The sequence below is a fragment of the Podarcis erhardii genome (genome assembly GCF_964252035.2).
Source record: "Podarcis erhardii genome assembly, chromosome: 4".
Lineage (NCBI taxonomy): Eukaryota > Metazoa > Chordata > Lepidosauria > Squamata > Lacertidae > Podarcis > Podarcis erhardii.
In genome coordinates, this window is record NC_138508.1 from 70,690,831 (window position 1) to 70,835,009 (window position 144,179).

The 144,179-nt window shown below is 40.4% G+C and overlaps 1 protein-coding gene across 1 annotated transcript; it reads left to right on the top strand.

Moving 5' to 3' along the window:
- The first annotated feature begins 308 nt into the window (after positions 1–308).
- ANOS1 (anosmin 1) lies at positions 309–94,149 on the top strand. Its single transcript, XM_081858696.1, has 14 exons — positions 309–809; positions 23,168–23,215; positions 56,759–56,821; positions 60,911–61,133; positions 67,015–67,199; positions 68,724–68,853; positions 79,853–80,058; positions 81,275–81,419; positions 84,427–84,570; positions 90,589–90,686; positions 91,919–92,090; positions 92,552–92,772; positions 93,292–93,430; positions 93,879–94,149. Exons 1-14 carry the CDS (start codon positions 567–569, stop codon positions 93,935–93,937), a joined length of 2,076 nt encoding a protein of 691 aa, XP_081714822.1. The 5' UTR covers positions 309–566; the 3' UTR covers positions 93,938–94,149.
- Positions 94,150–144,179: the final 50,030 nt, after the last annotated feature.

The following is a 144,179-nucleotide window of genomic DNA, read 5'->3' on the forward strand; positions in this document are numbered from 1 at the left end:
CAGATGCACGATTCCCGCCCGCCCGCCCGCCTGGAGAGGGGCGCCCGTCTTCGCGGGAGCTTCGCAACGCTTCAGCCCATGCCGTGTGCAGCACGGCAGAAAGTTCTTCACCCGAAGCCTCCCGCCTTTTCGACAACGCCAAGCCCCCTCCCCGCCCGCCCCCCAACCCATTCCCTCGCTTCAGCAGCAGCACCGCCGCTCGCGCGACCTGCCCGCGGTCAGACACCCCGCCCCCTCCCGCCGCGCTGCCACTCAGGCCTCCCGCAGCCAATCGCGCCGCCTTCTGTCACCCCTCTCCCCACCCCCTCCTGGGAATGAGGGGAGGGCGGTGAGCTCGGCGGAGTCTGGCGGGGGGTTGAAGAGAGTTGGATGGTTGAACTTTTTCTCTCGCGCCCCCCCCTCCCCTCCTCGCCGAGTTTGCTCCGCGCGCCGAGGCTGCCTTGTCTCGCCTCCTTTCGCCTCAGTGGCGCGCGCCGAGAGCGTCCGGAAGGCGGCTGCTGTCGGGGCTTCGCTGCTGGTCCTGCTCCCGCGCTTCCTTCTCGCCGGCGCGCGCTATACACAAAGCCATGGGGTTTCAGGAGCCCGGCGTGCCTTTGACCCTTCTCCTCTGGATTACGGCTTCGTCCTGGGGCTGCCTGCCCGGAGCGGCGGCCGGCGGCGCTGCTGCTACCTCCGCAGCCGCCGCAGGAGAGGCGGCTCGCAGGCAGGACGACTCCTTCTCGGCGGCCAGCGTCTACGGAGCGAGGTGCACCTCCAGGTGCCTCAGTCTGCAGATCACGCGCATCTCCGCCTTCTTCAAGCATTTCCAGGTACGGGCGGCGGCGGCGGCGGCGGCGGGAAAGCGCGAAGCTTCCCGGGCGGGAGGGCAGGGCAGGGCGAAGCCTCTCTCCCTCCGCAGAGACCTGGTTCGCACCTGGCTTGCTCCAACTCGGCTGGGCGGCTTCAGGCGGGAGAGAGGGAGCGGGAGGAAGGGGACGGGGGGACTGAGGGGTCGCGGGCGGCACCTGCGCGCAAGGCTGCGGAGCCTCCTTCGCGCTTTACGCGAGTCCCGTGGAACGCGGCGGGCTTTGCTCCCCGGGAGACCCGCGTAAAGCTGGAGGAGGGGGGGGGGCTCGGGAGGCGTTAAGCGCAGTGAGCGGAGAGCGGCAGTTGCCCCCCCCCCCGATTACTTATTTACACAAACCCAAGGGTCACACACACACACACACACACACACGTCTCTGTGATTCTAAGGGAGAAGTGGATTCGTGTTTGAAGGTGGTCAGTTACTCCGGATCAAGCCACGCCGATCTTGAAGTGGGGCAACAGGGGTGCCTGGTCGGACAGGGCGATCGCCGAACCTCTGAAAGCAGATTATTTACTCCTTAACAGTCACCAGCAACACACACAATTAAAAAAAACACACAAATAAATAAGGGCTGACGTCCCCTTTCCTTTCCGCGATGCCTGTTCACGTGTGGGACATATTTCCCATCTAAGTTAGTACAGTAATTATTATTTTATCCGAATGCTCAAAGAGGTCTCTATTCTTTCTAGTGAGTGCGAGTAACTAGAGAGAGGTGGTTATTCTGGATTCACCAACCCATGATAAAAGTGTGTGATTTCCAGTAAGCTTCTTTCTTACTGGAAAGCGTTATGGCATGTCTATATTGCTTGACTCCTGAAATTGCTGAAAAGGTAGAAGACAGGGGAACCCCTCCCTTGCCCAGTAAAACATTCAGTTCATTCTTACTGGTCCCTTTCAGTGCAAGCCTGCAAGTGTCTGCATGTGTGAATGAGAGTGAGTCCTGGTAGATGCTGAAGTTGTTCTTACACTTCGCTGTGGTTAAATGCAGCCCTGCATTCTACAGTTGTGTCTTTGCAATTCGGCTCGCAACCGGTTTGCTAGTTTGATTGGCCAAGAACAGTTTAGCACACAAGCTGCTTGATTCTTTTCAGAGTTTAGGCTGCCTGACTCTACTGAAATCACGGGCTTTAGATGTTCCAGCCTGCCTAACGCTGCATAGGGTTGGGCTGTAAGTTCAGAAAACAGGGCACTTTGAAAAAAGGTGACCCCTGAAGGCAGGGAGGAAAGAAGTTAATTTCTTATGTGGATCTCTGCAGGTGTCCCATTTACTTTGCATTTCTTTCTCTGGCAGTTATTTTGATAGCACAGTGTGTGTAATGTAGCTTCTGTGCTTCCTGCCAAAGGCAATGTGCTGAAGCAATTCTCCCTGATCACTCACGTGCCGATCATGTTTTGATTTTGCCTGGAAAAAGAAGCAGGAGACGATAATGGCTCCATTTTCCACCAGTGCTTTTCAGTCCAAAAGCAGCTGAATGGGTGGTGGTGATGTGATAATCAATAACTGTGTTTTCTGTTACCTACCCTAAGCATTTTTGCAGCATATAGTATCTTGTTTCTTATGTATGCACTCCTTTAAGTAGTAGGCAGATTTGATGGTACTGTGTTTTAGGTTGACATTCTGAAAGTATGAAGTGGTAAGATGATGGGACCATAAGTTACTTTATATTCAGAATACATGTGTGTTGGGGAATAGTTTTTCCTTCAGTGAAGCTTTTCTTGATTTTCATTGTTTCAGAAATTCATTTATATAAATGTCCATTGTCAGACCAGAAGAAAAAAGATACAACAAAACATCCCTCTATGCTGCCTCTTAGAAAATGGATGTTACATGCAGCCATGGTTTTATTGTGTAGAATTACAAAAACCTTGTACAGAATAGGTACTGGTTTCCTGAGTGAGGGGGTTATTCTTGTAGCCTTCTGATCAGGCTTTTTTTTTAATCAATAGAAAAAATAAATCCAGGCTTTTCCTGCCATCACTTTCTATGCTTAAACTACAGTTACTCTAAAAATCCAGATGAGCACAACCTCTGATCATGTGGGGCTAAAAGTACAAGCCTTTATCTTGGCACCTACTCAGAAGTAAGTCTCATTATGCCCAATGAGGCTTCCTCTTATGTAATAGACTATAGGACTGTGGCCTAATTGTATTTTTTTTTCCATCCAAAGCTTGCTATTTAAATGCACATCTGCATCTCATAATTATATTCCTTGGACCTTTGAACCGTTCTTCTTGTATGGGTATGCATGAATCTATTAGTGTTGTTTAGTTCTTCTTTACTTCCTGGCAATTCACACCATGGAACAGAATCATCCAGGTATCTGTTCTGCCAGTGCAGCTTGCATGAGTAGTTCTGGGATAACCAAGGCAGGGATAAAGGGCACCTTGTTTAACAAGGAGGCTATTTGTGTGCATCTCTTGCTTATTGCAAAGCGTTCAATCAACAGCGTGGGAAGCTGCAGGGTGGGAGGGATGCAGTGTGTCCCCTAAGGCTACAATCCTATGACCAGTTAAGTGTGCTTAAGCCTTGTTGAAATAAATAGGATGTAGGTGTGTTACAGGGTACAGAGTTATAGTCTAGCTGTAGAGGGCACCTGCTGTTACATTTATACAGATGTGGCCTCTCCAGATTCTACAACAGAACATAGCATATCTTGTGCCACAGAATTCTACTTTCATCAATTTGAGTAGATTTTATTTGAAAAATAAGAGCAAGCTGGCTACTGGTAAATCCAATATGGACATATTTATCATATCCATAAGTTCTTCTTCATTTTAAAATTCAGCACATACAGTATTGCTGACACAATGACTCAGGAACTCTGATAAATTAAAAGACTCTTGATACATCACGGTTGCTTGATTTTTAAACAAACCCACTTTAAATACTTTCTCTGTTCACATGTGCTGGTATCCACTTTGTGGGGAGGAGAGTGTAATAACTGGAGTAGGCAGAGATAAGTTCCTGTGCTCATTTTGAAGGGTTTGGAGGAAAGCTATTGTATATAAAAAGATTGAGCCTTGCTAACTGGTGGTGGGGAACATCAACATTTGTAGAGTATTTCTCGATGAGCTAAGCTCTCACATTAAATACATGCATAATGCACAGCACAATGTATATATGATTACTTATATTCCATGAAGTAGGCAAGAATTACAATACAGACTAGTCAGCAAAGATATGGCATGAGAATACTCTCACTTACTACCTGTGACAAAATCCTGCTGACTCAATGGGAGATCGTACTAAGCAAATGTATACTGTATAGGATTGACTGCACCTGTTTGTATGGTGCACTCTGTAGCACACTTCTAAAGGTTGAAGTAGACTTTGGTCCATTAAAGTTTATGGTATAGTGAGTTTTTTTAGGCTATAAAATGCTACAAGACCTTATGGTTCTTACTAAAGAATGGTTATGAAAGGTGTTATTCATCTACTTTTGCATTCCCCCCCCCTTTGCATTCTTGGGAGAGATAGCCAATGTTAGTCCTACTCAGAGGAGATGTAATGAAATCAGTGGGTCTGCTTCTATTACTCTTAGTTTTCATTCACTTTCATGTTTTCACTTATTCTTTACTTGGTTGTTGAGACCTAGAAAAAGAATAAGATCTGAACCATGAACTGAATGAATTATAATAATTTCCCAGCATCCCATTTGCAAGTGAAAACTAACACATTCACTTTTTAGACAAGCTCTTCATTTGAAAGCACAAAGTATGTATGATGATTCCAAAGCACAGAAAAGCAAGACAAATCAAACCAAATCCAGACTAGATGATGAAAAAGTAAAGAGATAGAGCTTGATTGTCATCCTCACTATTATCCTATGGAGCACTTGGACTTCACATTCAAGGAACAATCTGTGGTAGGGCAAGAACATTTCATCTGTCTTTGAAAATGCCTACTTTTGTAGGCAATGTACCCAGGTGAACCAGAAAGAAGAAGAATCAGAAGTGCACTCTGTTGTTTCAAGAATGCAGGGTGTATAGAGCATGCGCGCGCACCCCCCCACACACTGTAACCCATCTGCATTCATGATTAGTATAGTTAAGTATTGCTTAGATAAAGATACACTGGATAAAAATCCAACCCAAAAACTGCCTGCTATGAACATGTCTTTTCTTCAGGAGATATATCAAAAGCTGGAAATTGTTGAACCCAGTTAATTATCCTGAAAGGGGATTAGTTACCTCCACTTTTTTTTTACTGTTGTCAGTTGGTTGTAACTCTTTTTGTTTTACAGTTTCACTGGCTAAAGGAAGCAATTTACACCAGCCAGTTCTTAGTGAAAGGCCTTTTTATGTGCGTGCTTTCTTGGCATGATTTCTTTCTGAAGTAAAAACTGCTGACAGAATGCACATTGCCAAACAATAGTGATTACATTTTAATTAGCTGGGGTGAAATAAGCTGCAAATTACTCAGTTAGGACTTAATAACTGGCTGGTTCCCCCCCCCCCATGCAAATCAATTGCAAATCAGTGGCTTTAATCCTAACCTGTGAAAGAAAAATTCAATCCATCTAAATTATAGGGGATTAAATACTTCTAAAACTTGAAGCAGTGGTAACATACAAAAGGCAAAGTGATCTTGTTAATAAAGGTTAAACTTTCTGTTCTCTTTTAATTGAGAAAAGAGAGGAAGTGAAGAGGGATATGGCAAACATAACATTGTCCTTACTACTTGGGATATACAGGTGATGTCCAAGTCAAGCAGGTGTGGTCAGCATTGTTCTGTCATGAAAACAAAGGTAACTTTGCACTGTTACTTTACCATAGCCAATTCAGAAGGACATTTAAAGTGTAAATGATGCTGCAGTACAATAATCCATTACCTGTCTTCAGACTTTAAAAGAAGTGAATACTGCTATAGCTTGAACAGCAGGACCAATTGTCTTATAGCAAGAAATACAAGACTTGCATGTTTCGTCCTAAGAGATCTCTGATTCATCTGCACCAGTCTTTGATTTACTGTATGAAGACATTGCTTTGATGGCAGTTACTAAGCTGGTCTCAAAGGAAGTAAAGTAGGTTAAATGGTGCTTTTTACTGGGCCACAATCTGTAGGGAATAGTATACAAGCTTTGGAGTTTTGTCAGAGCTGGTTTTTAAAAAATAGTTCCATACATACACACTTTTTCTCTACATAAAATGCTCCGGAGGAATGGGATTGAACTGTTTGTGTGTTCTGTAATTGGTAAAAAAAGGATAGTTCAACTCATAGTAAAATACCCCTGTGCACTTGTGAATAGCAATAGATGTGTGGCGCTGCAGGGCAGAGTATGGCAGATTACAGTTAGGAGAAAACATAGCTAAATCTTTGTCGCGTGAAGACGGAACTAGGTCGTGTTCTCTTGTATTAGACATCCACATTGTGCACATGATTTCAGAAACTTCTGTGCACCTTGCATGGTCCAGTTGTTGCTCACATTCAGTTAGGTAGTTGGCATTTGGCCAAGGAGAATTGGGTAATTTTCCCTCTCAGTCCTGAAGCTCACTAGGAAATCTGAGGCCCAACCTGTGGAAGAAAGTTGTTGTGAGGCTAAAGTGGGATAATAATCTCCATGTGTGCCACTTTGAGCTCCTTGGAGGAAGATCAGGAGTTGAGATATATCTACAAGACAAATACAAGGCTATTAAGAACACAGCCATAGCCACAGTTTTCAGCCATAGTTGTTGAAATTGAGTCTCTTCTAAGATGTGAATGGCTCATACTCTTCTTTAGGGGATGAGATAAAACCAGGGGTCATCAAGCTTTCTGGGCATGGGCTGGATCACTCCTGCAGAGATCCTCTGTGGGCTGGACCGGCGCAGCACGATGCTGGAAGTCGCATCTACACATGTTCATGGCATTGGAAATTGCTTCTGCGCATGCCCAGATACCGAAAATCACGGCTGTGCAGACGCAATTTCCAGCATCTAGGCATGCGCAGAAGCAATTTCCAGAGCTGCAGAAGAGAGTCCCCGTGCCGTGCTGTGCCGGTTTAGTGCAGCGTGCAGGGACTCACCAAGCAGGCTGCTCAATTTGGGGGCGGCTCATGGGCCAGCTAAGCGACCCTCATGGTTGCCGACCTCTGGATAAAACCTCTTAATCCCTGCTTGGCTGTGAACCATATTTTAATGTTTCTTGTGTCTAATGACTCCATATATCATTTTTGTATCATACACTTCATAATTTGCTATAATCTTGGGAGCATGGCAATGAAATTCTAATTTGGATTGAGCTGCCTGGTTCTCTGTCATGCATGAAAACTGCACCAACGGTAGAGAAGCTTAAATACACAAGGTACTTTAACACAACAGAACTTTCTGGTTTTGTGGTTGGATGTTGTGTCTTTGTGGTGGTGTTGTTGTTGCTGCTGCTGTTCTACAGCACTTTTAGCTTTTGGGGAAAATATTATAGCAATATCTTAATAAATTAAATAAAAGAGAGGTGTGTGGGTGTGTTTCTTAACTTTTAACAACTCGTTAATGTTTTCCTGTGTAATCTCTCCAAGTAGGCCCAAGACAGTAAAAAAAAAAAGCCTCAAAGGGAAGCAATGAAAAGGAAAATGGACAATCAACATGCCTGTATTTCATGCTTAATGTTTTTGCTGCTTTTGTAAATGTAGTCACTCTGGCAACAATGAAACTATTTCACTTCCTGCCATGTATAGATCTCTGTAACTGTGTAACTGTGATATTCTTTGTGGTATCCATATGTAACTTAACCAGTGTCATGGATAGGTCTGTTGGTAGAGAATCAGACTTAATCTCAGGGCCATAGCTTTGAACCACACATTGGGCAAAGATCCCTGCATTGCAGGGGGTTGGACTAGATGACTCTTGTGGTCCCTTCCTTTTTTTTTAATAAATATTTATTAAAGTTTTTGAATACAGATACACAAATAATAAACAATCTTACTTCCAACGCAACGTGGTTTCATCAATTCTTTGGACTCCCTCACGTCTCCCGCTCCCATTTTCATCGTAAAAGTTTTTTCCAAGCAAATTATCAACTTGTTTACGGTCTTATATCCACTCATTTAAATATAATCTAGCAATTCTCCAAAAAATTTATATTTTCTTTAATCTCACTTATCATCGAATTCAAATCTATTTTAGTGGTGGCCAATTTTTATAATCTAGCATCCTTCTTAACTTTCAACCAAGTTACAATGTTTTTGTAAATACATCTTAAATTTCTTCCAATCTTCTTCAATCCTCTCTTCTCCCAGGTCTCGGATTCTGCCAGTCATCTCGGCCAGTTGCATATAGTCCATCAGCTGCATCTGCCACTCTTCCAGTGTGGGTAGATCTTGAGTTTTCCAGTTTTTAGCAATGAGTATCCTTGCTGCCGTTGTTGCATACATAAAAAATGTTCGATCCTTCTTTAACACCTTCTGGCCGACAATACCCAGGAGGAAGGCCTCTGGTTTCTTAGTGAAGGTATACTTAAATACCTTTTTCAGTTCATTATATATCATTTCCCAGAAGGCCTTCACCTTAGGGCATGTCCACCAGAGGTGAAAGAATGTTCCTTCATTTTCTTTACATTTCCAACATTTATTATCAGACGAATGGTATATTTTGGCAAGTTTAACTGGGGTCATGTACCATCTATATATCATTTTCATTACATTTTCCTTCAGAGCATTACAAGCGGTGAAGTTCAACCCAGTGGTCCATAACCTTTCCCAGTCCTCAAACATGATGCTATGCCCAATGTCCTGTGCCCACTTTATCATAGCCGATTTAACCATTTCGTCTTGTGTATTCCATTTTAACAGCAAGTTATACATTCTAGATAGTACCTTAGTCTTTGGTTCTAACAATTCTGTTTCTAATTTCGATTTCTCCACCTGGAACCCTAACTTTTTGTCATTTTTAAAAACTTCTTTAATCTGAGCGTAATGTAACCAGTCTCACACTTTATCCTTCATTTTCTCCAAACTCTGCAATTTCCAATTGTCTCCATCTTTTTCTAATATTTTGGCCATTTGGCCTCCATATTGGGTCTTTTTCGGGCCTTAGCTTCCAGAGGCGAAAGCCACCTCGTCTTGTGGTCCCTTCCAACCCTACAATTCTAGGGAAATTTACTACACTTTACCCACATGTTCTAGATCAGGGACGGGCAGCCTGTGGCCTTCTAGATGTTGCTAAACTATAAATCACACCATCCCTGACCATTGGCTATGCTGGCTGAGGCTGATAGTAATTGGAGCCCAACAACAGCCCAGCAACAGCTGGAGGGCCATAGGTTCTCCATCCCTGTTTTAGACAAATGGAAAAGTCTGTGTGTCTGTCTAGAAGAGATGCCTCTGGAGAACCTTCAGATTTCAGTGCATTAGGCTTTTATATGAATCTCTAGAGCCATGTAGTCTGCAGAGCATTGCTTATAATGTGATAAAATAGGAAAGACAGTATTCTTAGCCCATATGCACAGGTGTGATCCAGTTCCTATTCCTGTGTTCTTTATTCCATTAGAGGAAAACCAGACTTTTTGAGAGTGGCAAAGTGCAGATGGATAGACACAGGCAGAAGAATGCTACCTAATAAATTACATTGTGTGTTATGTTGATTAAGTGCTAGGCATGCAGATGCTTCCATATATATATATTTTTTTTATAAATATTTATTAAAGTTTTTAAATATAAATGCACAAATAATAAACAGTCTTACTTCTATCACAGACATAATTTCATCACTTCTTTGAACTTCCTCACGTCTCCCGCTCCCATTTACATTGTTAAAAGTTTTTTCCAAACAAATTATCAACTTGTTTACAATCTCATGTCCACTCATTCAAATATAATCTAGCACTTCTTCCAAAAAATTTTATATTTTCTTTAGTCTCACTTATCATCAAATTTCAAATCTAATTTAGTGGTGGCCAGTTTTTTATAATCTAGCATCCTTCTTAGCATTCAACCAAATTACAATGTTTTTGTAGATACTTCTTGAATTTCTCCCAGTCTTCCTCCATCTTCTCTTCTCCCAGGTTACGGATTCTGCCTGTCATCTCGGCCAGTTGCATATAGTCCATCAGTTGCATCTGCCACTCTTCCAGTGTGGGTAGATCTTGAGTTTTCCAGTTTTTTGCGATGAGTATCCTTGCTGCCGTTGTTGCATACATAAAGAATGTTCGGTCCTTCTTTAACACCTTCTGGCCGACAATACCCAGAAGGAAGGCCTCTGGTTTCTTAGTGAAGGTATACTTAAATACCTTTTTCAGCTCATTATATATCATTTCCCAGAAGACCTTCACCTTAGGGCATGTCCACCAGAGGTGAAAGAATGTTCCTTCGTTTTCTTTACATTTCCAACATTTATTATCAGACGAATGGTATATTTTGGCAAGTTTAACTGGGGTCATGTACCATCTATATATCATTTTCATTACATTTTCCTTCAGAGCATTACATGCGGTGAAGTTCAGCCCAGTGGTCCACAACCTTTCCCAGTCCTCAAACATAATGTTATGCCCAATGTCCTGTGCCCATTTTATCATAACCGATTTGACCATTTCGTCTTGTGTATTCCATTTTAACAGCAAGTTATACATTCTAGATAATACCTTAGTCTTTGGTTCTAACAATTCAGTTTCTAACTTCGATTTCTCCACCTGGAACCCTAACTTTTTATCATTTTTAAAAACTTCTTTAATCTGAGCATAATGTAACCAGTCTCGCACCTTATCCTTCATTTTCTCTAAACTCTGCAATTTCCAATTGTCTCCATCTTTTTCTAATATTTCCCAATATTTTGGCCATTTAGCCTCCATATTGGGTCTTTTTAGGGCCTTAGCCTCCAGAGGTGAGAGCCACCTTGGAGTTTTATTTTCCAGTAAGTCTTTGTATTTTGTCCAGACATTAAACACTGCTTTCCTGACAATATGGTTCTTAAAGGCCTTATTGATCTTAACTTTGTCATACCATAGGTATGCATGCCAACCAAAAGCATTGTTAAAACCTTCCAAGTCCAACACGTCAGTGTCTTCGAGAAGTAGCCAGTCTTTTAGCCAGCAAAAAGCTGCGGCTTCATAATACAACTTTAAGTCTGGCAGGGCAAAGCCCCCTCTTTCTTTCGCATCTGTTAATATCTTAAACTTAATTCTGGGCTTTTTGCCCTGCCAGACAAATCTGGATATATCTTTCTGCCACTTCCGGAAGCACTCCGTTTTGTCCACGATCTGTAATGTTTGAAACAAAAACAACATTTTTGGCAATACATTCATCTTGATAGCAGCAATTCGGCCTAACAAAGAAAGCTTCAATTTTGTCCAACTGTCCAAGTCTCTCTTAATTTCAGACCAACATTTTTCATAATTATCCTTAAATAGACTCAGGTTTTTTGCTGTTATGTTTACCCCTAGGTATTTTACTTTTTTAACCATAGTTAGTTCTGTTTCTCTCTGAAACCTTTCCGACTCTGTATCTGTCAAATTTTTTCCCAACACTTTAGTTTTCTGTTTATTTAATTTAAATCCTGCCACCCGACCAAAATCCTGTATCAGTTGTAATACTCTTTTCGTACTAGATTCTGGCTCCTGCAGAGTCAAAACTAGGTCATCTGCAAAAGCTTTCAATTTGTATTGTTTCGCTCCGACCTGAATCCCTTCCACCAACCGGTCCCCTCTGATCGAGTTCAAGAGCACCTCCAGAACCGAAATAAATAACAAAGGGGAAATCGGGCAGCCTTGTCGTGTTCCTTTTTCAATTTTGAACTCTTCTGTGACCACATTGTTAACTATTAGTTTAGCCTTTTGTTCTGAATATATTGCGTCAATCCCATTCTCAAACCCCCGTCCCACTCCCATTTCATTCAAATTTCCCTTCATAAATTTCCAAGAAATATTGTCAAAGGCCTTCTCCGCGTCTATGAAAATTAACACTGCTTTTGTATTTATATCTGTTTGCAAAAGTTCCAAAACGTCAATAATGTTCCTAGTATTTGCAAACATATGTCTGCCTGGGAGAAAGCCTGCCTGGTCTTTATGAATTACTTCATTAAGAACTCTTTTAAATCTACTTGCCAAAATATCTGCAAATATTTTGTAATCCACATTCAGAAGGGAGATGGGACGGTAGTTTTTAAGTTGTGTCTTTTCAGCTTCAGATTTTGGTATCAATGTGATAAAAGCTTCCTTCCACGATTCCGGCGCCTTCTTCCCTTCCATAATTTCATTACAGACCTCCATCAATGGTTGGATCAGATAGTCTTTTAGTGTCTTATAATACTTGGAGGTCAGACCGTCTGGCCCTGGAGATTTGCCCAATTGCATGTTCTGGATAGCTTGTTCAATCTCTTGCTGTGTTATTTTGTTGTTCAGGATTAATCTGTTTTTTTGTGACAACTTTGTTAGACCATTTCTTTCCAAAAATTGTTTAATCTCAACCTCATCTTGCGGCCCTTGAGTGTATAATTTTTTAAAGTATCTCTGGAAGCACTTTCTAATTTCCATGGGGTTCTGGATATTTCTTCCTTCAATTTCTAGGTTTGTAACTGTATTTAGTTTCTGTCTCTTCTTCAACTGCCAGGCTAGCAGTTTCCCACATTTGTTTGCCGATTCAAAAGTTTTTTGTTTCATTAATTTAATCTTCCATTCTATTTCTTGGTTTATCAATTTGGAATATTGAGCTTGATACAGTTTAATTTCTCTCAGAATCGGCTGTGACTTCGGATTTGATCTTAATTTCTTCTCCAATTCTTTGATTTTCTGCAAAATCTTATCCTTCCTTTCATTTTGTGTTCTTTTCTTTACAGTGTTCTGTTGTATCAAGAACCCCCTCATGACAGCTTTGCTTGCGTCCCAGATAGTTCTTTTTTCCACCGTAGTGTTCATATTTATTTCAAAATAATCCTTTAGAGTTTTTTGGGCCTTCTTGACAATCTCCTGATCTCTAAACAAGCTATCATTCATCTTCCATCTAAAGGAACCGGTTGGCAAAAATGTCATATCCATCTTCAGCGCATTATGGTCGGAGCAGGTCTTTGGGCAGATTTCCACTTTTCTGACCTTGGGTGCCAGACCTCTAGATATCCATATTTGGTCGATTCTTGTCCAAGTCAGTTGGGCTTCAGAGAAGAATGTTCCCTCTCTTCCCAGGGGGTTCTTAGTTCTCCAAATGTCAATCCAGTCCATATTGTCTGCCATTTCAAAAAAGGTCTTTGGCAGTCTGCCGTCTTTTGTAACATTTTGATTTTGTGACTTATCCATGTTTGTCGATACGACCCCATTCATATCTCCCATCATAATGATGTTGTTGTAGTCCAGATAGTCCAGCATAATCTCATGCAACTTCTTGTAAAATTCCGATTTCCCGTCATTTGGTGCATAAATTCCTAATATCAAAATCTTTTCTCCTTAATATTGTATCTCAATTCCTAATATTCTTCCATGTTCGTCTTTGAATAAGAATTTAGGTGACAGGCTCTCTTTTGCATATATCACCACTCCTCGCTTCTTTACTCTGTCCGAAGATATGAATTCTTGACCAAGTCTTTTGTTTATTAACACCTTTCTATGGAGCCTAGTCACATGTGTTTCTTGTAAGCAGATAATATCCAATTGTTCTTTTTTTAATATATGAAAAATTTTCCTCCTTTTTTCCGGGATGTTGCAGCCATTAATGTTCCAGCTCAAAAGTTGCAGAGACATCCTGAATAAATCTGGTTATTTTTCAGGGGGTGGTATCTTATTCAGAAGATCTTCAGGGTCCAAGGGTGCAGGTACCTCTGGTGTTTCAGGCCCTGGAAGTTGGTCAATTCCTTTGTGAAGGTCCTCTCCGTATATGTTCAGAAATTTATCTCTATCTTCTGATGTTCTGATTTTGATCTTCTTCCCTCTAAAAGTAAAAGATAGTCCTTGAGGAAATTCCCACCTAAAGATGATTGAATTCTTCCTTAGTAGTCTTGTCAACTCCAAATAGTTAGATCTAAGATCTAGCAGTTGTTTAGGAATATCCTTGTAAATCTCAATTCTTTTGTCCAAAATGTCCAGTGACTTTCCGTAGTGTAGGCCCAAAATCTTATCCCTTTCCTCCTTTGACCTCAGTATTATCAAACAGTCTCTGGGCTTCTCTTTCTTTAGAAGTCTTCCGAGCCTAAAAGCCGAAACAATTTTAAAATCCTTTTCCTCTAAACTCCAAAATTTGGAAAATTCTTTAGTCAAAAACTCAGCTAGGTTGCCTTCTTCCACTTCTGGTATTGCTCTTATCCTTAAATTGCTCTCCCTGTTCCGCAGTTCAAGCATGGACAAATAGGTCTGATGTTCACCTACTTGTTTGCAGAGTGGTCTTACCTCTTGTTCTAAATTTTCAAGTTTTTGGCTAGTATCTTCAGCCAATTTCCGATTTTCCCCTGCAGCCTCCTTCAATTCTGCAATTGCTTGAGTATTCTGTGCAACTTGTCCAGATAATTTATTTAAACATTCTGTGTTCTGCTCAATTTTATATGTTTGCTCATCGGCTTTCTTGTCCAAAGATTCTACTTTCTTGTCCAAAGATTCCAATTTTTCAAAAATTTTCTCTAAAATAGCAGTGCTTGCCCCTGAGGCCATATCTTCCAGTTGTAATTCCTCAGTTTCTCCCTCCCCTGCCCGAGGCAGAGAAACAGGCAGAGAGACAGCTTCCACCTCAGAAGGCAAAGTAGGCACAGATGATCTACGTGCCTGTGAGGCTGCGGTTAAAGTTGTCAAAGTTGTTTGTTTAGTTCTTCCTCTCCTTCTTGTACCACTCATTCCAAAGTTATCTAAAAGTCAAGGTCAAGCTGAGTTGTTCCCATGAGAAAGCCACAGCCCAGATGGTAACAGTCAGCAGAGGGCCGGGAAAGGGAAAGTAAAATAAAAGTCACTGTTATAGGTCCCAAATCCTCTAGGGGGAGTTTAAAATATTTCAGGAAAGAAATCAATTTCAGTTAAAATAAAGTCAGATTTCTAAGTCCAAGAACCTTCAATAAAGAGATTTTTCAGCAGAGTTGAGGTTTAATACAGCAACAGTGTTTCTGATGGTGCAAGCTGGTAACAAATGCCTTAAAGTAGCAAGTTCAAATTCTCTCAGATTGTTTCAAAGTTCAAATTCAAAGTATCCAAACTGCAAACTGCAAGCTGACAGCTCAGTTTCTCAGGCAGCTCCAGCGCCTGGGGTTTTTAGTTAAAATGTAGCTCCAAAGGGAGAAAGATATCCCCGTATAAATTAAAATATAAAAGTCCAACACATAAAATTATTGTTCCACTTTGAATAAAGTTCAATGGGTGCTCAGATCAAGTAATTTAAAAGATCTCTCTTTGCCTCCACTCCTCCAGCTCTTTGCGTTCAAGTTCAATGGGAGCGGAAGACGGACTTCCTGTTTTTCGTCACTCCGCTTTCAGCCAAATTTAATATTTTAGAGTCCCAAATTGCATACAGTCAGTTGTTTACTCACGAGTTGTTGTTTTCAGAGCATAAATTTCAGGAAGAAAGGTCAGCGCTCACTGGCAACAGCTACGCGGCTTCACTCCGCCGATTGCGGAACGACCCTCAGCGCCGCAGCCTCCTCCGCGATCCGGAGCCCCTTACGGGGTTCCTTCAACGTTTCGGTGGCCGCTGCTGGCGCCCGCCGGGTCCCGGGACCGCAGGCTTCTGCTGCCTGCGGGTTTCCGTTTCGGGTCTCCGCTGCGCCGTAGCGGACGACCCTTTCTCGAGCGGAGCTTCCCTTCCCGTTAGGAAAGGGCAGCCATTGCCCTTCGCGCCGCCTCCGGAAGTCGCAGATGCTTCCATATAGAGTTTAGTTGTGTAGGTGGATTTCAAGGTTCTGGAGATAATCCAAAATAGATTTTTGGATAGATTTTGGATATTTAAACTTGTTTGTTTAGGACAGACATCAGGGAATTCCTGACTGACTAATGTGAATTTGCTTCTTAGTATTTTTTGGAAATTCCATACCTCCCTTGAATCTCATTTGTGTGTTATTTTTTTTTTCATTTTGTGTTGATGCTCATTGGGAGTCTGTGTAAGCTTTTACAAGAATGATCTTGGAAAAAGCAAACTTACAGAAGATAATAATTTCACTTGCAAGTGAACCTTGATGCCCCATTCCAAAATGTATGCATGTATTTATGTTTATTTCAACAACTTATATACCCCTTAATATCTTAGTTTCTAAGTGGTGTACAATATATTCTACAAAAGAGACACCCTAGATAAAATCAGTCAAAATGAATCATAAATCTAAATAACATGTACAGTGTCTGCTAATATTTATTTCAACAATGCATTGTGACTAAGGCTTCACTTTTTCAAACAAATTTTTAGGACCCAGAGTGGAATCTGGACCTGCACAGTACTACATCAGAATATGTACTTAAATTCTCCCATGTTTATGCGAATTTGGGTGAAGAACTGGGAGTGGTCAAGCTGTAGAGGGAGAACTTCCCTCTACAGCTTGTCCCTGACCACTGGTCCTGTTAGCTAGGGATCATGGGAGTTGCAGGCCAAAACATCTGGAGGCCTGCAGGTTGGGGATGCCTGCTGTAAATAGTTAACAAACAAGTATGCACTTTCTTAGACTTAAAGTGCTTCTGAACAGGATTTTCCCTATTGTATAAGTTTTCAAAAGTTCTCATAAAATGAGGGAGAGTGCCATTTCTATGATATAATTTATCTGAATTCTATTTTTCTTCTTCTTCTTTCACCACATTTCTGGTATTGAATGAAAGGCAGTTTTCCTAAAAAAAGGATAACAACTTTGGTCAGCCCTCATAGCCCTTCACTTCATCAAATCTGGCCCTCTTTGAAAAAAGTTTGGACACCACTCACTTAAAAAGGTGCTAAATGAACGGTGAATGATATTGAATGTCACAATTGCATTGTGGTATAATTCTACATCTAATATGCATATGCTAATTGAAAAATAGTAATTTATTTAATTATCTGGAACACTTGTACCCTACTCTTCCACCAAAAAGGTCTCCCAGAGTGGCTTAAAGGTAAAGGGACCCCTGACCTTAGGTCCAGTCGTGGACGACTCTGGGGTAGCAGCGCTCATCTTGCTTTACTGGCCAAGGGAGCCGGCGTACAGTTTCTGGGTCATGTGGCCAGCATGACTAAGCTGCTTCTGATGAACCAGAGCACAGCACGGAAACACCTTGAGTGGTACCTATTTATCTACAGTGGTACCTCAGGTTATATACGCTTCAGGTTCAGACTCTGCTAACCCAGAAATAGTGCTTCAGGTTAAGAACTTTGCTTCAAGATGAGAACAGAAATCGTGCTCTAGCGGCACGGCAGCAGCAGCAGGCCCCATTAGCTAAAGTGGTGCTTCAGGTTAAGAACAGTTTCAGGTTAAGAATGGACCTCCGGAATGAATTAAGTACTTAACCTGAGGTACCACTGTACTTGCACTTTGATGTGCTTTCGAACTGCTAGGTGGGCAGGAGCTGGGACCGAACAATGGGAGCTCACCCCTTTGCGGGGATTTGAACTGCCGACCTTCTGATCAGCAAGCCCTAGGCTCTGTGGTTCAGACCACAGCACCACCTGCGTCCCTCCCAAAGTGGTTTACAAACAATCAAATAGGATAAGACAGGTCCCTGCCCACAGCCTTACAATTTAAAAATCCACGGCACACAAGGCAAAGGGACAGGGAGGGATTGGGGGGGGGGATGTCACAATTTTCCTTGCCCTGATTTCCTGTTGTTGAGCATGGATGTCTGGAGTAGGGAAGCCTATATGTACATGTATGTCCTGTGTGATGAATCTGTCAAGGAAGCTAGGGAGAAGGACCATTCAAGAATTATTCAGCCACTTAAGTTCTAAGCTTGCATTCTGAAGTGGTACCACCAAGCACATATAGTAACTTTATTGCCAGGAAATGTAAGAATGGAGGGACACTGTTAGATTGACATTTTATTGGGGATTAATAGTTCTTATATAAATCAATTCCTCCAAGACACTTTCTGATAATTATACCATGTGTTTTTAATTTGGTTCATCCACCAAAAAATAGCCTTAAATGCATGAAATGCATCAGTATTGTTCATCATTTGTATGTGCAATAAATATCTCTACCTAACTTTGTGCTTTAGCTCAAGATTTAGATGCTCTACCTTTTCCATTTGCAGCGATCAATTTTGTCAAATACCATCAAATCATCACATGCCTGCAAAAAGCATACTTCATGATCTTGCAATTTAAATCTTTGTCCTTGGGCACTGTGATGAAACAAAATAGATGAGAAGAAGGTTGCTTCTTGTTCAAAAGGATTTTCTTCCATATTCCCGAAGATAGATTTTCTGTCATTCTTGGTTATGAAAAGAAAGGTATTGGAAAAGAACTTGAATGAATTTTTAAACTACTTGCACATTACCCGGAGTCCTGTAGATATACCACGTATGCATCTGTGGGCAGTAACACTGTTGTGGATTTGGCTGGCTTCATCATGGTGAATGAGTGTCTAGGGCCTTTGTTTTCTCAGGGTTATGTTTTTAATGACTGTGGATGGTCCCCTGAATGGGCAATTCATTTTACAGGATTAGGGTCTCAGACCAGTGCTTTCCAGAGTTTGTGCATGAGTGAGCTGAGTGTGTCTGGCTGGAGCTAGCTGAAAGTGAGAGAGACCTGCACAAGTTGCTTTCTGATGTTTGCATATAAGAGTATACAATTTGGGATTTGCAACAATATTCCTCTTGCATAACAGAAGTGTTTTTGAAACAGAAACCTATAACAGGGCAGGGAGGAGAAAGATTTTAGGAGGGGGGAAATGTACACATTTGCCTCTTCTCACACTTCTGAAGTATTTCCTGTTGTTCTATGTCAGGGATGAGGATGTTGGATTTCACTTGCATCAGCCCACAGACAGTGGCACAGACAGAGCTTCATGCTCTGGCACTGGGGGGGGGGGAAAGAGCAGGTGGGGGCATGGCTGGCGCGCATCCCGGGGGCGTGGGGTGCCACCTGCAGGGGTGTGACACATGTCCTGGGGGCATGACACATGTCCTGGGGGTGTGACGTGCCATCTGCGGGGGCGTGGTGCCTAGCGGGGGGGGGGGAGCTGTGATGGCACCCCACCGGGATTGCGCTGCTGGGGGCAGTGCGCTCCCTCCGAACTCCTCTTCCTCCGCCAATGCCCATAGATAGCATGAGCAATTGTCATGAATGATTGTAGTCCAGTAATATCTGAAGGACAACAGATTTCCCATCCTTGTGCTAACTACTGCTAAAGTGCTCAGATTCAGGGGCAGAAAACATAATAGCTATATAAGAGATAGGAGTTCCCTGAATTTGCAGAAGCCAGTACTTTTTCTGACAGTGGCCCATTTCACAGCCACAGTGATACGCATACCAACTTTGATATTAGAAGGAATGTGGGGCACAACACTTGCTTGCATGTCCCATAGCTGTATCTCAGATATATATTTGGTGTTCATTTGAAAATCTCATTCCTCATTTTGAAAGCAGTGGAAAAAGACTTACATGTGTGGTTAAAGTTTGATTAAACCACAGACATCTCAGAAAGAAAAATAATGGCATGAGTGATAATTCGCTTGTAAATCTTACTCCCATTTTGGCTATACATACTAAATAATTTGGGGGGGCACTAGGGGGCGCATCAGAAGATGGCTGACAATAACATCTCTCCGACTCACACGAGGTAATTTGGAGGCTGTGATGGGAGTAAATAGCCTCCCTACCCCCCCCCCCCAGGATTGTGGGGTGGGACTATCCTTGCCTGCTGTGCCCTATTCCACCCCTGAGTTTGTGGGGATGGGGGCACTAGGCACAATGCCCTCCTGTGGGATTTCGGCGCTCCTGGACGCCATCTCTCATCCGCGCCACTAGCTGCAAGAACTTCAAAAGAAACAATTTGGATGAAGCGAATGCACATATTTCAAGGAAGAAGGGGGAGTAAAGACTGCTAACAGAAGAGATCTCTGATAAAACAAGAAGAGTCGAAGGAGCAAGTATAAATCACGAGAAGATACGCAAAGACTCGGTATGGCAAAGGGACTGATGAGGGAGGGGGAAAAAACCTTACTTTCTTTCTTATATGTGATTCAACAAGACCCCCCCCCAAAAAATCAGAAATGTCGTTTTAAGGACTTAAGCTGTGGATTTAAGGCTGTGTGGAGATAAACTTTCGAACCAAAGCATGTTTTGAGAAGAGCGTGGAATGTATAAGGGCTTTGGAATGACGCAGTTAAAAGTGCCGTCGCCATATTGGGAAGTTCTGTCGGAGGACTTAAGTCTGAGAGGAGAAATAGAGAAATAGAGCTGTTTTTATGTTGTGGGTGAAACTCCTCAGTGGGACTTAAGAACGACAGTTCTGTAATTAATGATGGAAAGAGCGCTGTTATCTATGAAGGCGATGATATATGGAAACCATCTCGATTCGAGGATTGGAAGAACGGAAAAATTCACACAGGATTATTATTGGTGTTTATTGGCTTAAGGAGACTATCAGAAGAGATCATAAAGAAAAAAGAGAAAATATATGAACAAGAGGTGATGTGGAAACAACAGCAAGATAAGACTGGATAGAATTATGAACTTTGTTTGGACTGATTTGGACATTAACGCAGTAGCAAGAAGATGATCAGAATCCCCCTTCGGATCTTGAAATATGGGTCCCCTCAACAAAATTTAAAATTCGGCTTTGTACTTCGGAATTTATGTGATGTGATTTGATTTGATTTGATTGGCCGGTTAATAAAAATTATTTTAAATAATAATAATAATTTTGCAGGCAAGCAACTTTTGTAGGCTGTTTTAATTTAGGGGTGCCAACTTGAATAAATATTGGGAGAGCAGGTAAGCCCCACCCCACAAGATGCAGCACATGCACACCATTTGAATGGCAATGCCCATCAACCTGGGTGGGGCACCCCCCAATATTTTATTGGGGGAAGCTGAAGGAACCTTGGCCCCTAGAAGTTGGCTCCTATGACCTCCTGCCAGTTTTCATTTTTTGCACTTTACATTAAAAGTTAAAATGCACTCATATTGTGAACAGAAATATTTTCAGAAGGAGAGGGGATAGAAAGTGGGAAATTTACTCTAAATGTAGCAAAAAGCTAGTCTTCTATTACATTGCTTATAATACTAAGAATTAGAAGACAATGACAGATTCTGAAAGGAAAGAGTTCTACTTTGCCATAGCAAAAGTCTTGCCACCTTACAACTTGATGCATTAGACTGCAGTCCTAACCCCACTTTCCTGGGAGTATGTCCATTGAATTCAGCAGGGTTCCTTTTAAGTAGAGTAGACATTTTTAGAACTTAAGCCTGTCTGTGGTATTTATGAAGAACCCATTCCCTGATTCTTCCTAGTATTCCAAAGAAGCCTGAATAATTGCAGTCACACCTATCCCAAACATTGGGATTTGAAAGAAATGGCTGCAAATATTGGACTGTGTGCAGAGGTTATGTTCTGACTGAGGCTATAATCCTATGAACCCTTACCCAGGATTTTGAACACTGTGGGACTTGTGTTGGAGGAAATATGTATAGACATGTATCTGGCATATGAGCGCACACAGTTAGCAGGTCTACAGTTGGCCTGCCACTTACACAAGAGTTTGACACCAAAGGTCCGTATACAAAGGTAAAATCATGCAAAGTCAGGAACCCCTGGAACCACTTGCCTGTGAGGGTCAGACCTGCTTACTGGGTTCTGGGAAGTTTGCAAGAGGGCGCTGGGACCCTCCGAGAGCATGGCAAGCAAGGAAAACCTGGGTGTGCAGGTGGAAGAAAAACAAGTAAACAGAGAACAGGGAATGGCAGATTTCCCCTGCTCTCCATTTGTTTATTTATTTTCTCCCTGCACAAGTTTGCATTCACATATGGAAAGGGAATGCCAGTTGTGGGCCCACTGTAGCATTTTAGTTTAGCAATTTATAAGCAGATGACTTTGCTACATATATTGTTTGTGTTTTGAAATTGTGTTTGAAGCCTCTAGTGTGGCAGCTTTCAAGGCAAGAAGAAGCAGCCTCTGCATTTGGGATATTTATCATGATAGAATGTTCCAGGTGACCAACATATTCCAAAAGCAGGAGTACTTCATCTGATTTAGTGAAAAGAGGCCACCGAGCTGTAAAACTATGCAGCTAGTTGCTACTAATCTGCAGCTGCAATCATTGTTCTCTTCTGTCATTCCTTTATAGGAAGAATAAAGGATTGAAAGCAGTCCATGAGATATTAGTTTAACATTACTACTGGCTAGGTTTTGGAAAAGGAAATAATAAATTCTTGGCTGGCACGGGGACTGCTAAAGTACTTCTGTTAACTGTATGTTATTTATGACATCCTCCTAAACTTTTATGTCTTCTGTTCCTGTCCATTCACAAGCGTTTGCATGAGTCTTATGTTTCACATTTATTTATATGTGTGCTTTAGTATATTTAAGATAACTTTATGGGTAGTTGCTGCCAACCAAAGAGCATTAGATTTTAAGATTACACGGTTTTAAGGGCTGAAGATGTAATGTGCTAATGAGGATAAGATCAGGGGAGGGGGAAATGTTAATGTTTCTAAATATTTTGGAAGAATCTCCACCTTTAATGTATTTGGAAAGGTATTTATTTGGCCATCCTGACTAGTGTAAGGCATGGTAATGACTCAAGAAGCACCTTTCAAAAGCACCACATGGGATAGTGCACACAATGTCAAGAGCTACAGCACCCTGTCTCTTATCAGTTACGCTTCAAAAAAGAAGATAAAAAAGATCAAAGGAACTGGGTGGATGAACATATGAATTTTGCCTGCTAGTGCATGTTATTTTACATCTGCTGTGAGGTATATGTCCAGAATTGTATGTATCATTTTTTAAAATAAATAAAATAAAAGCTATATACTAATTATTAGGACTCCACACAACCCTGCCAGTCTACTCTCTGGTTCCAATCTGCAGACCCCAGTCAAGATGAACTGCCCTGGGCCAACTAGGGACCACCCTCTGCACCTTGGATATAGTCCCAAATTACTTTGTGGGCAGGGACCTATGCCCCTATAAGGGAGGAAAACCCTAATTAAACACACAACCATGATGGAGTGGGAAAGGAGACATCATTCCTCTCCCTTGACTGAGCAGGGGGTTCTATTCTCCAGGATGTTCATCACAAGTGGCTTATATGTGGGGAATAAGCTTGCGAGTGAGCACCCTTGTTATCACCTTGTTGGTCAAGTCAGCAAGGGAAGTTGGCATCACAAAAAAATCTTAGAAAGTCACCAACCTAACCAGAAATGGAAACAAAGTCTTGTTTTGTTTTCAGAGTGGGAAAGAGGTACTATGGGAATGCACAGGAAATATTGGCTTAGCCTGAGAAGGAGATATGTCACTAATACTTCTACTATTTTTTCTCTCCCCCAGAATAATGGTTCCTTAGTCTGGTGCCAGAATCACAAACAGTGTTCAAAGGTATGAAACTTCCTCTCTCTCTCTCAAAGATATAGTACAAAAATGTTATCCATCATTGTACTTTATTGTTTATGGATTGCTATACATTTCATTTTGTTCTAAGCACTACAATGCATTTATTTCCATTTTCTTCGCATACAACAAAACTCTTAAAATCTTGTTAACAATGAATATATGTATGTAATCACTTGCTGTATATTAAAACTTTGTGGTAACTTCTCCTTCTTCTTCTTCTTCTTCTTCTTCTTCTTCTTCTTCTTCTTCTTCTTCTTCTCCTCCTCCTCCTCCTCCTCCTCCTCCTCCTCCTCCTCCTCCTCCTCCTCCTTCTATTCTGCCCTGTAAGAACTTTCCTGCAGAGGCATAGCAAGCCCAGGTGGTACCCGGTGAGAAATTTTTTTTGGTCACCCCCTCCCCCCCATCGACAGCTTGGGGTAGGCTTGGAAGTCGTGGGTGGGTGCAGAATGTCTGCCCCCTTTCCTATGCCTCTGCGCCCCACCCCCACAACTCTAAAGTAACCCAAGCCATCGGGGGAAGCTTGTCCTCTCGGGAGCCACGACTCCCGTCCGTCTGTCCTCCTCCCTCCCTCCCCAGCTCACTGTAAAGTGGCAAAGTAGGAGCTGCTTACAGCGAGCCAGGGAGGGAGGGAGGCTGGGAGGCGGGCCCATGGCTCGTCGTAAGTGGCTCACGCTTTGCCGCTCAGCAAGCCAGGGAGGGAGGGATGGGGAGCTGTGGCTCCTGTCCACCCCTCCGTGGCTCGCTGTAAAGCAGCAAAGCAGGAGCTGCTTATGGTGAGCCAGGGAAGAGGGATCCCATCGTGGTCTGTATGGTGCTCCAACGGCACCGGTGGCAAACCTCTATGTACAGTGCATGTGTGGCGTCACTACATACAGCACATGCGTGCGACACTGCACATGCATTGTACGTAGCTGTTTGCCGCCAGCTCCACTCAAACGCCGTACGGACAGTGGCGGGAAATTCTGCTCGTGGCTACAGCCATGAACGGAGGATCCTTCACATGAGGCTGGGGCGGCAGGGCAAGCACCCCATGTGGTGTCTTCTTGTCACCCTCCCAGACGTGGAACTCGGGGTGAATCACCCCCTTGCCCCCACCTTGTGACGCAACTGCTTCCCTGTTCCATTTACTTCAATTAAACATCTTGGCTCTCTTCTGTTTGTAATTAATGGGCAATATCCAGTGTTAGTCATACTCAGAGTAGACCCATTAATATAACAGAGCTCAATAGCTTGATTTCACATTTCATACTAAGCCCAAACTATGGCTTAGTGCAAAAAGGCTGGCTCTTGAGGAGGAGATAGCAGCCCCTTTGGCCAATGTTTTGCTTGGCGTGACATCTGAACCCAATTACAAATGATGGTTAAGGAGGAAATAGCCTTGGACAACACACCAAACCAAAACATGACTTAGCTGCTGCTTGGAGCTCAAAAGGCCAGGGAGAAGCAAAGCTCCAGGAGCTATCTTATTTGTGCTGAACAGTAGGACAACATGCAAACCAAGTCATTGAGCATATTCTGAGTATGACTTAGAAGTTGGATACCACCCTGTGGGGTTTTACAGTTGCTTTATTAGAGCTGGATTGTGCCAGTTAATTTTACATGACCTAAAATGTACTTAATATTTATTCTACAAGCAATTCTTGTTCAAGAAAGGAGTAGTGCTTTTCCCTGAGATTATATATTTTATGCTATTCAGTAATCTAATTTCTTTGGGGCTTTCAGCTAGTCTTACTGTTGTCTTTGTGTGTGTGTGTTGACTCTTTGACCCTTGAAAGATTAGAGTGCAAGTGAGCTAATAACTATTTGATTCTACTGGAAAAGCATCTTGCTAAGTTGCCTGGAGAGAAGCAACAATTATTATTCAGCTTTAGAGGGTCAGAGTGGAACCACAGGGCTTAGCCACTGACTGCTCTTTTCATTCCCATACAATGCCGATAGCGTCTCTTCCCTGCTTTAGAATTTTACCTTCTAAACTATTAAACCAGTGTTGTAGATAAATGGTAGGTAAAACAGTATTTAGCCAAAATTTCCATGATTTCATAATGGTACAAGGACATGCACTGCAATATGCTGAGATCTATATTTAATACGTAGTTGACTTTCTGTAGAATTTATATTAAGTGGGGACCAAAATCCCAGAAGCTCTGAGGTGCTGTAAGGAGTGATATTCAGTGAAGAACTGCCCTGTTTTATGAATTGAGACATTCCATTTGAAACAAAAAGGTACATGGATTTCTCAACAACAGTGAATCTCAATAAGCTGGTGTGTGTGTCTGTGCGTGCAACTGAAATACTTTTTCTGTGATGTTTTCTTTGTGAGTTCCTGACCAGCAGGAAGACTTCAGTTTAGACTTCTGAGTGCTAAGTGGAGGAGAAGTTGGGAGAAGGGCTATTTGTTTTGATTAGAAGAGGAACTGGTTTAACGGAATAGCTACTATACAAGCAAGAATGCAAGTATAGTAATTCTATCTAACCCGCTAAATCATATAATCCTGTAAATACAATTCAGCAGTGGACAGCTGGGTGGCATGACTGTGTTCACCTGTCTTCTGGAAGATTTTGCTGCTTATAGGGAGGTAGAGGAGGAGGGGCGAGGTTGGTGTGGTGCAAATGCACTTGTGGGATCAGTGGATTGGCTACACAGTCCATTTGCACTGTGCTGTTCTGTTGCTCCTGCTGTTGCACTTGTATTGCACCGACCTTGTTCCTTCCACCACCTGGTGAGCAGCAGTGACATGACTGACTGGAGGTCAGGTGAACACCGCTTCCTCACCAAGCTGTCTGCTACTAGTATTGATTGAATAAATAATATATTTGCTTAACCTTTAAAGTAAGCCTCCTTGTTTATCTGTCTTACACCTATTACTGTTTATGTGTCATTTGGGAAATACGATATTACCAGAAATGGCTGGTAGCAGAAGAAATTAGGGGATTAAGGAAGCAGTTATAGTCCTCATGTAAGATGGATGTTGGTAAGAGTCCTCCACATAAAGGGTCAGTTAGGGAGGTAATCCTCCAAATTTCACAATTACTTAGTTTAGTTTGGGATTAGTTGTCATGTCCTTTATAGAATTTCTGTACAGATACAGGATTTCTTTTAAGAAATAATGTTTAACCCTGGTGTCTCCACCATTGATTGAGTGATGCAGTTGTGCTGTGAAATAAGGAACATCCATCAAGCTATTTCCCATGTGATGTTCACAAGCGACTCTTTAAATTAGGACTACTAAACTTCATAAAAACCAACGAAGGGCAACAAAGCCTGTCACTGTCTCATGACTGCTGCTGGTAATTAATGTTGACATGAATAGGTTGTTATGACCCAAACCTGAAAACAAAACCGTAATGAAACAATGAAAACGATTTCATACAGTCATCTGTTATTCAATATTGTTTTGTTCTGCATATACTCTGTCACTCCACCCCCTCTATCTTTCTCTCCCTCTCTCTGACACACCCACACCCACATACCCACTTTCTCTCTTTAGGTTAAATTGCCACAAAATTGGTTAAAATGTGAGCGGCAGACTACATTAAATGTAAGCATATTCATTGCCTCTGAATTCATCATTTTTCATTCAGAAATAGCCAGCACTGAATGCCCAATCAGGATTGGTATTTGTTTGTGTATGGGGTGTGTGTAGGAGAGCTTTAGCCCTTTACCCTCTTCTGTGCTATATATCTATGTATATGGGTTGGTATCTAGTTAGGAAATAACAAGAATGCTGGTTTCTGGCAATTGCTAGCTCTTGTGGCACACGTGTTTCATGGTTAATCACAGAATAGGACTTCCAGTGGCTCTCTAATTTTTTTTGCCATTTTATCAAGGTACCTCTCCACGCCTCTCTGTGCAGCGAGTGTATTGTTAGGCACTGGTGATTTTTCTTTTTCTTTTTAATAATGAGTGATTCGATCACTTAACGATGACCATGTGAACATACTTAGTGAACATCCTTACAAGTAAAAAAAGATTACTGACAAATATCTGTGTAGTGCCAACTCTGTCCTGGAAAGGAACCATTGCTAGGGGTGGGGTGAACAGTACACCTTAAACAACGTAGCCATAGAGCTGTTGCCAAAAGAAGTTGTTATGTGGTGAGTGATTTGTGGCTGAAACAAATAGAACAATGTATGGTGGGGTTGTCCTCCATAATGTTGTGCATCTCGGACCTGGAATGTGTTTCTGGTGCCTAATTTGAGAATCTGAAGATTTGCAGTATCACAGTTCTTAATGCAGCAAGTAGGTTCACGTGGTATGGCTGGGTTTGCTTGCCACGGGGAAGTCCAGTTTTAGTATAATTTATTGGCCAAGAAAGGATAAGGAGGCAATAGCTGTAGAGAGGGGCAGCATGGTAGAAGACACAGAAGAGAGTAGGAAGCAAATGGTCATGTAAATCTATCCATTAAACTCGACTTCAACATGAATTTTGGTTCTAAGATATTCATTTATTCAGATTCTGCATTGGAGGAGAAAAGTGGTGACTGACTCATGCTATGGTCCATGTGAGGCTATGCTATTCTGCTATTTTTTGTGAACTGCTTTGAGCTTTTTCACAATCAAGCAGTGTATAAATTTTAGGAAATAAATATATAATGTGCATTGAAGCTCCATTTTTCCTTCTGTTATGTTGGTTCCAGACTTTTGGCAAGTCTTAGTTAAGGCAGTTGACAATGCCTAGGGAAAAAAGGTCAGAATTTAACTTCTGTACCAGTATGGTCTACTATTTCAGGTTTCCCAAATTTCCCCATTAACAGCAAATATCAGAACCCTGAAGTTGTTGCTGTTGGATTGTTTGTGGAATATGATAGGCTGCTGAATGTTCTCAAGGATATCTGTATCTTGTCTAATGAAACATCAACTGAAAAAGAGTTAATTAAATCTAAACTTTGTTCCATTGAGTCTTGTCTTTGATTTTTCTTCTTCCTTGAATCCGGCCTTTCATTCACAATTATGTACTGCAGTTGATTTAATCTTCTTGTCATCACCTTCAAAGATCTGCATAACCATCATCCCTCCTTAATTATTGATTGCCTGACAAGTGTCAAGTTGTGCTGATTCTGTCCACTCCATTAATACATCTAAGTGTGCATCTCTGTTTGTCAGTTTCTAATAAGATACCTTTGTCCTGCATGGTTGTCTACAGGCTTCTGTACACAAGCACATTCGGATCCCCCAAAGCTCCCTATATGTCAACAGAAGAAATCACGTCTTCCTCAGTACAATAAGCTGGTTATATATAAACTTCATATAATTTCATGCTGTTGTAATTTGCAATCAGTGTAACAACATGGGTGGGAAGGACCCCAACTGCTTTTAAATACTGCTGATTAATTGTTATTAAATAGTATTCATTACTACTAAGGGCTGGTTCATAGTGGGCTAACTTTCTTATTTTAGCACTAGCAAGGGTTGCTCATTCCTTTCAGCAATGTAATTTATGAGCCTATAGTTTAGAATTGAAGCTGCAAGAACTTTCTCTGGCACTTTGAAATGTGCATAGGAGACAGAAGTAGCTGAGAACTGTAAACTTCCAGCTCATATATTAAGTTGATCATATGAATAAATGACTTCTGTGAAGGCAACAGGCTACTGCAAGAAGGCCACCCTACTGTGTGAAACAGGCCATTATAGCGAATAAACACTGATGATAAGTTTCTGATGGGATGAATTACTTCAAACATAATTAAGTGTGCAAGCATTTTATGAGAAAGGAAATTCTACTTTGAGGTAGTTTTTGAATACTGATAATTCTACACCTTTGAATTCTAGTACTGCAGTTTGAGCACAGTTGAAAACTAAGTGACCAGAGAGCATAATTTAGGGATGCCTATTCAGTGGCATTTACAAGGGCTGGAAATAAGTGGTGATACATCATGACGCACCATGAATCTCAATCTGGTATTCTTTTCCTTTTTCTTCTCTGTGCCGACAATACATTGACAATAGTCATTGATTGATTGACCCAATGGCAAGGCCAAAAGGCCATCTGAAGTCTTCAGAACAGAGAGGATTTTGTGAAAGAAAAGCTAACTAAGGATACAAACACAGCAGCCAGATAAACATCATGTTTCAGGAAAAAAACCAATTTATTTGTAGAATAGCTCACACTCCAAAATGCTGCTGTGAGCTGTTCTTCAGGCTTCCTACTGGGTTCTTCCCAGAGAGAATGCAGGTGGAAAGATGAGTTAATGATCTAAACAATTAGAGATTTGCTGCACCCTTCCATCTGTCAAAGTCCGCTGAAATAAAAGTGCACAGTTTTCATTTGTGCCTCCAGCATCAAACTCAGCCTGAAATCATGTTGTGATTTGCCCTGCCCCATGGTACTGTCATTCTTATGGTAAGTGTTCTATGTTTTCATGCTGGGAGACTTCTATCAAACATATTAGTGTGCATTTGAGGACTAATGGGAACATTTCATTACAAAAAATACAAATATAATTCTACGAGCAGCCCTTTCTTTTGGAAAGTATGCTGAGTTGCTGTTGTATTGTTTATAAAATTGCATCACAGCTCTAAATTTTTTAAAAAATAATGCAAGGTTGTAACTTTATAGTAGAGCAATGGTTTTAAGTATTACCTGTGAGAAAGTGGGATAAGTTACTTTTGAAATCAGGCTTTATACCAACAGAGAAGAAAGAGAATGGCTTCCTCTACTGGTGTAGCTTAATAAAAATAAAAATGCTGATTTATTTTAAAATGTAGCATATTCACAAAATATGTATGAAAATTATGGTAATATGGATGATATTTGAAGTTAGGGCACATTTTACTTAGAATATCTTGGGGTATATTTGCTTAGAATGTGTTTTAGCTTTAAAAATATACCTAAGAAAGCATGTTGCTTACCTTTCCCATACACGCGATGACCTTAAATCAGGCACGTCCAAAGTCTATTTTGGGGGCCTAATCTGGCCCATTGGTCAATTTAATCTGGCCCCGTGGCAGTATATGTCCTGGTATAAAATCCTAAAAAAGCTCAACAACTTTGGTATGCCCTGACGCATGTTCACTTCATCAAATCTGGCCCTCTTTGAAAAAAGTTTGGGCACCCCTGCATAAAGGAAAACTGCATTCTACAAGCCTATCTTCACTTGTCACTGCTCATGCAATTTACTATATATAGGGATTTCTTATCTGTAAGAGTTAAAATGTTTTGGGGTGCTTATAAATTACAAAGTAGCAGAGCTGGATTTATAATGCAGCAAATGATATAGATCCTGTGCATATTTCTACTAGCAAAATGGCCAAATGCACACAGTAGTTGACTCATTCAACTGTTGCTACCAAGTGTCATGGATTGGCTGGATGCAGAGGAGTGGAGGGAAGCACCAGTTGAGGAACCCCCAAGAAGGCTCAGAGCCAGGAGATTGGTGGTATGATGACAATGAATGATCAGAGGAAGAAGAGGGAGCAGATGGTGAGGAGGAGGTGCTGGAAGCTGAAGAGGCAACATGGTTTAGTGAGCAGGAAGAGTCTGTGGCAGAGAGCAGACCAGAAGCAGAGGCAGAAGAGGAGGCTGGAGAGGAGGGAGGCCAAGAGGCAGCGATGAATCAGGTTAGTGTCCCTCTGGCAGTGGCGAGGGCTGTGTGGGTGTGGTGGAGTCTGTTCATCCTATGTGCCTTGCCCTGCCCCAGGCACCATGGAAACATACTCCATCATTGCCCTAGTCTAGAATGATGGGAGCAATGGTCCAACAGCATCCGGAGCTGCAGAAGTTTCCCATTCCTGCCTTACATTTGACAAAACACATTACAGAATTCCTTTTGTGCAAGTAGCCAGAGTTTAGAATCCTGTCCATATCAATAAGTATTAAGATTCCTGCATTTTTCTTCAAGAATCTCTCCACTTTGGAAACAATTGCTAGCAAAGAAGTTACCATTAAGCCCCTTCAATGGATGGCTGACTTCAAAAGTGGAAGCATGCATCCTGTTGATGTGATTAGAACACTTGTTTGCTTAACAGTTTCAAACCCTTCTGCCTTGTGCCTATCTATCAAAAGACAATAGCTGGCCATGCTGAAAAACAGCTGCTTTAAACTACCCTTTAAAAGCTGTTCTTTCCCAGTTCTAAATGCTCTTTATGTTTCAGACATTATTTTCTTTTGCATTAAAAACGCCTTGTTAAATGCAGATTCAATCTATGCTTTCAAGTGTACTTTCTTGCAGTAAATACACAGGAACTTGCTTCAGATGTATTGAAGGATAGGGTGTTTTTACATTACGATGTGTCTGTCTGTCAGAATAGAGCTAGTTGCATGTAATTCCCTTTATACTTGCAGTTTCTGTAACCATTGAGGGGAGAAGGAGCCATTTATCAGTAAGAAGGATTTGCGTTTCATGTTTAGTGACACCCTGCATTTACTCACTGATACAAATTTCCACTAAGATTATATTTTGCAGAGGAAACCACTGGGTGTCTTGCTTCTCTCTTCTACTGAATTATTTGTCCCTGTTTTGATCACTGTATTCTTGGTCTGTAACTGATTTGTTGAACTTAACTTGCCAAAGATAAAGTATTCATTGCTGAGTACTGCTTTCCCCTCGCTCCAAAGGACACAGAATCATTGCTAACTTCTGAATTGTGCCACTGTTGAGGACTAGTAATGTAAACCTCGTAGCTTTTTCCTAATGAAACATCTGAGGCTTAGTTTTACATCTCCAGCTATAGTATATGCGTGTCTGCTCAATAAAGGGATGTGGGGAAAAGTGGTATACCAAGGCTTTTAAAAAAGCACACACAAAAAGATACTTATTAAGGCTGGCATTTTGAAGCAGTAAATGCTCCTTTAATGTGGCTTTATCTGCTTCAGTGAGCACTGTGTTGAGAATCTGGGATATTCACACTGCAGATTCTAACCAAGCCCCTTTTCCATTCTTTTGAGCAATTTGGGCACAAAAACAATCATTTCCTAGAACTTTTAGCAAAAGCAACTAAACTATGCTGGCTAATCAGCTGTAAATCTTTGCCATCTATAAAGCAGTTGATTAAGTGCCATGTAACAGTAGTTCAATCAGTGCCGAAGCAGAGTTGATCAAACAGATTTAAAGACAGACAGTGCTTTGAGACAGTAGACAAATTAACAGTCAAGTCTATTTCAAAGTAAGTAACAGATTTACTGCGTAAAACCTTTAAACAGCATTCCCATGTCTCTAGTCGCACAGTTTTCCCTAACCTTTGTATGTCTTGCTCTCCGTAATTGGGATTGGAGAAAAGGTATGAAATCAATGGCTCTAGGACTTACAGATGTAAAACTTACAGAAATTTTGAAGCCATGTAAAAGCAGTATGCGTGTGTGTGTGTGTGTGTGTGTGTGTGTGTGTGTGTGTTTCATCCCTAGGGAAAAAGTGGAAATTTGGGAAAACATTGAAATATTTTGTTTTGTTTGTCAAACATTTTCATATCACAGGAGAAGTATGATGTATAACTTTGAAGACTGTCTTCAGAGGGGTAGCCATATTAGACTAGTTTTTGTTGCAAGGGACTAACAACTTCATTATGGCACAAGCATTCTTGAACTACAGTCCACTTCCTCAGATTCATGAAACAAGCCACACTGAACACTGAGTCTCACTTTTGAGGAAACATGGATAATATTGTTATTCGATTTCATCTAGTGGACCAAAATTCTAGTATTATGAGAGAGAAATTTCTCTTTGTTGTTGTTTAGTCGTTTAGTCGTGTCCGACTCTTTGTGACCCCCTGGACCAGAGCATGCCAGGCACTCCTGTCTTCCACTGCCTCCCGCAGTTTGGTCAAACTCATGCTGGTGGCTTCGAGAACACTATCCAACCATCTCGTCCTCTGTCGTCCCCTTCTCCTTGTGCCCGCCATCTTTCCCAACATCAGGGTCTTTTCCAGGGAGTCTTCTCTTCTCATGAGGTGGCCAAAGTATTGGAGCCTCAGCTTCACAATCTGTCCTTCCAGTGAGCACTCAGGGCTGATTTCCTTAAGAATGGATAGGTTTGATCTTCTTGCAGTCCATGGGACTCTCAAAAGTCTCCTCCAGCACCATAATTCAAAAGCATCAATTCTTCGGCGATCAGCCTTCTTGATGGTTCAGCTTTCACTTCCATACATCACTACTGGGAAAACCATAGCTTTTACTATACGGACCTTTGTTGGCAAGGTGATGTCTCTACTTTTTATGATGCTGTCTAGGTTTGTCATTGCTTTTCTCCCAAGAAGCAGGCGTCTTTTAATTTCGTGGCTGCTGTCACCATCTGCAGTAATCATGGAGCCCAAGAACGTAAAATCTCTCACTGCCTCTATTTCTTCCCCTTCTATTTGCCAGGAGGTGATGGGACCAGTGGCCATGATCTTCGTTTTTTGATGTTGAGCTTCAGACCATATTTTGTGCTCTCCTCTTTCACCCTCAATAAAAGGTTCTTTAATTCCTCCTCACTTTCTGCCATCAAGGTTGTGTCATCTGCATATCTGAGGTTGTTGATATTTCTTCAAGCCATCTTAATTCCGGCTAGGGATTCATCCAGCCCAGCCTTTCGCATGAAGAATTCTGCATATAAGTTAAATAAGCAGGGAGACAATATACAGCCTTGTCGTACTCCTTTCCCAATTTTTAACCAATCAGTTGTTCCATATCCAGTTCTAACTGTAGCTTCTTGTCCCACATAGAGATTTCTCAGGAGACAGATGAGGTGATCAGGCACTCCCATTTCTTTAAGAACTTGCCATAGTTTGCTGTGGTCGACACAGTCAAAGGCTTTTGCATAGTCAATGAAGCAGAAGTAGATGTCTTTCTGGAACTCTCTAGCTTTCTCCATAATCCAGTGCATGTTTGCAATTTGGTCTCTGGTTCCTCTGCCTCTTCTAAATCCAGCTTGCACTTCTGGGAGTTCTCGGTCCACATACTGCTTGAGCCTTCCTTGTAGAATTTTAAGCATAACCTTGCTAGCGTGTGAAATGAGTGCAATTGTGCGGTAGTTGGAGCATTCTTTGGCACTGCCCTTCTTTGGGATTGGGATGTAGACTGATCTTCTCCAATCCTCTGGCCACTGCTGAGTTTTCCAAGCTTGCTGGCATATTGAGTGTAGCACCTTAACAGCATCATCTTTTAAAATTTTAAATAGTTCAGCTGGAATACCATCACTTCCACTGGCCTTGTTATTTGCAGTGCTTTCTAAGGCCCATTTGACTTCACTCTCCAGGATGTCTGGCTCAAGGTCAGCAACCACTCTACCTGGGGTGTACGAGCCATCCATATCTTTCTGGTATAATTCCTCTGTGTATTCTTGCCACCTCTTCTTGATGTCTTCTGCTTCTGTTAGGTCCTTACCACTTTTGTCCTTTATTATGGTAATCTTTGTACGAAATGTTCCTTTCATATCTCCAATTTTCTTGAACAGATCTCTGGTTCTTCCCATTCTGTTGTTTTCCTCTATTTCTTTGCATTGCTCGTTTAAGAAGGCCTTCTTGTCTCTCCTTGCTATTTTTTGGAAATCTGCATTCAGTTTCCTGTATCTTTCACTATCTCCCTCGCATTTTGCTTGCCTTCTCTCCCCCGCTATTTGTAAGCCCCTTCATGGATCACTGCCTTGCCGTGGCGAAGGGGCTTGAATAACTCAGAGAAGCTATGAACTATGCCGAGTAGGGCACCCAAGATGCAGGTCATAGTGGAGAGTTGTGACCAAACGTGATCCACCTGGAGGAGGAACCGGCAAGCCACTCCAGTATCCCTGCCAAGAAAACTCCATGGACAAATTTATCTTAATGATGAATAATTTCATAAACTCATATTATGTCCCAGTTGCCTTTCACCTAAATAAAGAAGTCCTAATACCTTAGCTTTTCCTTATAATCTGGTACTTCATGAAAGTTTTAGATACTTTTCTACACCTTTTCCAGCTCTACAAATAACCTTTTTTTGAGGTTGAGTTGAGCAAGAACTGTATGCAGTATTTTACATGTAGTTGCCCCATACATTTGTATAAAGGCTTTATAATACCAAAAGACTTAATTTAAATACTTTTTAACATGTCCTTTTCACCATTACTATACTTGGTTGATATTTTTATTGAAAATTTCACCTTGATATCTTTTCTGATTATTACTATAATTTCAGACCTCATTAGTTTATAGGTGAAATTAGAAACCCATCTCCTGTCATGGCTATCACTTTATATTTACTTAACAATGAACTTTTTTTCAGCATATTGTTGCCTGTTGAGCCCAGATTGGAGAAATCCTTTGGAGTTATTTGATTTTTCCATTTTTTAAAACCATATTGAATATTTTGGTGCTGTCCACCAACTTTGCTACCTTTGATTCAGACCTACTTATAAATACATGAAATAGAACATTTATTCCAAGTACAGGTAGGGGACCTCACTACTTTTTTGTTTAAATTGTGAAAATTGTTGTTTTACTCCTACCCTTTACATCATGTTCTTTAATCACTTACTGATCTAGAAGAAACCCAGTCCCCATCATTTGGTATATAATTCTCTTGAAATTTCAAACTAGCCCACAGGTTCACTATTTTGCTCCTTTCTTTCTTTTTGTCAGAGAAAAACAAGTCAAAACAAATGCAGAATTTATTATGGAGCCTTTACCATGTTTGTCTCTTCTCCAGTCATTACCTGGAAAATATATACTCTTTTGCTTGCCTCTCTATCCTTAGATTTACTCCTGCAGGGCAAACTGCAACTTTGCTGAGGGGTGGAAGCAGGAAAGGAAGTATCTTGAACAGGGAAGCTGTATATTTACAGGATTAAACCCCCTTCCTTCATAATTGGGTCATAATCAACTTGGAAACCCCCACAGTTGCTTTTAAGGGGAAAAAGGTGGGATTCCAGATCATGGATCATCTGAATTTCAGTTGGTTTGGTCCTAATATTGGAGGGGGATAATGAGTGGACAGCCTTTCTTATCAGCCCCCCAAAGAGAGACTCTCCCGAACTTCTGTTTCTTGAATCACTTGTTTTGATCAGGTTACTGGTTTTGTGTATTCAGGGGGTTGACATTTACAGTTAAATCTAAGTTTTGTTTCATTGCAAAAGCATCTCATTAAAAGAGCTTCTGGTTTTGGCTTGACTTCCTCCTTCCAAGAAGTAAAGATACAAGGGGCGATATAAAACCTTTTACGCAAGAGTCAAGCTACTCACTGTTCATTAAGGTTAGTCATTAATGCAAATACTGATTTTACAGGACTTGATGGATGAATAAGACCATACAGATGATCATTTCACCATGTGCTTTTCCATAGACCTGCATTTCATATGTGGCAAAGTACTATATTTTTCCCTCTTGGGAAGATGATATAGATGACCAACTACTCTGGAATGAGACAGTGCTCTCTGCCGGGTTGTTGCCATCTGTATGGGCTCAGTGTCTTAAGAGACACATACCCATCACTTCTCCCCTTAAAAGATGGGTCTTGATCCAGTGCTTCTCTGTGAGTTAGATATTTTTGTTCTTGGGTGGCAAAAGTGCTGATTTGGAGTTTGGCTGTGCTCAGCAGGAAAGGAGCTGTCCGCTTAACGGTTGTTAATATTTGTTTGGTTCTGGACTATACTGCTGTCTGATATCTGTAACTCTCATTATTCACTCACTGGGTGGCAGTTACGGATGTAATGTTCATTAAAAGCATTTGCTGAGAAAAAATTTAGGCAGGGTCAGAAGTTGATGCTTGAAAACTTGCACAAGATGGACAGCTGACACCTACTATTTAAGCCTCTGAAAACAAATATCCATCCATTTTTAGCTATCTGCGAGGAAATTACAGATTTGCTAAGTATTTCTTAAATTACAGCTGGCAAGTAAATGGGAGGTGGACATTTCCTCCCCATTGGTGGTGTTCTGTTGTGGAGTAAACTTCAAGTTTGTTTACATTTTATGGTATCCTTATTTTGGTTAAGTATATCTGCATGACAATGGCATTGGGTAATTGAATAATATCACTGTGGTTGCTAGACATTCTCTAACTGAAGTTATTAATATCTTTTTTAAGATCTGAAAATCAGTATTTTTTAAATACCCCCACTTGTAAAATTTGCTATAGAGATGTGAATTTAACACTGAAAAGATGAAGAAATGTTATGAACTAGTACCACATCCTCACGTGGCACAACACTGTGTAACCTGAACATAAAGTTTTATTCCTTGTAATGTTTCATCCTTAGCAACAGTAAAGACCTAAGCTTTATGTGGGATCATATAATTTATCTACTCTGAGCATCCTCCTGTGTAAGCATTGGTTGTAAACTTTTGGTACTTTCGGTCATTGCTTCTGCACAGATGGGATTCTCAGGACAAATTGGCTATTGTGGTTGCTTATTTTGTTTATGAATTGCTTACCATGAGGTTTCTTGAAGTTATTTGCAATAAAAATGACATATAAAACTGTTACATATATAAAAACAGTTAAATACAATTGCATATAAAAACAATTGCAAGAACAGTAAATATAAAAACACTTTAAAACAGCAATACATACATAAAATCAATCCAGATCCAGGACGGATACCAACTGCAATAAATATTTTAGATGTGTTGGTAGAAGGCAATTCTAGCTAGTGAGGTTACCTGGGCCTAGAGTGACAGAGATGGATCTAAGAGCACCTCCGGTTTATAAACTTGCTCCTTCAGGGGGAATACAACCTTATCCAAAGCAGGCAGTTGACCAATTGCCTGGACTCAGGAGTAGGACACCCACAGCACCTCCAGCTTGCCAGGATTGAGTGTCGATTTTGTTGGCCCTCATCCAGCCCACACCCAAGTCCAGGCTCCAGTCCAGGGCTTGCACAGTCTCTGCTGATTCAAAGAAATAGAGCCAGATATCAGTGGCGTACTAATCACACCTCACCCTAAATCTAATGAGTGCTCTCAATGGCCTCATGTAGATGTTAAATAGAGGCATCTTGTGTTGCAGTTGCCAGGGGGCAACACTTAATCACCCAGTGCTATTATCTGAAACCAACCCTGGATATTGGACTTTTCTAAAGGCAGGCTGAACTTCAGGAGGACCTCCAAGATTGCCCCATCAGAAGATCTTGATGATCTGGTGGAGCATGGCCCTTAAGTATTTTAGGCTCAAGTTGCTTAGGGTTTTTCAAACTAGCACAAGAACCTTAAACTTGGCCTGGTACCAAAGTGGCAAATGCTGTAAAGAATACAAGAAGACCTTTATATAAAATGATAAATAGTAGTGTAACATTTGTATCCTACTTTCCCCATTAAGGAATTTAGGGGAGTGTATCCCCATTTTATCCTCCCACAAGCCTGTAGGGTAGGAGAAGGTGAGCATGAAGTACTTAGCCAAGGTTATCCTTGTATCTTTTCTGTGACAACAAGATCTGTAACACTAATAATAATAATAATAATAATAATAATAATAATAATAATTTTATTTATACCCTGCCCATCTGGCTGGGTTTCCCCAGCCACTCTGGGTGGCTCCCAGCTGAATATTAAAAACACAATACAGCATTAAACATTAAAAACTTCCTTAAACAGGGCTGCCTTAAGATGTCTTCTAAAAGTAAGGTAGGTCTAGTTGCTTATTTCCTTGACATCTGATGGGAAGGCATTCCACAGGGCAGGCGCCACTGCCAAGAAGATTCCCTGTAACCTCACTTCTCGCAGTGAGGGAACCACCAGAAGGCCCTCGGTGCTGGACCTCAGTGTCTGGGCTGAACAGTGGGGGTGGAGACGCTCCTTCAGGTATACAGGACTGAGGCGGTAACTTATACATATGAGATCAGTATTTTAGACAAACTATACAGTTAGCATATACTGAAGAATCAGATTGTTTCCAGCATTATCTCAGATAAAACTGAAAGATACACACAGCTTTGTGAAGTGTTAAATTCTGAGTTTCACAATTTCTTTTAAAAGAAAAAAGCAACATTTGTATTTAGTTTCGATGGGTGAACAATTTCAGCTTGTTGGACATAGAGCTGTTTAACACCTTAAATAGAAACCAGGATGAAACTTGTGTCACTTGGAACAAGAAGCTTAGTGTGTTTGGACATCTGTCATGGCAAAGTCAAGACTATAAAGTTGTCAGACCTTCTTTGACCTTTTTGCTCCTTTATTTATTCTGATGATTTCGGTTTAGCACCTATTTTCACACTTGATATTTAAATTGCTACATGATATACTGCTTTGTTTGATAAGAAGGCATCCTAATTGTTGTTTACTATCTGGAACAATTAATCCATTTTTATTTACTTAAAAGTCACAGACCTTTTAAAAGTATATGTGTTTAATGCCTGCTTTCTTACTTCTTCAAATACAAATGATTCTCATGGTTGGGAAATTTTAGGGTCATGGTCAGTCCTTTTTCATGACCTCATTGAAGCAGAACATTATGTGCATCAGCAGTTACATGAGCTTCACTGTTGTACCCAATTTGCACATTGAGTTATATTCTATCAAGCTTGTGGATAACATGATACTGTGTCCTTGTTTGATTATGGATCACAGTTACTGTGAATGCTGCAAGAACAGTAAATAGAGCCTGGAAGAGCTGTCAAGTCCCCACTCCCCCTTGCCATGACTTTTCAAGGCAATGTCATGTAATTTTATCTTTGCCTTGTAGTAAGAAAAGATTTAACTGTGTTACATTGAGCTTTTATCGCTCACAACCTAAAAATGCCACTTGCTGTATACAATACAAGTGAAAAGACACTTGCTACATTCTTAAGAACTTAAAAGAAAATAAAATCAATGGATGCCCCTTCTTTGTTCTTGGTAATGGACAGAATTAACCCAGTTACTTGTTTCTTAATGCTGCTTGAAGTATTAGCATTCAGAGTCTTTGGGGATCCCTATTTGGCTGAACATTAAATAATTTTAGTTTGGACTTGTCTATTTTTGCCGTTTGAAATATTCTAAAGTTCAGATATCCACAATTTATGTAGCAGGGATCTGTTGTTAGCAATTTTCTATACACATATGGCTGTTCTCCAGAAGTCTTTTGATCTTGTGGCGCAAGGCAAAACTCATGCCATCTGAATTGTCTGATTAATTTTCTGTTAGCTCATGTCAGCATTTTTCATGCCATCATTAAAAGTACTTACAGTATTTCATATTTTGTTGATTAAAGGTATATCAACACTATTAGTAATACTCTCATCCACAGCGAATGGTTGATCATGCTCATGCTCAGAAGCTACTTGAAGAGGTGTATGTGCAGTATTCACAACATTTCTTTTCACATATTTGCCTCCCTATGTGATTAAAAATGTGCATTTAAGGAATATCTCTTGGAGAGAGATGTACTGAATGCTATTGAGCTTGTCAGATTTGAAGTCCAAGGCCTGATTTGTTCTCCAGTTAACTTATTCATACATAGCACCTTTTTCTGAGCCTTCTGGGCCAAGGTCCATATGCATGGTAACCTTTTAAGGGGAAGTGATGTGTGTAAGTTGAATTATAACAGATCAGAAGTGATGATGTGATGTGTGTGCTCTATGTGGAGGTGATCATGGGCCTTGGAGGTGGAACATTTCCTTAACATGTGATGCCGTATGAATGGGAAATGAGTGTGCCTTTCATCCATGTTTTTGACTCAGAATGCTAGCCCAGTGAGCACATAAACTGGACCTTGGAGTTGTGTTTCAACTTACAGTAGAAATTATTGATTTGTATTATTCAGAAGATATTTGGAGAAGTTCAGTGGCGGAGCACATGCTTTTCATGCCAAAGATCCCATATTCAATCCCCAGCATCTCCAGGTAGAGATTGGAAAGAGTCTTGCCTAACACAAGAGCCGCCACTACCAGTCAATGTGGACAATGTTGAGCTGGATGGGACCCACTGTCTGACTCAGTAGAAGGTGCCGTCCTTTGTTCCTGGTCCCATTTTTACATGTTTGGCTAGAATACTGAATTTTCATAAAATAGCATAATTAATAGCGCATGCTTACGTTAGCATGATAATATCTGCCCACAGTAATATCTGATGGTAAGAATATGACTCTGCTTCTAAAAAGGATCTGCAGAGATGTAAAATTTTCCAGTTGTTCAGTATGTTCCAATAATTGAACATGGGGAATGCAATTTCCATGGGTTTTGTTCTCACTTGTGCTTCTGGATTAGTACCAGGTAAAATCCGTTAGGAAAGTGTTAGGTCCATGCCATACTCTCTTAGGGGCAAGAAAGGGTAACCATTTTATTATGTTCTGCTTGGTCCCCTGTTCCCATCTTTGCTTTTTCCATATGAGATCAACTGTTTGAATCTAGCTTCACTTTTGTCTTCCTATTTTAACATTTTCTGGCTTGCAAATGTTCTTTTTTCAACATTTACTCAATAGAACAAAAGGATCTGCCATTGAGAAGATACTCTCATTTCTATATTTAAACCTTCAGTCATGGGGGGGGGGGGAAGGTGAAATAGATGTGTAACTTTGAAAAGTACTACTTTGGTTTGTGTTCTGTGACTCAACTGTTTTTAAAATGCCCTCCCCCATCCACCCGAATAACTATTCCTTTGCTGAAAACATGTGTGCTCCTGATGAATGTCCCAACTGTAATACCCACATATTTTCTCTCTGCTTCAGAGAAACCCATACGTCTTCCATTTGCAAGTTTGTAAATTTAAAATTAGGCTGAAGCAAACAGAAATGTAAAGAAAGTATAATTTATTTGCCCCTGACCACCTGGAACAGCAATTGTGCTGATAAAGAGACTCAAAGGATTCATGAAATAAAATCCCTAAATGCCAAATGCTTTAAAGCTTTGCTTTTTTTTTCTTGTTGCCAATCTTTCATTGTAGTCAGTGTGAGTTCTTAGTGTGAAAAGGAAGTTATGACCTGGCAAACATTTACTGCTCTGTAGATATTCTCATGGAAGCTTTCCACAAATCCAAGCAAGGTGAAATTATTTAAGTAAGAAATTGAACTGGATTAGAAGGCTATAAAAATCAGGGCATATTACTCCTGAGATGATATTGTGTTTCATGTGTTTCATGTTTTATTTTCCAATTTGGCTAAGGGATACTGACTTTCAAGAATCTGAACATTATATTTGGTAACGTCGTGTGTGGGAAGCAGTGGTGTTTTTCTAGAAAAAGAGGTGTTGGAACTCACCATGAACATCTCCCTTGTTCTCTTAGAATGACAATGGTGCCCACCTGAGAGGTGCCAGAACTGAGTTCATGTGAGTTCTCCCTGAATAAAAGCCCTGGTGGGAAATATTTCAGAACAGAAGTTAAACATATGGTGCACCTATATTATAAGGAGTCTGTGCTCTGGCTTTACATGCTTGTGTAAGGTGCAAGATCTGCCTAATAAACAGGTAAGGCAAAGTAGAGTTCAAAGGTGGAGAGGAAGTTCATCTAGTGGAAGGAAGAACTGGGAAAACTGAAACTGGTTCTCACCTCAACCCAGGGCAGGAGGGCTCAGAGAAGCTCTTGAAAGACTTCTCTATGAGGGGGACATCATAGCTTGGATTCAGCATCAGGAAGGTTGAAACAAGTCTTGTGGAAGTTTCCTAGTGAGAATAAGAGGAGTTTGATTTTTGATTCTAGTGTTGCACTAGAAGCAAGGCTTGGCTGCTGCTAAGGAAAATCAAGGAGTGGCAGTTTCCATCAGCAGAAGTTTGTGAGGCAGGTGGTACTGTTGCTATTTACCCAGCCAGGGATGGGGTGAGGAAGCAGCAAGGCCAGGGGAGCTATGGTTGGTATCAGTGGTTGGCCTGCAGGTATGTGCACACTTGTGGGGAAGCCATCAAAATAGAACTCTCCCAACCTCCATGTGCTGTGTCCTGGTGAGTGGCAGTGCTACTCCCCATAGGAGGACACCATTGCCACTCCCTCATATCCCACTGATTCCCCACATGTCCCTCTTCATTTGTATTTCTAAACATTCAATTTCCCACCTTCATCTACCCTTTATGGCTTGGTGGGCCTCCCCCCCCCTAAAATTATGACAGTGATAGTTAAAAAATGTTATGGCAGTACATGTTATTAGGCTTATTAGTAATGGTTCTCTCAGCTTGCTCTGGTGTTACAATGCTTTGGGGTGTGTGTATGTTGGTGTTGTTTTTTAATGAAAACACAAATTATCCCATCCACCTTTTTCTTAATTCTTTCCCTCCCCTGTGCTCAAAGCACATAGCAAGATGGCAGCCAAGTGATACATAAAATGCTTATGTTTTCTTTGCTAAAATCCCTGTGGTGCAAATCTGGATTTTGCTTTTTTTATTTGGAATGGGACTTGGAAGCTTTCAGACAACTGATAAATTTTGGACACAAATTTTCTAAGAATGGAAATTGGATATACTATTCCATGAATAACAGGAAATGTGCAGCCAGCAGAAGAGCATTAGAATAGATCTTTCTTTGTGGTGGGTGGCTTTTTATTTATTTTCCCAAATATTAGTGCCAAGCAGAAGTTTGTATGACTCTTACAATTCCAAAAGATGCTTAATGCTGGTATAAGTTTCTTTGCTGTGCATAAAAACCTTCTGATTATTAGCTTCAAGCTAACTTGGATATGGTGAATCTGTCAATTTTGGTTTCTCATTTTACAATCTTAAATTTAGTTCTTCATATTTCCACAGCAGTTTGTGATTAAAAAAAAAATAAAAATAAAACCCCTCATAAAAACTTGGGATTTTAGTGCAGATTTCCCCCAATAGAATATATAGTGTACATTTTTGTATGCAATTTTGCCTTTATATAATTTCTGCAAAGCAATTTCCATAATAGAATGCATTTTTGTATCTTAACTGTGGTTTAAGTGTGCATAAAATGCATGTATTAGCAAAGCATTACAGTTTTGAGCACAGTACTTGCCAGTAAAACTGCACTGCAAAATCCAGGAAAATTCCAATTTTAAAAGATCAATGTGTTTTAGTTTGTGTATTGCAGTGATGGCTAAACTTGGCCCTCCAGCTGTTTTGGGACTACAACTCCCATCATCCCTCGCTAACAGGACCAGTGGTCAGGGATGATGGGAATTGTAGTCCCAAATCAGCTGGAGGGCCAAGTTTGGCCATCACTGGTGTATTGGTTCAAAAGGTGCAAATTAGGTAGTTTCTCATTGAAATGCAAATAAGATCAAATTTGTCCCCGATTCCTAGTGAAAACACCCAGATTTGCAATATTAAAGTTTTGACTTGGTCTCCCACTTTCATTCCTGCTTTGTTGTAATAAGCAAAGCAGCTCTATAAGCCTGGAACAGTGTAGAGGGAAGATATTGGCTGTGTCTTCTTGATCCTCCAAAAGGGCTTTGGCAGTAGAAAATGAATTTAGTTTTTTGTGCAACTTGTTCATCAGTTGTCAGCATCAGTGACTGGAAAGGCCTCCTGTACAGGCCCCCTGTACAGTTGGCCAGTAATGTGAAAATACAGCCGCTTACCTAATATACTATATTTTTTGCTCCATAAGACGCACCCGACCATAAGACGTACCTAGTTTTTAGAGGAGAAAAACAGGAAAAAAATATTCTGAATGAAACAGTGGATGTATTATTTTTTTTGGTACATGCTGTGGCCACAGGCATGTGATTTGATGGTGAGTTTGGGATAGCCCAGTGCAAAAATCCTGAGAATCCATGTGGATCCATGCTTTGTAACCATGTTTTTGTGCCATTGCGGCCCCACAAAACAGTGGATGCGTGTTTTTTTTGTGCAGGCTGTGGCCATGGACATGCTATGTGATCTGATGGTGAATTTGGGGTGATCCAATGCAAAAATCCTGAGGATCCAGGGGCTTTTACCTCCCCCTCCCAGGCAGCCTCGTCCCTTATCTCCCTCCCGATTGCTTGTCGATCAGCTGCTTCCTTTCAACACCCACTTCCCTCTTATTTGCCTTAGTGTCTTTTCCTTAGTTGAAGCAGTTTTTTGCTCCTCCTTTTCTTCTAATTTCTCTCCTTGTTGCTTGTTTTATTATTTCTGTCTCCTCTCCTTGCGAGTTCGCTGTCTTTACCTCCCCCCCTCCTCTGGCAGCCTCCTTTAGCCTTTTCTCCCTCCTGATCGCTTGCCGATCAGCGGCTTTGTTTCAACATCCATTTCCCTCTTTTAAAAAAAGAGAAAAAAGAAAAAAAGCATGATCTGCTTTTCGCCTCTGGGCAATTTGGCTCCAGGGACCACACATTCACTCCATAAGACTCACAGACATTTTAGGAAGAAAAAAGTGCATCTTATGGAGAGAAAAATACGTTAATTTGAAAAAAATGTGTTTTGCTACATGTGCTTGTTGAAAAGACACATATACAGCAGATAATATGTCTGTAGTGTTGTTCACTGCTTTTTTCCTGATATGCTGAAGTTAATAACTAGGACATTGCATGGGGCAATAGGGGATTAGTGTGCCTGTGATTGTAAGTATACAGCAGAGGTCAACCAAAGATGTTGAAAGGGGAGTTTTTAAGAGGCTGAACTGGAGCACACTCTGAAAAACTGGAACACAATGTCATGAATCTTGGTTCTTACCTCTTCCCTTCCTCTTTTGACATTACTTTAATGAGCTTTTTAAAAGGCCATTTCTTAGTTCTTGTAGCCACTGTTATAACACTCCTTGTTATACAAGCTAAATTGCCCTGAAGCCATGGCTGACCATTTGCTACCTGCCCTATAGGTCAGTGGGTATTGTGATCTTTGGGGTGTGAGTGTATGTGTGCAAAATGCATACATGTGAAGACAGTATTGCTTCTCCTAATGCTTTCTGGGGAGGACTGTTTGGGCACACATGTTTCAGTATGTGTGTCATGCAAAAATGGACCTCAGGCTTTTTTAAGGAACATAGGTAGCTGCCTTATGAGTCAGACATCTGCTTTGTCCACCTAAATAATGTTTGTAGTGAAGACTTCATACTTTGTCAGTGTCTTTCCAGCTTTTCAGAAAGTAGTCTTTTTTCCTAGAAGGACACCTTTCCATTTGTTCTAGAATTGGGCTGCAGCCTGAAAAGATACCTCATAGTGTTGCAATATGAACCATCTATCTTTAGTGGAAATACGTTGGCATTGCATTCACACGTAGAGCTAACCTAATACAGTGGTACCTTTTGGTTAAGAACTTAATTCGTTCTGGAGGTCCGTTCTTAACCTGAAACTGTTCTTAACCTGAATACCACTTTAGCTAATGGGGCCTCTTGCTGCGCTGCTGCTGCGCAATTTCTGTTCTCATCCTGAAGCAAAGTTCTTAACCCGAGGTACTATTTCTGGGTTAGCGGAGTCTGTAACCTGAAGCATCTGTAACCCAAGGTACCATTGTTTAATTGGATTTAATCTTCATACTTAAAAGAGAACTTTCCAAAGGGCTGAGCATACAGTTGGCAACATCCCTTGTGCTTCACTTCCCAAGCACTTGACAGTCAAGTCGAGTGATAATGACTTCATGTGACTGACAGGTGGATTGACCCACCCTTGGGGTCCCTTTCAACTCTACGGTTCTATGATTCAATCGTTCATTGAAGACCTGTACACCTGTGAAAGTGGGGGGGGGGGACATTAATGGTGGAAGATTTCTTAAGCAGGAATGAGGCATATAGCTCTAAGCATGACAACTTTTTGATAAATCTCTGTTTTACGTACTGTGACCATTTTTAATTCTAGAGCAGTCAGTAGTAGTTTTAGTACATTCTTTTGGGAGCCACAGTTAAGCTCTATGAAAGATCCACTTGTTAACAAATGCCAGAGGTTAAATTTACAATCCCACAGTGGAGTGCATAGGCCAAGTGCCATTTAAATTCTGCATGCATAATAATTTATGGTTTTAAATTGAATTTATTCTAACATTTCTGCAGAGTAGAATTTTGTTCCACTAATATTGATTCTATTGCATTTGTTAACAAAAGGCTGTGAAATTCAGAATCCAATACCTGTTGTTTGATTTAAGGTTGTAAGCACACCTACCTGGACAAATATGTCATGGAAGGATTAGAGAGCACATCAGTCAATATGCTAAAGAGGAGTTTAATTGTCTCTCTGAAATAAGAACAGAGCAGACACAGGAAATTTCTGACTCCTTTCAGTTTCAGCTAAGTCCAGTTGCATTGTAAGCCTCACTGAAGTAAGCTTACTTCTGAGCAAACTTTTGTATGTCCTAAAATCATGCAAACTTACATGTAATCAGGTCAACTTAATCTAATGAGTTCCATGTAAACATGCATAAAAAGGTAAAGGACTCCTGACAGTTAAGTCCAGTCGCAAATGACTCTGGGGTTGCGGTGCTCATCTCACTTTACTGGCCAAGGGAGCCGATGTTTGTCTGTTTTCGGGTCATGTGGCCAGCATGACTAAGCCACTTTGAATCCTGCCCTGTAAAATTTAGTGTATCATGTCAGTATATTGATCAAAAAGCCACAGTTCCATAATACAACAAGGCGCTGCAGTGTAAAAGTCCAGACAGAAGGTTAATATGTAGTGAAACTAACCCTGTGGTTTGTATTGTGTTGGATTCCAGCTAATTACATTTAGTTATATCTTAAATTGTGATTGTTTAAAACAATAAATTTATGGTTTGATGTACATATAACATCCCTGCCAGTGTATTTTTTTTTTAATGTCAAGAACACACAAGATATTGAGTAGATATTTGGAGATAACTTAAGCAAAAGTGATACCATCTAATTGACACACATGAATTTTCTGCTTGAGATTAATCCCTAACTTCTTGCTGATTGTACAACTATTTTAATAGTTTTTCAGTAGCTGAAAGAACATGAAAACTAATACTTTGTGTGTTCAACAGGTCTTGGATTTCTTAAGTGCAAAACATGTTTCACATGCTCAGTCTATTGACCATAGACCTTTTTTGAATTACAAATTATTTGCAGCTTGAAAGGCTGTTGTTTGTGAAACACAGGCAGGGAATGCTAATTTAAATCTGTGTAAGCAGCTCACTACTGCAGATTGTGTAGCCTGTTTTTACTTTACCAGTTTGTTATAAAATGTATATATGCACATGAAAAGTATGCGCTGTAGATTGAGACAGCTTTATATCTTGTTAAAGAGCTAAAGCAGAAATTAGATTCTGTTTTCACTGTAGCTCAAACAGTGCTTAGCTAATCAACTGGCTTGTATGCAAATGTGCCTAGAAATAATTTCCTTGTGCAAAGAAAAGTAAAGGAGCTTACTTTCTTTATTCTTATGCAAATAAGTGGGCTGCTGTTACACAGGCCATCCTGTAACTACTTTGAGGAGACTGATAAATCTATTACAGTAGCTGTCAACAACAGTATCTGCAACAGGCACAGTTCAGCCAGGCAAGTAACAACTCTGTTGCTGTACAGTTGCTATTGTCTCTTCAAAGCATGCACCATGCTATTCCAGTTAGAGATGGTACCCCATCTTGTTTCTATGAGCTTGCATGTCACTTCTGAATTTTGTCCCTCTGTAGAATCTTGTGTCTAGGGAAAAAGGCATCTTCAGATGTTCTGTTACAAAATGTTTGCTTCCGCTGTAGTCATGTTTTTGGTACAATCATTACCCTTACCTGGTAGTTCCTGCACATGCATGCTTATACATGGTCTATCATATTCCTGCATTATCATGCTAATAAGAAGTAAAATAAATAATATGGGGTGGGATTTAGATTTAGATTATCTAAATCTAGATGATTAGAACCATGTCAAAACATTTTGAAAGAGGAACAGCAAGAGAGAAATGGGGTGGAAAATTTTGGATCCCCCCCCACTCCAATGTATTGATAGATTCAGGTTGTGTAGATCCAAGTGAAAATGATCCACATGGTTTCCAAAATCTGGTCGAGTGATCTGGAGTCCTAACAGAGTGGCTTCTGAGGAGAAGACAGTTGGAGAGAAGCTGGTTAGTTAGTGTTCAGTGAAAATGTTCATGCAGAAAGGTCTTTGGATTCAAGCCCTTCTCCTCTCCAGTTCTTTGTGACTTGTTATTCTCTGAAACTGTTAGCATGCTACACCAAACTATGTGATCCCATGATCCCATGTACTTCTGGATAAGATATTGCAGGGCTTTCCTCCTGTCCTTCTGTGTGCTGTGCTGTGAGCTAAATTATAGTTTAGCTTAGCATGTCATCCAGACCTGGCCTCATGGTTTGTACCACTCCGACAAAGCTTGAGCTGTGAACCAAGAGCCTTGGTTTTTCGCTTAGAGTACATGTGAACTCTGCACATGTTTCTATTTTAATGAAATTGCTGCAACTGACCCCGAGCTCATGATATAGTGATGGTTGTCAACATAAATGAATAAGTCACATGGTCATTGAGGATGTGGTTTGTTTTGGCTCCGTATGCATGATGTGCACCATCTGTTTACAGTTTTAGGCTTTTTGCACATTATTGGAAAAATGTTTTAAATATAGGGTTTTAATCTGGCCTGGTAAAAAGCATGGCTTTGCAAGTAACGTTTTATTTACCACTTGTGGGCAGCCAATGCTTACAGTAAGTGGAAACACCTCTTGTTATTATGTCAGTTGGAGAACTGTTTTAAACAGCTGGGCAGAAATGTTTAAACCAGGGGGTTCTCAAACTATGGCCGCAAGCTTCATTCATATGGTCTGTGGCATACCTATAGATCTGTTAATGAAAATGGGAGATGGCACACCAATCACATTAAATATATTGAATTCCCCCCAATAAAATAAGAAATAAAAGAAGCAATAAAATTACAATTAAAAAGTCATAGAATGCCCACTACAATTGCTATGATAGGCCATGGACAGCCAAGACACTTAGAATTTTTAAAGTGGTGCATGGGGGGAAAAGGTTTGGGGACCACTCGTCTAAATCATTAAAATAAAAAAGCCTGAAAGTTACTCTGCAGAGCTTATATTTCTAGCAATATTTAGGAAAGATTGTGTTTTTGAATGGAACATGAGAGATGATAGAACTTCTGAAATATTACATTGGAACCCCCCCCCCCCCGCAATACACACACTACATGGAATCCCACCTTAAATTCTATTCACTATGCTGAAAATAACATGATATTTGTTACAGTTTGGTTTCATGTGAAATGACATTTATAGACGACGTGGCATGGATAGTTTGGAAAATTAGCTTAATTCTGCAAAGAGATTTATTAAATTATAAGGCAAAAATATGAGCAATGGAAGCGTTCCATAATCTGATAGATATATTACATTTTAAGGAGAGATTGCTTGTTACTTTTATAAAAGATAGGTTTATAACCTGAAAGAAGGGAGGACAGTCTTATTTCTATAAATATAAACTTAATATTTATGAAAATAAGATTTACCCTCCCTTTTAATGCTTAGCATATTTTCATCCGTGCCCTGGCCAGCAAAGTAATTGTGGAAGCATACAACACAGTTAAGGGTTTTGTTTGTATTCCTGCGTGGAAAAATATTGGCCTCTTAGATTTTTCTCTGTGATAAATTTGTCCTAATGTCTTTGAAACTTGGCAGTTTGTATAAGTAAGTACAAACATTGTAGCCTGTAAAGTTGAGCATCATTCTTTTGGGTTAGTGGTAACAGAATTAGTTATGGATATTATATCTCATGACTCTTCCATGGTATCCTTTTGAGTGGTTTTTGAAATGTTTTTAGCAATTATTCTTATGGATTGTAACTCCTATTTAGATAATTCTAGCTTTATAATGTGAGTATTTTTTATGACAAATCTTATTTCCAACTATAATGGGTAAGAGCTGTTGTTAATTTTTTTAAATAAAAATAATACACTGGGTTGTAGGAGATACACAGGTTTTTAAAAGAGCCTAGAGAGAATAAGCATTAACTGTTGAATAATTATTAGTGTATTCAGTTTCTTCTCCCTGAATATTTGTTAACGAAACTTGGTGCCCAAGTTTGAACAAGGCTTAAACTTGGCTGTTTATAGAACAGATTCAAAGTTGGCTATTGCTGCTGTTGCCATTGTTACTGTAACTTTCCAAGCTTGGTCTTACTGCAGCAAGCATCAGTGCTCTGTCCCTCTCTCCCTTTAATCTTTCATGGTCTACAAAATGCTTTTGGTTAGTGAATCTTAATTGGCCACTAGAGTTAAGATTCTGTGATTTTTGTGTGTGTGGTTAATTGTAGGACTTATTCCCAATGCTAAGCCCAAAGTCAAATGCATGGCTTTTCTCACAGGCTAATATTAAACGAACAGCTCTGGACCTGATGGGCAGGCTAGTCAATGCCTACAGATGCCTTTGACATATTCATTGACTGTTGCTGAATACAGAAATTGTCCATAGCCATTTGTTTTGGGAGTAAATTTAGGAGAAACCAAGAAGTTCTGGATTTTTTCACCCTGCTTTTTTACAATACTTGATACATCTGACAGTGGGCAGGTTTGCACATAACGCTAAGCCTAAGGAATGATAGAAGTTTGTCAGCTTGGCTGGAATTAAGATTTTGCCCCGCATCCCTAAGAACTGGTATAATTTGGTAAGGCAGGCTGAGAACTAGAAGAGGTTCCAGAAGGCAGAGAAGGGAAAGGAAGGGAAGGAAGACCAGTCAAATGGTGGGGCAGAGTAGCAATAGCAGGGACACCAACTATAGGGGGCTCTGGGTTCCTGAACACCCACAATTTTTTTTTATTGCGGGTGCTCAGCACCCACCCTTCAGGGCCCTCAAGGTTTCACAAGGCTTTGGAACCTGATTTCCAGTGCACCGGAAGTCAGGTTCTGAGGCGGGGTGGTGGTGGTTCATGACGTCATGACATCACATGCACTGGGCACCCATAACCGGGGGCTCAAGTTGGCTCCCCTGAGCAGTAGTCTTAAAGCAAACACCAGAGGAAGCAATTAGTGGCGAATACCTATTTGGCCATAGAATCATAGAACTGCAGAGTTTGAAGGGATCCCGAGGGTCATCTAGTCCAGCTCTGCCACGAATCTCGACTAAATCATCCATGACAGATGGCTTATATTAATTTATATGTTTAATTTAAGAAATACTGCTTATTATTGAATCCTTAATGTGAGGTGATGGTTTATTGTTGTTGTTATTATTTTATTTATTTTTTAAAAAATAAATAATATTTTTATTTAATTCTTTATTAAAGTTGGGAATAAAAAAATTAGAAACATTGAGAACCACCTTGTGAGGGCTTTCCTTAAAAGGCAGCTTAAACGTTTCCCCAGTAAATGTACTCCTGCTAATATTCTGAGGAATCTCAGGGGTTGTTGCTGTGGGAAAACAGATGGAAAGCAGTATTAATATGAACTGTAATCACCTTCCCCTACAGCCCTTTTCTGCCATTTCCTCTATAATGTAGTAGCCACAATGCAGTACTCTGCTTTCCTACACTGCAAATGTCAGAAAATGTCATTTTGAAAACCCATAGAGTTCACATACCAGTTCTTGTCCATACCAGCATTGCTCCAGTTTTTGGGAGGGCCAGTATTGGTGTGACAAGAAGCTACATTGTGGCCTCCTCCCACATGATCTATGGCTTTTGATCTTGCCTTCATAGCAGTGGAAAAACCTGCTATGCAGTGCCTGCCAAACCATGGAAGTAACATGAGTCAGGGACCTTAGTAAAGGGCTGTGTGATTTTAACCGTGATCCTTCTAAGCAAGAACCATATCAACCCTTAAAGTAAGGAACAGAAATATAGCAACGTTTGTAGTGCTAACAGTGTTTAAAATGCAGCTAGCTGAAATAGTTTCACAGTAGACTCTAATAATTAGGGCCTAATTGATTTGTGCACCCCAAGGGAGAACCTAAATTGATCTGTACTTCACTTATATTGGTATAATGGGAACAGAATAGGCCTAATTTCTTTAGTGAGGAAGATCATTATTAAGAACCTTGCATCGCTTTCCTTGTTTACGCTTTCTCTTTCCCACCGCCATCCCAGCTTGGTGAAGTACAGATGCCTGGTGCCGGAATGTGGTAACCTGGCCATCAAATGGGCCTCACAAAGAAAGCCCTTTCAGGTCTTTCAGTGAAACAACTATTGCATCTTATTATAGCGTGAAATTAGAAGTGAAAAGCCCTACAGTTTTTTTGCTATTTAGTAATGCGGAATATGTCGCCATGGATGGCAATGGTAGTGCTAGAAAGAGAAGCCAGAAGCCAAAAAGAGAAACCTAGTAGCAGTTCAAACAAAGACGGTCCCTTCTCTCCCTGTTTCTGACTGTTCGGTGGTCTGTAAAACTCAAGTTCTGTAGTAGAAGCTGAGCTAAAATATTTTGTTGCATCTCCTTCAATAAGGTGCGCAAATGTGAGTTTGCAGTAGAGGATAAGAAGAGGAATAATCTGATGGCAGTTCAATTCTAATAACTAAAATATAGGTTGGTTGCAGTTTTACAAGTTAAGCAACCACTTTTACAAAAAACAGAGATTTGATGTTCTGACCATCTAATGCTATAACTAGATGGGGTTTTCAAGAAGGCAGGATGAAGTTATCTGAAGCCACCTTGTAACAGCTAGAAATGGAAAACTTGCCAAGTCACTATCCTTCCATAGTTTTAAAGTACCATTTTCATTTCCAAAAAAAAGCTAAATATATTTGTTTTCTGTGCGCTTTTTGTACAATGCCAATAATGTTCCCTGAGGACTTAATTAAATGTAGTAAAGTAATTGTAACTTTAAATAACTGAATTATGTGGTAACTGAAGCCTTTTGGAAGTTGGTGGAGGGGGGGGGGAAGAGATTATTGTGGTATCTTCTTATGTTTGTTTTGCAGATCACGAAAAATAACCTCAAATGTTTTAAATATATACTTAATAAAAATACTGACTAAAACAGATTTAGGACATAAGCTCTCTCTTGCACAGATCATGTGGAAAGGCATTCTAAGGTTTGTGGTATCACACTGCTGGCTATGTCTTTTGGTTTTGCCTGTTAGCAGAGTAAAGAAAGAGATTTCAGAGAAATCTGAATAAAGAAAATAGATTTCAGAGAGGAATGAAACAGAGATAACTGAACAAGAACCTGGTATATCTTAGCTATAGCTTAGCTAACATGTGTGGTGATTGGATTAAGTGTGAAGAGACTTGGGTTCAAATTCCCACTCAGCCATTAATTATTATTTTATTTTATTTTATTTTATTTTATTTTATTTTATTTTATTTTATATTTATTTATTTATTTATTTATTTATTTATTTATTTATTTATTTATAACTAAATTTATATAGCTGCCCCCCCCAAGACATTATACGATTGGCCCAAGAAACAATCTCCCTGGATGATCTTGGTGCAGTCACACTATCTCCTCCTAAGCTGCCTCACAAGGTTGCTGTGAGAATAAACTGGGAGATGAGCACTATGAATTCTTCCTTGAAGACCTTAGAGACAGGGCCAGCCCGCCCATGAGGCAAGGTGAGGTGATTGTTTCAGGCAGCAGGTTCCACAGGGGCAGGAGACCCTGATGTAAATTATTTATTTCCTCCTCTTCCTGATGTAGAACTTCACTCTCAACTTCTTCCCTGGTTGGAAGCAGGCTCCATTTTGCAATTCACCAGAGGTGCCAACATATTTTTGGCTGGCCTTACTTTGAGGAAATATGACATGCAAATAAATTATGTGCAAGCAAGAAGAGCCATGGAATTTGTATAAAGTGTATTATTTATAGGAAGTTGTAGCCCCTCCGCTTGTGAAAAATGGCATTTTAAATTATTGTTCCTTAATCAATGCTTGCTTTTTGCTTTGATACGCATGCCTTCTATGGATATCAACAACTTGACAGGCAATAAAAACAGTAGATAGTGGATTATAGCAAATGTAATAAAAGGTTTCTTTCCAACTAGCTTACCATCAAGACTCTCACTCTGCGTCCTTTTTGTGTTTATGTTAATACTTGCATTTTTTATATATATATATAAAATCTAACCCACGAATAAAAACAATGTAAATCTAATCATATGTCTCACCCTTCAAATTTAATGACCATTGCAAATCCAAGGCCTAGATTTCTTTCAAAAGTGGCATTTCAGTCATCAAATGGTTTCAAGCAGCATTGCCTGTTTTCCCAGTATACATGACAGTGTTGCCAAGTAAACCTTAGCTGGAACTAATTGACTTAAGACTCTAGGCTTTGATTATAAAATTTCCCCTTCCCACCAAAGGGTGGTGCTCACTAACCAAAAGTCGCTTAAACACAGTCAGATCAGATTTGCACCCACTAACTGTTATTTCACTTAATTGACTCCCCTCCCCCGTTCCCCAATTACAGCTGTTAGAGTTTGCTATTTCCTTAAAAACATATTCAAAATGGATGCTTGAAAAATCTGGAAAACAGTCTCACAGATCTCCTACTTTGAGCTTTATCAGAGGCTTCATAATCACCACATGGTTTTTACAGAGAAAAATGTTAAGGTGATGTGGTTATAATCAGGAAAGATTTTCTTTTCCCTCCAGGAAGGGTTCACAATCATTTGTTAATGTTATTAAGGAACAATTGGAGTTGCAGAGGAACTCGTAATGGGAAAGTATCTCCAAAAGTTTGTATCATGTACTCGTGACTACTACAAGTGTTTTGTATTAGAAGGTGCAAAATATCTAGATGGGAAAACTAATGGCCCTCTATATGTTTTTGGACTACAAATCTTCAACCATTGGCAATGCTGGCCAGTGCTAATGGAGTTGGAGTCCAACAAGATCTGGAGGGCCACAGTTTCTTCACTGCTGATCAAGAAAACTCTGTTCTGATCCTGGAAACAATGATAAATTTAAGTTGAACCACAGGTAACTTGGGCTTTTGCTGCAAGAGTAGGTGAAAGAAAAAGCTGTCTCTGACCTAAGGGTCAAAAGCTGCTGGGAGCTTGCACTTCCTTTTTCATCCTCAGCTGCTAGGTAGCCTGAAAAATTAGAGAAGGAAACTTTGACAGATCAGAAAGGTGAGCAGGGACAGTTCAGAGTAGGAATATCAGAAAAGCCCTGCTGGATCAGACCAAAGACCTATCCAGTTCTGTATCCTTTTCTTGCAGCAACCAACCCAATCCCTATGTCATGCCTTTTAGTACTGTGTGACTGGAAAAATTGCTTCCATCTCCTCTCCCATTTCAGTTCAGGACAAATGGGCTCTATTGCAAACTGGTAGCCTTGGGTGAAATAAATGGGTTTTTACACATGGAACACTTGTTTCCTGTATAAATGGAATATGTGACTGAGGCGGAACTTTTATAGAAGAAAGTACAATTTGATATCATGGGTAGGCAAAGTACTATCATACTATTTCATCTGTTAATACTCTGTAGAAATGATTTTCTCTATCTTCCTCTGATGTCTCTAAGCTCTGTAGAATAATCAAGTGCAATGGAGCTATAATTGGAACCCTTGTTAAGCAAGCATGTTAATGGAACGTGGGCATAAGAAACAGATGCTACTATAGAGGAAGAGTATTGGAAATGTTAATCTAATAATGGTTCAGAATAACTTCGGTTATGTGACAGATGTAACGTAAAGTATTCTGAATGTGCTGCTAGTTCCCTTTAATATGAAAAGAATGTTGACAGCACGTTCACAGTGCTGAGCTCCTTTTAGATTACATCTATCTTTAGTCTTTGCTCGGTAGCTATGGAACATGCCTTGTCTTCCTGATAAACTCTGTTAAAAATTTCTTTTATTGATGCTTCCAATAAACAGGCTTGTCTTGTAGGCTGAACAAGTTGAGACATATATATATTCCTGACAGTTTATTTATTAATTTTCCCTTCTTTTTAGTGTCTGGAGCCCTGCAAAGAATCCTGGGACTTGAAGAAAAACCATTGCCAAAGTTTTTGTGAGGTATGCCATTTCTAAAGACCTCTTTTTAAAATTCTGTCCTGTATATTTCATTCACACTATTAAATGAGTTTGTTTGATGACAGCGAACTAACAAATAGGATATGTTTTCTATTTCCAGTAGCTGAATAGGACTACAACTGATCGATAACCATTTTGAAATGGTCTTCAGAGTCTTTGAAATAATTACTGTCGTATCATTCTATGTTTCCTATCAAGTTGTTATGTGTCAATTAACTTTTCTTTCTTGGGCTGCTGTCTTATATGTACAATTGCTGTATACATGAGTTATCAGTGTCCTTTTTCCTTTTGTTGCTGCAACAGCAAGATGTCTTCCACATTTGTTTGTTTATTTAAATGCTTAAAGTAACCTACTAACTTTTGATTGACCAATTCAAATGTGCACACAGTCATGTGATACAGTCATCCATACAGCACATGGGAAATTGTTTGTAAGCAACTGTACCTCAAATTCACTTGCAGGTGTTGAAGTCCTACGTTATGGTTATGTTGGAAGTTGGCTTACTGATATGGAAGCTGTCCACATGCAAGAGGACTTCAACATGAGTGTACTTTCAAACAAATGGCTTTTCATGTGCTTTTTGAGGTGGCCTAGGCCTGTGAGGAGGGTTGTGCAGTGTCAGAAGCATCTAGACTCCAGGAATTGGCTACAATGCACATCTTTCTGCTACTCCTTAGCACAGTTTCATTCAGTGGTAAATGCAAAATATATGTCAGTTATTGATGATACACATATGTAAGTTGTCATCCTTCTTAGCAAAAGCGGTGATTATGTGGGCACAGATCTTTTCCTTAGAGAAATCTCTGAGACATGAACAACTGTGTTTGGCCTGTATTAGAGCTATAGTATTATGTGAAAAAACCATCCCAAAATAGGTACAGTATTATGGATATGGCCTTCTTATCATGTGAGCACAGTACTTGTTCATGGGAAACAAGCTGTAATATCATAAGCTCACCAGCTCTATATTCCTCTTAAACAGGTTGCACAAGTTCACTCCCATAACATTGTTTACCTTGAGGCATTATGCCAGGTTCCACTGTGGGACCTAATTATAGTCAACATTGTTCACCAGTACTGTAGTTAAATATGATTTCAGCATGTCTCTGTTGAACTATATTACATTATTGGGCTGAACACAGCATGAATTTGCAATGGCTTAGTTGCTGTTGTTTTTGCTTTTGTCCCTTGGGTTTAAGGAAATGGCACTGAGCTTTATTTTATACATTTGTGCTCCACTTTTTCCATAGTTCAAGGTGGTTAACAAAGCACTACAAAAATGCATATAAAAATAGGGGAATAATAATATTAAAACTCTTAAAGTAATATATAAAACCAGATCCATAAGACGAACTAAAATTCCAACAAATTTTGCAAGCTTGATGTTTACAACTTCATCAAGTTTTAGGTTTATTTGACATACATTGTAAATTGTTTTTAAATTATGGCAACTCATTTTTAACAGGGCCTAATGCACAGCTTTTAGTAGCAACAACCAAGCTACATTGACTCGGTTTCATTTAAACTAAGTGGGATCTTGTGTTCTTTAACTCCCTTTTTATCAGTGTAAACAATAACAGATAGGTTTTTTAAAAAGAATTCTTCCTAGCTGCTTCTTGTGTCTTAGCTTCTGCATGAAAATTATGTAGCTGAAGTGCATAGCAATAGAGGCATCTGCCACATGTGTCTTGATTATCATACTTCAGTAGAAGGGAATTAAAAAGCACTTTGCTTGTGTCTTAGCTTGGGTAAAAAGTGAATGAGGTGCATAACTGTACATTGGCAGGGATAGTGCAGAAGATTCTTTGAGATTGGTGGTTTATATTGTAAACTACATTGGTTAGATTCAATCACAGACATCCAGTTGGCTATCACATATCGTATGTAGATCACCCTGATGGACATATCTAATGTTTATGTAAAATGTGGATCCTATTTCTGTCCACTGCATGATAGGGAACATCATGCTATATTTCTGGTAAAATCTGAAGCAGGAATGTAGTAGACTTTGGAACTATAAGACAGAAATAAGTTACACTAGGTTTTTAATTTAAGGGCAGATGTTTGTATTTATTTTTAAGTACACTTGCACTTACAGGATAAGAGGAATCTTAAATTTTTTCTTTATTGATTCAGATGTCTGGATATGTAGCAGTAAGGGAGGTTTGTTGTGTAGAAAGTGGGCTTCAGATTTTGTAACTTGGAGATTACTTATATGTCTTTAAAAACAAAATAAAGTATCAACACACCCCTTCTGGAATCCTATCACAAGAATAATGATGAGCTTGACAAGGATGAGCTATAATATGAAGTTGTTATGTTTGTGAGATGTTTATTGAGTAAAAGGAGTTGGCTGACTGGGAGAATAAACACTTCCCACTTGTAGTTAGGATCTGCTAATATCCCTGTTTAATTAGTGATTTTGAGTTTGAAACTAAGCTTGAAACTTAAAAGGCTGGAAGTAAAAAGTTGCATATTTAACAGTTCACTGAAAAAATAAGTTGTGAACTAGGGTGAAGAACAGAAGCTTCAAAGGCATATTATGCCTCAAGGGACTAGAAAAGATTTTTAATTAAGTAGCTGAAAATTTGTGATGTTTTATATAGGCACATACCCAGACATGTACACCTGCCCATTTCTGATCACAGACATAAATCAGAAAAGCAGGTGCATTTTGTTTCTATTAACCTCTGCCCTTGTCAGCTACATTCACAAATCACAATCTCCTTACCCAGCATTATATTTGAAAGCAACCATTTATCTATGATCATGGTTCCAAAAGAGAGAATAAGTTAAGCAAGCTTAGAGTTCTTCCCCAGGCTCTGTTCTCCATGGATGATCATTCTAGACTTTCTAGCTCTGCCAGGCACTGTAGCCCATGGCTGCCATAGAAAGGCAACCAGACTGCAATCTCTGATGATATATGGTGAAATAGTGATTCAATAAATGTAGCTCTTTATCTCTCCATACAATCAGAATGGAGGCATTCTGAGCTCTACTGTAAGAACAAATGCTGTACATTTATTGTTGATGAGTGATATTTCACTAAAGCACAAAATGTGTTGTATAAAGTGGGTGTGAGTGTGAATGTAAGAAATGATGGGATAGAATGTGCAAAACAGCAAACACTGAACTAAGGCCACATTACGGACAAAGCATCTGTATCACAAACTTGATTGCTGCTTTTTCACAGGGAAGAGCTGCAGTGGATGAGGGTTGGAACATAGAAAGGAATTTTCATCCTTTTCTTACTCATTTCTGGTCCTCCCCCTCTTTGGAGTTTCAAAGACATGTTTGTGACAGGAGCCACAGTGAGTGGGTAGCAGGAAGTGGCTTAGGGGGCAGACCAGTTCAAGGATTAAGCACTTTCTGTTCCTTCTGCTATTTTTCTGCTCCTGAAGCTCCCTTTTCATAGGAAAAGCAGTTGGATTTTTGCTTCTTGTATATGAATGCGACACAAAGCTTTGGCCTAAGAAGAATGAAATAAATTTGCATATACTCATTTGCAAATACAGTAGTTTGCAATGTAGCCATCAGTTCTGCAGTGATTTGTGGCTATGGAAAGCTTTATATATTGAAGACCTGGCAGAGGCAAATGGTTTAATTTAGTAAGGGATGATGATACAGCTTCAGAGACATCACTATTCTGTATTTTGCCGCTATTGTTCAGAAGCTATAAATCTATATGAATTCTCAAGGCTAGACCTGTAATTGGTAGCAGTTGGTTGGGGGTGGGGTGGGGCCAGTGGTGCTCACCTGACCTCCCATGCCACTGCTTACCAGAAGATGTAGGGGGAGGCAGCAAGGATGTTGATGTGGTATATTTGCACTGGTGGTGGTGCCATATTAGCTCCACTGTTGTATTTGCCCCATGCCAACCTTGTTGCTGCCACTCCCCCTATGCCTTCTGTCAAGCAGCAGAAATGCAAGCAAAAGCAGGTCAGGAGACCTCTGCTGGACAGCTACTGCCTGTAATCTGAATGATCTTTTCAGCAACATCTTGGAAATATTTCAGCAATATTTGATATTCCTGCTGAAGGCTTTGTACAATTTTCTTGTTTTCCCTTTAGCCTCTTTTCCCCAAGAAGAACTACGAATGCTTAACTAGCTGTGAATTCCTCAAATACATATTGTCGGTGAAGCAAGGAGACTGCCCAGCACCTGAGAAGGCCAGCGGCTTTGCGGCTGCCTGTGTGGAAAGCTGTGAGGCTGACAGCGAATGCTCTGGCGTGAAAAAATGCTGTTCCAATGGATGTGGACATACATGCCAAGTACCAAAAAACTTATACAAAGGTAGAGATTGTTTGTAGGCATTTATTTTGGAGCCCATGGCAAATAAAAGTAGTCTATTGCATATTGTAGCAGGAGTGCAAAGTGTGTTGGAGAATGGGAAAAGGGTTGGGGGAAATGAAATAGAGGTTCATAATTCTTCCAGGCCCATAGGTCTGCCTACAGAATACAATTTAGTACGTGGGTTTTCATACTCCCTGTCCCATCTAAGCACTTCCGGGGCATCAATCCCCCCCCCTTTCTCTGTTGCTAGATGCATGATTAGTCATTGTGTGCAAACTCGGAGGGTTAAATCAGGGACTGACACAAAAGTCCAAAGGAGGTTTTAAAAAAGAAGTTGAAGAGTGAACATTAGTTTGTGTTAACAAGGGTTAACATTGGTGGGGTCATTATGACAATCTATTGAAGCTAGCAAGGCTAGTTCATGCATGTGGTGGTAGGAGCTGGAGAAAGAGAGTGTGAAAGCAGCTATTCTAGATCATTTGACAGTAGTTAAGGGGTGGATGTGGTTACTTCTGCACCTCCCCAAAAAACAACTGAAGAGTTTTAAAAGTGCTTAGTGGAATAGAAGTGTGATGGCTTCCAATGTTCAGTTGAGCCTTGTTCATGTCTTGTCAAAAGGTTTCTTCAGGCTAATGCTGGAATTACTTTATACCAGAGGTTTTCAACCTTTTTGAGTCCACGACTTCCCTGACCAACTACATTCTTTCTGTGGCACCCCTGTGGGGATCAGGAGCCCAATTATGTCACCTCTTCCCTGCAGAGCTGGGAGCCTCTCACCCTTTTTTGAACACCTGCCCTTGTGGAGTGTTCCCTCAGACTCCTCTCTGCTCCCCTTTCCTTGTGAGTCCTCCGGGCAGCTGCTGCTGCTGCCCCTGGTCTCTGAGCTTCCCCCACCCCGAAAGAGGTGCCTCCCAGAGGCACCATTTGCCTGTGGAGCTTATAGCCAGGGCTGCTGCAATAAACAGCTGTGCAAGCCTTTGGGAGGCAGAGATGCAAAAGGGCATCACAGAAGGGAGGGAAAGAAAGAGGGACACAAGCTAGTTTTGCCCACAGCATCCCTGACCATCATTCAAGGCACCCCAGGGTGCCATGGCACACTGGTTGAAAACCACTGCTTTATACCTTCTAACATTTTTGGTGAAAACAGTTGTGTTTTCTTCCTCATAAATACCTTCAAAGTCAGATTTTACATGACTGCACTTCTTGCTTTTAAGTTTATTGCATCAGAAGATTATAGTTCCCATGATTTCTTACAGGAAGTTGTAGCAGACAAACTTTCTTAAGAACAATGTTATGCTCTGAAAAATTGTACTGTAGAAGAAATTTGTATTGTTATAAAAAAAATACAATACAGGAATGATACATCACTATTACTTTAGTTAGGTTAAGATAAAAAATAGAACCCCCCCAAGGAAAATACTTTTTAAAATTTCAGTTGATTAAAGCTGAATGAATTAATTTGGATTTAAAAGCAGAAAGATATTTTAAATGAATAATTCACTTATTTCACTAGATTTAATGGACATGGGATTAGACCCTCTGTAATAATGAAAAATGATTAACCTTGGTTGACTTTCTTCTCCATTCCCACCTTAGTGACTCTTAGATATATCCTCACAGGAAAGGGATGGCAGGACAGACAGTATTGGTAACACCCACTTATTGGGTGTTGCATGTTTGAATGCACTCCTACATTTATTTTAAAAATCCTGACTCTAATCAGAGTTGTTGCTTGTAGGTGATTACATGATTAGCTCTTCTGCAAGAAACTGGAACATGCTGGAAGTGTGCTGGATTTTTTTTAGGGTGGGGAGAGGGGCAGAGGTAAGCTGTGCTTGAGAAAAACAATTCATACACTACAACAAATGCCCTTAATTTAGTGAGTATTGACATACATGGGGAAATGCTGATGATCGGAGATGAATTTTGAGCAGCCCCATACAGAATCCATTGCAGGAATCCAAGCTGAGGCTCATCAGTGTATGTACAGTAGTGGACCAGTATTCCAGTCCAGAAACAGATGTTATCTGTCTTGTGCTCCGAGCTCCAAGAGCTATCCCCCATGGTAATAAAGACACAGTGGAGACAGAATTTACTTTTAATGATAATGGGCAAATATTGGCCACAGCTTTATTAAATACACAAGTGTGACTGCTGTTGGCTTCGGCATTGGTATCAAAACTATAACTGGCTCCTGCCCCACCTTGCAGGAAGCCTGGAAGGGTAAACTACCAGCAAGGGGAGCTCCATCAATGTATATTGACTGGTGCTCACCTCTGGGGTTCCCAGGGGTCCTGGCATGGCCCTAGCCCCTCTCTGGGCTTCAGACGAGATCCAGACCCCCGGATTCCGTTAATGGAATACCCTATTAATTGGAGGGGCAGGTGAAGACTGCACCTCCCCTCCCCACATTCCCCTAAACCAATGCCTAACCTCCAAACTTTAAAAAGTTGTGACGATTGCTAAGAGGTAGGCAAAAACCAAGTGGCCACAGCCAATCTGCCACATTGGAAAAAATTCCTACCCGGCCCCCGTTCCAAAACAGGTGACCAACCAAAGTCCAAAGCAAGGCCAAACATGACCTAATTAATAGGTGGGCAGGTGGGTGTTTGGCACTGCAAAGCAAGAGGGAGTCCCCATGTCACGCTGCCAAATAAATACCCCCAAACTTGCCAACACTGCCGATTGGCTAAAGGTCAGTGGCATAAGTGTAGCATCACTGGCTGGAGCAGGGCAAGCCCTGCCCACAAGCCGGTTGGGGAAGAGTTTCAGGGCCGAGCACAACATGGACCCTCTGTTAGGAGGATCCAACTTGCCAGCCATAGCTGGTAAAGATATTCCTAGCCGCTGAGGCCACCCGGGCCTCTAGTGACAGAGATTGAGGAGCACCCCACCAAAATATGAACCTTCTCCTTCAGGGGGAGTATGACCTCTTCCAAAGCAGGCATTTGACCATTTATCCAGGCTTGAGAGCCGCCCATTCACAGGACCATCTTTGGGGAGTTATAGTAATTAATGTTGGCAATCACATTTTGATTATCAATTTGATTATCTCGATGTTGACACACACTGGGTGTGAAGGCTAACTTTCACCATACTTCAGATATTCACTGTAATTTACAAAGGCATTACAGTTCTTGATAATATGTGCTGTGGCTAAAAGGAGATTTATTTATTTGTCATTGGAGAACCTGACTTAACTGTTCTTAATGCATCAAATCTACATTTGTTCTTATAATTTACTGAGGAGCACTGGTGTGTTGAACTTGATTTGTGTTCCATGTGCTGCTACTCAAGCTGCCACACAGGTTTGTAGGATCTAAATTTAGAATCTAAGCTAGTAAGCCTTTGATGTTCTTTTGAATACTGCCTACTGTGGAAGTTCAGCCCAACCTGTCACCATTTAATGCTAAGTCTACATGGTGGACAACAGCATTTCCACAACGGCAGCTCTGCATGTAAAAAATGGCAGGGGGGAGAGAAGAAATAAAACTTGTCTGGTATTAACCCAGTAAAAGGCCAAGAGGTACACATTTTTCCAAAAGCCAAGAAATCTGGAGTTCAGAGGACTAATTTGTGCTTCAATGATGGATACAAATCTTTTTATCTAATAAAAAGCACATTTCTAAATGACTGCAAATGTACATCTGGACTTGAAATTGATTATTCTGGTTGTATTGGAATATTCCAAAATGCACTTGTGCTATGTTCTGCTTACACTCATGAGAACCATCTGAACACAATTACAGCCACCAGGGGGGCTAAGTTAGTTCCAATCAAGTGAATCCAACGAACCCTAATGTAAAACAGATGGAAGGTTTCTCAGCATGCAGATTGGAGGGTTATTATACATAATAATTAAGCATGGATTTTCAAATGCATAAAGCTGAAATATCATTCTTAGCAATATTAGTTACAGTGTACGAAGACTGGTGGCTATCTAGTGATATCCAGAAATAAATGTATGAGCTTTTGATGATATGCTTTATTCCTGGCAATTTTAGGGCTCTCTCTCTCTCTCTCTCGTGTGTGTAATACATTGGAACACTTAGAGAAAGGGTCTGTTTTTCGATCTCTAGGAAAGGTGGTTTGTTTATCCATAGAAGTGTAGAAGTCGAAACAATAAACCTCAGATTTTGCCAAAGTCATAAACTAAGCTGGGAATTTATGTAAATCTCAAACAGTCCTCTAAATCTGCAGTCACTTCAAAAAATGGAATTGGAGGGGAGAGAGAAATTCCAGCTTGACCTCTCTGGAAGCAGAACTGCCTATTATGATAGATGTGGAGCAGCTGCTAAAACCAGTACAGTGGTACCTCAGGTTAAGAACTTAATTCGTTCTGGAGGTCCGTTCTTAACCTGAAACTGTTCTTAACCTGAGGTACCACTTTAGCTAATGGGGCCTCCTGCTGCCACCGCACGATTTCTGTTCTCATCCTGAAGCAAAGTTCTTAACCCGAGGTACTATTTCTGGGGTAGTGGAGTCTGTAACCTGAAGCGTCTGTAACCTGAAGCGTCCGTAACCCGAGGTACCACTGTAACTGTTAAAGTATTCTCATTTTTTTTTGCAAGATGTAAGTACACTTACCTGTGAACTTGCAGCACAGTGTTGTGCCCTTCCTCACAAGTGGCAGCCAATCATGTGGAAAGTGGGCAGGGAACCATATTACATGTGGGATAAGGGTGTGCAAAGGATGATGATGAGAATTTTACGACAAACATACAGCAGTCAGTGAAAACAGTAATCTTGTTTCAATTACAGTTTTCACTGATTGGGCTTCTATGTTTGCTGTAATGAATGCGCAGTCCATTTTGGAACTCCATACTCTGAAGTCAAGGCTGAGCCTTTAGTTTTCTCTAAAGATGATGTGTCATGCAACAATATTACATAGAAATTTGTTAAGAATTGTGGGGCTCTTAATATGTGAGTTCTGCCACCGCCCCACCATTTAACCTGTATATTAGATTATCACACAGATGTTGGCTTTATTCCACCCCAATGCCTTGAAAACCCTTCTATAGGTACCATATTCTGAAGATAATTCCCAATGTGAAAAAGTATGTATTAGCTAGCAGCTGCTTTCATAGTATGGTGATGACTTTTGCAACCACCACGATCACAGAAATGGCTGCTTGCTGTTATAAATGGCTGCTTCTGCAAAGAGCTTGTTCAGTCTTGACTTTCTTTGCAGAAAGGATCACCTGGAGGAATTAAATAGCTGGTTTCATTTTGTAAACTCACCAGTACTACTAATCAAACAAATGTAATGGAATAGGGGACACCAATGGGAAGATTTTGATTTTTTAACAAATTCTGGGGGTGCCATCCCTGTTTGGTCACTACTTTTCCCTCCCCTGGCTCAGCCCCACCACTCTAAGACACAGGAAGAGAAACTGTGTTTGCACAGTTCACTGCTTCCCAAGCCATCTGGGTAAAAGTCGGATTCAGTAGAATTAATCTGAGCCTTGAAATCACAGAGTGCTACAAGAGGAAGTGGGAAAGAGCATTTCTCTTAAAGCTTCCTCCTTAAGCTCTACATACTTCTGGGGGGGGGGGGAGCAGGCAGGGACAGGTAACCACCTTGGCCACCTCATGACTGTGTGAAGTAGCTCAGAGGCTTTGTGGACACTAATGGAAGCTCTTGAAGATGTCATTGCAACCACAGGCACTGTTTGCAACTCTTGGGATGGCTTGTGGTTGAACAGTGTGACTCATCAATATGCTTCTGTTCTGATTCAGTCACTGGAGAAGAACAGTAAGATAAAGTGCATGATAATGAAGATAGATCTCTTAGGGCTATAAATTTAGTGGTAGTAAATATATAGTTGATCCACAAATTTACTTACACACAGCTTCTTTGCATGCATCACTTATGTTTCAGGTGTCCCTTTGAAACCCAGAAAAGAATTAAAATTCAGTGAACTTCAATCTGGACAGCTGGAAGTGAAGTGGTCTTCAAAATTCAATATCTCTATTGAGCCTGTGCTTTATGTGGTGCAAAGGAGATGGAACTATGGGATTCATCCTAGCGAGGATGATGCTACCAGTTGGCAAACTGTAGCTCAGGTTAGTCCTTTCTACATAAATCTGCATTATTTTCAGGCCATTCATCCTGAGTATCAGACATTGAAATATTTTTGGCTGGTCTTGGTGGCCAGCTATGAATTTGTTGTCCTAGAGACTCACTTCCTCCAAAGTGCAGCCTTTAATCTAGACTTTTGCTGCACCAAGAAGTGAAGCGAGGTCCATAAAAATTGCTGCTCCTCTTTCTAGGGTTAAGCGTAGATGACTGATTCTGCCAATTTAAAAAGAAACCCCTGGTCCCCTTAAGCTCAGAGCAAGGCAGGAGTCAGTGGTTTGCCTTGACTTTGTGCTTTCTGGGGACTCAGAAGACTCACCAGGTGCAGGGCCAAGCCATGGAACTCCTGACTTCAGCTCCAAGGTGGGGAAACATTGGCTTGCTCTGTGCCTGTTAGGTGTCAAATATCAGACACAGAGGGAAGCCTGCAGCTGGAGACAGGAGCTGGAGGCTTGATATGTCTGACAACCACAGAGCCAATAAAAATTCCAGACTTCTGCTGAGCTTTTGGGCTTTGAGGGGTGGAGGTCATCTCCAGTTCTGTTTCACGGCTCCGGGGTTGGGAGAGAGCTTTTCTTACTTGCCAAAAACAAGTATAGCAAAAACCTTGATCCCTGGTATTCATTCATAGATGCATTGTTCAATGTTGTGTTGCTTGGGCTTGCATACAGAGGCATATCTTTGTTAATCTGTTGCATCAAATACTGGGATAGGTTCCATTTATAGTTGATGGACTGAAGGTAGCGTAGAGAAAAAACTTTTTTCATCTACTATACAGGGAAACTCTAAAAGAAGCTAAGTTAAATTCCCATCTATGGCAAATAAATGTTCTTGGTGTTGCGTCCGGTTGCCATCCATCCAGAATTTCCCGGACACACCCTACCTAAGAAACACATTCCATGAAGGAGTGAAATACAGCTAGTCATACAAAATGGTGTGGTGTGAAATTACTAATGAAGATCCAACCTACATCTGTGGTTCACAAGTTCATTTGGTTGAGATAGCTCAGTGGTAGTTCACTTGCTCTACATGCAGACTGTCCCAGATTCAGTCTGTAGAAACTTAGTTAAATTAAGGCCGTGATTCAACTAAATCATTGCACTAATGGGAGCCAGAGCAGCAAGTCCTTCTAGCACAATAGGGCTCCCTCCCTCTTTCCTGCTATGCGTCCCCAAATTGGCACTGCAAGGTCAGGAGAACCTTCAGAACAGCACATGTGTGGGGGGTGGGGTGGAGGAGAATGGAAATTGGTCCATGTGGCAAGCATGTGCTGACAGTGATCTCCTTAGTGCTACTTTGAATTCCACCCTTTATCAGGTAGCACAGGAAAGACTCAATAAACAAAGAGTTGCTTGACATAAGGCTATTTTCTGTGCACCTAAGGATATGAAGAAGGGGAAAACCATGACCCAAGGCTTCCGCCTTCCTGAATAAACAAAGTATAAGTGAATACAGGATTCACTCACTCAGAGTAAACGAAGTCTCTGTGTTAACCTGGTTTCCTACTGCAGACTACAGAGGAGAGAATACAACTGTCCGACATCAGGCCAAGCAGGTGGTACCAATTCCGAGTGGCTGCCATTAACGTGCATGGAACTAGAGGCTTCACAGCTCCTAGCAAACACTTCCGCTCTTCAAAAGGTTGGTGCCAGCATTGTGCATATCACATCTGTCTTTACCTGGAATGCAACTCAACCCTCTACATTTCTGTGGTTGCAACTTCCCAACAGGTGATTCTTCATTCATTGAATCATTGCCTTTATGAATGGCTTCAAGGTAGTTTATAATTTTCTTTTTAAAGGTGCCATTGATCCTTCAAGCAATGCTGTAACGAATAGGCCTCCCATTTCAGTTTCTTTGAACATTATCATTAGTAATAACAACTGAGATTTCTTTATGTATTTGTGCAACATGGAACATCAAATATGAAAATAATCTGAGACTGTTTATTTGCTGGCCCGGTCAGCGTCTAATACAGTTTGGCTTATATTTGAGCTTTACTAGTGATTCTGACTTCTTGCCATTTTAAGAAAACAGTTTTTGAACATTTAGAATTTCATTTCCATCTCTTATTTGCTTCTGTTTATGCTGTTACTAGATGCAGCATTTCTATCTCATTGTATGTTGCTTTTATTTTCCAAACACGTTTCATGACATAAAAAAAATTGGAAAAAAATTAAGACATACTTTCTTTAGTGTGTGTAAATTCTGGTTTTCTTTTCTTTTAAATTAGGAACATTTAATAATCCACTAAACTTTAAAAACACTAGAGTTACTGGATTAGTCTAGTCCTTAACAAGAGCCATTCAGCTTCCTCTGGTTCATAAGTAAGTTCCAAAAGGAAAAGTCCCAATGTCTCTCTGCAAATAATACCTTAATGCTTATAAAATATATATATAATCCAAAAATACACTAAAAAGACCTGTTTCATTTATGGTGTACTGCTACAAACGTTCTGATAGGGTAATAGTGCTATTATGTGAAACCCTTGTTATATTCAATTCAGTGCTACATTAAACTCAAACTGTTGTGTGACTGTGCTGGTGGTCCAACAATATATTTTCTGAGTCCATGGCCAATTCACTCAACATATTTAAAGTGTTTTTAACACAAACATTATTAAAATCCTTCAAACAACAAGCAATAATTATTGGACAAAGTTGCGAATACTTCCTCAGTTATAGTATCTTAGAGTGGCTCCATTCTTACAACTGATAGTGATTAGTTGCTATTAATTTTTAACTCTCAAAGGAGGCAAATTTTTATATGCTTTGAAATAATGATGACCTTTAGGGTGTGTTTGTATGCGTGTGTGTGTGTGTGTGTGTGTGTGTGTGTGTATTTTATATATATATAAAATGCCAGCCAGCCAAGGTACCACAAAAAGTTTATAATTTGGTTAATAAGTGTATTAAAAAAAATTGGTGTCAATACTAATTGAAGGCTGACATTTTATAATCTATTTCCTCTTTCACAACTGCAAAATGATATATTTTTTGAAAACCTGAAAGCATAATCCTGCTGTCCCATAGTAGATTTCTTTTCATGTAGCAAATATCACATTCTGAAAAGCATGTGAGAACCTATCAATAGACACTAGGAAGTGTTAATAGGTTTCTCATTCCTTTGGTGTTAGCAGGCTCTGTTGTCACAGAATGGGATGCAATACAAATGAACAGATTCCTTTCCTGCTGCCTCAATCAGGATAAAATTTAGGTGAAGTTTAGTGGGAGTAATAAAGGCTTGCACTGTCAGCAAAATTTGTTGTTACCGTGTTCCTTTAATGATTCCCACACCGTCTTGTTTGCTTTTTAAAATGGCCTCAGACAGATTAAATAGTCTCTTAAAAAAAAATAACTTGTTAAAACAAATGAATTTATTTGGCCATATACCTTAACAAGAACATATATGCTGAAATATCAGCATGGAATAGAATCCCAAATCAGCAATGCTTGCATAATTACTGGGGATGTGCAATCTGAAACAAAGATGAAAGATCCCATTCATATTTCATTTAATAAATATGAGTGCTTTGTTTGAAGAGAACACCTTCACACATATAGTGGTATTTGAAAAGGTTTCCTTGGAAAATGGATCAGTAAACAATTGGGGGCTCCTCCCCAAGAGGTTCACAAATACATGTTGGTGTCAAGTGAGTGGCAGGGGACCCCTATTCCTTCCTCCATTGTCGTCAAACACAGGAGTTATTAATTCCCAAATAGGGCTTAAATACCTCTTAGTCAACTGGAGTACTAAGGATTGCTAAATAACATATTTGATGAAAAGCAATCTGAATTCTACAACTGCAACAAGTGCTTTTTACTTGTTCATCTCATTCACAGGTACATTAACTTAGCCAGTTTTGTAATATAGCTTTTAGATCTACAAGGGTTATATTTAGTAGGATTGACAGAGATAAACTTATGTATTCTATCATAAGTTGCTTTCAACATAGGCTTTATATACTGATACCAACTTGAGTCAGGCCAGGACTTGTTTTTCTAGTTTAACAACAGCTTGGAACTCATCAAATAAGAGAAAGAAACAGGGTTGTGTTTTAGTTTACATTTTGTTTAATCTTTACTAAATGATACAGCTGCTCTTAATGACAGTTGACAGGCACAGACTATCAGTATTGTGTGTGAGCAACATAGTGCTTCATTCTCATGCATACAGGTGTATGTAGGCTACCAGTGTGTGTTGGTATTTATTGCATATATATTGTACTTTGAGAAGTAGTAGTAGTAGCAGCTGTGTTTTTGCAAACCCATCTCCTTTGCACATGTGATAGCTTATAGAGCTGGTTATACATATTTTTGCATTATGCTTTTTAAAAAGCACCTTAATAGAAAAGTACATAATTGAAGAATTATAGCAGAACTATATATTGCTCTAATATGAGCTTAATTTTCAGAAATTGCAGGTTCAAGGGCTCCAGCAGTTGAAAGTCACAAGCCCTATCAAAGTTTCAGGATTTATATATTGTTATTTTTTTTAAATTAAGACACAAAGAGGTATAACATGTAGGAAGGGCTGTTCATTGGTTTGCTTCATTAAGGTTAACCTGATCTTTCATAAAAATGTTATTGACAGCTTTTTCATTGTCACTGAAATACTTGACGTTTTTCTTCATAGGTGAAGGTGAACTTGGCAAATTTAAACAAAATGAATCTTAGCAGTTTGTTTCTTATACAATATGGTTAAGAGGTTCAGAAATTCATTACAATACTTTTTATGCAATGCTAGTATGCTTTCTGTTGTTGTTGCTAAATTTGTATTTTATGGTCTTGGGTGCAATCTAGACAGAGTTAAGCATGCTTGACTCCTATTGCAGTCATTGGGGTTCAAGCTCTTAACCCTGTACTTAAGCACCATTGACTGAAACCTAATGGAATCTAAGCATTCTTAAAATTCTGGATAACACTGCATTGCTCTTATCTCAAGAACCATAGGTGCAGCAGAAGGCAGTGAACACTCTACTGTTCTTGAGGTTAACAGTATCCAGTTGACATTGATATATTTGCATGTATTTCTTCTTGAATGAAATATGTTGTCCCTCACATTTTGGATGCAATCTGTTTTGGGTTTTGGGTTATATCTGAGTTCTGGATCAGGATATTTATGTCTATATACTCAAGTAGCAACCACCTCTTCATTCTGTTTCAATTGATGCAAGAGGGAAGACATCTTCTTACAGCTGACACAATAAGCTCCTAGAAGAGTTATTTTACATCTACCTGTCTCAGATTTTTATTTACTTATCCCACATTACTTTCAAAGCGGCATACATGGTGTGTCTTCCCCTCACCCCATTCACATCTAGTGAATTGCCTTTAGTCACTGCTTTTGAGAACAGCTTTCAGCTACCTGGAAATAAATCTGGGAATACAGCACTTGTTGAAGAATGATGAGAAACATAATGGATAGAATGAAGAGGAAGATGTGTGTGCTTTAATGCTTGTTGAGACAGCACAATTTTTGTACATGGTTTTTGGGACTTGAGCAGTGGCGTAGCATGGGTTGTCAGCACCCGGGGCAAGGCAAGTAATTTGCGCCCCCTAACCCATGGATTTGCACCCCTAACCCTAACACCCAGATGTTGCGCCCAGTGCGGCCGGCCCCCCCTGCACCCCCCACGCTACGCCACTGGACTTGAGTACTGACTTGAGTAAAAAGCTGGTGGGGATGTCGAAAAAGCAACCCCATCCCAGAAATCAGGCATGAGTTTTGCCATTTGGCAAGATGACTTTTATAATAAGAAAAGGACACGCACCACTGAGAGTTGAGTACATACCTGCAGATTAGTTGTAAGATTGAATGTGACCTTAAATCTGTTTAGTGTTCTCTGCACTATGTTGAACGCCTGTACAATGCCATGGTAGCAGAACCAAAATTATGTCCTATCAACAAACGGATACGTACTCTTGTCCAAAAGTTGGAAACAGATTTTCTTCACTAAGGTGAATGGTGTTAGCATTTCTTACAAAATCAGGAGTAAGTAAAGCGGGCAGTATTGTTTTCACAGGACATAAGTGCCCATGCTGTATTGTGATTTCATGCATACACATACACAGAGTGTTTGTAAAAGCAGAACAGACTCCCACTGGTAGCAATAAAATTCTCTCTGCTGTTCCTTTGGGGGCCAATGAATTCTTTTTTATATTGTTGCACAGCTGGTTTGTATGTGCCAATTCCAGTGGGCAAAGCATATCCCTTTGTATATGCCATGAAGCTGTTTAATAATTGGAAACTTGTCTGTGGTTCAGGTTCAATGGTCCTTTAAAGAGTTACATATTTTTTTTAAAGAGAGAGCCGTGGGTGATCCCACCTTAAATTAGAAGAGAAAAGCACTCTCATCTAAAGTGTAAAAGGATTTTGAATTTATAGCTAAACCTGCAGTTACACACACAGCTGAAAATGAGTTTTCCAGATTCTTATGTACTTTCCCCCTATGGCACACATTGTGGAATGAATTCATTTATTCTCTTTCTTTTCTCTCACCATTTAAGTATGCTCACCAGTTAAATATGCAACACTAATGTTCATCCAGATGTGATACATTTTCAATAGTAATTTTAGTGGCCTCGGGCAGGTCATGGATTCTCAGGGCAGCCTGGGCCAGGAACCAGGGGTGACTCTGCTTTGAATCATCTTCTTCCTCAACCTGCTTGGCAATACATGTCAAGACCTCACATCTGGATGTCAAATCTACCTAATCCTCTATGACTTCTCACCTATTGCCTGTGTTGAGAGTTCAGTTTAAGCTATCAGGCAACTTGCCACAGCTCTGTCCACCCAGTGTGGAGACCTACTCAGGAATTATTGCAAGCAAACTGAACTACAACCTATACTTACCTGACCAAATGGGGGTAATGTTGGCTCATTATCTCTATAGCCAGGGCAACTCCACCATAGTTGTGGCCCGCTGAGACATTATCAGATGGTTTTATTTGGTTACTTACTAGACACTCTTAGCAAATGAGAAGGTAAAACATCCCTGGATGGGGTTTCCCTAACACTGACTACATCTGGCTGTGTAGGCTACTTAGTCTGCACTATTGTCTCTGTCAGTTGTTTGCAACTAGAGGATTAGCATAGACTAAAACACCTTGCATGCCTGCACCTATTCATGCAGAGATCACTCCTTCCTCACCCTAACTGAACCCACTGGGTTGTGTACTACTGTACCAGCACCAGTCTTCAAATTTGCACCAAGAGGAATCCCAACAGTAAAATTTGGGGTCAGGGCTATCCCTTGGATAGTATTTTTTTTGCTAAATAATCAGTATCCAACTGTTGATCTTTAATAAAACTAAAACTAAACCATGGCTCAAGAAAAAACCCTGTAGGCAGAGTTTGGCTTTGCTTTTGGAAAGGCTCTTCTTTGTCTAGACTGATCAGCTTTAATTTGCAAACCACACTGCCTTCGGCTTCTGTTTGAAGGAGAAGTTTCCATAGACTTGGTGGAGCTGCGTTCAAACTTGAAATCTAGGTTGGAAAAGGAACTGGAATCATGATTTAAAGCTGTAACGAAGCTTTCTGATTAAGGACAGAAACAAATACCTCATGGGCATAGTTTGTTCGGTGCTTGTTAGCCAATTGCTGTATTTGCAGTGTTTTGCAAGTGTGATGTTAATCTTGACTCAGAGGCTATTGCTTTCTGGGAGTGAAAGGTGTTATATCTGTCACATTGTTTAGTCCAAGGCTTGTTCACAATAAGGATAGCTCAGTGAGCTAAACCAAAACCCATCTGTTTATTGTTTGCCTTGACTACATAACTGACCACCAAGGACTGAATTAAAAAAAGGCAAATATCCATCTGTGAACACCCAAACATATTCAGTATAGTTCCTTCACATACAATAGGTATGCTGAATAGCCTCATAACTTGATGGTAATGTAACATGCAACAGTAGCATTCAAACTAATATTGTGCATGCTTTCCATCTTCTAATGACAGGGCTTTACCTCACACAAATATGCTCATCCATATTGGGTTTAGAGATGGTGAATGAAGGGACAGATTTGTGGACTGGAAAGCTGATACATTATTACAGAATGTCAAGACTGTAAGATTGGGTATTCTAGTTTTATAGAAGGTACAGTCTACCAACAACTACACATGACAGACTCTAATACTGTCTTGGCACAGGTGAAACAGGTGTTGGCAACTTGAATAAAATATTAGTGGGGGCAGGCAAGCCCCACTCCAAATAATCAATTACAAGATACGGCACACGCACACCATTTGAATGGCAATATCTATCAATTGGGGGGCTGTCCCCCTCAAATATTTTTTTTGGGGGCAAAGGGACCTCAGGCCCTAAGGAGTTGGCTTCTATGGAAATGTCTAACCACACTGCTGTTGCCAGATCAGCAAACCTCTTATCAGTGCAGCCCTTTCCTAATGGTGGGCATGGTCTTGGCTATTTCAGAAGTCATTCTGTGCCTTGCCTTGCTTGCCTTCCCTCTATGCTTTCTGCAGGCTATGAGGAGAGAAAAACAAAGCAGGATGTGCTGGGAAAATCAAAAGGCATATACCCATTTTACCCTTCAACGGAAGTGCAGGCAAATGAAAGGAAACTAGAGGTAAGACAACAATTGCCTGTCTCCTCTTTCCAAAACATAGCAGTTTGCCTGAGGAAAAAAAGAGAATACTATCGTAAGACAGCTAAACTGTTCTGAGAAGTAAGCATTTCCCCCCATCATGCAAGTAATGTTTACATTGCTCAGAAGTGTTGAGCAAAACACAGCAATAAATTTGCTGTGTTTACAGCCCAGGACTTTGACTGGTATGTGTCAAGATGGAAGCACATACAATTCAAATTTCTCCCATGATAATTATTTCATATCTACTAATCCCCAAATAGGAAGTCCTGTCTTCCTTAACTGTAGTTGTGTCAGTTTGTATACCACAAATGAGAGGATTTTTCAGTGAACTCGTAATCTTGGAGTTTATTTGATGAACTTAATTTGTCTGGCCATGGACAGTGCATTTGGCATCTTATTTACCGTTACAAAAACAATTAAGTGAACTGTGCATTAAATGAGCAAATGTCAATGTCTGCTTTTAAATGTTCAGTTAAATACAATAACTTTTCTTCTGGCTTGAATTGGGTTCATTTGGCTTACACTTTTGAGAAAATGTTCACTTTCAATTCTATTTTTAATAACTCTGCAGAAAACTGTTAATATCTGCTACAGTGATGGTTCACTCAGTGCCAAGTAGTAGCTCAAAAAGAAGGATGTATACACACACACATACACACACACACACACACTGTGTGAATTTCCGTTATTTTTCGCCCCATAGGACGCACTTTTCCCCCTCCAAAAATGAAGGGGAAATGTGTGTGCGTCCTATGGGGTAAATGCAGGCTTTCGCTGAAGCCTGGAGAGTAAGAGGGGTCAGTGCACACCAATGCCTCTAGCTCTCCAGGCTTCGGGAAGCTATCTGCAAGCCTTGCAAGCCTTGCAAGGCGGGAGGTCCTGCGGGCTCACAAGGCTTGCGGGCAGCAGCCTGCCACCCGAAGCACGGGGCGCCCTCCAGAGGGCTCCTCATATTTCGGGCGGGTGTCCGCAAGCCTTGTGTGCCCGGTGGGAGGCTTGGGGCGGCAGCCTGCCGCCCGAAGCATGGGGAGCCCTCCGGAGGGCGCCCCGTATTTCGGGCGGGTGTCCGCAAGCCTTGTGTGCCTGGCGGGAGGCTTGGGGCGGCAGCCTGCAGCCCGATGCAGGGGCGCCCTCCGGAGGGCGCCCCGTGCTTCAGGCAGGTATGTGCAAGGCTTGGGGCTGCAGCCGCTGCTGGGGGGGAATAATTTTTTTTTATTCATTCCCCCCCCCAAAAAAACGAGGTGCGTCCTATGGGCCGGTGCGCCCTATAGGACGAAAAATACGGTATATGCAGCATGTTTTATCATTCTTCTGTACATTTGTTTCCTATTGTTTAACATTGTTTCTAATTTTCTGGGACACATTTTTATGAGTAAGATTGATCATATAACGGTTGGGATATAAATGAATAATAATAATAAAACATCAGGAGTATCAAAAGATTTCTTCTAGTAAATGCATTTTTAAACAATGTGGCATTCTCCTGTTACCATAATATTAGTATACACACTGCTTTGGAGCCACTATCTTCCTTTGATTTTGACAAAAGGTGCAAAGGGTGGATTCTTCTTCTATTAAAGGCAGATAAATATTCAGCACCTTCAAAAGAAAACCATTCCCATGCTTCCTTGCCATTAAACTGGTTTCTAAAAAAGTTCACCTCTCACAAATATTTTCTTCTGTTGTGTACAGTAGCTATTCTTTTCTCTTTTTTATCTCTAGCATAATACATCACTGAAATTTTAAAATACTGGAGAGTGTGCTAATGTCACTTCATTTAGGCTAAAGAAACTAGTCCTAGAGAATTTGAGTTCTCTTTGTATTTTCAAAGCAAATGCATTTTTTGTATAGTGAATATGCAGTGGGGGAGCTTCATGCTCCGGCACTGGGGGGTGGGGCGGCATGGCACAGCACACCACCTGCAGGGGTGTGACGCGTGTCCTGGGGGCATGGCACGCCACCTGTGGGGGCGTGACACCCAGCGCGGGCAGGGGGCATAGCCATGATGGCACCCCACCGGGATCACGCTGCCAGAGACAGTGCGCTCCCCCTGCACCCCTCTTCCTCCACCACTGTGAATATGTTGATGTCATAGTGAATATGACATTCAAAATGAAGTGTGGTTTGCAAAATACTATAGCAGATTTTCAGTATGGCATAGTAGACATGTGGTTTCTCTCGCAGCTGGGACAACCAAACTGGATAGGAAGGGTACAAATAAAATAATAATAATAATAACAACAAGAAGTCTATCAATAGCTATACCCTTCTTGCCTTCTCAAGATAAAGCTACTATATCATATGCTAAATTACAACTGCTAGTTCAATCTGGGGGATTAAATTTTCTGAATCTAATACTGCATCATTGGGCATTTGTCATTCCTTAAGCAGTGAGGGGCTGAAGTCGAACTGATGTTAACAATCCTAAACTAGGCTAGTTTTTGTTGAGTGGTTAGATTGCATTAACCTCATGTTATCTGGCTAAGGCAGATAGGCCACTTATTACTGTGGCTAGTATAGATATCTTTTTACAGAAGGAGTAGCAAAATCCTACAATTTGGGTATGCTCCCTAAAGCACCCCCTCCTTGCGCCATAGACTGGCTGGATGCAGAAGAGTGGTGGGGGGCAGCAGCTGGTGAACCCTCAAGGGAATGCCATGGGAAAGAAGGTGCAGAGCTAGGGAAGTGGTGGTCGGATGACAATGCGTGGTCAGAGGAAGAAGCAGCAGACTTGGGAGAGGAGGATGTGTTGGAAGCAGAAGAGGTAACAGGGTTTAGTGAGCAGAAAGAGGCTGTGGCAGAGGGCAGTTCAAACTTTGAGGCTAAAGCAGAGGCTGGAGAGGAGAGGGGCCAGGAGGCAGAGTTGAAATAGGCTGCTGAAGAATCCAGGGAGTCTCTCCCTCCTGCTGCGACTAGATCCCCTGCCTGCTGGTCTCCCAGAGAAATGAACAGAGCAGAGAAGACATTGGTTGTGCACAGACACAGTTTGTGACTGTTTGGGAAAGACCCTGGAAAGTAGGAGCCTTAGAGAGTAGTGCGAAGGCAGGGACCTTCATCCTCACAACTGCCTCACTGGGACAAGCCCTACTGGGATGAGTTGCTAGGATCACTAGACCCGTGCTGTTTGGGCTTATTTGAATAAAGAGTTAACTTCACTGACGCCACGTTTTTTTTTATTGCTGACCTACTCTTGACTCCAGCTGATACCCTGTGAGACCTACTAGTTTGGTCTGCAGTGCAAGGGTGAATTCTCTGGCAGTAGGGGCTATAAAATTGCAGTGCAAATTGTGCTGCATGTAAGTTGCATTACTAGACAGAGGGCCTTCTCGGTAGTGGCGCCCGCCCTGTGGAACACCCTCCCATCAAATGTCAAGGAAATAAGCAGCTATCCTATTTTTAAAAGACATCTGAAGGCAGCCCTGTTTAGGGAAGTTTTTACTATTTAATGCTGTATTGTTTTTAACACTTGACTGGGAGCCACACAGAATGGCTGGGGAAACTTAGCCAGATGGGCGGTGTATGAATGAATGAATGAATAAATAAATAAATAATAGATTAGGCTAATCTGAGGCTAAATGCTAGTTGCACAAAAATAATCAGAAAGTGATCTTTGAACTATCAGCTTTGACCTAACAGCAAAAATGTGTATTCTGCAAATGGATAATTCTGGCATCTTAGATTTTTAAAAATATTGAACATTTTCCATTATGATACTTGGTTCCTGTAGTCCATTTCTCTGGATTTTTGACTTCATTTTTTATATAATGACCTAATTATTACGTGGTTGTAATTCATTTTTTGGGGTAAATATTCATACTGTGTGTGTTAACTTTATTTTCAAATGAATATTTCATTGAGTTTTCAGTTTACAGTATATCAATACAGCACACATCAGAAGCAGCAAAAAAACCAGGTTGTAGTTGCGCTGCCTGATACTCACGTATCTTGTAGCTTGGTATGCACATTTGGATGTTTACATATGTGCAAAGCAACACAAATTGCCGTCTTAACTTTACTTCTCCCCCACCAGACCCATCAGCTCCACCTGCGCCATCTAATCTCCGAATTGCCAACTCAACAGTGAACAGTGATGGAAGTGTAAGTGTCAAGATTATTTGGGATCTTCCAGAGGAACCTGACATTCCAGTCCATCACTACAAAGTCTTCTGGAGTTGGACAGTCAACAGCAAGTCTTTTGTACCAGCTAAAAAGAAGAGAAGGAAGACTACAGATGGGGTAATTAAATTTAAAAATGTGACACTGTAGATTCCTTGTTAACTTTGACTTAAGTCAAAGATACTTAACACCTTGACTTAAGATGATACTTAAAAGGAAAGAGAGAGAATATTAATTTGTTGACTATAATCAAAGGGGAACATAAAAACTTTAAAGAAGGCTATTTATTTTTGTTGTGTGTGGAAAATAATAAAACAATGTTTGATTTCAAACCTTTGGCAACTTGTGGCTCATTCACTGAAGTAGCAAACACTAAGCCCCCTTCCTATATAACTGTAATTTACTGTGTTCAGACATTTCCATAGTTGCCGCACAGAAACCTGTGTAGGCTACCTTTGACTACATTCACATTGTAGTAATAGAAAAAGCAATATAATAGTTTAAGGTAGTATCTGGTGCCATTTAAACCAAAGCTGATTGTGTTTAGTGTGAGAATAACAATAAAGAACACTATAGTCTTGTATCACCCCCAAAACACATTTGGGCAACGACTTTCATATGCTCCACTGATTTGGGTTTTTAAAACTAAAACCACAACAAGGGCAAAAGGCAAAAAAATGGTAAGAGACAGTGTGGGTATGTCCCACTACTTTGCTGAACACAGATGAATTCATGATTCACTGGGACTGTCTGTGCCCTGCTGCAACTAAGCCCATAGGGTGCACTAACTGATTGGCAACTAGTCTTCAGTCTGCATACCTGTAAAGAAAGATTTGACACCCCAGCACATACGGATACATGCTGTAGTAAGCTAATTGCTGCCAAATCTGATACAGCTCAAGTACAATAGTGTCAAATGTACTACAGTGTGATGTAGCCAAATGTTGCTAACTCAACAAAAGAAACGAAGGAAGAGGAGATGGTTCTAATTGCTCCAGCTCTGAGTGCTAAAATCTAAGTACCTTCCAATCCGGTTTTTTTTTTAAATCAAAATCTCAGCTTTTACAAATTTTTATTTGGCAAGTCCCCTTGTTGGATCAATGCAATGGCCAGCTTTGTGACTGGTAAATGTTTCCTATCCGTCATACACAAAGCAATAAAATGTACCTATATTGTTGGCAAAATGGTTACTTTATTGAATTTAAGTTGGCATAGAAGACAGCAACAGTTTATCTACCTTCACCTGTTCATTTGATAGAACACACAACTTCTAATGTGATTGTGTTTTAGGAAATCCATCACTGAACTGTGCATATATTTTATTTTTTAATTATAGTCCCAGAATTATGTAGTTCTCGAAGGCCTACAGCCGAACAGTAACTTCATGGTGGAACTGCAGGCAGTTACATACTGGGGTCAAGTACGCCTGAAAAGTGCCAAAGTGTCTCTTTACTTCAGTTCTACTCAGACAGCTGTTAACAGTAAGTGCCGTTTTTAGAAAGGAACCTAATATCTCATAACATTTGCTTAAGGAGATATCTGTCTATACGAATGTTCTAGGTGACACCTTTGCTACACGTCCAATTCATAGTTTATGCTCTCTGCTCTCTCACTTCATTAGCAATCTACTTGCAGCACAACCTTCCTGTGTGTAGAGAATAGTTTGACTGATATAGCTTGAAAATTGCCTCCTCCTTTCATTCAGGGATGTGTGAGTCCAGAGGTGCATTGAAAATGAGTGCCACAGAGGTTAGTGCTGAATATGGTAGCATTTGAAAGAGACTGAAAAACAGATCCTTTGTTTCTTCTGAATTGGGTGGCCCTTAGACACTCACCCAGACATGTGGGAGTTGCTGCTTCTTGTCCATGAGTACTTCCCACATGGCTGGGACCATATTTAAGTGACTAACTACATGGGCAGGACCCAGTCATGTTACACAGTCAGAACCTTCTCCCACGGCAGTGCTGATTCTGTGGTAAACTCTGGAATCTGATCTGCCTGTGTGGTTCTTCTAGATTCTTTGGAGTTCCAGCAAGAATCTCTGAGTTGGGTAAAAATTATGTGTGTTATACGTCTAGCTCATGTTATGTGTCTGGCTCATAGATTATATGTTGTCCAGTGTTAGCTAAATGGAAGGCACTAAGACTTACACATGGGAATATGTGAACTATTATTCTCTTTTTATAGTTTGCGGTTGTCCCGTGAGAGCCAGTATTGGTCTTCAGTTCCTATAGCATGTACACATGCGGAGCCAATTTAAATGCTGCAAGGAGGCAGGAGATAATTAATAATTATCTACAGTGTACAGACAGCAAAAGCATGAGCATAGCTGTTATGTATTATGAGAGACACTATGAGGACACATGTTATACAAAGAGTTTCATAATGCTAATTTGTATAGTTTATGAAGCAGCCCTGAGTGACGTACGGCAGGAAGACATGTGTCTTGTCTCCCAGTCAATATATTGAGGACATTCTTTTGTAAAGCACCAGTCTCAGTTCTATTTATTTATTGAGGGATTTCAGGAAATACATTATGTAAGGTTAAATATCTGAAATCAAATTGCTTTGTTCATCTTCTTGGCTAAAATGTTTGATGTTTAAGTGGTCACCATCAATAGAGTTTCTTTTTGTACATGTTACGTGTGTCCAACTTCTGAAACTTCATCTAGTTTCCCTACGCACATTAGAAGTGATGGAGAAAAAGAGTAGTTGTTACATTTTTACTTTTTGATGGTTAGCTTCTATTCTCTGCTGCATATCATATTCAATTTGCAGCGTACGAAATCTTTGCCAGTCTAGCTTCAGTTACCCTAATCTGCTCATGTGAATTTTGTGGTTTCAGCAGTTTATATTCACTCGCTCTTTCCGTTACCACAGCTAGTTTTAAATTCACACCTTCAGCTACTTTGGGACTTTTAATATTTTCTTGGCTTTCCTTCTTCCTCTTTTGTAGATCATATTTCTGTGAAATGTGTTATCTGTCCCATCATCCCCCCCCAATTGATTTTTATATTTTGGATTGGCAGTTCAGAAGCAGTGTCACAGATCACTTTACCTATTGATGCCTATGCATGACTTGCAAAGGTCTAATCTTTGTAGTCCTGACACTAATAGTGTGTTTTATATTGCAAACAGCCCTGTGAAGGCAGTATAGAATTATTATTATTATTATTATTATTATTATTATTATTATTATTATTATTATTATTAAACAACTTTTGTGTGACACAATCTTGGCAGGTGGTGGTACTGATGGGTTTAAGGTGACCTTCTTTGTAAAGCTTCATTTTAATAGTTAGCTCATGAGAAACTGGCATGTCCACTGTCCTAGATTAGCTTAACTAGGAATTCTTTTTGTAACTCGTTTAAAGGGATTCTACCTTAAAATGTATTCGTGAAACACATTCTCCTATGTAACACATTCTCCTATGTAACACATTCTCCTATGTAATCTACAGAACTGATAAGAGTTATCACTACAACTCACTTTAAAAACACTGCTTTAGGGCTGTCTAATATTTCCTGTTTCTTCAGCAAATAGCAGAGAATGTAGTTATGTGAAGTCTGCTGTCCATTTCACCTTTGAGGTTTCCCCCCACATATTCTGTTCCAGTTTAGTTAATTTATATTTTTTGGGTTGGCTCTTGTATATACAAGTTATCGTTTTACTAACTACTGCTTTGGTTGGCTCTATATAAGGCCTAGCCAAATATTGCATTTATTTGAATGTTCAACTATCTGAATAATATGAATTCATAATGGCTGCAATTCATTTTGATTCACTTTGGCTATGAATATATTTCATGATCTTCCAAGGGAATTTTTGGCTTCTTTGAGAAAGAAGCAGAAAATAAGTTAATCTGAGAGAGAGAAAAAAGTGTAGGCATTTGGATTTATTTTTTCCAGTTCATTATTTATGTGAAAAGGGAGGACTGGCAATAAATAATAGTACTGTTTGATCATAGTCTTGTGTGTTTATATTTAATCTACATTTGTAGAGATTCCTCCCCAAAATATTGGGTCTGAAGTGTGGGCATGCCCCGCCCCAAATGTGCATGTTCTCAGGCATACTCCAACTATGTCTTTATGTGGCTGAACAACTTTTAAATGTGGTTTCATGTAGTTTTCAGTTGTGGCTCATGCCAGATCTTGACCTCTTCAAATATGATAAGCCCTGAATGGGACCGAAGCTGTAAAAAAAAAGTTAAATCCAGATGCTTAAGAAAGGGGCAATTTCTGATTCTTAGGATATAGCAACACCACATTTTTATACCATTTTTAACCACAACTCTCTACATCATTCCTCTTCCCCAAGGAACTCAGGAATTGTAATTTAATGGGATGTCTTACTGTATGTGTACTTTTCTTTTTTAAAAAACCCTACATTTATGGAATAATTTGCAATATCCTGTGAATTCAATGGAATCAAAGCAATGCCCTTCACCAAGGAAAACACAGATTTCCCACTGATGTTTGTTTTGCAGAAGAACAGGTATCTATAGTTGAGAAAGCAACTGATGCTGCCCCATCCTTTAAAGGAAGAAGACCCACTCGTCTTCTTGAAATCGGAGTGCCTTTTTATCAAGATGATCAACTTCAGGTGAAAGTGTATTGGAAGAAAACAGAAGGTGGGTAAAAATCTATTTGAAATCCAGATAGGTTCATGGTGACCCAACTACAGAAGGACTTCTGCTAGTTGTACAAAGTTTGATTAGCATTTTAGGAGAAGGATAATAAAATCTTCTGGGAATTTGTGATGAGAGCAGTTGTGGACTAAATATACTTTTTGTTACAAGTGAAGAAATTGAAATACAAGTCACAGAACCACATTTTAAATACAGTACCCTTTTGAATTATTTATATTTGCAATGTCCCCACCATTTCAGTGGGCTGGGTACTTATCCAGCTCTCCAACCTACCATATTTTCCAGCAATTTAGTGCAAATGTTGTATTGAGACCAATCACAGGACCTTTTGTGGAAACCCCTTTGCAGCTTACAACAAAGCTTTGTCCTGCCTCACCAGAAAGAAAGATTCTATGTTTTGATGTGATTCTTTACAGAGTTAACTAGGGTATATGTTTAGTTGTAAAACTCACAATAGAAAATTAAGCGTTGTAGCCAGCTAAGTTCTACTCAGAGTAAACCCACTAAAATGAATGAACCTCGGTTAGTCATGTCCATTAACTTCAATGGATTTTCTTTGAGTAGGACTGGCATTGGATAGAATCCAATACATTTCTATCAAAATACAGTATAATTGGAGGCTACATGTTTAATGTGCTTCCTCCTTGAATACTATCTGTACTATTGAATATGCACTATAGAAGCGAAAGCTTTTATAAAGTGATGCAAACTAAAATGCAGATTTAATTAAGCAGTAGAACAATTCTACTCAGTGATTGAATTATAGAAGCATTTTAAAACTAAGTTGTGGATTTAGCCAAGCAGTGCCAGATTTAGGGTGGTGCGGGTGGTTCCTGCACATAGGGCACTGAGCTGAGGGGCGTATAATAATAATAATAATAATAATATATTAATATACCTATATTCATATAAGTACAAAAAAATACTATGAAAATAAGAAATATGAGGTGGGGCATATTTTGTCATCACCCAGGGTGCATATTACCAAAGTCTGCCCCTGAACCAAGCCAAAGTGGACCAGCACTGTGTTCCTTGGCTTTCATTCATTCTTACTGTTTACATGCTTTGATAAGTGCTGTTCATCTGGCTGGTAGCTGGTTCTTGGCACTTAGAAAACAAGCTATTTTAAGATTAAGGTGGCTGAATTGGAGAAATATGATAACGTGCTAAGCATACACCTCTGTCTGTTGTGTGGGAGATTTTATAACTTGGAAACATAATGGTGGGTTTGCGATGCTTGTCTTGACTTGCCTGTTTGCTTAAAATCCATTTCACAATGATGTATTTTGCCATCTTCCTAGCTTTAAAAATATATATTTTATATTTCCCTAAAAATAAAATAAAAACTTAATTAGAATATTATTCCTTATTCCTGTCATTTTAGATTTATCAGTTTGTGATGTTTGAAGAGCAAGGCTATTTTCCCTTGGTATAATCTTCCTTTTTATGTGACTTCGCTGAGCATATTGTAATAGACAACATCCTTTTTTCTTTTTTTAAAGAAACTATTTCCCCCTTATATGAGCTGTAAGTGACTAATGTTGTTGCTATTCACATACAGGGATCTAGGAGTATGTCACTTATTCAGGGCCACCCAGCGAGTTAATTATTGAGCTGGGATTTAAATCTCTGGAAACCAGGTTCACATATATAGTGCTCTATCCAGTATGCCACACTGCCTGAAAGCATTTGTGGAATGCAAAGAATGCAGTATCTGGAATAGTTTGTTAAAATCTTAATCACATTTTAAAATGAAATTAAGCCTGAAATACTGTTTTTATGATAGCAATAATACATTCACTTTGGGATGCGTATTAACATGAATAGACACATGCCTGAGGTAGTATAAAAAGTTTAGGAAATATTCATGATTTACTTATAATTGTCACTGAAGTATATAGCAATTAGGTGAGGACAATGGGTTTCTGTTTTGGAAAAATAAAAGATGTCTTTCATTTGCTCCTTTTGACACAGAGCCGGGATTAGAGAAATGCTGTAGATCCCACAAACAGCCTGAATTCAACCCTTGTCAATGAGGGGTGGGGGGGGTGGGGGGTGCTTGCGGCTACATTTTTTTGGCCATTTTAGCTGTGTGAAATTAGAAATTATGTGCTATTTATGTAACACAGGGGAACTTACTCAAATGCTTTTAACTCTTTGGCACTGGGAGCTGACAACTCTGGGACTATGTTGCCAGGAACAGATGCATACTCAACTCTCAGCCTGAGATGATTAACTGCATGTGACAATTAGGGTCATGTGCAGTACTGAAATTGCTAAAATTAAAGTTTCTCATGTCACCCTCTCCACTCCACTGTTTGATGAATATAGAATTGGGAGTTTCGCATTTGTATGAGAAGCCTCTAAGTCCTTTCAGTGTCAATATCCGCAAGCTTTTAAAGTAAAACGTTTCTTCCCCTAATTTTTAAAGGCTTTAATCGGTTCGTACTTACTGCAATAATTGTGATTACTTTGCCATTTAAAGTAAGAAGCTTTCTCACCCTTGGCCCTCTGATGCTGGGCTGGTGCTGGGCTAGGTAGAAGGAAGTGGCATGAGAAATCTAGTGCTTATGAAAGCCATGAGATTTTGGAGGCAGTCTGGAGAATTGGGTAGCTATTGGGGATGCACAAGCAAAAAAATAAAAAAATAAAAAATAAATAAAAAGGATCAAGTATTTGCACGTCGAGGTCCCCAAGACACCCCCCCCCAAGAAAATCACAATTGACACTTACTTTTGGTTTAAGGTTTTTGGCATAATTTTGGCCACAACTTTATTCAAATTACAGCAGTGTGAGTGGTTGCTTAGGCATTGGTAGCACTAACTCACCCCGCATGGGGACAGCTCTGACATTCACACCCCCCTTGAAGTCAGCAAGGGTAAGTCACCTGGGGAGAGAGACGGGACTGGGAACCATGCCTCGCCTCTCCCCAGAATGCTCCCAGGGGCTTGCGTGGCCCTAGCCCCTTGCCAGGGAGGTTCGGACAAAAGCATGGGGAGCCCCTGGGTTCCTTTAACGGAAAACCCTTGAAGCAGCAGCAGCATTTTGGAGGGGCAGGCACAGCCGAATCCATACCCCTCCACCAACCAATTCCAAGACCAATGGCTAACTGCAAACCTTACAAGTTGTGACGATTTGCTATGCAGTAGGCAAAAACCAAGTGGCACACACTAATCAGCCAAATGGACAAAATTCCTACCAGGCCCCTGCCCCAAAGCAGACGACCCCATGACAGGCATAGCAAGGTCAAGCAAACAGCCTAAAATTAGGGAAGGGAGGGTGGGTGATCCGAAGTAAGCAGCGAAAAGAGGAAGTTCCTCGCTGTGAGCATTGTATTTAACAAATAGGGCTGTCAGTCAACAAATGGCAACATCTAGATTTCCCCAGTAACAGCCCGCCCCTGCTCAAAGGATGGCCAAACCATTTGCCTAGTAACAGTGAGGTGTCTTGTCAGCCCCGCCCGCAACCTGTGCTCTCCATGAGGGAGAACACACTTTCTGAAAGGCCAGTTCTGATGTGCACAAAAAACGTGAAGGTACTTGTGGATCTCCAATTCTGCTTCCTTCACTTCACTCTTTGATTGTTTCCTGAGAGCCCAGCAACTTATGTGCAGCAGCAGGGATGGTGGCGAGAGCACTCCCAGAATATTTTTGGTCATTTTGCCATAAGGACTCTGAGACTAGTAGCCACAGCCCCTGTGGGAGAAGACACATGCTGAGGTTATGGGAGTATCTGCTGCTGCTACCACCCTCTTTTTCTGCCCTGCTCACCTTGATGCTGCTCTCAAGTATTCAATAGGGATGTTCAGTTTTGTGAGTACTTATATTCAAACACTCTAGGAGCTATTTGGCTTCCCCCCACCCCAGTCACCATGAGGTTAGCCAAGTTACGTCAAATGTGGGATGCATATTTTAGTTTTATGCTGATTATTTTATTATTCTTTGGGTCATTCACTGTTTTCCCCAAAGGCTGCACATGGAGTGTCTGGGGCAACACAATTACCTTTTAATGATAAGTGTTGCTCACACTTAATATGAAACTGTGTACTATACTCAGGCACACCCCGGGTGATTTGTTATATATGAGTATCTCAGAATGACTACAGTTTCTCAGTGTAGCGTACAATGTCTGCTCTTCCCATCTGAATACTTGTAGTGGTTGGGTGGTAAACTTTATCTCTGGGTTTTTAATGAAGCAAAATCCACCATAGATCAGCACTGTACCAAACCATCATGCATACATGTAGAGAATCTCCTGTCCTACACTCAACTTGTCCAGTATTATTTTCAGCAAATGGAAAGTGTGCTAGCTAATAAATAAACCTTGGTAAGGACTGCACTGGAAATATATAATAAGCTAGAGAGCAAGCATTGCTTGTTGATTGATGTGCATGATTTACACATGGCTTTCATTGATGTGGCAGATTCCAAACCACAGTGGAACAAGCAGTACTTAGTCTGCTGTTTACTAAGAACCTGTGTCATAGGCAGCTTTCTTATACTGAATAAGACAAAATAGATAATCTAATACTGTCTTGAGCTTAGCTCACCCCATCATTATGCAACTGAAGTCTACCTTAATATGGCCTATAGTGCAACAAGTTGAATTTGATGCTTGGCCACACATGCAGAACACGCGCAAATCACTGTGCCATCTAAGACTAGAAACACCTAGAGGTCATCATGGGCAGGCTGTTTTTATGGTCACCTCATGTAGAAGTAATTGTGATAACAGGACCCAATACAGAAATGATTATGTTTGTGAAATCTTGCATTGAAATAAATGTACAACTAACAATAATAAAAAACATTGAAAAACAGGAACAAAGTATTACACCTTTGCTTTATTGGTTAATTTTTTTTGAGCTTTTGGTACACATATATAGGGTGTGCACCAGCACAAAATGAGGGTGCCAGTGTAAAATAGCGGCAAAAAAGAGGCAGACATTTAAAAAATGGGTGTTAGTATTCCAAACCAGTGAGTCTCATCACAAGAAAGTTTCTCTCTCTCTCTTTCTCTCTCTCTCGACTATTTCATGCAGCTGATACTGATCTTAATTAAAGTATTCCCTTAAGCAAGGATTGCTGACTCAGGCCTTTTTAAGGTTTTTGCTTTTGTAGAATCAATAGGAATGCTCATTCATTCATATTGTTCTCCACTAGTAAAGGTAAAGGTACCCCTGCCCGTATGGGCCAGTCGTGTCCGACTCTAGGGTTGCGTGCTCATCTCACTCTAGAGGCCAGGAGTCAGCACTGTCCGAAGACACTTCCAGGTCACGTGGCTGGCGTCACGAAGCTGCAGCTGGTGAGCCAGCACCAGCGCAGCACACGGAAACGCCGTTTACCTTCCCGCTATAAAGCGGTCCCTATTTATCTACTTGCACTTAAGAGTGCTTTTGAACTGCTAGGTGGGCAGGAGCTGGGACCGAACGACGGGAGCTCACCCCGCCGCGGGGATTCGAACCGCCGACCAAACGATCGGCGAGTCCTAGGCACTGAAGTTTTACCCACAGCGCCACCCGCTTCCTCATTGTTCTCCACTAATGAGATATAAAAGCAGTATTCTTTTTAGAATGTCCTCCACACCAAGAAATTGAAATATGTTTCTTTCTTGGGTATAACATGGGTGCATGCAACCTTTCAACGAGAACATGAAGCAAACAGTTCCTTCTCACTATCCGTTTAGATCTTGTGTGGAGCTGCATCACAATGTTCTGAATGTATAACAAGTTAGAAAGTTTGCACAGACTCCCTTTGATCATTCACTAAATATTTTGCAAGAGAAGGCTATTCTGTCTTCTGTGGAAATAACAACTGATTCTTACATTTCTGCTATATTATATATTGGCTTAGCTGTATCCTTTTTACTTGGTTATATTTTCCTTTTTTTGTACTTGAGATTGTGAAATACTTATGAATGATGAGGGACTGGCAGTGATTTTTTAAAAGTTGCAAGTTATTTTAACGTGTAAATAGTATTTTCCTATTTTGTTCCATTAAGATGCCAGCAGCAGGAGCAGATATCATGTCCAATGGTTCCCAGAGTCTTGTTTGCACAATGATACAAAAGGGTCTGAAAAATCCAGTGGTATAACGTATGTAAGTAGAACTTTAGTAATCAAAAATTGAAAATAGAAAGAGGGGTATCTTAATAAAGAACATATGGGGGTATGGAAACTATCTTTATAAAAAATCCATTGCATCCAATTCTTCTCACTGTTTTCAGAGGAGCCACAACAGAGGAAACCTACTTCTTCTGTTATCCCATTTATCATCCTATACCTATTCCCTTCCATATCTAGCACAGACTCCTTGTCCTTACCTTTTGAAACCTCACACTATCTTATGGTCCTTATTTCTCATTATGTTCCCGTCCATGAAATCCTCCATCTCTAGCACCTGAGCCAGCCAAAGATCTCCTGGTACAATAAATGACTCTGCTGTTCTTCCTTGCTGCTTTTATGTCTGAACGTCCCCCCCTAATAGATGATGCCTCCTCAGCCCTCCCATCTTCAAAGCACACCTCAAAAGCTATCTATTCTGTGTGGCATGTGACTTATATCCTACATCTTTATTCCCAACTGTAAGCAAGCTGTAAGAAAATGTGATTGCATTCTTCCCCTCCTGTACATTTGGCCTATGTAAGGTTAGTAATGGTGTGTTGTAGTGGTTGCATGGAAACTCCTTCCTGACACTCGCATTACTGCTGCTTACCTGGGCAGGGAGCAGGACTGCATAGCTGTACTGGTGCGTTCACATAGCCCTGATCTCACTACACCCCCACCGTGCCCCAGCCATTTCCAGGTAAGCATTAGTGATGCTGTGTTGGGATGGCAGCTCCGCCACACCTGCTACTACTGTGTAAGACATCAGAAAGAACAAGAGTTGCTGATTTGTGATGGCTCCCATAAATTCTGGATGGTCAAGTAGTTTGAGGCCTACTCTTCCACTCTGTGTCCTTTGGTTTCAGAGTGCTGCGATGCCATCAAGTAGCTTGGATTTGAATTCTACCATTATGCTGATAACACATAGGCATAACTTTCATTTCCATAACCAGATGCTAGGTGGGTGGTGTAAACTCTGAACTGGGGTTTGGAGATAGTTCGTGTCTGGACGATGGTAAGCATATGTTGACTAGGATAGGATAGCAGAAGATGACTTAACTGCGTGATAAGGAAACTAGTCATTTAATTTTTGTAATCTTGTTTTCTAAATCAAAACGACTGGCATAGATAGCTTGATGTAGGGGTGGAAGTAAACATTTAATCTGAAGCCAGATACCTCAAATGAAAGTTAATAAACTGATTTATATGTAAACTATCTTTTTGTAGGAAAATTATATAATTCTTCAAGACCTGTTATTTTCCTGCAAATACAAAGTTACAGTCCAGCCAGCAAGATCCAAAGGCCAATTAAAGGCTGAAAGTATTTTCTTTACTACTCCGCCTTGTTCTGATCTTAAAGGAAAGAAGCACAAGCACATCAATTGCCCCACTGAAGGAGGTAAGCAGAGATCTGGAAAACTGGCAGAATTATTATTATTATTATTATGAATTGAATTTGTATCACTCCCAATACCCGCAGATCTCAGGACGGCTCACAACATAAAATCACAATATACACAATCTGATATCTCTTGAAAACCATTCCGAAAGATTAGAATAAAATAAAATTATGAGAGAGTTCATTGTAAATAGGCGTGTTGGCAAGTCAAAGCAGGTGGAACTCTGGGGTGGTGGAGAGTCCTGCAAGCAGTCAGTTCAGAATCCTGACAAGAATGAATTGTCCCTTACCTATAGCCCTCTAGGGAGGGATGCAGGGAGGAAAAGTGAGAATCAGTAAAATAGGGGCAAAATAAGTGAAAGAATTCTGTGTGTCTATATTTTTTATGTGTCTATGTTTTTAAGCTCGAAAGAAATGCTAATAATGCTAATTTCTTCTTGTTGTGATGGTGATTTTTGCAGTTCCAGTTGTCCCCAAAGTGTTGGCCAAGCCCGAGAATCTTTCTGCCTCTTTCATTGTCCAGGACATCAACATTACTGGGCACTTTTCCTGGAAAATATCAAAAGTAAATCTTCACCAACCCATGACAGGGTTCCAAGTCACTTGGGCAGAGGTTACAACTGAAAGCAGACAAAACAGCTTGCCCAACAGCATTATTTCCCAGTCACAAATACTGCCAGTAGTAAGTATCTGCTACTTCTGTGTTGTGGGATAGGAGGGAAGACTTGAGGGGACAATAACATATGCACCATTGTAATGAACATCTTTGGTTTTTTTTTTTTAATTTTTTATTAACAGTCAAATCACATTAATTCTAAATCACATTAATTCCAAATTATACAGCCAAATTTTTAACAATTTTGTTGGAGGTACCCATACTTCTAGCTCCGAAAGGGGTCCAAACATCACTCTTGCTGCTGCTTTGATTAAACAGTTCTATCCAGTTCTGTCCAGATAGTCTTTTTGTTATTTTCTTCATCTTCTTGTTGTTATCATACAAGACAGTAATGCCCAACAAAACAGCTTGCTCAACAGCATTATTTCCCAGTCACAAATACTGCCAGTAGTAAGTATCTGCTACTTCTGTGTTGTGGGATAGGAGGGAAGACTTGAGGGGACAATAACATATGCACCATTGTAATGAACATCTTTGATCTAGCTAATGCTTTTTTTTTTTTTACTGTTCCTATTTTCTTTTAAGGATCATTATGTTCTGACAGTTCCCAACCTGAGGCCATCGACCCTCTACCGTTTAGAAGTACAAGTTCTGACAACAGGTGGAGAGGGACCAGCTACAATAAAATCATTCCGAACACCTGACTTGCTGATGTCTCCACACAGTGAGTATTGACAATTTATGGGGAAGTATTTTGAAAGATGTCCAGGTAGTATATCTGTTTACTAGAATATTATTTGTCCTTCTGAGGTACAGATCACACCTGGCAGGTACTTTGATGCCCATACAAACCTTGATGGAATGCCCACTCGAGGGTATTTTTGTTTGTTTCATTTAAACATGGTGGAACCAAACCCTGTTCCCAGAATTCACCATACACCATGGCCTTGATTCAGTGGCTCAGGTTTGTGCACCAGACTTCTAAGAAGCAGGAAAACTATTGGTGCCTGCAATGAGCAGCTTACATGTGTGCCAGCCTTCTACTGCCCAAAACGCCCCCCCCCCCGCTTATTTAATCTTCAGAGTGATGCCAAAGGAAATATTTTTTCTTCTACCAGCATTAATACAGATTTGTATCAGTCATAGTTGATTTATAATGTTTTCCTTTATAGGACCTCATCTGAAGCAACACCACTCACATCACTATAAGCCACCACCTGAAAAGTACTAAGTTGCATTGGATTATTAACTAACTGGAAAGGAACATAAAAGAGCTCTTGTGAAAACATCAGAAAAACACATCTATACTGGACTATGAAATGGCCTGTGCTTTCAGTGGATGCTCATCATTTGAAAAAATGTTTTATGAACTCCAGGATGAAGTATGCCAGGCAAGGATCACGGTATTCACGCAAATAGAAACATCCAACGTCTATGAAAATTTAGTTACAGATAGGTAGCCGTGTTGGTCTGCCATGGTCAAAACAAAATAAAAAAATTCCTTCCAGTAGCACCTTAAAGACCAACTGAGTTAGTTCTAGGTATGAGCTTTCGTGTGCATGCACACTTCTTCAGATACACTGAAACAGAAGTCACCGGACCTTTCTATATAGTGAGAAGGTGGGGAGGGGTATTACTCAGAAGGGTGGTGGGAATGGGTGATTGGCAGATAGCTGCGATGATCGCAGGCTCATCGCAGCTATCTGCCAATCACCCATTCCCACCACCCTTCTGAGTAATACCCCTCCCCACCTTCTCACTATATAGAAAGGTCCGGTGACTTCTGTTTCAGTGTATCTGAAGAAGTGTGCATGCACACGAAAGCTCATACCTAGAACTAACTCAGTTGGTCTTTAAGGTGCTACTGGAAGGAATTTTTTTATTTTGTTATGAAAATTTAAAGAGTATATGAATATAGTGATTTGCCAGCATCATAGCATACACTGTTTGACATTCACACACTTCTCAGTCTTTTACTGTCTATGTGCATGGTGGTTTTTTTGTATTATAGAGAGTTTTAAATGTATAGATGTAAACAAACATTTATCTGTTATCAATTTACTATATCTCTGATCCTGTAACTATTTGTCAAGAGAAACAGAATCTGTTGACAGGGCGGTCTCCAGTTACAATGCAAGCACAACCACTTTTAGCTGCACAGTATAAATTCCCTTCCCACTTCTATTTCTGTGGGCCGGAGTAACTGTTTAGATGGCTACCACCCACAAATCCCATATTTTGATTGGTTTAATGAAGACCCTTGATGCACTGTGGCAGATGGGGAACTCCCCCCCCCCAGCTAAAGTGTTATCATTCATTTGTAAATGCTGCCAATCCCAGATCATCTTGGCAGAAAGGTGTGTGCATTAGGAGAAACATACAAGAGGTTTGTTGGCATCCATCTGTCCCAAGAGACAATGGCAGGAGTTTCTGGAAGGAGGCGTACAAGGTGCCATCCAAACATCTTAGGGACTCTCCTCCAGATTTGTGTAGGGTTTACTCCTTAGCCTTTTCTTCTCCCAAAGATAACCTGCAAGGCAGTGGAGGTTTAAAATCAGAGTTTTCCTTTTCCTAGATGGCCTACCTTCCCAGGTTGATTATCCCCATTTGCCCCTCACTTCCACCTACAACATGTGCAGAAACTGCCTTTTTGACCATTAGATCCATTATTGATCTCATCCGTTCAATCCACTGGAGCCTCTCTCTGCATGCGGGGGCAATCCCTAACTGACAGAGGCTTTGAGACCCATTGGCTACCATCACCTGGTTTAGCTGGCCAGTTGATGCCATTTCTCGGGTGTGGCTGCTATCACATGCTGACAGCTTTTAGGAGCCACAGGTAAGAGCTGAGTGCAGAGTGAGGACCAAAGGTGGACAAACTACCCCAGAAGGAGCACAATGTGTCCCACACCAGAGGTACTACACCATCCCCAAACAAGAGGTTTACTATCTAAATAATAGTGGATTTTGTGTGCATGCACAAGAATGCTTGATGCAATCTGTTCTCTTGCCATAAATCAGAGAAAGGAAAACTCTGTTCAGTCCGAAGGAAATATTCTTACATGGGGAGCTTTCCAGGCCACCTGGCAGTGGTTGGATAGACTAGATGAAAAAAGTGGACTAGGCAACTTGTACCTTTGTACAGTAGGCTACATTCCTGTTATGAAAAAGTCAGAAATCCACTCCGCCACTCTCTCCATCTCTCAGGCAAGCAAGAGACATTATTACAGTTCAAGAACACATTCCAGCCAGGCAAATGCATTTGAGGAGGGTGCAGAGCAAGGACACTGAGGGGTGTTAACTTTGGGAAGATTTGTGACTTATTGAGAGTTCTGAGGACTGGATAGAGAGGCCTGAGGTTTCCCACCTCTAATGTAAATGAACATGGAAGCAGATACAGAGAGAACTTCATGTAGAAATTCCAGTACACATGATCCTCAGGATGAAGCTGTTAGAATTACATGTGTTCTTAAATATTCAAATATTGATGTCATTTTATTGAACTAAGCAACACCTCTGAGGATTTTTAATATTTTTTTTTAAAGGAAACCTCCTTTACTGTGTTATGAAGCACCGCAGCCAAACTTTATTAGCCTAAATAATTTCCACATGTTTTCAGCAAAATAGTACAGGGTGACGCCTTCAGATTTACAGTTAATCATTTTTCTCTTGCCCATTTTGCTTTGTAAGCACAAATTAACATGCTTGATAGAAAGTTTCTAGATATCCTGCATGTTAATTAATGCACAGTTCTGATTTTGGTGATAAGCACTAGAAGACATTTTCCTTCATATTTTTATGTTTTAACTTCTAAAAAAAAAAAAATCCAAGCACACATGGGTTGTTTTTTTTAAAGTCTTCATTTGCCCTTCATTTTAAGCTTTGTATTCATAGAGAAGAATAAAAATCTAGGAAAAGGGATGTAAAAAATCTAGGAACCATGGATGGTTAAGTCCAGTCAAACTTGATTATGGGGTGTTGCTTTCCAGTACTTAGAAATAAAGAATATCTGAACTACATCTGAAAGTAGTTCCCATAATTTAGGCTTGCCATACGTCAGGAAAATTCCAGACATGTCCTGGTTTTGGGGTGTAAAAATGGTGTCGGGGGAAATTTTGTGGGTGCCAGGAATGTTACTTTTTGAAATATGGCAACCCTACATAATTGCCAGGGGATCCGAAAGTGGATTAAGTTCATGGGAGGGTGTAGAATTCTGAACAATACCTAGTTCATCTTCATGTTCATTCCCTCATCCCACCCTCAGCAGCAGGCTTGGATTTTTAGCTTTCATTTTCTTTTCTTTTCTTAAAGTAAGCCACTCTATAAAGAAAGCTAGAAAACAAAGTGTGGAGGCAACATTTTAAGGCTTACTAGGCAGATGTCCTTGAATTATTCCATAGGCATTTATGGGCTTGAGCAACAACTCTGTACTTGTTGTTGCAAATACAATTAATTGTTTCAGAGAGGTTACATGTGTTCATCACTTCACCACAGTATCAAGAGAAGACTTTAACACCTATGAAGCAGCCATTACATTTCAAGCATTGCAATCATATATACCTTTTGTGCCATTTCATATCACCTGGATGGTGAACACAGTTATATGGAGACAGCTTCCAAATACTGAGGGACTGAGAACAGCTTGTATGCATTCAGTTTTCATGTAATGCTTTTTCTTTCTGTTCAATAGATAGAACAAAAACCCACATATATGTTGAGTTCTAATGTCTTCAGTTTGGATTTTAGCCCTAAACTATGGTAGAGTGTTGGACGTGAATGTGGCCAATGCTGTTCAATAGCATTGGTTTTTGTAATCAGTTACCAAGTAACCAAGTTAATCACATGTATCAGTGAACATCCATGAGCATGGAGAGTAAAACTTCAGCTGATATCTGTGTAGTTCTGAAGACAGTTAAATAGATACTTAAACGGCATTGAAATCACTGAGTTATATCATGCCAGGGCTTGTCTGTGTAGGGATGAGTTTAGCTACAAGAATATCATCTGCCTTCAACCAGATCTTGAATAATATAGGATCAGGGCCCAAATAGTTTTATTCCAGTGTATTGCCCTTGACAAAAAAGGTGATATACCAGTAAATACTAACTTATTTATTTTCAGAATACATATCCTTTTCCTTAATCCTTTTGTTGTGGCTGTTAAGTGTTCTTAAACCTTTGATTGATACCTGTGGACATGCAAGTTGCTATAAATGTCATATACACTTGCACATTGTAACCAGGAATATGATGCTTATATGTTGTTGCATGTTTTTTTATTATAAAAAAATTAAAACTTTATTTAAATTAGTAAATTAATACCTACAGATGTTGATGGTTCTATATGGTTTGCATGCCAAAACTCATAATTCAGTTATAGGCATGAAGTCTATAGCTGTATTACCTCTCTTGAATATATTGGTAAGGTACAATTTGAAAAGTAATTAATAGAGGTTCTATATGTAAAAATATTTTTCCGTTTTATGTAATTATATTGTAGTGTGGAGATAACAAAACTACTTATCTGTTAACTAAATTGGCTGTAGAAATCATGTTTTTACAACAGTCATTTAAAAGTCAGTATTTATTTATATATGTTTTACAAAAGATGGTTCATTTGTGCGTGTCAATGTTACTTAGAATAATCCTTGTAAAAACATTTTGTAAAAAAAAAATGTAAATAGGCTGCTGTTTCCTCATTATTTTAATGTTTAGATTTTGTACATAAGTTTAAGTAATAAACTACCCTTCTATATAGAAATTTAGTCTCACGTAATTGTTAATTCATTGATTCAAAGTGCCTTCCTATAACCACAGTTCTCTATAGAGAGTGGTTGCGATTCTAACCTAAGCATGAGGCTGGTCATTCATAGCCCTGTTTTATACTCTAGTCTAATGCATCTAGGGTAGAGAGGGATGACTAAATTCAGCATACCCACACCCTGCTCTAAACAACTGTGCAACACTAGGCAGAAGGCATTCTTGCTCTCACTTGGCTTGCTGTTTTCTTAAAGAAACTTGAAAGGTGGTGTGCATGGGCTACCCACATTTGCTTCTCAGGAAACTCCCGCTAACCAGTTTGCAATTTATGTTTCTTCCACACCAGTTTATGTTTCTTCTATTGTATGGTTACCAGATTTTTTTCAATGAATCCAGGGACACTTTTTTTTTAAATTACATGCTTTGTTATCCATAATTACATCTATACATCAGTTGTTTTGCTGTCTTGAGAAGTCCGGAGGAGGAGGGAAACCTGGGGGGTGGAGTTGGAAGCAGAGGTTGAGAATACGACTGTGGGATGATCACAGAATCACAGATTTGGAAAGGACCTCTGAGGGGCATCTAGGTCAACCTCCTACAATGGAGGCACCTCAACTCAAGCAGCCTCAGTTTAAAAGAACATAAGCCTTCCCTGCTCCATTTACAGCTATTGTGACCCAGAAGGTACCCTCCCCAAGCCCCATCCCACCAATCTCTCCCTTTTTATCAAAGGGAAGGGGAGGGAGGCAAGCAAGCAGAGGTATTTTTAAAGGCTCCTTTAAATTTTTTAAGGTTCATTTTTAATAAGGAGGGAACAGAAAAGCTGTTAAGGGGGAACCAACATAACCCCCCCCAATAAACATCAAACATTCCTCCCCTTTTATTTTTTGCTAGTGGGTGTGGGTGCAAAGAAAGAAAAATGAAGAAGCAGCACATACATGCAGCACATAATGATGTATAGGGTTGGGGAACCAAATGTGTGAAAGGACTAAGGGAGAATTGGGAAGAGTTTATGAGTAAGGAGGAAAAAATGGGGAGACAGACAGTAACACAGAGAGAAGGGAGGGAAGGCAGTCCAATGTAGCTCACAAACACGCAAAATGGAACAAAAGAGGCAAGACAATTCCCCCCCCCCACGCTTAACTTTGAAGCAACAGCCTCTGTCTGCTTTCTGCCGGCTTGGTAGCTCAGCTCACAAGCAGGCAGAATGCAGCAAGGGGGGGGGGCTTTAAAGGCATGAAAAAGTGCTCCTTCTTCCTCTTGAGCAAGCAGGAGAGACGTGGCTCAAGCAAGCAAGCAGGAGGAGCAGGGCTGTTTGTAGCTGACGGAGAGGGAGGTTTCTTTTCCCGCCTCAGCTGTTAGGCAGGAGAGTTACAGCAAAGCCTCACTGCGCCTCCGGCTCCCGAGGAGACCCTCTCTGGAGTTGTACCAGATGACGGCTTTGGGCTCTGGGGAGGGTCTCCTCACGAGCCAGAGGTGCAGCGGGGTTTTGCTGAAGCTGCCACTGAGCCTGCATGTGCCCGCCATGTTCCGTCTCTGGAAGTCCCCAGGCATATGATTAATCTGGGGACATTACATTAAATCCGGGTACATTCCGGGGTGGGGGGTGGGGAATTCTGCCTGGGGACAGATTGGTGGATCCAGGGACTGTCACTGGGAACCGGGGACGTCTGGTAACCATATTCTGTTGCCTCTGTTATTAAAGTTCTCAATGCTAAGATAATTTTTCAGGTCCTTTATGGAGCTGCTATTTGAATCAAGGCAGCGTCTTTGGATTTAAATGGTGTTTTTTACAAGCGCTTTTATTCCTGTACCTGTTTCTAATGCAGCTATGCTATTGGAAACAGAGGGGACTAACCCTTTGAAGCAAGAGACAGAAATTTATACCTTTAGGATGGCAGCAGGGTGGTTGTTGTGTCTTCTTGATGGCAGTGATTGTAGTGTTTGGACAAAACATGTCACCCCTAAAACTTGTAGCATTGGAATTCCACCCTCCCTTGTTCTTTAGTTGGGAATATCACTCAGCATCAACTTTGGTAAAGCAAAGATTATGGATATTTTCCTGGACCGTTTTGCTCATTCTTTTCTGGACTGTTTTGCTTGCCTGCCTTGTACCTTAGTCATTTCTAACATTGATCCTTTTCAGTTAGCTGCTTGTTTTAGGGATTTGCATGTAGTTAAATAGCAAAAAGCTTTTATTGTGGACAGATTTAAGTTATTGCCTTCTCAAAATTGCTTTTTAGTAGATATGCTGGTGTTCTTTTCTCCTTGTAAGATCCAGGAGGTAGAATCTGTGTTATATTTTTCTGTTTCCTAATTTTTAGGCTGGAACTCATCTTCCAATGATTGTCCTTTCACTGGCCAAACTATCAGGAAGGTCAGGTCAATTGTATTTTAAATACTTGCTGGGAAATAAAATCCTATAGGTGTCATTGATAGGGGCCATTTTTTTTTTTTTTAACCAGTGGCTGTGAAAGCAGGAGGCAATTAACCATCTCAAGTTGGAAGTCTATTTTTGGGAGGGGGAGCCTACATATAGCAAATACAATACTATGTGGCACCAAACCAAATTGAATCTGATTTAGTGATGGTTTATTGCTCTTCAAATATGCTACCGGTATTACACTATTCAAGGTGCATGTTTGGCAAAGGGGGAGGAATGTCTATGTCTTTTGTTTACAGGTGATATAATTTTATTACCTGGAATGAACCCAATCTCCTCAAGAAAGGCCTGAAGCCAAAATACTGGCTTTTCTCCAATGACAATACAACATAACGAAAATCAAAGGAACCAGACTGTGGATTGCAGACAGATATGAGCTTTGGAAAATGTATAACTGCAGGTGATGCGACAGAGAATTAATCTTGCCAGTAAGACACTGGATTTCCCCACCTTTGTCCCTGCTGTCAAGGTAACACTTCTTAACATTTGGGGCTGGTTTGTAGCCATCATTCTTGAAACTGCAGAAGTAAAGGCTAATAATAGGATACCTTCCCAAAGATAACACATTCTACTTTCCCATAAATTCTGGAGGAGATTCATTTATTTTAGCCGTATGCAGATTGAAAAGGGCATAGTGAAAGTCCATTGGAGCAGTGGCGTAGCGTGGGGGGTGCAGGGGGGCCGGCCGCACTGGGCGCAACATCTGGGGTTAGGGCAAATCCACGGGTTAGGGGGCGCAAATCCACGGGTTAGGGGACGCAAATTACTTGCCTTGCCCCGGGTGCTGGCAACCCACGCTACGCCACTGCATTGGAGAGATTAAATATTTTACTATGCATGTGGGTTTCAATGAGGGCATAACTTGCTGGTAGTAAGGTGGGGGGAGGATGGAATCTATGTACTAAAATATTTGTTTCTGGCTTAATTTTTACACTCAAAAGGGAAAGGAGCAGATCCCCAATGGTAGGGTCTAATTTAGGTTGAAGAGAAGACTCCCTGGAAAAGACCCTGATGTTGGGAAAGATTGAGGGCATAAGGAAAAGGGGACGACAGAGGACGAGATGGTTGGACAGTGTTCTCGAAGCTACCAACATGAGGTTGACCAAACTGCGGGAGGCAGTGGAAGACAGGAGTGCCTGGCGTGCTCTGGTCCATGGGGTCCCGAAGAGTCGGACACGACTAAACAACAGCAACAATGAACTGCATCTCTTTCCTAATAGAGAATGATATTCTTTGCAAAGTCTAGTAGCCAGTTTGCTGCCTCTTTGGACTTGAAATCATGTTATGCAATCATCAGGGTGACTAAAGTCAATCACCTTCTGGGGTCATGATCAACACAAAATGAACAGTATGATTCGCTGAAAAGAAGCTAAGTGGGCTGAACCTAATTGGAAGAGAAAATAGGTTAACAGCAATTGAAGTTTGCAAAAAAAGATATATATACCCACATACTTGGGAGTAGATCTCACTGAACTGTTCTGAACAACTGCATTCAGAGCTGCAGGTTAGATCTGACTTTCTGCTTAAGTACTTCAGCTCTGAGATCATTTTAACAGTTGAAAGCAGAATGTGACATCTTAAACCAATATAGGTTGTGATATCTGCACACCTGCTTTATGAATTTGTCTCTGCCAGAAAGCCATAGAAAAACAAAGGACAGACCACTCCTAGTTTTAATAACCTTGGCTGTGATTAATTAGATACTTTCCCAATGGTAAAGGCCTACTGGATTACTCTTGAGATTTTTACTTTATTTTGCCCATGTCAAATATGCATCATCTTTTGAAATACTTGGCTGCAGTGATCTCAAGAAGTAGCGTAATTTATACGTTGTTCGGTGCAGCTGCTTATCAGTTCCATCAGACTACTTTGTAACTTGCCCAGATATATTGCTTCAAACGTGTTTGCCAAATACTTTTGCTAAAAAAAAAGTTGAATTGTCACCTATAGCTTGGCAAATTCTGCAAGGCGTACAAATTATGCTAGAGTTACATGACCTAGATTGTGGAAGAACCCACTTTCAGTTAGTTGCCTTAAACAGATGTGAATGAATAGCAGAGACGGTCCGATAACCGGATAGCCAGAAAGAGCAATTTAAGTTCCCTATGTCTGGATAATATCATGCAGCACAAAGCTGACACTACTTTAAAGCTTTGCTGTATGTTTGTCCCTCAGGAACTACAAATGTGTATCCATTTCATACCATTATTGGGGGGGGGGCGGGTATCTCACTTGAATGATTTGCATTTTGTTTTCATATGTAGTCTCAGCAGTGCAAAAAGAGACTTTTGTTTCAGAGTTTTCTGATAATAATTATCCTAAAGTCAGCTAGCGAATGTAGCAATACATGTGCAGGCTAAATACGAAATACTACTTAAAAGAGAGGCCATTTTAGATTCTATTTGTTTTATTTTGCCTTGGGATTCTTTCTCTTCCTGAAATCCAAGCTAAGACTTCAGCTTAAGTTTCTGTTCTTGGGGCTACTAGAGCATTTTTAATATATTTTTTTACAGGCATGGTTTCTTGAAGCCTTTATTTGATTATTTAAGACAGTATATTTTTTCATAGATAATTTTTGTCATAATTCTTTGAGGGTCTTTATTTTTGTATGCTTGCTTATCTCTACAGCTGTAAAATTATTTTTCACCCACAAAGTTACCATATTTGTGATGGGGGAAAAAAAGCTACTTGCAAAATAAAATCTCTGCATTTAAAATTACAGGATAATTAAACACCCATTTTGACATTAACTGGCTAATAACAACCTCATGTGAAAAAATGTGTCTGAATGCCATGGATAATTTAGTTAGACAAATCAAATCATACAGAAGTCAAAACAATTGCCTTCGCACAAAGATTAAGGGTTATTTTGCTCCCAACATGAACTCGAACAGTGACAAAGTTAGCAGGGATTTGTTCTCTCTGAATGCAGACTGAAACAGTATTTGTGCCCCTCTGTAATTTGCAGTGCATATGCTCCTGGAAATCCTGATCTTCAAAGTACACCACAGGATTAATTAATTTAAATGTGGCTTGCTACAGTTCAGATTTTAGGCTATTCTGTCAGTGGGGCTCTCACCCCACATTGAAACTATGCAATACAATATGGAGTGAAAGGGCAATAGAAAGCTTGGATAGAAATTCCAGACCTTGTTGGCCAACTTTGTTGGCCTAGCATTGAAGCTGCTTTAGGTCTATATACCACTGGAAAAGGGATTTGCTTTCATCAGTAAAACAAAATCCCTATTTGGGGGGATTTTCTCTCTCTCTAGTGCAGTAAGAGTTACAGTAGGAGCAATCCCATCTCTCATCATCTGTCAGATAGAACTTGATAACTTGATTTGCAGTGAAATCCTTTTAACCGATATGAAAATGTTATGTTAGACTTTCCTGATGCTCAGATAGCGAGCGAAATTATTCCACAATAAGCAGTTGATTTTATCATCACATAATAAACTATACCCAACATAGTCAAAGAATGACTTGTTTTCTTATCTCATTGAAATAGAAGCCCCGCTTGTTTAAAATGGCAATAATATGTGTGAGAGAGGTCTGCATTTCCTTCGAAGACATATATTCTCTCTGTGTGTTTTTCTACACAGAAAGGAATGTGGTAATAATATAATTTTTTAAAAGCATTACTGAGCCTCAAATCCTGTTTATGGATTCTTGCCATTGGTGTCTTGCTACTACAGAAACCACTTTATTGCTTCAGCACTGGTTCATATTATCTTGATCCTTATGTTGTCAAACGGGCAGCATTTACACCCAAAAGGGAGGTATCAGCAATCTAAGGGAGAGATCCAAGGTTTGCAGAAGTTCAACAACAACAAAATCTTTGGAAAGTAGGAAAAAATCTAAAAGAGGCAGCAGCAGCAGCGGCAGTGGGGGGAACGGGACTCAAAGCAGGCTAGTGCATAACTGAGCATGCTCAGTGGGCACAAGAAGTTGACTAACCGTCAAGGGACTGGCTAGATGCTGAACAGTGGTAGCTAGATACTGATCAGCCACCTGTCTCCAACCAGCTACTGACACAACAACCTTACAAGGAGGCTTTCTAATTAAAGTGTTGTGTGTTGTTCCTAAAAAAAACATTTTAGCTGAGCTTTTGCTGACAAAGGAACCAATATTGACAATGCCTCTTCCTGCTTCCTGCTGTTGACCACAGAGGACTACCATCAACTAGAAAGAAGATAAAAGTCTCAGAGCTCCAATAAACTTAAACCATTCCTTTAGCTTATTTTATTTAAATAAGAACCCTGTTTTATCTTAAATGCAAGGATTGGTTAATGGTGGTTTTAAAATTTAAGTTACCTTAATAAGCTGCTGTTAGAATAAAATTACAGTTCCGTAGCCTGCTATTTTAGATTCACTCCTTAAACACAGCCATATTTTTTGGGGAAGTGGTATCAGTACTTCCCAAAGATACTAAATGAGAACAGCAGCAAGCATGGAAATGGGTGTCTATTAACTGAACATGGCCCACTCACCCCTTTACAAAATTTGAAGACATGATGAGTTAGTCATCTGTAGGATTACCCCATGATAACTTAAACACAACTATTCATATACATGGAAAGTGGTGTGTGAGTGTGTCTGTATCTAACATAAGACTCCAAGAGTATGTTCTTCCATATTTGTTTTCTCCTTGCAAGCCCATGCAAACACACTGATTATAAATGTTTTAGAAAGCATCTTTCAGTGTCAACGCAATGGACTGCCTTAACAACTTTTGGGATATATCAACTATTAGTGCTTTTAGAGCCCTACACCTTGAAGCAATGAGTGAGCTCTTTATAGGACAGAACTAACCCTATTGAAGTCAAGCTTCTAGCCATTATAGTTACTAATCTAACCAGATATGCTCAGGGCAGAGGAAGGTCCTCACCTGCTATTGCATGCCTGCCACCAGACTGAGTGAACTTTCCTCTTTGTTCTGAAGGCCTGGCCAACCTGTCAGCACACCTGTCAAGTCAAGTCAAAGGTTCAAAGTCCGGGGGTCAATCCATGCAAGCATAGTCCAAAGGTCAGGAAACATAGTCCAGTGTCAGTCCAAGTAAGCCAAGTGTGAAGTCCATCAGTCAGGATACAGAGTCAAACCCAAAGAACAGTTTCATAGAGGTCCAGGAGCATCCAATCCAAACTCCATCAACATGGACAGTTAAGCAGACACAGCACCTCAGCCCTGCTTCCCTTAGATACTTTGCATGCTGATTGCAGCATCTGGGCTTGACGAGACATGTGGCCTTCACCTGTTCTGAGCCTACTCCAGCTGAGGAATCACATACTTTCTCCCAGAGCTAGCAAACCCCACCAGCTAAGGAGCAGAGCTGTGGGCCGTTACCCACCTCAGCATCCTAGAACACTCCTCCTGATGCTCCCTACACCTCAGAGCCTGCTGTGTTCGTGGAGGCCACTCTGGTGATGGGTCCTGCTGCTGTGCTTCCTGTGCATTGAGCCTCATGGTCTTGCCATGCTCCATCACTCTGTGAGTACTTCCTTCCCCATCCCCTGCTTGCCTTGGAACTTAATTCAGGAATTCTGTTCTTGCATTCATTGTCACCTCTCTTTGCCACATGAAATGCTCCTCTCCATCTCAGCTACAGAGAAAGGGTCAGAGGGGAATAGTTTGCCAGGACCAGTAATCAGCTTCCATGATGAGGCTGTCAGGAGTTCAGCCTACACTTGAGTAGGACCCTGGCAGAGACACATGCCCAACTGGCATGTTCCCTCCCTCCTGGTCGATCGTTCGGGAGCTTCATAAGCTTTCTTCTGCCCGAACATCACAGCGACCGATGCCAACAGACATCGGCACACTTAGGGATCCACAGAGTCTTTGCAGCTTGCGTAACAGACCTCAGCAACTCAGCATTTTGGCTAATCTATTTACATATAAACAGACACGGAGCACTGCAACATGGCTCCCTCTCTCTCTAGCATCAGACAACAAAGAGAAAAAGAATAAAGAACAATAGTCCCACTTCACGGAACACAGTAACACAAACATCCTGTCTCCATCACACCCCACTCTGTGGAGTCAAAACATACACCATCATGTGATAGATAAAAATCCCATGACTGTAATCATAGATCAGGAATTCTAACAGAGGCATGCATGCATGCAGATACTCTTAGACATTATTACAATGCTAAAAATAATTGCAAACTTATTTAGGAAAATCACTGTTCAATTCTTCTGCCAAGGCTGAGCTTCAAGATTTAAATGGATTAAACATTTCTTTCAGATTCAAAATGTGATTTTACGGCCCGCAGGACTTAAACCACATACATTATAGAATAATTCAACTGATTTCAATAGCATGACTTCAAAGTAAGCAGTCTAAAGTTTGTAGCTTAACCCCTTTTTAGGAGCATGGCTTTACAGTGAGATACTAAACATTTTTGCTTGGGAATAAATTTCATTGGGTGGTATTCAATACCTGTCTTACTCTAAGTAGACCCATTGAAGTTAATGGAAAGGGCTAACTTAATGTCATTAAAAAAACTAATTCCATTGGTATCAGAAATATTGATCAGCAATTTAAATAATACGCCAGTTATAAGTCATTTGAACCTTGAAATGGATGTGTGATTAGAAGAACCTATGGGAGATGGAAATCAGAAATAGGTTACACTGAATGAAGGAAATGTCCTTTAGTCCCATCAGAAATTTTAATCAGAACGCATCTGCATCCAAGCAGGTTAAAATGGAAATGTCCCCATGCTTCAGTTTAGGGCTTTAAATGCATGCAGTTAGTGCTTGTTATGTCACCATAGTAGAATGGTGGGCACCTCAGTATTGCTCGTGATTCCATTGAATATCAAACACAGTCAAGTATATACAAATATAAAGTATAATTGTAACTGAGGACTGAGCCTGGCAATTGTCTATGAGGTTGTGGAAAATTCCTAGTGAAATTCTAAAGCCTGCAGGTGATAGATTCAAGATGAAATCGCAAAAGAGCACTATCACTTAAGAACATATGTTGTGCTTTACTTCTCGCTCATAATCACCAGAGAGGCAGAGGTGCATCTGAGGAATACATGTGGTCTAAAACATAGACCACATTGTGTCTATGTCTCTGTGTTTGAGAGAGTCAGTCAGTCCTACATATTTTCTTCCTTCTCTAAACGGTGCCCATGAGATTATGTCTTATTCCAAGACCTCGCTGCTTCGTGGTACAAAGCAGATGTTCTTTACTTTAAAACCCATAGGTTTAATAAAGTCCCACATTTTTGAAATGTTGATGTTGCATCGCCTCATCCCAAAGCCCACTTAGAGTGGGGGATGACAGAATATTACATGCTTACCTCGAGGGACCGCCCTGGTGCAAAAAACAGTGATTCCATTGGTTGTTGATAGCAATTAGTACCATTGCAGGTTTCTGTAGAGGGGGAAAGATTCACAGAAAGGATCAAATACTTCTTCTTAGATATATTCAAGATTAAATTCCAGAAAACTAATGCATTTTTAGAACATGTGTCATAATAACTTGAAACATAGTTACCTCTGGGGGAAAAATCACAAATCAAGCTAACAAACTTTTCATAAAAGAATGGAAATGGTTTCTTGAATATTTACAAGCAAACTGTAAACAGATAAGAACATTGGCAAGATTATTGTAATATCTTGCAGTTTGATAAGAGTATATATTTAAAATAGACGAATAAATGAACAAATTATGATCAAGGTGTCTCCCCTGCCAGGATTCTGGGTTTCTGGGGGTTTTCCTGTTGTTATTCTGTCTCTCACAGCTACAATAAACCTACCATTAAAATTATGGACTGGTCATTTCTTTGTCAGAGGGCAAATGGGCAAATTTAGCACGGGAGCAAATGCTCTCCCCCCCCCCACTGTATAACCACCCTGGCTGTGAACAGTAGGAAGTCGCATAAAGTCTATTGTGATTTATGATCCTGAAATCAGAATCCCAATTTGATACAGTGGTACCTCGGGTTAAGTACTTAATTCGTTCCGGAGGTCCGTTCTTAACCTGAAACTGTTCTTAACCTGAAGCACCACTTTAGCTAATGGGGCCTCCTGCTGCTGCTGTGCCGCCAGAGCCCGATTTCTGTTCTTATCCTGAAGCAAAGTTCTTAACCTGAAGCACTATTTCTGGGTTAGTGGAGTGTGTAACCTGAAGCGTATGTAACCTGAAGCGTATGTAACCCGAGGTACCACTGTAACTAGAATTTCCCACAAGCTGGACCTATGGTTAAGGGAGCATAATATCATGCACCATGGAAAGGTAGAGTTCTGTACTTTGAAAAATGAAGGCTTCCCTTATGCTAAATGTCAGTCTGCCTGGTTCCTCCCCCCGCATTGTCACAATTTACAAATAAAAAATCTAGAGAATAAACAGTTTGATACTATCACCAAGCAATCCCAATACTCTCTTATCAGGTGCTATATTAAACAGCTAGCACAGAATTTAAATAAGCTTCAGTAGTTTTGAACTTGTATAAAACCTGAGCTTTTGAAAAATCACCTATTATTACAAAGCATTGCACTGTGAATTGTGCTTCTAAAATGGATGTAAATTGCATTGTTGTAATCAATTTTCTGTCATTAAGGAAAGTAGATGTTTAAGCATAAGGCACTAATCACATCTCAGTGCACGTCAAAACCACCAACTTCATATACACCTATGGTATAGTTTGATCCTCTAGAGAATAACATTTCCCTTTTTCTCCAATAACGTCCCATTTGACTTCAAATCTCTGTCTACCTTCCCCTCTTGAACTAGTGCTTTGACATTTCTGCAGGAAAATTACTGCTGGAAATCTGAGGAGGGAATGCTTAATAAACAGTGTTTGAAGAACCTGCAGTCTTTCTCCTTGAGGAGAGCTTCCCACATGACCATTCTCTGTTAGGAATGGCCTAGGTGAATTGCACAATTTTACTGCTTTAGGTTGGGTGCATAGCTGTATTTATGATACAGGATGCCAATACCCCAAGTCCTACTTCCAACTGCATTCCCAGCAACCACATAGAATACCAAGGATAGGAAGAAATTTGAACATATTAAGATACAAGACTGAACATGAGACTACTAGCGCCACACACAATCTTCTGTTAGTTTTAATTCAGCAATGAAAGTCTACTACTGCACTCATGTTGAGTTACATCTCACAGTTCTAATTGTATGTTTGGTAGAAAGGGGAAATAGTTTAGAAAATGAGGCCCAAATCCAGACTTAGTGCCCTCCTTTTCTATCCATTTACCTTTGATGACTGCTGAAAAGGCTTCATTAGAAGCCATTTAAAGCAGCTGTTCCCTGCTAGGCAGGGGAAGAAGGAGACAATGCGACTGAATCCAGGCAGGCAATTGGACTAAGACTAGTTCCTTTCTAACAGCAGATAAAGTTCCTCACAGTTCTAATCTGACACGGGTGGAATTTACACCCATATAAAAATGCTATGAGAAAGCTTTTTTAAAAAAAAGTTTTGAAAAATATATTGTATTTGCCGTAGCTCACTGTCGCCATCTAGTGTCACATTTGTATATTTCAAATTACAATACACTTAAAACGCCTTATTTGCAGCTGCATAGCTGAGTCCAGGGAGCCACTAGACGTGCAAGCAAGTTGTTTGAGACTTTCTCTCCCTCTCTCTATGCATTGCAGGTATGTTCTACACCTGGTGACCATGTCCACCCTGAAATGTTTGGGATTCAAGTATTCTATTGTAATATCTTTTGGCATTCTGGGAAGCTTCATAGTTCACCTTTGGGGCATCTATTTCCTGTCACAATCTTTTTGTAGCTGACACCACATGAAATTTTAAACTTAGCTTCTCCTCAAAAAGATCTGGTAGGTTTCTCGCCCAAATTTCCAGTGCATTGCACTTCAAAGAAATACTTCCCCTTAGCAGAACATGAAAGTATGTCAAAGGTACATAAATTCAAGGCCGATTAATTAGCTGACTCATTTCAAGGGCAGAACAGAAAGCTGTTCCTACCTGTTGTCAAACTGAAAGGACAGCTTTGGCAGCCTGACCCAACAAAGACCCTATTTTCGTACTTAACCTATGATTTCTTGGGCATCACATGTACCATAATCTTGTTTCTTTTGACATTTTTTCACACCCACTAATCCTATCCACCCTGTGACATGCAAGCCTTTCTAATATGCAACAGTGCACAAGAATATGAGAGCTTTCGGTTTCAACTACTTAGATTTGCCATTGTAGTTCAGTCATTGGCACCAAGACTTGGCATATGGGATGGCTGAAGGTGGAGAAAAACACACACATCAAAGAGTTGTGCATGTTTTTAAAAATCTGGTCTTTCAGATGTCAAAGCTTTACAAGATCCCTATTGAAGACTTTGGACCAATCTTTCCAAATGGAGGCCTAGACAGTAGATAGTCCAGTGGTCTAACTCAGGAGCAGGGTCAAATGTTCAGTGATCTGCTGGGTGGTATTTTCAAGAGAAAACATAGATGCCACTGCAGACCTACCTGTTGTAAGTAAAGGTAAAGGTAAAGGTAAAGGTAAAGGTAAAGGGACCCCTGACCATTAGGGCCAGTCGTGACCGACTCTGGGGTTGTGGCGCTCATCTCGCTTTATTGGCCGAGGGAGCCGGCGTACAGCTTCCGGGTCATGTGGCCAGCATGACTAAGCCACTTCTGGCAAACCAGAGTGGCACACGGAAGCGCCGTTTACCTTCCCGCCGGAGTGGTACCTATTTATCTACTTGCACTTTGACATGCTTTCGAACTGCTAGGTGGGCAGGAGCAGGGACCGAACAACGGGAGCTCACTCCGTCACAGGGATTCGAACTGCTGACCTTCTGATCGGCAAGTCCTAGGCTCAGTGGTTTAACCCACAGCGCCACCTGCATCCCTTTTGCTGTAAGTAGGTGAGACTTAAACAATGCATTATTTCTCTTCCAGCTTTATGTACCATTTCCTTCTTTGAAATTTTTCCTAGGTTCCGAACTACTTTATTATACTCTGTGGGCTAACATTTCACCTAACATGTCACATTGTTCCATATATGTCTACTATCCATTGGACCCACCAAGCTCTCTGTTTGGGAAGTTTCTTCGAAGGTTTGGCATTTTGGGAAGTCTATATTGACCTATTACTGCTACCACGCGAATGACTGATTGTTTCCAGAAAGAAAGGCGGGGGAGGGGGGATGGAACATAAAGCAGAATCATTAAGCCTTCTAGACATGAAGCACGTTCCAAACGGTGGACTTGTTTTCATAAATTAGCTAAATGGCTTCCAGAGAATTATGTACTCACCTAAAAAAATGTGTTTGGGCCACACTTGTAAAGAAATAAAGATGAAAAGAATCTCTGAGTACTTCCAAATGGAGCCTATTGGTTTCAATTAAATAGAGAGCGAGAGAGCGAGAGTGGTCACCTGGACAATGTCTGTAGAAACGAGAAAGTGACAAAGTATAACGAACTTACTATAAAATTTAACCACTTTTGATCCCTAGCATTTTTTAAAACAGTAACATGCCGCTTACTGAATGCTGAAAGAAATTCTTTAAAAGTAGCATATGATAATGAAGTCATGGATTACCCTTTAGTCCCCAAAATTTACCAAAGCAAAGTTGACAGTGCAATATGTCTACTCAGAAGTACGCATGGGAGAGAAATCTGCTTTGCATTGCATTTTAATGCAAACCTACCTAATTTGTGTTGGTATTTTGTTAAAAGGGGAAATACTTAGTATTGTAAAATCAAATGGGAATTCCCTGGATGTCTAGATCCAGGTTTGGTGCAAGTACTCTTTGGTGAGAGCCCCAACAGACATTTAAAATCACAAAACATGCAGCAAAGTAAAACATGGAAATTTGGGTTGTGTTAGATCTTTAAAATATTCTCTTCTAAATTGCTTCTAAATTTCCCCACTTCCCTTAGCATAGAAAGAGACCACAGATTTGGGAAGCTAAACATGGTTTACTTACAAACTTTCTAAAGGTCAGATTCATGTGGTTTTCCATACAGCAGTAAGAAAAAGCAGACAGTTTAACTTAGGTTACAAAATGTTAATGTTCATTTATTATATGCATAGAAACACAAAGATGGAGCATCCAACTTAGACCTCCTTCCTGGTAGGGTTCACATGGAAGTGAGGAGGTGTGACCTTGCTAAGCCTGGAAGGACTGCTTAGTCTTCACCCCTTCATGCATTAATTAGAGTCAAGCACCTTAGCTATATGAGGCATGACATACCCCACAATCTGCATTTTTCAAAACCATGTGCAAACTGAGAAGCGCTTACCCTTTGAAATTCAACCTATTCCAATTTTTGCAATGTAGTTCTCAAAGAAATGTATAAAATGCACATATTGGAGGAAAGTGTACACAACAATGCATATATTAGTGAAAACAAAAAATGCATTATTTCAGGGGAAACAGCATGCAAAAATGTGTCTGTGTGCACTACAATGCTGATTAATTTTAACAAGGACTTTTAAAAATGGCAAACTGATGAGGAAATGTAGTGAACTGAAATGGGGAAAAATGAGAAATTGAGAAAAACTCAGATTTGTCCATTCCTACTTAGAAGTATGTTTCACTGAGTGTGTACAGGATTACAGCCTTAGTATACATGTAAATAATAATAAGCATATTATTTTTTTCTGTTCCTTCCCTGGTTTTTCTGTCTCCTCTGTGCCAATATTTTTATCATGGGTTCCTCTTGCGCCTTGTACAATGTCAAGCACATTGATGGTGAAATTATCATAACAATATTAAGGAGATGTGTAGAACTATAAACAGAACAAAGAAACAAAATTTCAGTAGTTATGTATTATCAGAAAGATGGAGAGCAAACAAACAGAATTGTGTAGCGAAGTACAAACTACCAGGTTCAAATGCTCATACATTTTTCGAGTGTTTTCTGAACTTTCTTCCAAGTTGCGCTAAATGTTAAATATAACTGCCACCAAATGATTTGATCTGGTTGAACAAATACGTGCAACACCAGAGCTATATTTCTTAGCTTAATCAAAGCTAGAAGGCAGTAATGACCCAATATCTTTTCCAGGCATGTAGCCTTACTTCAGGAGAGAAGAAACTTTGGGATGTTTACACACATTCTTTTGAGAACATTCTTAGTGACAGATGCTGTACCATTGGACATAGCATGTGGCACAGCTCACTTAGTGGCTGAACAGAGTTAGGTTGTTTTACTGAAGCCAAATGGAAGAGACCATAGTTTATTGCTGAAGTGCATATTTTGCATGCCAAAGATCCTATTTCAGTTCCTGGCATCTCCAGCTAAAGGATCTCAGGTAGCAGTACTTGTAAAGAATTATGTCTCTGGGGCCTTGAAAGGGCTGCCAATCACTGTATACAATGTAGACCACTGGTCTGAAGTCAGCTTCCATGTATTCAAGCAGAGTAATGGGCAAAATACTGCAGAAATTACTGCTGGAAGGAGATTCAACAGTAAAGAAAGCTGAACAAGTATATTATTCCAAGCACAACTCAAATTTTTTTAAAACAAAGGGCTTGGAGTCTATTTTCTCTCTACTAAGTTTTTTTTAGCAGCATCATAATAAACATTTCGTTTGTCTACCGTTTTATATTTTAAAGAAAAAATCTCAATGCGGTGTACAACACATTAACCATCGAATAAAGCAGTCCAGAATAAAACGTTACTGAAGAAAGTCAAATATAAAGTATACATTCAAAGCTACATAATTAACAGGAACTAAAATATTATCTTAAATATTTCAAAAATAAAACATTACAAAGGTTAGCTACAAAAGACACATTTTATGCAGCAAAGTTGACAAAGAATTCCAATATTTCAAAAGAAATCCTTTCTAAAGGAAGCCAAATATAAAATGCACGTTTAAAACCACATAACTGACAAAAGAATAAAATATTATCTTAAGCATACAGCGTATCTGCTGCTGACATTCCTGCCAATGGTGGTTTGTGGTGGCCAGTGGCTGTTGAAGCTGAGGCTCAATATGACCTAAGAGACAGCCAAAATGGCATAAGAGACCCCACTACTAGTATTGTACTAGATAGTACACTAATCTCTGTAGTTGCTCACTTGGCTCTAGCTCAGTTGGTAGAGGATGGGGCTCATCTCAGAGTTGTGGGTTTGAGCCCCACACTGGGCAAAAGGTTCCTACATTGCAGGGGCTTGGATTAGATGACCCTTGCGGTCCCTTCAAACTGTACAGTTCTAAAATTCTCTGGTGTCTGTGCTGGTCCCACAATAAAAACTGCACAATCATTAGAGTCCTTTTTAAAAGAAAATTTTTTAACCCCCCGCAGCAATGGTCAGTGAGCAAGATTAACTCCATATCCCAGCTAAATTTGGATTCAGTGAGGGTCAAAAATCCATAGGAATGTGAAAGGTACATTGGTAGAAAGCTAGGAAGAAAATGATAAGCACTTGGTGGTTGGTGTGAGAAAAAAGAAGAGGGGTTGCTTTGGCCGGTTTCTGTGTCTTTCTTAATAATAATAATAATTAATAATTTATTTGTACCCTGCCCATCTGGCTGGGTTTCCCCAGCCACTCTGGGCGGCTTCCAACAAAGATTAAAAATACATTAAAATGTCACATATTAAAAACTTCCCTAAACAGGGCTGCAGTGGTGCAAACACACAGCCCTACATGCTACAGATTACAGTAGTCTAGCCTAGATGAGAATAGAACATGGATGACAGTGACCATGCCTTGTCTGTCCAGAAAGTGTTGCAGCTGCCCCTTCTCTGATTCATGGAAGTGTCACATAAGAAAAACAATATTATATTATGCCCCAGCAAACTAATGTATCATTTTAAGCTATGCAACTGTTACTGATGTGAACATTCTGCGTGGGACCACAACAATAATTCATACACGATCAGTCTCTCAGCAGGATTCATTAGAGGAAACAACCTGATTGCTGTGATTGATCTTAGCCATGAGTTTGAACAAAGGAAGGATCAACACAGTACATTATAAATGAGTATAAAATGTGTGTAAAATATGCCAAAGTGCATGATTTAAATGAACTGACACAGCAGTGTATCAGCCTTGAAAATACACAACCACAAACCCTCTCCTACTTCTGTGGTGTAGGAGGTCTTTTGCAAAGCTTCTGACAAATATTATTGCTGAGAATCGACTTCCTTTATTAAAGTGAAGAGATAAATGATCTCTAATTTGATCTCAGGGAGGAAACCTTTCACACATTCATTTTAGAACTCAAAGCTCCAGGGAATTGTTGATGTCATGGCAAACAGCCTTAGGCTGCAGGCCGAAAGTGCAAAGTGCCAACTATAGACAAGGTAGCTGCGTACATAAAGATGTTAAGGCTGCATTGCTGTACAGTGGTACCTCGAGTTAAGTATTTAATTCGTTCCAGAGGTCCGTTCTTAACCTGAAACTGTTCTTAACCTGAAGCACCACTTTAGCTAATGGGGCCTCCCGCTGCCACCATGCCGCCGGAGCACAATTTCTGTTCTCATCCTGAAGCAAAGTTCTTAACCCGAGGTACTATTTCTGGGTTAGCGGAGTCTGTAACCTGAAGCATATGTAACCTGAAGCGTATGTAACCTGAGATACCACTGTACACACTTACTCTATGTAAGTTCCACCGAACTCAGTGGGACATATTTCTGAATGCACAGGATTGTGCTATCATTTGCTCTGGCTGGGGGAGGTCTTACTCTATGTATCAAAAACAACCAGTGCTCCAAGGGAGGGAGAAATGGCCAGCCTCCTTTATATATTGTGTGAAGGCCCTCTTTCTAGAAGGTTCCAGGGAAAAGCTACAATTTGACCCAAATGGGATAGAACTAAAAGGTGTCACAAGTTTGTGGCCTTCATTAAGGGCCCTCCTATATCTCCCGCTTCAGTAATTTGAACTCTGAAGGCAACAACCCATCAAATCCGTTCATGTCATTGGTCTTACTTTCAGAACCATGGAGTTGGGAGTCCTGAAGTGGACATGAAATGGGCTCTCTGGCAACACAGTCAAAACCAACCAGCACTGAATGAGACTGCAGTCACAAGACAATACAGGGAGATGGGAGTGTTGCCTGCTGGCCTTGAAGCAATGATGTGATACGTTCCACTTCAGTAAGATCTTGAAGCCTAAGTCTTTTGGCAGGTACTCTGCCAATTCATGCAAGACTGATCAGAAGGAGCATAATATAACAGACCAGTAAATGCATACAAGAGTCAATAAACATTGGACCTGGCCTTCACTCAGCTGAAAAAGAACTTTTAAAAGTTATATATATAACTTATATATAAAAGTTATATACATATATATACACACACACATATAACTTATATATAAAAGTTATACACACACACACACACACACACACACATATGGTAAATATGAGGCATAGAATGATTAAGAATACAGTTTCAATTTAATGTATTTTCTTCTATGAAATCGAGGCCATTTTGCTTACCATAGAAGGCAAGACACATAGCCAAATAGACTGATAGACAAAGCTGACACAAAGTTAAATGATTTGTAACTTCTGGCAAAACACTATAAAACACTGTCTAGACTTGTCCTTTGAAAAACCTTCCCTGTATAAAATAGGTGTGTTTTCTCTCATTACTTGAAGCAATATTTACAGGCATGCTCATCAAGCTGTTCACTAAAATCTACACGTACTGAGTTAGTGACAAATCACAATGTTAGCATATTTAATAAATGTATGACATCCTAGATTATTGCATTATTGTTTCTCTGGTTAATAAAAGTGCACTTCAGACATTCAGTAGGAGTGCGAGGAATTACACAGGGGAAGGGGTCAGCAATTTATGGGATTTTGTGCTACCCAGGAGTCAGGAACCGGCGCTGGAGGAAGGGGAAAAGTCTGAACCGTTGGAGACAGGGGAGGAGGTGCAGGACCCATCGGAAGTGCGGGAAAAGCCTGTTCCTGAGAGGGCCAGGCTGGTAGAATCGCCTCTGTCCTTTCCCCCACTGACTCCAAGGACCAGGCGGGGCTTGAAGAGCCAGGTAAAGGCCTGCGAAGGGGATGCCAACTACCTAGTCACCTGGTGTGTGTGTGTGTGTGTGTGTGTGTGTGTGTGCGCTCAGTGCACCTTAGGAGCTACTGTATGTGCTTTGTCAATAAAAAATTAAACTACTGGCCGTCTGATTGCCTTGGGCTGGGTGTGGTCAGGACACCTAATACAGGTATTGCCCTAATATTGATTATGGAAGAAAGTGGATCTCTTTTATATAACTCACTAAAACCCTATTTGTCAGGAATAACCCACTCTTGGAAGGCTTATGTGCCTACAAGTTTATTCTGCTTTTGCCAACAGGGAAAAATGTCTTAGCCATTTTTAGAATCCCCATAAGAGTGAATGGGGATCACAAAGCTTTGTTTTATACAGAGCAGTTCTGAACCAAAATCACAGATCGAAGCACAGGACATTTTAGATATAGATAAAACACACCCACTGACACCTACCATTTCCTACAACATTGGAAAATGCCCTGTATGCTCTTAACACTTGGTGTGGTGTCCTGGTTACAGTGCTGGTATAGGATTGCAAATCCCTGTTGAGTTTTGAAGTTTACTGGGGGATCTTGGGCCAGTCACTCTCTCTCAGCCTAACCTACATCACAGGTGATATGAGAATAAAGAAGTAATGAGATGGTAAAAAGGTAACTCACTGAACTGACTGGGATTTACTTCCGAATAGACATAGATAGGAATGCATTGCTTGCCACAAAAGTCACTTATGTGCACTGAAATCACTGTAAAGCAGTGAAACATGTTTTAAAATAAATTTTATATCAAAATATCTGCTAAATATCAGCTAAAACAAAATGAATTTTAGTTGTATGGTTTCTCAAATTTTCATCTCAATAAGGATTAATTTGGGATTGCCCTCCCTCCTCCTATGTCCAGATGGTATGCTGAGACAATAGCAATAAAGTTCATTTTGAGAAGATTAATCAGATCTAATGGATCGAGATACTAATACTAATACTGTTTTAATGTTTAATTTCAACCCCCTCTGCCCAGCCAGATTTATAAGCATGATGTTGTTCCTCAACATGTAGGTCATCTAATGTTTTCAGATTTTCTTGGGACTAAAGCTGATGGTACTAAAAATATGTACAGTACATCCACAATCAGAAACCTCAATTTAATTATAATTGCCCTTTTCTCATAAAAATAAATACATTGTATTGCATATATAAATTATGTTTGCTCAGAAAACTGGTTAGGAGCTTAAAGTAAACCATGTAATGATTTTGGACCTTGCCTTGAAAGCCAGAAAACATTGCTGGTATCATTTTGTTTTTGTTGTAAATTTGAGCATTTGTGATGTGGAGGATCACTCAATGAATCTTTAACAAAACTCTTGTAGTGTGTCTTGATGTTTAATGGCAAAGAGTAGTTTGTTGTTTTACTTAATATATCCAAAATATGATGTGGTGTCCCTTAAATGCTTTGCCTTTGATGACTTCATTTATTGGTCAGCTGTTACTGAGGGCTTGATCCTGGATGAAGACTCTAGGCCTGCATCATCAAGCCTTGGGTGACCAGGAAGAGGGATGCTGATTTCTTGCAGCTTCATCCATCTTCACAGTACTGTACAGTTTTAGCATACGTTTAAAGGCCAAAGGAGGGTGGGGGAAAAGCCATAGCTTCAAATTTTGAACAGTCACTGTTAGTCAGTGTAGACAGAACTAGATGGTCTAACTCAGTATCAGGCATCTTCCAGTTCTCACTTTGTTTCAGGGCCCACATTGGTGCATCAGATCAAGCCTCTATTCACTTTGGATCACTTTAGGATAAGTGCGTGCATCCTCCCATTGACTTGCATTGGAAAACCTAAATGGCCATAACTTTGATTTTTCACCTAGGTGCATGAAACCTGCAGACATAATAGCTCCATCAGATGGGAATAATTCTGCCAAAATTTTGACAGATAGATAGAGGGTGTTTTGTGCTTGGTCACCTTTAAAGTTTGTCCACAATATTTTATGCCTCCTGAGACGCCTTTAAACTCTTCCCATGTGGAAGTGACTCCCATTTTACTAGTGCTGTGAGAACAAAACTTTATTCACCACTACCTTTTACTGGATAGTGCATACAACTGAGCTGTAAACTTGGCCTTTTTTCATATCTTGGGTGAAGTTGGGTAATGGGATCCTCTTAGACGAGGGTCCTGCTTGCGCACGGGTCGCGGTCCACCCCCCCACCTGGCAGGGGCCGGGCTTTGCCCTAACCCTGCTGGGATGGCCCCGTGATCATGCCAGGCTCTTGCAGCCAATGGTTTTTGGGCAGGCGGGCTGCGTGTCGTGAGACTAGTGCTTGCTTCTAGCAGATGAACACCCACCCACCTGCCCTGTAGCTGGATTTTCCTTTGGCCTTGCTTTGGACTTTGGTTGCTCGTCTGTTTTGGAACAGGGGCTGGGTAGGAATTTTATTTCATTTGGAAGATTGGCAGTGGCCACTTGGGTTTTGCCTACCTCTTAGCAATCGTCACAACTTTGTAAGGTCTGGCGGTTAGGCATTGGTTTAGTGATGTGGGGGAGAGGGGAGGTGTGGCCATCACCTGCCCCTCCATGAATAAGGGTATTCCATTAAAAGAATCCAGGGGTCTGGATCTAGTCCGAAGTCCAAGGGGGGCTAGGGCCATGCCAGAACCCAGCAGGAACCCCGGGATGAGCTTCAGTTGGTCGCTATCGACGGAGCTCCCTCTTTTGGTGGTTTACCCTGCAGGGGGGGGGGGGCAGGAGTTCGATATAGTCTGTTGCCAATGCCTAAGCCAATACCGCTCACATTGCTGTAATCAATAAAGTTGTGGCCAAAATTTGTCCAGTAACATTTAAACTAAAATTACGTTTCAGTGTGAATTTATTTCCTTGGGGGTGGCTTGGGACCTTGATGTGCAAAAAGTATGTAGAAACATCCGTAGCAAGGAAGCTAAGGTAAACTGGGCTGCGATTTATATCTGCTGTTTCTATTGCATGCAGTTGATGAAAAAAATAGTTTTAGCAAAGTCTACATGAACTGATTTTACACAACTGTTTGTACCTTAAATATACTTGCAAAACTTAAAATATACCTGAGAGTTTAGAGGAAAAAATAGATCATCTCATTATCTGTATCTGTGTAAACTGTATTTCAGCTCTACATTTCCCAGCTTGGGATAATTATGCTCTCAATAGTTTATCCATTTTCATTTAAACTTAAACTTACATTATTACTTATTTCCCACTGAGGGATTTAGGATTGCTGCCTTGGGAATTATATGTATGTGGGTTAATACTTAAAGTAGATGAGAACTTAATAAGCCAAGAAACCTGAAATATTTAGATAGGAATTAAATTGATTAGCTGTCCAAAGATAATTAGCTGTTGATAGATGTTCTAGGATTATTTCACAATGTGTGGAGACTCTAGGACTTCAGCATTCCTTGGCAGATAAACTTTATTTTTTTCAGTAAGGCTGCAATCTTAACTACGTCTACTGTTGAATTCAGTGGGAATTACTTGCAGGTAGGTGGGCTCAGGATTACAGCCTTAACTATCAACTCATTGTTGCTCTATCTAGTGGAGTAGGAGAAAATTTCATGTCTCCTCTCATGTTATTTATATTGTTATAAAGCCAGTGCCTTTGAAGAGACAGTTTTCCCAGTTCCTTTTTTTAAAAGAAAAACCACACATTCCAATGAAAATGCTGTGGGAGAGCCAAATGTCACCTGCCCTGATAAAATAGCCACTACTGAAATCTAGATTTCTTTCTTCCAGCTTGAACGTCAGTTTCTGGAGAAGGGCATTTCCCTCTATTAGCTGGGAAGACTCACTTTCTTCAGTGGCCCAAATTTTACCTCACCCCTTCAGCCTGGTAGGAGGCAGTGTGGCAGAAAATAAGTTTTCCATCATGACCTTGCGAACTTTCTGTTAGAAATGTCGCTTCTGGGCTTAAATCCAGCTGCTCTTTGTGGTAACTTTTTATTTTATTTGAAAGAAAGCACTTTCTAAAGATGGAACGCCCTCCCATCAGATGTCAAGGAGATAAACAGCTATATAACATCTGAAGGCAGCCCTTTATAGGGAAGTTTTTAATGTTTTACTGTGTTTTTATTTTCTCTTGGAAACCTCCCAGAGTGGTTGGGGCAACCCAGTCAGATGGGCAGGGTACAATTATTATTATTATTATTTCCCTGAAGAGAGTTTATACTGTAGCTGTATCATCAGAGAGTAGAAATGATATGTTAGAATAATGAATGGTGTTTATTCAAATGTGCAGAGTTCACCAAATGTCTGCATTTTCTCCCCCTTTGATTACTTACAAATAATGTAATATACTGAATTTTTTTTAAAAAAAACCCCACACATTTTGAAAACTTCCAATTGATGCATAGGCCTTCTTTGCTTTTGTTTTTGTTAGAAAAAATGAGAGTTGGCGTGTGCAAAGATAATCTTTAGTTAAAATTGCATGATGGTACAAGAGCTTGCTGATATAATCTTTCACTGATTAAAATTATTAACATCTCCACTTCAGACAAGCAAATCATAGACTCTGCAATATTCTTATCACAAATACCGATAATTCAATTCATGTCTCATCCTATCTGATGATTAAACACCACATCCCATTTGGGCATCCTCTCAATAGCTTGTACAGCATTAACTAGCCTATAAAGTTGGATCTGAATTGCATAAGGTCATAGTGCTCAGTCACATTAAAAAGACATTGATTTTGGTATGTGCATGTGTAGAGCTAAAAAGATAACCCTGTGCATATATATTCAGAAGCAATCTCATTATTTTCAAAGGTGCTTACTGGGGGTAAGTTTCTTTATGTCTCTTTGAGTTGCCTGTAGGAAGAAAAAAATGACTAATAGATTTAATAAATAGTAATAATAAGTGCACATCAGAAAAATGTTTCGAAACAATGATTCATTATCCCAACACCCATGCATGAAATTTAAACAGGCTACAATATTGTACTGGAACTTTCAGTTGTTTGTGAATTTTTGGATGGGGTTAGTAAATGGGACAGCTTGAAGTACGGTAATATCAGTAACTCCATGACGTGCATGTTCTTGTTCCAGACTGCCCACTGGCAATATGGACAGTCTGGAACAAGAACATTCTGGTCCTTGACATCTGGCAGACAACAGACATTACACCACCAATTTACATCTTAGACTCCGATTCTGTCAGAACTGCATATTTTTACCCTTTGCAAAAATGAATCACCCAGGACAGCTCTATCTTTATGCTGCAACCATGACGGCTGTATATTCTGCACAGATATCATGCTGGTGTTTCTGTGTGAGATGTTGGTTTATACCAATGTGCAACGGGCTATATCAAATGAAGTCATCTCAATAGTGCAAGGACTTCCGCTTTCACAGCAGAAATTTCTCTCCATCTCCTTCCCCTGAACTCAACCTCAAATCTACTCCAAACCCTCTGGAGCATACTGAGGAGTATGGGGAGGCATGGAGACAGGAAAGGGAGTTCCATTGTACAAGTGGAAGTCCTTGCTCTAGCAGGACTGCTTTGTTGGCTACACACTAATATGTCTTCAGATATACATAGACTTAGAAAACTTGGCTCAGTCAAAGGGTATGTGTCAGGAGTAGGAAGCCCATGGATCTCCAGATGTTGTTGGACTCTACCTCCTATCAGTTAAAGTCCAGCAACATCTGAAGGACCTTACCCTGGTCCCCCACACTTTGCAAGCTTATAGTAGGAAGCACAGCTGAAATGTAGGTGTGTGCATGCAGCAGTTATTTATGTTTAGAATTAAGAAGATTTAGGCTCCAAATCACACTAAGATCTGAAGTTCTCTTGGCTAATTACTGTCTCAAAGCCAACCCATGGATAGGCAAACTAAGGCCCGGGGGCTGGATCCTGCCCAATAGCCTTCTGAATCTGGCCTGCGGATGGTCTGGGAATCAGTGTGTTTGTACATGAATAGAATGTGTGCTTTTATTTAAAATGCATCTCTGGGTTATTGTGGGGCATAGGAATTCATTCATCCCCCACAAAAAATATAGTTCGGCCCCCCACAAGGTCCAAGGGACAGTGGACCAGCCCCCTGCTGAAAAGGTTTGCTGACCCCTGGCCTAACCTATGTCACAACCTAACCCTAGTGCACTAGGGAAAGTGTAGTATAAGAAAATGTAATAAACAAATAAAAGCAATCTGATATTTATTAAAGGCCAATCTCTGCAAAGACTACCAGGAAAAGCTCTATTTTTACTCACTGAATAAAGTCAAACAAGAAATTTTATAGGATGTAAAAGCCATCTGTTGATTTCTCTTCAGCAGCCTGAAAATAAAGATTAAAACCTGGAGATAGACGTCATTTGCTTCTTTACACTTGTTGGAGGGAAATGTAGCCTAATTGTCATGTTACTAATTGATGTGAGAAAGCTACCATGAAATGAGTTTCATATGGGAAATATTCTGAATGTGTCTTATGAGGTGAAGAATGATATATGTACCACACAAGAGAAAAAATGTTCATACTCAAACTTGTCTGAAATTAAGTAAATAAAAGGATCTTTTCAGAGGATTCCTGATTATTTGAGGAAAGTTTTCTGAATGTAGAACAGTAAATGGCAAGGGGATTTTCAGATTACATGTGAATATTTGAAGACCAGCCATGTGTAGTTTCATTCCCCTTCCTTCCACGCCGTCATATAACATATGAAAATAGACATGCTTAGGCCCAAACAAAAAGGGGCTGAAATTGAACTTTCAGTTATTTCTAGCCTTGAAACTGGTTTGAAGCTTTGGAAGTGGAGACCTGAAAAATAATTTAAATGGTTTTAGTGGAAAGGTTGGTGTTTACTTATCATAGTGATAAGTGGCAGAGGTCAACAGGTGTGAAAAAGAGGATACTACCACCCACTGCTGCAATAGGCACCCTGTAAACCAAAATTATCTAGCCAATTCCAGCTCCCTTATCCCCACACGATTGCTACCTGTAAATGGAATGGTGAATTTTGGAGACCCCTTTCTTTCAGTGTCAGATATATATGAAAGCATATATCTGGCGGAGATTTGCCCCATTTAAAGCTAATGTGAGAATTAACTGGAGAGCTAATTTTGTGTATTGTGGATATGGTAGCTTGCCCCTGAACTTATAGCTTGCTTGCATCCACCAACGGATGTTATGCTTATTTGCTCTATGGAGAAAAGCTAGATGTTTCATTCAGCCATGCTACCTCACAATAATTACTGTTACCTAAATGTTCTTGAATTGGATCCAGATGGCCAATCTAGAGGAAGACACTAGACATCATGTAAAGTGACACAGCTCTGCAGCATGAAGCCCAAACACCATCTTTTTGTGCTTGTCGGTTTCTTCTGATCTGGAAAGCAGGAAAATAATTGAGATTCCCTGGATGATGTGTCCTTCCCCCTGTTGCTGCAATTCTTCAACCTCTGGTGGCTACAAATCAGATTGCGAGTACATTATTGATGAGGCATCTGCTAATATTTCATTTGCGGGTTGTGTTGTTTCTGTGGCATTGGAGGGAAAACCTGGCTCCCATTTCTTAGCCCTGCCAGCGACTGGAGAAACTTCTGTAGCCTTTAGTTATTGTTATTCATAAACTGACTCATAACGTTATCATAAAACGAATATGTGCCCAAGGTAACTAAATCTACACTTCCCAACCATGCGGAAGGAAAACCATTTATTGCTTGATGTGATTGAACATGTGGGCTGTGATCCTGTGTGTGTGTGTGTGTGTGTGTGTGCGCGCGTGTGTGTACCTACTTATTCTGAGAATTTTCATGTTAAATAAATTTCCTAGGCAGCTCCTGATCTTATCTTTAAACAATCTCAAGATATTCTGATATTTCCTGCAATAGCTTCAAAAAAGCAGATATTGGCCAGCCTGTTAATTAATTCATACTTACTGGGACACTGTCTTTGACCGAACCAGAGAGCAGCAGGCTGGCTTAGAAAGCACAATGCAGGCCATTGTCTGCATACAGTTCTGTCTTCAAACATCTTCCTGTTCTCCACTCACCAGCATCTGCCACCTGAAGCAACAGTCTCACTTTGCTTAATGGTAGGGTCAGCCCTAGTGGGGTCTGTGGTCAAGCCAACACTCTGATCTGTGGCTGAAAAATCCCGTCTGAGGAGGCCACTATGTGGGGCCCACTGTTGGTAACTGTTGGTTACCAATCTGTTGATATGGTTGGTAACGCTACCTGTTACTCTGTTACTTTTCACAAGTGGGGACTTGTGAAAAGAGTAACAGAGGGAAAATCAGGGGGTTGAAGGCATGATAGAGTCCCAATCTGAGTTGAGCCATTTGTGAAGGGAACTTTATCCAACACAAAATGGGTTCACATTTCAAGCTGCCTCTCTTTAGTGAAATTACAGGGGAAAGCTACATACTGGAAGGTGCCAAGTCTCACATTATGTCTTCTACATGATGGCAAGCTTCAAGCATGGCTTTGTAGTGATTAGTACACACTACCTAAAGGTGCCGTAGGTCCTGTAATTTTACCCTATGGCTATTTGGGAGATGGAATTCGGAAAGCAAAGCTCTTGGGAAGAAGTAAGCTATGAACCAGGAAAATGTCAGTGACAATATATCAGCCAGCTTTCCTTTTCCTCCCTCTCCCCTTCCCCCTCATTTGCTGTGATTTAAAATGAGTAGTGATTAGCACAGTGACCCTGAAAGGTGATTACTCTGAAGAGGCCATAAACTACATTGTTTAAACACATGGCGTGATATATGCTTGAGCCAAGACCCACCTTTTAGTGTTGGGAAAGGAGCAAACCTAAGAGACACATGACTTTATTTTAGCACTCTTACTAATTGCCAGATTGGCTGGCACTGGTGTGCGAATGTGCCTGAGACAGGTCCCAGCACTTTAACGCTATAAAAAGAGGAAAACACAGGAGACATGGCCAGGTGTTTGTTACTTGCATTGGGTGGAATGAACTGTGCATCTCACTTCACTGCCTGCTTGCAATCGCTGTCTCATCTCCTTCCACTTGATAGTGTGTGCTCCTGTCAGTTTTCTCGCTCTTGTTTTTATAATCCCGTTTTATATTGTGTGTATTGATTTCAATTATGCAGTCACCAAGTCATAGCTTGTAAAGCTTTAAATAGTATTTTAGGTGTTCCTGATGAATAATCACATGTGAAAAATGGAAGCCAAGAGGGAAACTGGAACTCTGGAACCAATACCATAATGACTTACGTTTGCCAGCTTGGCTTCACTGGCATCCAACCTCATTTTACAAGCTAGTAATATTTGAAAAGCTTCTGGTCATAACAAGTTTCTGTATGTTTCTGTTGAGTAATCTAGTCCTGGGACTCTAAATCTGACTTTCTGCCTCAAGGGTGCTGAACGCCACTAGTGGTGAAGTAATATTCAACTGCCAGTTGAATCATGTGATGTGGAAGGCACATCACTTGTCTTTCACCTTAGGCAGCAAAATGTCGTGGCAAGTCTGGTTGATTATATAAGAACACACAAAAGTCATTTTTAAATGTGAGTAATGGAACAAGAAACAAGTAATGGAAGAAGAAACTTCCACTACCGTTTTAAGCTAGCTTTGCTCCTGAATTATGTGTGTGTGTGTGTGTGTCTATCTACTCATTGGTGAGAGAACCCCTAGCAGAGATTTAAAGTCACAAAATCTGCAGCAAAGTAAATCATGGAAATATAGGCCGTTAGACCTTTAAAATATGCCTTTCTAAGTGAGTTCCAAAATCTCCCTCTTCCCCTAGCATAGGAAAATACTTCAAAGATCAGGTTCATGTTCTTTTTCATACATCAGTCAGGAAAGTTGCACAGGCAATAAAACATAGCTTAGTTACAAAGTGGTGAAAGTTCCTAGATAATTATTTGTATAGGAACACAAGAGAGGCTTGTAAGAGCCATGCGGTTGAGCTGGAGCAACTAGTTCAAACCTTTTCACACACTGAGCTTCTCAGGAACACTGGGGAGGGGGGACAATAGGCTTGATTACCTATTTGCTCACAAGGTAAGGGGAAATGATATAGCTAAGCCTGGCAGGACAGTTTACTCTACTGTGTTAACTCTTTCATGCATTAATTAGACTTAAGCACATTGGTTATGTGAGGTTGGTCATCCCACAAATTACACACTTCCTCAATACTTGGCTATAACTGAGGGTTATTGTATGGGTTGGAAGGGAAATGAACATTCTTGATTTATTTTATCCACAGTGCCAGAGATAGAGGACACGAATATTTTAGTGCTTAATCATCAAATATGAATGAAAGAAATGTCTGAATGGGAAAAAAAAAGAAACTTGGAAGAATATTATACTTTTCTGTCTGTTTTTTACCTACAGACCTAGATAGGTATTGCTCTGCTGGCGAAGAATAAAGAAAGTCTCAGGTATCTGTGAAATCCCCATAGGTTAAAATGGAATTTTCCAATTTTTGGGTTTGCTCATGCTGGTGCATTATTATTATTACTATCATTTTTATTATGATGCTTCCTCTGTGCAAAGCCTTCAGAAATAATTCTGTCCTTTAGTAGTACAGAAAATATGAACATATTTAATGGTTTTGATGAATAGGGTTGATTTGCTGAAAGAAAGTTTCCTGTAAACCTTGGCAGGTTCCTGCGTTCTGTGGATGGTACTTTCCAGACCAATATTCTTTGTAGGTGGAAGGTGGGAGGCAAAAAAATCAAAACCACAGTCTTTCAAGATGGAGGGAAAGTCCACATCCTGTAATACCATGAAGATGAATAGCAACCTAATGATCAGTAGAAATGCTTTGATCTTTTTGCATATAAGAATAGTAGCATAAACCACTTCCTGTACTAATAATACAGTCTGTGTGTTGCCAGAGCCAATAAAGAGGAAAATGATTACGGAGCCAAAATATTTAAGGAAGCAGACTTAAAGGAGACAGCTACGATTTAAGCTAGATTTAGTAAAATATGACACGATGCTAGAAGTTGAAATCACTACTAAATAATTTATTTCATTCGAATATATATATATTCATCAGAGAGTTTCTCTAAACATATACATTTTGGCAAAGCAGTTTCCCACAATATAATGCACTAATATACCATGGAGGCTGGTCAACTAGCCTAAGTAATGTAAACATCACCATATCAAAATTTGAGATACACTTATACAGTAAGCCCACAACTTATAGACATTTAACTTGTGCACATTCAACTTTACGTACATGGCAATCTATTTTTAAAAAATAAAAAGGGGACAGAAGGAGGTGCGGTTCTGGGAAAAATGACTTTGGCGATCCCACCCGCCATTGAACTCAATGAGTTTTGACTACATGCGATTTTGGCCCTAGGTGCAATTCCTGGAATGTAAACCCACATAAGTTGTGGGCTTATTGTATACAGCCAGCAAGATTAGGTCACTAAACCTATAGTCCTTACACAGAGGTAAGTTTCTTTGCGCTCAATAACTCATCTGAGTGGGCATGTATAGGACCTCCACTGTTGCTTTTCTTGCAGAGGTCAATCTAGCAAAGGGCATAATCCTATATGTGAAGATCTGCCAGCATAGGGTTCAGGGATTCAGCACAAGCCCTGTGATTATAAGGAAGCTCCAAATACAGTGGTACCATGATAAATGCAATGGAACACCTTCAGATACACTGGCAGAATGGTGAACCAATAGAGCTGCTCTATTGGCAAAGATACGAATGAAACAGAGTGTGTGTGGGAACTGGGCAGCACAGGAGAGGAGCATACAAACACCATATTCTACACTTCTTCAATCCATGCTTGGACTTCAATGGAATGGGGGTGGGGATTGAAAATATGGTCACCCCTAACTCAGGGGAGGGCATCATATAGCAAGATATAAAGGATATAACTAAAGCATAGCTGAAGAATTTCAGGATGGCAGCAGATGAGGTCATGTGCAGTAAACAGGATTCAAGCATGAATGAGAATACTTATTTTCAGTGCTTTTTGGGGGGGGGGTGCAGGGGTATGCATACCCCTAAACATTTTGTGAATCTACGTTTGGTCTCATTGAGAGGCAGTATTTCAATATGAGTAGGAAAATGAGAGTACCCCACAGCATTTTTTAAGGAAAAAAAGCACTGCTTATTTTATAATATAATTTCATCTACCTGTCCTCCCCACCCGCCGGCATAAAAACATCGACCCTGTCTTTTTTTGAGGTGTGACTAATTCTTTCATAGTGCTCCTTGGCAATATGGGGAGTATTTTAGGGGTTCTATTTAAGTTTATTCAAAACAGCTTTTGAGCAAGAATATCAAGGTTTGGGAAGTATGTGTCATGCAACACTTCTTGATTAAATGTTTTAAAAATAGTCACTCCGTCGTTAATTAAAATTTACTGACAAGCATTGGTTCATACCAGTGCAGTGCTTTGAAGAGCACAGTAAATGTTTTTTTGAAAAAAGAGATGCCACATCAAATGTAAAAAATTGTTCATTATGTTCAGTTCCAGAAACACGTGTCTTAATGGAAAGCACATGCCCTGTTCATTTTGCTTATCAAAATGTCACAGTCAAGTGTAATGTAGATAAACCATTAAGAAGTCCATCCATTTGGGATAAATTGAAAGAAACATATCTGGGCCTCCTGCAACTGTTGTTTAGTCGTTTAGTCGTTTACTCTTCGTGACCCCATGGACCAGAGCACGCCAGGCACTCCTGTCTTCCACTGCCTCCCGCAGTTTGGTCAGACTCATGTTTGTAGCTTCGAGAACACTGTCCAACCATCTCATCCTCTTTCGTCCTCTTCTCCTTGTGCCCTCCATCTTTCCCAACATCAGGGTCTTTTCCAGGGAGTCTTCTCTTCTCATGAGGTGGCCAAAATATTGGAGCCTCAGCTTCACGATCTGTCCTTCCAGTGAGCACTCAGGGCTGATTTTCTTAAGAATGGATACGTTTGATCTTCTTGCAGTCCATGGAACTCTCAAGAGTCTCCTCCAGCACCATAATTCAAAAGCATCGATTCTTCGGCGATCAGCCTTCTTTATGGTCCAGCTCTCACTTCCATACATCACTACTGGGAAAACCATGGCTTTAACTATACGGACCCTGCAACTGTGATGTAGATTTATTTGTGCTGTGATCCTAAGTGCACTTGGGAATAAGTTCTACTGAAACCATCCCAACAACTGTGACCAAATGGACAAGTTGACAATGAAAAATAATTATCAGCTGGGGTAGCACTTGTGGCAAATAGTACTTTCTGCTGAGCAGTCATGTATCCTGTGCTCAAGGCCTAACTACATGGGACTTTAATGCTACAATCGACAATAAAATCATGTCTTTTAAAAGACTAAATACTACTGTGTGCATAATTGTTATCAAAGTCAAAGTGCCAATGGGAGCTTTCCTCCCTAATGCTATTTGCTGCTGCTGCAAAGGAGCAGACTGTGACTGGGAAGACAAGGCTTTACTCTCCCTCATAAGTAAGGCATTTGCAGCCTTGTGAATAAGAATTGGGGGTGGAAGTTGCAGGTGTGGGGAAAGAGGTAATGCACACCACCCCTACCTCGGCTCCGAAGCGTACAGCAATGTTCAAATGAGACTTGAAATATGGGGTGGGGAAATTGATCTCGCTGTGTTTTGAGCCACTGATGTGTACATAGCTGAAAGCCAGATTTGCGCAAGGGACGTTGGCAACCTATCTCTGTGAAGCCAATTCCTAGGTGGCCTGGTACAGTGGTGCCTTGGTTTACAAACTTAATCCGTTCCGGAAGTCTGTTCTTAAACCAAAGTGTTCTTAAACCAAGGCATGCTTTCCCATAGCAGCGGGGGACTCAATTTACAAATGGAACACACTCAACAGGAAGCGAAACATGTTCTTATTCCAAGACAAAGTTCAAAAACCAAAACACCTACTTCTGGGTTTGCAGTGTTCTTAATCCAAGTTGTTCATAAACTATAAAGGTAAAGGGACCCCTGACCATTAGGTCCAGTTGTGGCCGACTCTGGGGTTGCGGCGCTCATCTCGCTTTATTGGCCAAGGGAGTCGGCGTACAGCTTCCGGGTCATGTGGACAGCATGACTAAGCCGCTTCTGGTGAAACCAGAGCAGCGCACGGAAACGCCGTTTACCTTCCCACCGGAGTGGTACCTATTTATCTACTTGCACTTAGACGTGCTTTTGAACTGCTAGGTTGGCAGGAGCTGGGACCGAGCAACGGGAGCTCACCCCATCACAGGGATTCGAACCGCCAACCTTCTGATCAGCAAGTCCTAGGCTCTGTGGTTTAACCCACAGCACCAAACTAAGCTGTTCTTAAACCAAGGTACCACTGTAATTTAACTAGATTGCATGATTGAAATCAGTCAAAATGTAAGGGGACCTCATTGATACAAATAACCGACGCACAAGATACTATCCACGCGGTTCATTAAAGCCATGAAGGTGCCTGTGCGCCTGAACTGGGCTTCTTTAGATACTGCCAAAATCCTTTCCTTTTCTGGTTCCCATTCACTTGACCACCCAAGAGAGAAAGCAACTCATCCAACCTATGCATTTTAGAAAATAACAATTACACAACAAAACAGGGCATTTTCAAAATAGAGTGACATATTGAATTTCTGCATAACTAATGCACAACATGGAACAAGAACCCTTTAATCAGACTTTTGTCCATACAGTGGAACTATTGGATCATTACTTTCTTTCACTGAACACACTGTACCTAAGGGTGTGGTTTGTTTGCACCAGCTGTTGTGCATCAGATTTCCCAGAACATGCCCCAGACAGTTGGGTAAATCTGCAGCACCTCATTGTGTTTGCTGTCCCTGATGGGTGGCTCCTCTCTGGGTTTTATTTCAAGTAAGTTAATATCATGATAAGTGGTACCAATTTCCTGAACTGTTCTACACAATGTTGGAGACTAATCACATTTTGCTGGTTGGAAACACATGCTGATGGACTTACCCACAAGTAATTTTACTTGCAAATAGGCTTTCCAGCAGGTAATTTACTTATCGACAGGCACACTGACTTACAAGAAGTCCTAGACATGTTTCTTCACAAGACCCATTGATTTCAATTGAGTTTTATTCCCAGGTTAGGGTGCATGGGACCCCAGCAGGTAGCCAACTGGCTGTTAAGTTTCATCTCTGAACTTTGTACATCCAAAGAGAAGCCCAATGTATAAAGTGCAGTCCAAAAGCAAGTGATGGGCAAATTGAAATACAACTTCTGTTTCATTTAAAACACGATTCTTTTTTTAAAAAAACCATAGAGGGAAGAATACCTGGATTTTGTTTCTTGAGAATTGGTGAATTCCCAGTACATATTCTACTAAGGGCAAAAATGGAAAATGTTCTGTACTGGGCTTAACAAGGAGTTAACAGGGCATGATATAAGAAGTACAGGCCAGTAGCTGCAGCACCTGGGAAAGCTCCAAATGGGGAATTTTTCCGTTTTCTTCTCAGGATTTAATGACATGGCAAGGCCTAGAAGGGGACAACTTGCTCCAACAAAATCCTTGGGTTAGATTTCCTTTCTCCTTGAGGGAAGGAAGGCTTTAAAGGGACTTCAGAGCTCTTCCTTGGAGCTCCAGTCCTTCTCCTTTCCAACAAGTCCTTCCAGGCATGTTGACTGGGTGACCTGGGGATGTGGTTAACTGACATGGTTTCTAAATGGTGAAGCCTCAGAGGGTTAAGACTCTGGTAGTCCTGACTTTAAGGTCTCAGGCTCCAGAGCCCCTGACCTACTAGGTTTGGGTGGTGATAACAATGGGGCCTGGGTGGTCCTCTGATGGCTATGCACTGCCTTCGTGGTCAGAGGCACTATCCGTCTGAAAGTCAGTTGCTGAAAAATGCAGGAAGAGAGACTTCTCTTGTGCTCAGGATCTGCTTGTGGGTTCTCACAGGCACCTGGTTGGCCACTGTGAGAATAGGATGCTGGATAAAGAGGGGCCATTGGCCTTTTCCAGAAGGCTCTTCTTATGTTCTTGTGGTTCTAACAGACTTGATAGGGCCTTGAGACCTCTCAGAGCTGGCTGCCCTGCCATCTGCCAGAAGTGCTGCTGCACTGGTGGATCTGGACCAGCTTCTCATTCTCCATGTTATAGCCCAGGCTGCTGCTCTGGGCGGCAGTACTGATGCAAAGTAATGGGTACCTGTCTTTCAGTGATATTCCCCATATTGAAAACAAGTGACAAGGACAAAAGGCCTGACAAAATTGACTTGTGGGGTGGTGTGTTGTTCGATAAGAGATTGAGTGTTGGGGGAGGAGGGAGGCTCGTTTAATTTCATTGTACACAGGTTGTACAATGACAAAGGTATTATTATTAAATAAGTCCCATGGAATTCAATAGACCTCCCTGCAGAGAAGTGGATATAGGGCAGTAGCCTGAAAGAACAAATGGACATAGATGTGCTCTAAATAGGGAGTGGGGAACATTTGCCCCTCATGATGTTGCAGAACTACAGCTCCCATCAACCCTAGCAAGAACAGAAAATGACCAAAATGATAATAGTTGTAGTTCATCGATGTCTAAAGAGCCAAAGCTTCCTCACACCTGCACTAAGTAGACAAAGTTATTAATGACTAGTTGACCATCAAGCTGGAATGGGTACCAAAAAGAATAACAGCACAGTCATTTGTATATCTACTCAGATGTCACACCCATTGTGTTCAATCGGTTGCATTCAAAGTACATGGATATAAGATTGCTGCCTAAAATGATGAAGGTTAGAATAAAACAGTTCTTCCATTTTATGTTTGGAAATGGGGCTTCTTAGCTAAGGCAGAATAATCAACATAGTGCCCTCCGTAAGTTGTTGGAATGTAGCTCCCAGCATCTTTCATCATTGGCCATCCTAACTTTGGCTGATGGGAAGTTGGCATTCAATGGCATCTGGGATGAACAACATTGGCTACCCCAGTACTAAGACAGCAGGGCATAAAGGGGTTTATGAAGATGAAGATAATGGGTGGAGAGAGATATCATTTTGTTTTCACTTTTTGTAATATTCAGGGTCACTCTGAAGAAGTTTGGCAGTAGGCTCAGGAGAAACAAAAGGAAATAACTAACAAATATATTCTGGAACATACTTTATTTCATTAATACTGGCACATAGTTGAGGAAACACAGCAAGGATTGCTTGCTTAACTCTATCTAAAATCTTCTAGAACTAGGGAACAGCTTTGAATTTGATCTCTTGATAAAGTGTGCATTGGAGCTTTGGAATAATGGCATTATTTATGGCTGTTTAATTTCCCCCAAAAGATTGAAAGGCTTTGCTGTCTAGCATTCTTGCCAATAGTCTTGGAAAAATTACAAAGTTGGACTAAATCTCCAAATGATCTCACATAGCCCTGTTTACCCATGCCAAAGCATTGTTAGAAACCCAAAAATTCCCCTCAGTGTTCACATCTAAAAACCATGTATTTCAGAAACCCACCCTAGACTTGCAGAAATTTTAGGATTGCAAACTATTTTCTTACAGCTTAGGAGGTAATGTCCTAGCAAGCCACAAATAAAAATGGGATTTAAAATATTTTTAATGGGCTGTCTGGCAATCCCTTAGAAGACAACAACACACCACTTAAACATCACAGAATCATAGGATTGTAGAGTTGGAAGGGATCCTGAGGGTCATCTAGTCCAACTGGTGCAGGAATCTCAACTCAAGCATCCATGACAGATGGCCATCCAACCTCTGCTTAAAAACCTCCAGTGAAGGAGAATCTACAACCTCCCTAGGGAAACCTTTCAAATGTCTTACTGTTCATGCAGTATCAGCCCTTGCCACATTCCAAAACACATAGAAATCTTCAAGAATAAATTATTTGATATGGCCTGCACATCTCCTGTTCAAAGTAGGGAGGAAAGGAAATCAAGATGGTGGTGTATGGAAAGACATTAATTCATTAAGTTGCTATTTTTCAAACTAACCTTTCAACGTGACTTACATTAAAAGAAGCACAATAAGACACTGTATTAAAAACACAAAGCATTAAAATACAAAGCAGCATAAATAGTAGAGGCCATCATCAAATACATTCTGAGATGGGAGAAGAAATAAATAAAATGCCATTAAAAAATTGAAGGAATAGAGCTCACCAGTCTTTCTCAGGGAGAAAATTCCACAAGTGTGGTGCCACCAATGAGAAAATATATTAATCAAATCTTTTCTGTTTTCTCTTGAAAAGAGATTCTATCAAACTTTTGCCAGACAAATATTTTCCACAATTTGATATTGCCAATGACTTAATGAACAATGGTTTAATCAAGTAGGGATGAGCTGTCTTCAACATTGTTCTAATTAAGCAATTCTTCCACTTGTTCCGGTTTCTCCCGCTGATTAAAAGGCAAAAGAGTTAATTTGATTTTGAAACCTTCATGTGATTTTCTGGAGCATGGCTCATGCACAGTTTAATTGCTCCTAAATCTATTTCACTAATATTTGTTCTTACTATTTTCAGAAGAGTAATAGTTGCAGGAAAAATTTAGTGCCTAAGAAAATAAAGAACAAGGTAGCAAATTTAGGGAATGTGCAGAAGCAAATTTAGCAAAGCACTAAAAGCAAAAGGTCTTGAATGTAAATTCTGACGCCAATGTAGAAAGTATTAAAACAGTTCCAAAAATACTCGAGCTTTAAGGAGTCTCTAAAAGAAGTAGTTCTATGATTCACACATAGTTAACTAATTGAATTAATTACTACAATATATATTGATGGCCACTAAATTAACGAAATTCACAAAGGCTATGAATGGCTACTAATCATGATGACTATTCACTACATCCTGGATCAGAGACAGTATGCCTCTGAATCAGGGGTAGGCGATCTAAGGCCTGGGGGCTGAATTCAGCCCAATCGCCTTCTCAATCTGGCCTGCAGACAGTCAGGAAATCAGCGTGTTTTTACATGAGTAGAATGTGTCCTTTTATTTAAAATGCATCTCTGGATTATTTGTGGGGCCTGCCTGGTGTTTTTACATGAGTAGAATGTGTGCTTTTATTTAAAATGCATCTCTGGGTTATTTGTGGGGCATAGGAATTTGTTCACCCCCCAAATTTTTTTTTATAGTTCGGCTCACCACATGGTCTGAGGGATGGTGGACTGGCCCACAGCTAAAAAAGGTTGCTGACCCCTGCTCTGAATACTAGTTTCTTCAAAGACAGCAAAAGAGGACTTGTGTCCCGCATATAGATTTCCCAAGGATATCTGGTTGGTCAATGTGAGAAACAGGATGCTGAACTCCATAGGTCTTTGGTCTGGTTCAGCAGCACTTTTTTATGTTCTTAACCAATTACAATGTGTCTATGTGACTGATCAGACACTCATGTATCTTAACTTCGGAAATAGATAGTAAACTGAAGAATGGGGATTAGAGGGGCACTGGATATAGAACAATAGTTCCAAGGTGCTGAATCTCACACATTGTGTCAAATCACAGAGTTCATGTTGGCCTGTGGAGTTATAGTGTATGTTGGTGGATGAAAGAGTAAGTATTGGATTGAAGCTGTTCTTAGCCAAAAAACTCCCCACAGTCAGATAGGAAAGATGTTGATTCAGGGGTGTGCTGTCTCTTTCTTGCAGGAATTCAGTGAGGGTGATTAGCAAAACCATTACTACGTTTGAATTCAATATCTTAAATAAGGATCTCTGCCTTTTGAGCCAGGAAAATGAAGAACAGTGACTGCTTTCATGGGCACCCCTCATGATACCTAACCAAAGACAATAGAAAATTGAGGTAGATTTTGGTTAGTTCTGACACCTTGTGCTAATGTCAAAAGTGCACAGCAAAGAGAAAATTAGTAAACAACATCATTTTCATTGTTGCCTTAAGAAAAATACTTCTTAATACTTAATTGTTTTAACATTGCCTGACTTCCATATTGGATTCTTGTCTCATTACACATGCTAAAGCTATTTTTGTTCATCTGCAAACTATACCTTGCTTTTTCCTGTAGGACTAATTGCAGTCGTCAACAGGTTTACCATACTCATTGAGTAAATCACCCATCTCCTATTACCCTCCTGAGAAAAACCCCACCCCACCCTCCCACTGTATATAAGGATCTGCTGTTTCAGTGTATCTGAAGAAGTGTGCATGCACACAAAAGCTTATACCCAGAACAAACTTAGTTGGTCTCTAAGGAGCTAAGGGACACGGGTGGCGCTGTGGTGTAAACCACTGAGCCTTGGGCTTGGGTACGAATCGTCGGCGGTTTGAATCCCCGCAATGGAGTGAGCTCCCGTTGTTCGGTCCCAGCCCCTGCCAACCTAGCAGTTCAAAAGCATGTCAAGGTGAAAGTAGATAAATAGGTACCACTGCGGTGGGAAGGTAAATGGTGTTTCCATGTGCTGCTCTGGTTCTGCCAGAAGCGGCTTAGTCATGCTGGCCACATGACCTGGAAAAACTGTCTGCGGACAAACGCCGGCTCCCTCGGCGAGTAAAGCGAGATGAACGCCACAACCCCAGAGTTGTTCGTGACTGGACTTAACTGTCAGGGGTCCTTTACCTTTGAGATGCTACTGGACATATTTTAAATTTTAGTTTGGAAGTACATCTAATATTGGCATTTGGAGACCTTTTCCTTACCAGGAAAAATAATACTAGAACACATTCTACTTTATTAGAGTATAATATAATATAGTAGTATAATATTGTTTCCTCTTCATTAATCTTTAGTTTTTAAACTTTCAGAAAATTAGGTAATTTTTCAGCACGTGAAGCTTAATGTATATAAAAAGGGTTGTATATACACAACAAAAGAAGGTTATGTCTCATGGAAGTTTCTGTAATGTAAAACAGATGTGTTCAAATCTCTCTTTATCCAGGAAATTCCTATAGGATTTTTAAAGTATATATCCTTAATACTGTGCATTAAAGTGTATGTTGTATTACACAGTATGTTGCCTTTCCTGTACCATTCTTTCAAAAACAAACAAACAAAAAAAAACCCACCTCCCTCTTAAACTACTAGGTTTCATAAGAATTTTGGGTGTGTGCAAAAATTGATTCCTATTTGTTTATCTTAGAAATGAATGCAAAATGTGCTAGTATTACATTCAAGCAATATTTCAGTATATGGTTTCTAATGTAAAATGTTCATATTTGGGGGGCTCATTCAATTATTGCCAAATTCTGGAGTAGAATCCTATGATTAGGATAATCTTGGGTGTCAATCTTCCTGGAATCCTGAAATGGTTTTATTGGCTTCTTTAAATACTGTAAAGGGAAGAAGGTTAAATAGTTGCTTAATGTTCGCTGAGGCTATTCCCCCTCCCAGAAACAAATGAATGCATTCTCCTCTAGCCATCAGGCTTTATAGGAGAGCCCCTGTTAAATGCTGTAGATTCGATACTATAGAATCCTCAGCTCATGTCTGTCTACCCTCTGCTTGAAGACCTCCAGTGAGGCATTCCATCATCCCTGTAGGTTTGATCCCATTGCTGAACTGCTCTTAATGTCAAAGAAATTATTTGAATGTTCAACTGCCTGCAACACCCGCCTTCCAGGTGTTAGTTATATATGCAGGAAATCCAGAGCCAGAGCATGCATGTTGTTCAGCTGTTGCTTGAAGACCTCAAATGAGAGGCAGCTCACCAACCCTCTAGGTTTGTTTCTATTATTGCTATCAAGAAGATTCTTCCAATGTTTGTTCAACTGCCCAGAACACACCACTTCCAGGTGCTTCATCTACACCTGCATATTTTTCCATGGATGTACTAGGGCAGGAATATAGCTCATTAGATGGTACTCCAATTCCCATAAGTTCTGACAAGCATGGCCAATGGCCATACATGGTGGGAGTTGTCGTCCAAAGCATCTGAAAGGGACCAAGTTGGAGAAGGTTGCACCAGCATATGTGTTTAGGAATGCAGCCTAAACTATTTTATGACCCAATTTGTCTTTCTTTGAATCTCTGTGTTCTGCAATGTGTTCTGTGTTCCAAAATGAGGAAATTACTGAAATGGATATGATGTTGCAAGTTACTTCTTTTTGGAAAGACTTGGGGCTGAAATCAATAGGAAGTTCCATGAGTAATGGGTTGTTTTTCAGTGGACTGTGTGTGGGCTTATGATGAAATTGTTGGTATTATGGGAGGAGATAGACAAGCAGTGTCGCAATGTTTTCAGGTCAAGCATATAACATTTATACTCATTAGGAAATATGGCAATGATTTAAGAGAGAAACTTCCTGTTAAATCGTCAATTAGTATAGAGAGCTCTAGAGATTTGATAATCAGGGTATATTTGTTGCTGCTTAATTTATCTGATTCAGCTTGTCATTTATGAAGAAGTAGGAGACAGATTTAGCTTACCCAATAATACAAGAAGAATGAAATTTCCCCATTAGATTTATTTCACTTGATTTAAAGGTTGTTTTTTAAAAATAGACTAACTTCCCACAGGGTCTATATTGGCATAGTTTTTGGACACACCCAATCATTCAACAACTTGGAAATTATTATTGCATTGAAAGATGTAATAACACTTTATGGGTAATTTTGTTATGTTACCTTAAGGCTTATTGTTGTGTTTGGAATGGACTTAGAAGTGGGAATTAATCTTCTGACTACTGCAAAATGGTGTATTTCAAGCTGCTGGAGAAAAACAGACACTTCTTTAGCTTCAGAACAGTACGTGATGATGTGGGCTAAGACTATTGCTTAAGTTGTTTAAGGTTGCTCACCTGTTGAAGGGCCCTAATGGACCACAAATTGAGAGGAGAGGAAAATGGTGTTATTCATATGTTTTGGAGCAGGCAGTTTCAAGGTTCTCCATTTCTCTCTTCTTTTGACTATGTTGTAGATGTGAAGACTGTACGTATGGATCAAAAGGAGGGGATACTGTATTCTGCTTTGCCCTACAGATGACCTGTAGTTCCAGAGGTTGTCCCATCAGCTTCAGCCAACATCCAGTCATCAGAGATTATGGGAGTTGCAGTCCAAGAACATCTGGGAGTCCACATTTCCTATTCCTGCCCTCCAGGAGTCTCCATCCCATACCCCATTTACAGACACTGCATCTGCATATAGGTGTTATTAAGGGTCTAGTAATACTGTGCTTGTCACACAAGAAGTGTGTGTCTAGAGTAATGTGAATTGGTTTTTGAAAGCTTTAAAAATAATTTCAGTTTAGGGGGTCCTTCATTATCAGAGTATAATGCATTTAACTTTAATTTGTCAAAGGATGTTATTTTAATGGTTATCTGAAAATAGTAAGTGTGTGGTAATGAACTCAATAGGTATAACTTCTGAGTCGCAGCCCTCAGAAGAAAAAAATAATAGTTGTGATTTGCAGCTATTCAACACCTCTTGCCTTGCCTCAGGACTAACAATGTACGAAGCACAAAATGTTTTACTGATGCCAGGAAGCGCTTATCTTACACAAAGCTTGCCACTGTGGGCGTGGAATTTTCAAAATTCAAAAGAGATAAAAATGTACAGATGTGCAGGCACAATGTATCAGTGGGATCCAATCTAGCTTGCATTACAGACCAAATTTAATAATACAAATTGTTTAACATTTGTATAGTATTTCAAATAACTTCACACGCATTCTCTTTGTGATCTTTCAATCTTTACAACAGTCATGCAAGGTAAGGCCCCACTACACCTTACATTTAGAGAACTATTAGACCACACGGCTTCCCCCATAAATCCTGGGAGCTGTTGTAAGTTAATAATAAATAAATAAATAAAATAAATAAATCTCCTTCATGGAGATTGCCGTGTGTGAAGGGGCTTGAATCCCATGGACTTCATGAAGACCAAACCTATTCATTCTTAAGGAAATCAGCCCTGAGTGCTCACTGGAAGGACAGATCCTGAAGCTGAGGCTCCAATACTTTGGCCACCTCATGAGAAGAGAAGACTCCCTGGAAAAGACCCTGATGTTGCGAAAGATTGAGGGCACAAGGAGAAGGGGACGACAGAGGACAAGATGGTTGGGCAGTGTTCTCAAAGCTATGAACATGAGTTTGACCAAACTGCGGGAGGCAGTGGAAGACAGGAGTGCCTGGCGTGCTCTGGTCCATGGGGTCATGAAGAGTCAGACACAACTAAACGACTAAACAACTAACTAACTAGCTAACTAGCTAACTAGCTAACTAGCTAACTAACTAACTAACTAACTAACTAACTAAATACATAAATACCCAGCCACTCTGGGCAGCTCCCAACAGATTAAAAACAAAGGAAAACATCAAATATTAAAAATATTAAGGGTCCTGAGAGTTGTTAGGTGACCTCCTAACATAACTATGAATCCCGGAGTAGCTTAACAATCAACTCCTCTTCCCAGGGAACTCTGGCATAGAAGCCAACAGGCATAGAGTAGTCAGATATTCATATACCTTGTGTGGACATTGAGAGCCACACAACGTTGGGGTGGGGCTAAGCGCACAGCCCTATTGTCTTTTCAACATGTGAAGCCTAGTTCCCATGATGGGGTCCTTGAGTCCCAGTTAGACTACCCTTTGACTTTGCACACCACAATGAAACTCCACTTGTAAATTGAACTTCACCAGAAAATAAATAGGACCCACTATTGTAGGTCCAGGGGCAGTGAGCCCACTGCTGATGGGGTCAAGACATGAAAGAGAAAATAATCACATGACATGCATCTTGGGATTAAACAGGCTGCAACTTTTTTATTATTACAGATGTCAGGTTTTGGCTTAGGCATTTGGGTATGTATCCTGAATTATCCTGCCCGACTGCTGAATGATTGAATTGCTAGGATCAATCCTGTGTTAAGGATCGGCCTCTGACATATACCAAGTAAGGTAATCCCCTAGGTTCACCACCATGGGGGAATGCTATGGCCCATCATCCCCCATCTGGGTGTCTGGACAAAAGCACAGCCCCCTGGACCCCTTTAATGGGGTCCTGCTCAACAAAACTTGAGGCCTGTTTAATCCCAAAATGTATGTTGTTTGATTATTTAATCTTTCATTTCTTGACCCCTCCCTGGCAGCACTCTCACTGTGCCTGGATCCCTTTAATGGGGTACTGAGATGTCCTGGAGTAGGGGAGCTCCCAATCAACCCTTAGACCAAGGTCTAACCCAATGCCTGAACTGCCACCTGAGTTGGCATAAAATGGAATAATCCAAGTAATATAATCAGTTTTTGGTCGGGGACTCATCATAGTTCTTTTCTTTGGCCGTGTAGTAATCTTATGAAAATAAATCCATTTACATTGTTGAAGGGTCATTTGAGCTGGAAAAGGGTAGGAAGGAGCTCAGAGTATAACAGTTATTTCACACAAGAGGATCTTTTTATTGTCGGCCAGCTTAAACTCTTCAAGCTCCTCAAACAAAACATGAAAGCTGTATCAAAGCCAGGAGTAGATTCAGTGAATTTCTCAGTCATTATGCTTCTCTCTTAGTGTAAGGGCGAGAAAATAATAGATAAAATGTTGTTTTTGGAGCACCCTCTCATGGTTACAGCCCTTGTTTCCTGTAATAAGAAACTGGAGAGGAGGGGGAATCAGCAAAAGGCTATCCTTCATGAAAGACTTGAATGGAGTCTTTCTCCAGAAGCTTTTGTTTAATGTTTCCTGAAATAACCAATAATATCATTTTATTCATTGTATTTTTTTAGGTACATTATACCTAAAATTACATTGAATGTAAGAATTCTGAAAAATAGCTCAATGTGTGATTTTAGTGTGAAACAAACTGTAATTTTGACATTTTGCAGACATTAATGGCAAAGAGAGAATTTAGTTCTCCAATCCAATTAATACTGCTTTGAGTTGGGAAGTAGGGCTAAGCTATATGCCTTTTCTAATTCCTGAATCTAGCATGGATTCAATTCCTGGAATATCCAGAATAAGTTTCATGGTGAGATTATGGCCCTCTAAGTATGGGTCATTAAGGTAACAAAGGACTGCAAGTGAGTAGGCCCAGCTCCCTCAACTCACTGGTAGTTAGAAATACAAAGCTTATAGGAGAATTGAATTATATGAGGTAGAAGCAAGGATTCAGGCCGGGCAGCTGTGAGGCAGAACCATACCTGATTTCTACTGGAATCCAAGGCTGTGACTATGGGAGAAGCAATACCATATGGGGGTGGAGTAGGGGTTAATGCTGTGAACTCCATCATCATGGGCTCAGGCTGTATATATGTGTAAATAAACCATAAATCATAAAGACACCACAGTTTCCCCTGTCACTCACTCCAAAGGAAAATGAACCCATGGTGAGCACCTGGAACTGCTCAGAGATTGGGGCTGTGTGGAACAATATATTGTTTTATTTTTTTTTCAAAAATGTGACCACCAGGAACTACAGATTTGAAAAGGCTCCACTATCCTTTTAATGTTCCCTCATTTATAATGCTTTACATTACCAAAGCAATATAACTCTTCAAGCCGA

Excerpts from the sequence above, each read along its gene's own strand:
- ANOS1 (XM_081858696.1), top strand. The coding sequence starts at position 567 with ATGGGGTTTCAGGAGCCCGGCGTGCCTTTGACCCTTCTCCTCTGGATT. Across the intron at positions 90,687-91,918 it reads AATCCAGTGGTATAACGTAT|GAAAATTATATAATTCTTCA; the intron begins GTAAGTAGAACT and ends ATCTTTTTGTAG. Across the intron at positions 92,091-92,551 it reads CAATTGCCCCACTGAAGGAG|TTCCAGTTGTCCCCAAAGTG; the intron begins GTAAGCAGAGAT and ends TGATTTTTGCAG.